This window comes from Anoplopoma fimbria, chromosome 4, assembly GCF_027596085.1.
Source record: "Anoplopoma fimbria isolate UVic2021 breed Golden Eagle Sablefish chromosome 4, Afim_UVic_2022, whole genome shotgun sequence".
Taxonomy (NCBI): Eukaryota; Metazoa; Chordata; class Actinopteri; order Perciformes; family Anoplopomatidae; genus Anoplopoma; species Anoplopoma fimbria.
The window spans coordinates 24,471,686-24,592,042 of record NC_072452.1 but is presented as its reverse complement, the minus strand read 5'-3'; the positions used below and the strand labels follow the sequence as shown (position 1 = coordinate 24,592,042).

General features: G+C 41.3%; 1 protein-coding gene across 1 annotated transcript; it reads right to left on the bottom strand.

Annotated features, from left to right (window-relative positions):
* Window positions 1–13,755: 13,755 nt before the first annotated feature.
* Window positions 13,756–103,856, bottom strand: ppargc1b (peroxisome proliferator-activated receptor gamma, coactivator 1 beta). The gene is made up of 12 exons (XM_054597187.1): window positions 103,776–103,856; window positions 42,276–42,461; window positions 37,770–37,970; window positions 29,853–29,978; window positions 20,120–21,152; window positions 19,666–19,711; window positions 18,267–18,331; window positions 17,204–17,867; window positions 16,369–16,426; window positions 15,884–16,002; window positions 14,979–15,106; window positions 13,756–14,102 (listed from the first exon to the last, which is right to left on the bottom strand). The coding sequence occupies exons 1-12, from the start codon at window positions 103,854–103,856 to the stop codon at window positions 14,011–14,013; spliced, it is 2,799 nt and encodes a 932-aa protein (XP_054453162.1). The 3' UTR covers window positions 13,756–14,010.
* Window positions 103,857–120,357: the final 16,501 nt, after the last annotated feature.

Here is a 120,357-nt window from a genome sequence, read left to right as displayed (position 1 = left end):
ATAATACTGTTATAAAACACAACATGACCCAGGAGTGGGATAATGAAAAGTGATCGCCACTGGAGCCACGATGTGGGGGGGGGGACTTGAGCTAAATCCATCATTCCCCTGTTCCTCCCTCCCTCACACGCCATAGTAATATAATTATAGAATGGATATATAACCTGCCTGTGTCGTCACTGGGGTATGACGACAGTACCCATGACGTAAGGGCATGCTGGGAGCTCAAAGGATTGCCGTATATGGTTGTGATGATCAGCGGAGCTTGTAAAGCTTGGCTCTGACGCAGCGACATCCCGTGACTGCAGAAAGAGAGAGAGGGAGGGAGGGAGAGAGGGAGAGCAGCAGCTGCAGTACACCCAGTGAGCCTACAGGAAGGGAGCTTTAGCCTCATTCTAGCAGCGATCGGGGGGCAGTCGTGACTGCAGAGCTGCCAGCCTGCGAGCCTCAGTCGAGAGAGCGATGCAGGACTATTTATAGGACGAATGTGCACGAGTTTCTAAGCAGAAGAAGTTACTTGTTTGCTCAGGCTTTCTTGCCCCAGCAGTGCAGCCTCATCAGCATTTTATCATGCACGCCTGTACGGATTGTGTAATGGCGTTTAGCCGACGCTCAGGTCACAGAAGAATACCTTTATATCCTGACAGCTGAGGAGGTGATGAGTGTGTCAGGGATCAGTACTCACAGATGTATAACCAGGGCTGCAACTAATGAGTATTTCCAACACAACTGAATTTATTCATTTATTCATTCATTTTTACAGTATGAAATATATTTATCATACATATTCTGAATTAAGTTGTTCGAACTCACCATCAAACGTCTTCAACGTTAACATTGATTGAGATTAACAAACCCAATATCATTCCATCAAACTCCGGGATCTCCACTGGAATTTGAAATAAAGTTCTGTGTGGTTTAACAATGTTTGTCTGCAAAGCATGCACTTGTATTGGATCACTGTTACTTGATCAGTCAGCGATTTAAAATGCCATAATAATCTATAATATCCAACTATGCTTTTGCTACAGCCCAAGGATTGATTTTAATTAATGTGAAGTATTAATAAATAAGGATCTGAAACGAATCAAAGAAGATTTTTGAAGCTGCATTGAACAAATGTGTGGCATTAGATTACTAATGAGCTCAACCACTGGATTAATAAATGAATCCAATGAGGAGAGAAGCACACAGAACACATTTGAATAACTTCTGTTTTGTCCAAAGACAAAAGGGTATTAAAGTGAGAAAAAAAGAAAAGATTTGACCTCTTTCATTTGTCTTTGCACACCTTTCTTTAATACATGCACAAAACAATGCCGGATGATTTCAGTCCCAGCAGGTGTGATGTATGCGGCCGCTTGGATCAACGTGTCTCATGAGGACAGTTAAGAGGCTTATCCAACAACTCCAACAATATGTGCAGGAAACCAACCGTATCACAAACGGCAAGACATTGAATTTGGGTGCATCTGTTCTGTGATGTAACACCAAATACTGTCGTTCTCCATCTCAGGGGTCAAAAAGCCTTTGAGGTGACGAGGGGATTGTTTTTGTCCTTGAATAAATTATAGCAGGGTGAACAAATATTCCTGAATTACAAATATGTTATGATATTTAACCAAAATTAAACCATGTCAAATTAAAATACAATTTTCACAGACCAAGATGCACATTTAATATAGCAAGTCATCAATATTAAACAGTGAAATGTAGTCAACATAAGTGAATGCGGAGCAAACATTTACATATAAATACAGCTGGCTTTAGGTATAAACCACAGTATAGCAGAGCTCTTTGTAAGACATGATTGTGTGCATGTGTGTGACAAAGAATCAGCATCCACTGAATGTAACAGTTTATCAGTCTGTTGCACATGGTGACCTTTGACCTCATACACTTCTCTGCAGTGTGTCACGTTTTCTTTCTGAGCTCAGTTATTGTCCCGAGAGACAACACCCGCTGCAAACCTGATTTCTAAAATAAACCTATCCCGATGCCACTTAAAGCACACTTACTGTGATTGGTTTGTGGATGACTTTATCTGTTTCGACAAACATTCAAACATTGGAGCTCTCTGAGATTTGATGAAAAATGAAGGTCGTATAAAGTGTGCAGAATGAATAGCAGCAAAATGTTCAACAAATATGAAAAAAAAAATCTGCACATATCAAAAAGGCTGAGAAAAAACATGCGTTGAAATTATACAACTTACTGTCAGATCACTTCTGTATTCATTTTGCAGCCTTAAGCATTTCTGTTCAAGAAAGTTGCAAACAGTTACACGTACGATACCTCCCTAGACGTACTAAACACATTCAAACCGTTATGACGATTATCATATCATATCCTCTGGATTCAGATCACATTTAGCTGCACAATGATTCTGGTTTAGCAACAGAATAAAGGGTTGAATAAAACAATTTTTCACTGTGTTGCGTTCAAATGAAGGGACCATTAATCACCTATTGGAGGAGAGAAGTTGGTGCTCTCCGTTAAAAAACATGCAAGGAATCAGAAGAGAATCTGTTACAAAGTGTGAGCGTGCTCTTGTTATGAATCGCTTGAGAGAAGTGTTCAACGGGTTGGACGGTAATCTTTCAGCAAAATTAGATTTTAATATCTTGTTCAGTTTCTTTTTTTTTTAAGGAAACTGGCCAGATTGCACTGCAGGAGAGCATAATGAAAATGAATTGATTCCCTATGATAAAGAAACAAACCGCTTACTATTCTGTTCTGAAAGGCAAAAAGCAAGGTTTGACAAATAGGTGTTCAAATTTTTATGATTTATAATGAAGATTTCAGGATGAGAGAGAGGGAGAACGCACACCATCATCGAGAGGAAGGTACCACAGTAAAAACAGACGACACGTGTAGCCAGGATGCAAAATATATTCAATAGTTTTAATAATTTACCAACATTCAGTCATGGGAGTCTCCTACCATGAAGAAGACTTTCATGTTGAATGGAGAAGATCGACAAGGGGCTCCATGCTTACGTACAGTTTGAGCTCCACATCAAGGTCGTTCAAATAATAAATAATAAAGTATAAAATATACGGCTAAAGTTAGAGGGACAAATTAATCATCAGAGATATTACAAGACAGGAAGAAGTAAGGAATGACTGAAACAAACACCCAAACACACATATGCCTTAATCCACCACTGGCTGTTTAGCCTCATTTAAAAACAAACGTCACAAATTCTTCAGAATAGAAGTGAGGATGGTTATAGTTGACAGTGGTGTCTCACCCTGTCAGAGTTAAGCTGAAGCACATGGGGATGACACTGTGTGTCTAATGACTCTGCACTGCAGAGCAGCTCTGTTTGCTGCAGTCACGACTGCCCTACAGAAACAACCAAACAGAGGACAGCACGACAGGAAATGGCTGACAGGATGGTTTCTAATCGTGTGCTTTCTCCTCTGGCATACGGCTGTACAATTAGTCACCAAAGTAAAGAATAAATAAGGTTTTACAAATACATAACCCAAAGAAAAGTTACTTAAATTACATTTGAAATATGTAATACCACTCCCACTGTAGGTAGACTTTAATAGTTTACTTTTAGAATTGAATTATTTGGACCTGACAGGTATATTTACTCTACCCTCAAAAAAGCTGTCTTTAGAGATACTACAATACAGGCTTATAGATCGGTGGGTGCGTTGCTATGAGCCATTTGGTTTATTAATAACAACATGTGAGAGCTGAGGTTTCGTTGTCCAAGGTCAGGCGTGTTTCGTTGTGCGTAGTGGGCTCCACAGAGACAGTTTTTGGTATTCATAAATCCATACCATCTTTGGTGATCTCAGGGTTATATCTCTGCTTTTTTACAGTGATGGGCTTCATCAGATTGTGTCCAGAAATGTGCGCTGTGTTAGTCGGTATCAGAAATGTGATGCAGTTGGAATGAGAGTCGGGTCCTGTCTGAAGCCATGGTACGATGGATCGCCTCCTTCAGATGCTGGCCCTGCTAGGAGTATATTAGAGTCTTGTTCACAGTTGAGGAATCTTGTTGCTTAAGATTTCAACTACCAGACAGTCACAATGGAATGGAAAGTGTTTCAATGTTTGCTTGTTGTGCCAAACCAACTGAAAATGGCCTCTGAAAATGTTTAGTTCTTAACATTTTAGCATAACATTGTAATTGTTCTCATCAACCTGGTTTTCAGCAAACAAGCTCAAACAGCGATCAGACTTAGGCTGCTGAAGAGAGCTAAAAGGAGAGTGAGGTGGATTCCAGTGGGATGTCCATGCTGCTGTGTGACTTCTGGGTGTGGATGTGAAGATAAGCAGTTGTTTAAAGCTTGTTTTTTTAATTCTTTCAATCTCCCAGTGGTCAAAAATGTGTTTATGCAGTTTTATGTGTTGACGATCATTTTCTGAAGAAAGTTGTGATCTGGATGCAACTTTTTGGTCTCCAAGAACAAACCAGAAGGAATAGTTTGAACAAAGTAGTGTGCGGAATGAAAATGATCACAAAGTGGCCACGCAGCATTCATTTTCTAAACAGGTGTCCTTGTCCTCTCTGATAAATGCTTGAGATTGTTTACTCGAATCCCTGTAAGAATAGAAGAATAGTGGTACGGAGCTACAGGATTTTAGACTTTCTTTTGTTCGTTTTTTACCATTTTCCCTTGGATAAATGTACTTACATTACAGTCATTTAGCAGTCGCTTTTATCCAAAGCGACTTACAATCAGTAGTATATTACATATCATTCACCCATTCACACACTGATGACAGGCTACCATCAAGGTGCCACCATCAGACTCTAACTAACATTCATCATCCAGTCCACACCGATGGCAAGCCTTCGGGAGCAACTTGGGGTTAAGTGTCTTGCCCAAGGACACATCGACTGCCGAAGCCGGGTATCGAACCACCGACCCTCTGATTGGAGAACTACCTTGCTCTGATTGGAGATTGGAGAACTACCTTGCTCTCCACTACGCCACAGACGCCCCTACTTAGAGCATCATGGAAGTAAATCATATTTGGGATCAGTTCGCCATTTGGTTCATCTTTGACTGCACAACCTGGTGGATAATCAACAGAGTGCACACTGCTTTGGCTAACGGAGTCGACCAAGACAGACTGCAGCAGCTATCATTGTAAATAATGGCCTCGCTGTTGGTGTGAAAGCTCTGTCAGACTGAAAGCATTGTGTTCACTCGACACAAAAACAAAGCAGCCTCCAGAACTAAATGTTCCAAAGATTTAATCAGTCAAACATGCCTGATGTGAACGCTTTGCTCAGCTCACAGAGCGGCCTACTGTTTTTTATTGTGGTTTGGTTGGTTTTTGTTGGTCAGTGTCTTTGTTCCTAACTTAAAGGATCTCTATATGACATTCAGAGCATTAATACAGCAGCACACAACTGTTAATGTTAAGATATAGTGGAGCAACGTGTACCTGAGCAGAGAATGAAGTCGATCTCCATTCCTTCGCTCTGTCAGCACTGTTGCCTTTTGTTAGCGCTGTTGGCACCGTTAGCTGAGACGCGGCTCATCCTTCATCCTTCACCATGTTGAGAGCCGTGTGAATGAACTAGATATGCTCTGAATGTTGAATATAGCACCTTTAAGGTTTGCTGATAGATCATCTCTGCATCAATCCTTTTAGTGGTGTAACAGACCAGCGTCCATCCGTACGGTTTCCCCTTCATGGTCCGGGATGCACGTGAACCGCAGATTCATTACACAGTATTAAGTTTAGGAGATGTGTTCACAACAGCATAAATAGATATAAGAGATCAATTATGACTTGTTTACATTAGCTCTAAGCAGCTTATATATATTATTATTGAGACTACTAATGCCAAGATTTATTTTAATCCATAAAAATGCAATCTTTTCTTTCCTTATCATTTAATTTTTGTGTTTTTATGAAGAAAAAACAAACTATGAATGACTATAACAAGGTAAAAGTATAGCATTTAGAATTTTTGATTGTTTACGGACTTCAGAGCGGTTAAAATGATTTTTGGGACAGTGGCAAAAGAACAATAGTCTGGATCCTTGTAGACCAGCTGCTATAATCAAACAACAATATGGATCTGTATCTGCCATCTGATCCGATCCGTGACTCTGATCCGTGATACGATCTGAAACCGTTAGTTTATGATCCGTCGCAGCTCTTAATCCCACATATATTACCATCCACAAAATTGTATTTACTGTCACTTTTATCCTCATTTTTTCCTTCTGCCCTCTCAAGAGCCAATTTTGCCGCACACCAGATTGATAATATTCATCCTGTTACATTCAGGCTCTCTTCTTCTCTGGTGGCTTTTTCTGAAACATAAATGTTCTCACATGTTTTTGCCCATGTGGGAGTGACAGGAGACCCTCAGTACAGGCAGTGCTGGTGCAGCGATGTCCCCATGCACCGACATCATCAGTGCAGTCACTGACATGTGAATCACAGTCTAGCCAGGCGGAAAATTGCCAGTGGCCTGTTAATAGGAAGCTGTTTAACCAGGGGAAGACTGGAGGGAGGGAGTGTCCATTAGTGTGTGTGTGTGTGTGTGTGTGTGTGTGTGTGTGTGTGTGTGTGTGTGTGTGTGTGTGTGTGTGTGTGAGTGTGAGAGAGCTAGAACAGCCAGCAGAGCATACTGCTTCATGAAGCTGATCACAGCCGTTGCATGCAGCCTTGTGTGGGCATGCAGCCATAAGGTTTGTTAATAATGATGCTGTAAGTGTAAAGAAAAAATACATAATTGGAAACAACTAACATGTGTTTTTCTTTGTCTTGTTACTGATCCCAACTAGAGAGATGATTCATTGCAGCAGCAGGTAGAAACATACAACAGAGAGGCTTTATACAAGCATAATGTTATACAATTAATAATGAAGCAAATGCAAGTTTTTGAAGTGCAGTGATTACATGTTTTATTGCCCCGCTGCAGAGAATGTGGTGGACCCAATAAAACAAGACTTTCACTCCCTCTGTGCTGTAAAACCAATCACCTCTTTAAGGACAATGACATTTAATATAACGTAATCTAAACTTAATCTATAGCAGCTGTTAAACATGTCAATACTGCTTTTATGAAGACAAACTATGGCCAATCATTAAAGACCTTTAAAAAAAGTAATAATCCAACCTGCAATTACTCAACACCCATAAGTATTTCAAGACATGAATGTGTGAGTTTAAAGCAACAAGGAACATTCATTTTTGATTATTTTCTGTCGCACGGCCCCTTCAATAAATCTAAAGTTTACCAAAGGATCCAGGCTTATTTAGGTGAGTCTGACTCATTTCCAGTTCGGTATGAAGCAAATTCAACATTGTTCAAGCTCAGTTACTATGGCAACTTATGCTGAGAAATGAACCCGACAGAGCATTTTACCATGAAGTTCTGGCGTGATGTAAATTATCTGACTTTATTTACAACTATTGATCCAAAAAATGTAAATTTATAGAATATCAACTATTTTAATAGTGTCAAAAATGCATATACATATATATAGAGAGAGACCTGATTTTTTAGATTCATTCAAGTTAGGGTTTTTGGACTTTTCCTAGATCGCTTAATGGAACTCTTCTTCCCTAAATACTCACTTGTAGCACCAAATGTAGATTTAGTTTGCTTCAGCAGTCGATGTGTCCTTGGGCACACTTAAAAGTTGCTCCTGAAGGCTTGCCATGTGGACTGGATGATGAATGTTAGTTAGAGTCTGATGGTCTTGATGGTAGCCTGTCATCAGTGTGTGAATGGGTGAATGATAAATATACTACTGATTGTGCGCTTTGGATAAAAGCGTCTGCTAAATGACTGTAATTAATGTAGTCCTATTTGAGTATCATTTCCTAAAATCTACCGTGCCTAGCTTGTTTTAGGTAGGTAAAGTGTAAGTTGTGACCTTATTTTACAGACTTATATCTTCAGCAGGAATGAGTGGAATAGTTAGGTTTGGTGTTTTCATTGGATCTGTTCATGTAAAATGTAGTCACCCCAGTTTATCCTTTAAACTGACCAACATATGACCATGACACATCTTTATCCAAAATCACCACATACACTGAAAGAAAGCTGTTCATTAGGATTTTATTTTTTGGAGGCAAATCAATGAATATATGCACTTTATACAGTATATGAGGAGCACATCTCTACAGTTTCATAATGTAAACAATCTCTGAAGAGAAATGTATTCAGTTTAAAAGGAAGCCATAGTCTTCTGTTTTAAACTATTTACATGAATTAAAATATAATTTATAACATCAGATACTTCCGCTTCTATGAAACTAGATTTTAACAATTCAAAAATACTGAAATGCCTTTGTCTCCACATTCTCAAGACATATGAAATCACACAAAACGGAGAAAAAAAAAAACACCATTTAAAGACATCCAAACTAAGTGGCGTATAAATAAAAAAAAAAAGAAACTCAAAATAAAACCAACATATGTAAAAAATATAAAATCTCACTAGCAGTATTTACCTCTTTGTTTTTACCAAAAACTAAGTTAAAAAAGAAAAAATCATTTATGTGAATTTGATAGTCATTAGATGTAAAGAGACAATAAAATCAATAAAAATGAAAAACAACAAAAACAATGTATGCCCTTTATGTCAAAATATCTTCTTCCACCAAAAAAACAAACACCCACTCACATTTAGCAGATTTTGACAGTTTGCAGTCCCTACTAAGTGCCTATTTGACATCACTGTTGCTATCAAGTTTGACAGGTTACCTATACGTTCCCGTGTATTGTACAACTGTGGATGTTGGAAAGACCATTTTGCAGATCAAACATGAAAGTGGAATCTGAGGCCGGTATTGCAAGCACTCCTGTCTTGGTAGGGGCTATTTTGATGGTGTAGCTAGCTGACAGATACATTGTTTTCCAAAACTAAAACAGAAAGCGACATAAAAACAAAGAAGTGTTTTTTTTTTTTTTTTTGTGGGCCATGGCATTGAAAACGACAACATTTATAAAACTTAATTTGACACGGCTGTCGAAAAACGTCACATTTTTCACGAGCCCCGCTCTTTATTGTTGAAGTTTTATTTTTTGGTCAACTTGCCTATCAAGTTTTGTTGGTTTTCTTGCCATTGTCCATTTTTCTGAAATGAAGAATGGAAAGAAAGGTATTGCATTCAGACTAGGGTAATTCCCTTTGGAAGGATGTTTTTTTTTTGTCTTTCTCTTTATGATTCGTTGTCCATCGACCTAGGACCTAGACCAAGCGGACAGCAGTATTATGTTGAAATGTGTCAACGTGTTCTCAAAACACTGAGGAGAATGGTCAACATCAAAGTTTTCTATAAGAAAGTATATAATAATCTAGATATCTACACAAACACACAAATATATATTCATATATATGTATATACCTTTTTGTTATAATATGGCTATTGAAAAAAGTTTTAATTACGTCAGTAATTATTTTATAATAAACCACGTTGGATTGGAAAGGAGTTGAAACGGTCATAATGAAAGATAGTGGTAGCTTAGTTTTCCCCCCCAACCTCGATTGATTTTTAAGGCTTGCAATGATGAAAAATGGGGTTGTTTCACCCTCATTCACCCCTTTAACAATGGAGGCATTCACCACTGTAGAATCCCACCACATGTCTTAAAGATTTCACAAATAAGTGGACGTCTAATTTTTTGGGATCATACGTAGAAATAATGCTCTTCCTGCACAAAGATCACAAAGCAACAGGCTAAACAAGAGCTGGCTCTGCCACGTACAATACACTAAAAGCCTTTTTAGGTAACATTTTTGTTGTTAATAACAACTAAATCATAAAAATGTCTGTTTGAAGTTTGAAGGCATGTTTCTTATCCTATTCACACCCTTGACTTCCACCTTTTCTCTCGCAATACTTAAAGGTAAAATAACTTTTTGTGCCATCAGGATTTTGAAGAGTCAGGCTGCCTTCATGTTTCTTAGCATCCATCCTGCTTTGGTACTGCACAATCTTGCAAACACAAAACTATGCATACCAGATACTTTGCACATAACACCATTTGTTTACTTCTATTTGATTGTAAGTGGCTCAATACAAATGCTTCCTTGTTGGGATGACATAGAGGTGCAGTAGTGGGATTCCTACGGTGTCCACCTCCTTTGTTTCCACCAGAGTGAAACTTGACCCGGGTCAAACCAGCGACAACTCGCTTTTGTTCTCCTTTCCCTCCCACCCACATTTCTTTTTACCAGTCATACATGTATAGTTATTGGCTGTTAACGGTCATAAAAGTAAGTGTTCAATGCAACTCAGATTTAAACAAACCTGTGTACCATCAAAAAGGTGGTAATAACATAGTTACAATGGCTTCCTTTCAATGAAGAGAAAAAACTGTGAAGATATTTCACTACTTGGGACGTTATTTGTGCAAGAGTATATTAGTATTTGTTTCGTATACGTGTTATGTGTTTACGACGCAGATAACCACATTCTTCCTGTAGTTTTGTTTTTATGATTTTTTTTGTGTGAACAGCAGTCTACATACAGTACAGTAGCCTATTGAATCTGCAGCTCAAAGAGTGCCCGTGTTGTGGTTCAACACCCAACCATACACTGTACATTATTACCTCAGTTTTTTTCGGAAAGGCTGTCTCCAAGATAAGATTATTATGTATTGCATTTCAAATTGCTTTAAGAAAACATGAAAAAAAAACCATAAAAAAATATTTAGTCATTTCATCAACGGCAAAGAAACATAACCTTCTGGTGTGATAGTCTAAAGGGATACTTGTGTCTTTTTTGTCTTTCTTTTACAACAGTGTTGGACTTTGAGTGAAGTCATTTCAACTTAATTTTTTCCCTTAATTTTCTCCCTGTACTGAAAAAACATTGACTTATTTGAAATAAACCAACCTGACTGTCTGATTAGCAATCAACTATGACCCGCCACTTGAAGAAAATAAAAATAAACACACAATACATTTTATGTTTACAACGAGGCATAGTGCTATATACACATTTTATATTCATATATTATATCTTCTTTTTTTAATATGTAAACCAGCACATTCTCTCACTTTTTAGTAGTATACATACTAAGCACAAAAACTCATTCAGTTGTTTGAGATTAATTTTTAAAATGTCTTTCTGTTTCCTTTTTAAAAAGTTGACACCTCATTTCTCAATCAGTATGTATAGCACTAAATTGTTTTTGTTAGTTTTGGACATCAGTGAGCCTGGAGAAGTAACGCTAGGTCACTTCACTTGCTGTTAATTTTTTTTCAAAACACTGAGTAAGGCGCCTTTGTACTAAGTGTGCGTTCCTAATAAAGTCAAAGGAGAATCGAGTGATGTAAACATTCAAATTTTTGTGTGTGTTACCGAGGAGTTGATTAGATAGAGAGAGGACAAGGGAGAGGATGGGGATAGGGGGTATTATCTGTTAAAAAGCAGAGAGTTTACCAGGGTTTTGGGGGAAGACCTGGAATCAAGGCCTTGAACCCATAAGCGACGGAAAGCGATAGATTTAGAGAAGAGGACCGGCTGCGTCTTATTGAAATTCCTTGGCAAGGAGCGGAGGAAGAGGGGAATCCGGAGGAATGGCGTGTCCCTGCAGAAAACAAGTAGATGAGGGAGAATCTCCCCCTCCAAGCACACTCAAGGACCAACCAGCCACCAAGCCAACGTTCAATCCCCTCCAAACCCCTCCTCGCCGACCTGCAAGCGTCAGCAGTGTCCGACTCAAACACGAGACAAAGACGAAACACTCAGTTACACAAGGACACACAGTCGAGACTCCAAGAAACGGACACGCTATAAAACCGTCGAGGCAAGCGGAGTAAAGAGTTAGAGAAAGAGAAAGATTATTCCCCTCGCAGGGGGCTTAGTGGTAGGAGGAGTCATAGCATTAAAAAAAAAAATCAAACACGAACCCCCCCACCCCCGAACTACCCATAACCCCCCATCAGCTGGGGAAACCCTCACACAGAGAACATTTCTGACAGAAAAACAAAACAGAGCGAGGGACTTTTTTAAAAACAGGATGGGGGAGAGCATCCAGTGGAACGAGGAAATAAAAACAGAGTTGGGAACGGGTTGGATGGATGGATGTGAGGTAGAGAGGCTCAGCTGATACAGTACCTCCAGGACGAGAAACCAGCTTGTTTTTTTTTGGCCGATTGTTCTTTTCGTTACTTTCGCTCGTTCCCTGACTGCGTAGGGTTTTGGTGCCACCGTGTTGGCAGGTTCGGAGGCTCTCTCTCGCTCTTTGCTACTGGCTGCATCAGGAATGTTAATTCGGCGCAACCTCGAACTGCACTTCAAGCCAGAAATCGTCGCGTGAAGTCAACCGGCGACTAAGCAACTCTACCCTTCTTAAAGCACCATAAAAAAACGGCACAATCTTTGGGCATGCAGAAATGGGGAAAACGCAACGATTACATTCAAATTTTCTGAATACATTCCATCTGAATCAACAGACTTCTTCTTCCGGCTATGTTCTATGGATGGACTATGGGGAGCATATTGGTCCTGTTTCCGGTTGTACTTTGAGACCCGTCGTGAAGCACTGATGTCGCCACGAGAAACATGATTCCTGGACAATCGAAATGGTGGAAAAGAAGATTGGACCGGGATGATCTGGTACAAAAGCGCCTATGGCTATCATCTTCAGCTTCCCCATTTCAGCCCTGCTAGCTGCAGTCCAAATGTAAACAGTAGGTGTTGCATTGGCTGAGGCATTCTGGGGTGTCGTTAGGCTGCAGCCATTAGTGGACACATGTTCAATGGGACCCTATCGAATATACATCAAGACCCCAACTGAATGTGGGATTTTTTTTTTACCTGGAATCAATGAATGAAGCACATACAACACACTTCTGAGTAACCGTGAGGATTTGGACCCAATTTCTGCTCAGAAACGACCCCAACTCCAATTCTAACTTCAGGCCCAGTCTTGGATTTGCTTTAACTTAGACGTTAAATATCTTTTTTTAAATACACTTGAAAGCTCCTTTTATAATCTGGTCACATAGTAGGAATTCTAACAGAACTCAATGGGCATCTCGTGTTGTTGCCATAAGTGATGATTTTTTCCCACGGCCTAGTCAGGGTCTTAATGTATACAACGCGGACCAAACGAAGCCTGCAGCAGCCAGTAGCAGAAGCCCAAATAGTCAACATGGCAGAGTTGGAGATTAAGAGTCAAAAGGGGAGAAAGTGGAGGACAGCGGAGGTATCCACCTCCTGACAGTGCATAGATCAAATCAAGGAAGCACTACAATTACAAAAAAGAAAAAAAAAAAAACATGATTTTTTTTTTTTCATCTTCATTTTAGATTTGTAAACTTTATCAGTCATCAAATGATTAAATGTTCTTTTTATATTCTTTGTCCATAACACACACACGCACACACACACACACAATAGATTTTAAAATTTAAAACATCCACAAGTTTTCGCTAAAACAAAGCAGGGGTCATTTTTTTTTTTTTTTTGTTCTGGTTTTACAACCGCACAACTTCATGGCGAACACAGCTCACAGGTTCACCGCCCGAAACCGGATAGAGAGACAGAGGTTTTTTTTATCTCTTTTTTTACAAAACAAACGGAACAAAGAACACGCACACGCAGAAACACACACCACGACGACCAACGCAACGCAGGAATAGCAAGGATTTGCTACAGAGATCTCTCATGCCCGCTCTTCCAAAGAGCGGGCGATGATGTCACCAACACAGACGGCTTTTGTTATTGTTATTCAGCAGGGAACTATATCGTTTGTAGTTGTTGTACCGTTGCTGTTAAAAGTCCCATTTTCTCCATTGTCTCTGAACTCCCAGTGGCTTCCTCGTTTTTAAGCAGTATCCTCTGGTGAAAGAAACTTAAAAAACAAAACAAAAACAAAACAAAAAAACAACGAGGTCCTTATCATTACTTTATTCCATTGGTAAAAATGTAAACATTTTGCGAGGTTGCCTTGCATGGAGGTACTAAGAGGCCTGTCTGAGGGCAGAGCCGTGTAGTTGCAGGGTTGTTGCTGTAGTTCACTAAGGCTGGCCAGTCCGGGTCGCCGTGCCGTCAGCGGTGCAGGGACTTCTGGGCCTCCTTCAGCAGAGTGTCAAAGTCCAGTGCATCGTACTTGCTCTTGACGGGACCCGGGCCCGCCTCGTCTACAAGACAGAGAAACAAGGTCATTGTCAAACGTAAGAAATCTGAGTCAAATTCCAATTCATGTCAAAAGTACAATCTACTTGTGCCTCGTTCACAAGCCCTGATTTTCTGCTCACAGACATGTTTTTGGAGCGAGAGGCTCGCTGATGCATAGCAGACACATTCCAGATATCTAGCAGGCTGAATAATAATTAATAGTAAACATGACAACGTCAAAACCACAAATGATTCTATCCAACCGCAGCGAACGGGACGATGGGTAAGAAGACATCACTGTGAGTGAGTGAGAGGAGGCGGGGCTATGTGTGTATCAGCTGGCTGTCTGTTGGAAAGCGCAGCTGGTACCAGTGCGACGATGCGGAAAACGTATGTCATGATGAATGATTGCTCACAAGTCCCGAAACATCCGGTCCGAGTCGAGTGTCAGGTCTCTCGAGGGCGCGTCTCGAGTCCCTGAGTGTGCCAACTAATTGCGCCTCGAGTTTCTCATCTCTGTCCTGTGTAGCGTAGATGAGCTGATAAACAGTGTGATAACCTGACTTCAGATCTGTGTATACACGCTGATACTTTCTGACTCCATGACAACTTCAAGACTCTCCTTTGATGGTTGTTTGGTGTGAACTTGGCTTAGAGGATCATCGCACCTTACTGTTAGAATTTCAGATGGAATGTGTGCGTCCTAAACGCTGTAAACTTTTGTGACGCTTTCACGTCGAGTTCAGCTTTGGCAACACACGAGTATGCGACATTGACCATATGCAAACAACTCTATTGTCTTAAAAACATACTTATAACTTATAGCTACTAATCAACATGCTGGTTTCCTACGTGAGCCACTCTCACTATGACTTTGTCAGTGTGTCCGTGTTCATTACCAAGATCTATGTAGCGTTTCCTCGTCAGCCTCCTGAGACCTGCAGGTCCATTCTGGAACACAGTCTCCCGTTCTCTCCAGTGCTTTTGAACCCCCGCCTGGCGGATCTTTATCACCCCGCAGCGCTCCCTACAACCAGACAGGAAGAGAGACAGACACATGCATTTAGGTAATGTTCCCTACTACTTCTACTGAGCTGCCGACCGGCATCAGTCGAGCTGGAGAACACTGAATCAATCATACGCATCCTTTCATTCAATGTGCATTCAGAGAATAACTGGATTGAAGTAGTCCAATACAGAAAAAAACTGAAACGCAAAACATCTCCTTTGTTACTGATCTGATCTGTTCCTGGACTGATGCCTGATTTGTATTATATACACAAGCACTGTATTGATTTTTAAAGAACAAATCCGAAAGAAGTGAAATGGAAAGATGTTTCACCTTTACTATATCTAGTTCAACTTTTTAAAGTCATATTTAATGAAATTTGTCCTCTGTAATTGACCCATTCTCTGCAACATGCAAAGACCCAAGGACTCAAACTTCGGTTCTGAGGTCAGGGCCATACAACTAGCATTTCATATAGGTGAGCAACTCAATTACTAAGAATCATCAGCTTTGTTTGAACTGTGCTGTGTTACCAGAACGGGATTTGCTTTTTGTTACAATGACATGAGCGGCCAATAGGTCCATATCGCATCAAGTTGGTGAACTTTTAGGCAAAGACGCCTCCGTTTGGAACAGTATTTGACTACAATACTTTCATCTGATTATGACGAGTGCATTTGAAACCATCGAACTGCTGCCCATAGCGCAAAAAAAAAAAAATCTTTACAATCTTTAAAAGAGAAAGTTCCCATATCTCCTCCCTTTATTCCAGCATATCCAGATCGGGATACTCACTCGTTGCAGATGATGACTTTGCAGTCCTCGGGTTTGCCGAAAACCTGGAAGCGTTTCCTCAGCATGTTCTGGGTCACGCTGGTTGGCAGGTTGTGGATGTAAAACACCTGGCAGTTGTCCTGGCAACAGGGAAACCATGGCAACAGTCAGGACAAAGGACGGTACAGATAGACGTGGGAACTGAGGCGGGAACACTGAGTGCGGGGCGGCATCACTTCACAAGCCCCCGTGTTCATTTGCATGCAGTATGTTATCTGATTGTGCAGCTGCAGTATGAATCTGAAGATCTATTTTTATGGTATCAGTGCATTTAAATGTCCAAAATCATGTATAAAAATCTCTGATGTTTCGGATCATAAACCATTTGACCTTTAGAGGTGGTCATTGTAGTCTAGTGAGCTCAGAGCTACTGAGGTGGAGTTTGCTTTTAGATTTAAAAGTCTCTTTAATTCAAAGTCTGGAGAGCTGAAGGATGTTCTTTGTACCTCGTCAGACTTGGCTTTGTTCCTCTGCTTGTCGTCGGTACAGATCTCAGAGTTCTCACTATGACAGGGCGAGAAAGAAAAGGGGGAAAAGAGAGAGAGAGAGAGAGAGCGAGATAAGGACGAGCACAAGGTGAAACAGAAATGTCATGAGGAAACAGGTGAACTGCGGCAAAAGAGGCGGACTTTCTCCCACTTACTGCAGTACGGCACCGCTCTGTCTCTCTCTTTTAAACCCCCACCTCCTTTATTCTCTGCCATTGTCTTCCATGTACAGAAGTAATGTGACCACTGACCTTCTTCTTTGTGAGTTAAACTTTATCTAACACTTATAGAAATGAACACTGACCTAGTTAAGTACGCAGTGCAATATTTGATTTTAAACGTTGACACGGTTTTCTTTCATACCGTGTTTCTATTTACACCCTAAGAATCAGATCACTCTCCTATTCACGCTCTGTTCACAGCATTAAAAGTGTTTAACTTGACTTTTTTTTCTCCGTGCGTTTCAAAAGCGACAAGGTTCATGTTTGGTCGCATTGCTGCAATGCAAAGAGGACACCATTCTTTTGGCCAAAAACACGATTTGCCGTGACGACATTTGATGCTTTGGCTTTTGCGGTTTGGGTGGCATTCAAGTAAAGAGTTCAGCCTCCAGCATTCACCTTTGTTTACCCTCGTCTAGAAGGTCGGGTGATGATACACCGCAAGATAGATGTTTGTCTCTCCCTTTCTCTCTTATACTCGTGTTGTCTTCTTCCCTCTGGCTTCCCTCTGTCTCTACATTTCACTGGTATCTCCTCGACCTACATCTTCTCTTCTCTGCTCAATGACTCACCTGGAGTCTGTCTTGCTGGCGGGGGAGTCGGGACACAGGTGGAGGATGGGCGAGGGTGAGCGGGACGCAGACGAACGCTCCGCCTCTTCCTCCGAGAACGGGGGTGTGGCCGCCGTCGACTGGCAGCGTGACGGCGGCAGCGGTGAGGACGATATCAACGCCTTGGTCTGTTGCTGAAGCTGTTCTGCGATTTTTGACACCAGCCTCTCCCCGTTCTCCTTCCCGTTCCTATCCGACACCTGATGGTCTGCTTCTCTGGGCGTGAGGGTGAGGCTGACTCCGTCGCCTCCTCCTTGCGCCTGCAGAATGGCGCCCAGCATGGCAGCGCTGCGCTTACGGCTCTCCCCGAGGCTCAGAGCACAGTAGTCGTGGTCGCCGAACGTGCGGTGGGTGTCGCTGTCGCCGGCCTGGCCCATGCGCCGCAGCTGGGCGTACAGCTCCGTCTGCTCTGGAAGCTTCCGCTGGTGGTTGGCGCGGCTCGGCCGGGACGAGGCCTTGGCGGCGGCGTTGGTGCTTGAGGCCGAGTGAACTGACTCGCCGCAACCTCCTCCGCCATCGCCGCCGCTGCCGACACCTGTTCCTTCACCTCCCTTTCCTCCCTCTGCTGGTTTGAAGAGCTCATCCTCCACTGGTTTGTGAGGCGGGGTGGTGGGAGGGGTGAGACCTTAAAACGGGGGAGATACTCAATTGAGTTGGATATAAACTGCTTCCTGCCAAGAAATAGTCCGTCACATGACCTCCAGTTCAAACGTTTGGTTCAATTAAACAAATTGGCTGGAACAAAAATAGGCTTTGGACAAAGCCCCCCATTCTCAGTCTTTATGCTAAGCTAAGCTAACGGGCTGTTGGCTCCAGCTCCATATTTACTGCTCAGACACACATTGGTATCGATCTTCTCATCTAACTCCTAAATCTCTGTCTCTGATAATGAAATGCACAGCTTCCTGTTCCTTTTGAAGATTTGTTCCCCCGCTTATCCCTCATGAATGTACCTTCAGAGCTGTAACCTGTTGACATTCAACACGAATCCAAACAAACAACCGAGTAAACGTCAGATGTTTACCTGCCGTTCCACACAGATCCACGCTGAGCGTCTGCTCGAAAGGCTTGGTGCTGAACTGGGACTCCCTGATGGTGAAGAGACAGCAGCCATCAACGGAGAAAGAGAGAGAGAGAGAGAGAGAGAGAAATTAAAGAGCGCTGTGTCATGTTGGAATATGTTGTATTAAAAAAATAATAATCCAAGTCAAAAGCAATCCAATAACCGCCTTAAACGTCTCCCAGTAAAAGCTCTTTCCAGCTGATGCCTGCTGAATTTGAATTATGTTCCTCTCTGTAAATGCGACTGCCATTTCTCGGCGCTCCTCATTTCTTATCGCAACAACCACATGTACTCGGCCGTCCTCTCCCCTATTCTTCTTCTGCTTTTCTATTTCTGGCTGTCTGTTTCTGTTTCTCCAGTTGCCATGAAAAGAAACGAGCGGTGCCAAGTGGATTGGCTTCAGGCGGGATATTACCCTCCGCCGAGAACAGGGGAGTCAAATATATTAAAAGAAACAAAACACAAAACTCTTTTTCTTGTTTTGGGTGAGCGCTTCAGAAGACAGATTCATTTAGAAGATGGACGGATGCCAGCGGTTTGTGCAGGACAAACATGACTGGTTGGAGCTGGAGAAGTTCCACGGTTTGAGGCTGGATGGGTGGGGAGGTTAATTTGTAAAAGCAGGAGCAGTGAGGGCTCACAAGTTGAAATCTGAGCCGCCAGTGGTCCTGATTCATTAGGGATTTTTGGAATGAAATAGCTGCATTTGGGACCATCTTGTTACAACGTTAAAATATTATACAGTCTCATTAGATTAAACATGACATGACTGCAAACCATGCTTTGATAAAAAACATGGATTCAGGCTCATTTTGAAGCATGAAGATGTTCATAATCTTCCTCTCTTACCACGTTTGCTTCTAACGCTGTATTGACACTCACAAGTCTATTAAGTCCTGTCAAACTTTGATATGCTGAATGTGAATATGTGCATTTGTTTCAGAGGCTCTTCCTCACTGCCAACAACAAATCCCCAGGCCAAACTGTGAAGCGCTGATGTTGAATGCATTTCCTCAGCTGTCTGGAACAGAAGCTCATTGTAGGAATTCCCGGGAGGACCTGTGTGCTCCTCAGAGGTCATCTCCCTTGTAGATCCTTACTGTAAGCTTTTAATAAATAGCTGGTTATGAACCAGTAGAGATTTGATCTAATGGCACCGTGGAGCATCATCAACAACTGGAGGTTCAGGAGGAGGACCAGGACAAAAGACATTCATCTTAGGATGCTTCTGCTATTCTCAACATAAAGGACTCTGCTGCAGCTGCAGGCTACATGCTGCATAACAAATTGAGCTTTTTTTTTTTCTCAGGCTGCCACTGTGTGATGAAACACAGCAGGTGCTCCACGTGGAGAAACTCACCCTGTGGACTTAGTGTTGAGAGTCAGACAGAGGCAGGCTCGCTTCTCTGCAATCAGAAAAAGAAGAGAGTTAGAGCCATGCAGAACCTACAAATCAGTGCTCGGAAGACTTTTCAACTTTCTGGATCTTCTGAAGAGCTAGATTATACAGTACCAGTCAAAAGTTTCTACATTGTAGATTAATATTGAAGACATCCAAACTATGAAGGAACACATATGGAATTATGTGGTAAACAAACAAATGCTCAACAAACCAGAATATGTTTTATATTTTACATTCTTCAAAGTAGTTGAATGAGAAGGTGTGTCCAAACCTTTGACTGGTACTGTATGTGATTTATGTTAATCCATGGAAATTTAGTAAATTAACTTTTAGAGTTAGAGACCTCTAAATAAAATGTGACATTGGTAGATATAAAGAGTTTAAAGGCCAGAATGCCTCCCATCCATCTCACCGTTGTGGCAGCAGGGTTTGTTCGGCTCCGTCGTGCTGAAACTCGTCGTTCGCTGCTCCGCCTGCGTCTCCGTCATCGTCGTCCCGCCTCCCGCTTGGGTTAGCAGGAGTTTGACCCCACCTCGTCCCTCCTCCCTCTCCTCCCTGTCCTTCCTCTCCCCTTCCCTCGCCCGTCCAGGCCGCAGCCTCTTGGCGAAGCGGCTGGGGAAGGAGGCCAGGCGTCGCGAGCGCCTTACCGAGAAGGAGCCGCCGTCCTCTGCCGCCTCATCGGGGCTTTGCTGAGCCTCAGAGGAGCGGCTTCTCCTCTCGTGGGAGGAGGAGTCTTTACGCAGCTCCGGCTTATGGGTGGTGGAGCTGTGGGAGTAGTTCTGAGCTGACTTAGCCGTGAGAGCGGACACCCTGCTGGGGCTGTGAGAGTGGGCGTAGGGGGGGCTGTGCAGTCTGTAAGGCTTGCTCACGTCGTACGAGCTGCTCTGCTGCAGGAGCTCACGGAGGAGGGAGTTGGCCTTCATCTCCCTCCGCCTCGCAAAGGGGAGCCTCCGGGGGCCACTAGGCCCGGTTAAGCCCCCGCCAGTCCCGGAAGCAGCCACCAAGACAACTCTGCTGTGAGAGTTTGTGGCGGCCGTGCGGGGGCCCTCGGGTCTGGCCCGGGGCCGCGGGGCGTCGCGGTCCTTCCGGTCCCAGCCCTGCTGCTTGCGTGTGGGCAGGCAGTAGGTGTGCATGTAGGTGATCAGCTCCACCACCGAGTGCAGTTCTTTCTCCGAGCTGAACTGAGGCTTCGGCGGCTCTGCGGGGGCCACGACCGCCACGCCCTCCACCTCGCTGCTGGAAGACTCTTCTTCTTCTTCTTCCTCATCTTCTTCATCCTCCTCCGAATCACTGTCCTCGTCGTCTTCTTCCTCTTCGTCCTCCTCCGTGTCCGGGGCCGGAGTGTCCCCTGTCTGCCGGGCGGTGGTGAGGTGTCGGTGGAGCTCGGTGCACAGGCGGCCCGCGGGACGCACCGCTCGGGGCTTCCGCTCCTGACGGAGGTCACTCTGAAGGGTGGAGACACACAAACATTAATACCAGTGTCACATATCAACTGACATTTGTTTAAATCTCAGTCTTTGACTCTGAGGAACTGACAACAAAACTTGATATTTACTATCAATGTACTATCAAACTCCTTCAGAAAACCCTGAGAGGAAAAGTGTCTTTTTTTTATCTTTGTGAGCAATGTTGGCCAAAAGTTTATCATAAGTTATAATTTTTTTCAGCCTGAATTAAATTAATGTAATAAATAAAAGGTAAATTAACTTATGGGTCAACTATATACTATACTATGACATTTAAATGACATATTATACTATCACTTTTTCTTGCCATTTCCCTGAAAAACTGTAGTATGATATATTTCATGACATTGAAACAACATGCTATACTGTGAGGTTTTTATGACATTATACTATCACTTTTTCTGACTTTTTTCATGTCATTTATATGAATATAAATATATTATGACATATTTCATGACATTTCAAGAGCATACTACACTAAGACTTTTCTATGACAATCTTATGACATACAATACTAAGACTTTATTCCATGACAAACTATCCTATAACCATTTCATGACATACTGTGCCATGATTTCTTTCTTACATTTGTCAAGACATACTTGCAATTTCTACTGCTTCACTATTGAGAGTACTCTAACGCCTGGTATGTTGCACCACCCTCAACTGTAAGGCACTACAAAGGGTGGTGCAAAATGCTCAGCACATCATCAGGACGGAGCTGCTATCCATGGAGGACCATTACTCCCAGTGGTGTAGGAAGAGGACCAACAGGATTATCAGAGACCCCAAACCACCAAAGCCACAAACTGTTCTACCTGCTGCCGTCTGGAACAATCTACCACTGAATCCTTGATAACTTCTCATTATACATTTACTACTTTACTGTTTAAAATGTATTCGTTCTGCATTAACACTCCATAATAAAGATATTTTGTTATATTTTTATACTGCTTCACTGTAGTTGTTGTATATGAAAATAAAGAACTTGAAACACGTGACTCATTTAATGGCATACTGTACTGTTTTAAATGGAATACTATGTGTGACATTCATAATGAGATGATGACATACTCCATATATGACTTTAATGATAATCTGTAGTATTAAGCTCTTAAGACTTTTATATGACTTTTTTTCAACATACTATACTATGACATAATATACTATGACTTTTTTATGACTTTTTTCGACATACTATACCATGACTTTTTTATGACATACTATACCATGACTTTTTTATGACTTTTTTATGACATAATATACTATGACTTTTATATATTTTTTTCGACATACTATACTATGATTTTTTTTTTTCGACATACTACACTATGACTTTTTTTTTTGACATGACTTTTTTATGAAAAAAAATCGACACACTATACTATGACTTTCTTTCGACATACTATAATTTGACTTTTTTTCGACATACTATACTATGATTTATTTTTTCGACATACTATACTATGACTTTTTTATGACTTTTTTTCGACATACTATAATTTGACTTTTTTTCGACATACTATACTATGACTTTTTTATGACTTTTTTTCGACATACTATACTATGACTTTTTTTCGACATACTATACTATGACTTTCTTTCGACATACTATAATTTGACTTTTTTTCGACATACTATACTATGACTTTTTTTTTTTTCGACATACTATATATGACTTTTTTTTTTCGACATACTATACTATGACTTTTTTTCGACATACTTTTTATACTATATTTATTTTTTCGACATACTATACTATGACTTTTTTCGACATACTATACTATGACTTTTTTATGACTTTTTTTCGACATACTATACTATGATTTATTTTTTCGACATACTATACTATGATTTTTTTCGACATACTATAATTTGATTTTTTTTTTTCGACATACTATACTATGATTTTTTTTTCGACATATACTATACTTTTTTTATGACATACTATACTATGACTTTCTTTCGACATACTATATTATGATTTTTTTTTTCGACATACTATACTATGACTTTTTTCGACATACTATACTATGATTTTTTTCGACATAATATACTATGACTTTTTTTTTTTTTTCGACATACTATACTATGATTTTTTTTTCGACATACTATAATTTGATTTTTTTTTCGACATACTATACTATGATTTTTTTTTCGACATACTATAATTTGATTTTTTTTCGACATACTATACTATGATTTTTTTTTCAACATACTATACTATGATTTTTTTTTCGACATACTATACTATGATTTTTTTTCGACATACTATACTATGACTTTTTTCGACATACTATACTATGACTTTTATAATGACTTTTTTTTCGACATACTATACTATGATTATGATTTTTTTCGACATACTATACTATGACTTTTTTTCGACATACTATAACTTTTTATGACTTTTTTCGACATACTATACTATGATTTTTTTTTCGACATACTATACTATGATTTTTTTTTCGACATACTATACTATGACTTTTTTTGACTTTTTTTTTTTCGACATACTATACTATGACTCTTTTTCGACATACTATACTATGACTTTTTTTTTTTCGACATACTATATTTGACTTTTTTTCAACATACTATACTATGATTTTTTTTTCGACATACTATACTATGATATATTTTTTTCGACATACTATAATTTGACATGACTTTTTTTTCGACATACTATACTATGACTTTTTTCGACATACTATACTATGACTTTTTTTCGACATACTATACTATGACTTTTTTCGACATACTATACTATGATTTTTTTTCGACATACTATACTATGACTTTTTTTCGACATACTATACTATGACTTTTTTTCGACATACTATACTATGACTTTTTTTTCGACATTATTTTCGACATACTATACTATGACTTTTTTCGACATACTATACTATGATTTTTTTCGACATACTATACTATGATTTTTTTTCGACATACTATACTATGACTTTTTTTCGACATACTATACTATGACTTTTTTATGACTTTTTTCGACATACTATACTATGACTTTTTTTCGACATACTATACTATGATTTTTTTTTCGACATACTATACTATGACTTTTTTTCGACATACTATACTATGATTTTTTTTTCGACATACTATACTATGACTTTTTTTTGACTTTTTTTCGACATACTATACTATGACTTTTTTATGACTTTTTTTCGACATACTATACTATGACTTTTTTTTCGACATACTATACTATGACTTTTTTTCAACATACTATAATTATGATTTTTTTTTTCGACATACTATACTATGACTTTTTTTTTTCGACATACATACTATATTATGACTTTTTTTTCGACATACTATACTATGACTTTTTTTCGACATACTATACTATGACTTTTTTCGACATACTATACTATGACATTTTTTCGACATACTATACTATGACTTTTTTTGACTTTTTTTCGACATACTATACTATGACTTTTTTATTTTTTTCGACATACTATACTATGACTTTTTTTCGACATACTATACTATGATTTATTTTTTCGACATACTATACTATGACTTTTTTCGACATACATACTATACTTTTTATGATTTTTTTTTTGGACATACTATACTATGACTTTTTTTCGACACACTATACTATGACTTTTTTTGACATACTATACTATGACATTTTTTCAACATACTATACTATGACTTTTTTATGACTTTCTTTCGACATACTATACTATGACTTTTTTGACATACTATACTATGACTTTTTTATTTTTTTCGACATACTATACTATGATTTTTTTTTTATACTATGATTTATTTTTTCGACATACTATACTATGATTTATTTTTTCGACATACTATACTATGATTTATTTTTTCGACATACTATACTATGATTTTTTTTTCGACATACTATACTATGATTTTTTTTCGACACACTATAATATGACTTTTTTCGACATACTATACTATGACTTTTTTATGACTATTTTTTACTATGACTTTTTTATGACTTTCTTTCGACATACTATAATTTGACTTTTTTTCGACATACTATACTATGACTTTTTTTCGACATACTATACTATACATTTGTTTTCGACATACTATACTATGACTTTTTTCAACATACTATACTATGACTTTTTTTCGACATACTATACTATGATTTATTTTTTTTCGACATACTATACTATGACTTTTTTCAACATACTATACTTTTTTATGACTTTTTTTCGACATACTATACTATGACTTTTTTTCGACATACTATACTATGACTTTTTTATGACTTTTTTTCGACATACTATACTATGACTTTTTTTTTTTTTCGACATACTATAATATGACTTTTTTCGACATACTATACTATGACTTTTTTATTTTTTCGACATACTATACTATGACTTTTTTCGACATACTATACTATGACTTTTTTTCGACATACTATACTATGATTTATTTTTTCGACATACTATGCTATGACTTTTTTCGACATACTATACTATGACTTTTTTTTCGACATACTATACTATGACTTTTTTTGACATACTATATACTATGACATTATTTTCGACATACTATACTATATGACTTTTTTCGACATACTATACTATGACTTTTTTCGACATACTATACTATGATTTTTTTTCGACATACTATATTATGATTTATTTTTTCGACATACTATAATTTGACTTTTTTTCGACATACTATACTATGACTTTTTTTTTTTTCGACATACTATACTATGACTTTTTTTCGACATACTATACTATGATTTTTTTTTTCAACATACTATACTATGATTTTTTTTTCGACATACTATACTATGACTTTTTTTTTCGACATACTATACTATGACTTTTTTCGACATACTATACTATGACTTTTTTTCGACATACTATACTATGATTTTTTTCGACATACTATACTATGATTTTTTTTTATGACATACTATACTATGATTTTTTTCGACATACTATACTATGACTTTTTTCGACATACTATACTATGACTTTTTTCGACATACTATACTATGACTATGATTATTTTTTTTCGACATACTATATGACTTTTATGACTTTTTTTCGACATACTATACTATGACTTTTTTTGACTTTTTTCGACATACTATAATATGACTTTTTTCGACATACTATACTATGATTTTTTTTTCGACATACTATACTATGACTTTTTTCGACATACTATACTATGACTTTTTTTTTCGACATACTATACTATGACTTTTTTTCGACATACTATACTATGACTTTTTTATGACTTTTTTTCGACATACTATACTATGACTTTTTTTCGACATACTATACTATGACTTTTTTTCGACATACTATACTATGACTTTTTTTTCGACATACTATACTATGACTTTTTTTCGACATACTATACTATGATTTATTTTTTCGACATACTATACTATGACTTTTTTCGACATACTATACTATGATTTTTTTTCGACACACTATAATATGACTTTTTTCGACATACTATACTATGACTTTTTTTCGACATACTATAATTTGACTTTTTTCGACATACTATACTATGACTTTTTTTCGACATTTTTTTACTGATACTATGACTTTTTTCGACACACTATAATATGACTTTTTTCGACATACTATACTATGATTTATTTTTTCGACATACTATACTATGACTTTTTTCGACATACTATACTATGACTTTTTTTCGACATACTATACTATGACTTTTTTTCGACATACTATACTATGATTTATTTTTTCGACATACTATACTATGATTTATTTTTTCGACATACTATACTATGACTTTTTTATGACTTTTTTTCGACATACTATACTATGACTTTTTTTCGACATACTATACTATGAATTTTTTTTCGACATACTATACTATGACTTTTTTTCAACATACTATACTATGACTTTTTTTTCGACATACTATACTATGACTTTTTTTCGACATACATACTATGACTTTTTTATGACTTTTTTTCGACATACTATACTATGACTTTTTTTCGACATACTATATGACTTTTTCGACATACTATTTGATTTTTTTTTCGACATACTATACTATGACTTTTTTTTTTTTCGACATACTATAATATGACTTTTTCGACATACTATACTATATATTTTTTTTCGACATACTATACTATGATTTATTTTTTCGACATACTATACTATGACTTTTTTTCGACATACTATACTATGATTTTTTTTTCGACATACTATACTATGATTTTTTTTCAACATACTATACTATGACTTTTTTTTTTTTCGACATACTATACTATGACTTTTTTCGACATACTATTATGATTTTTTTTTCGACATACTATACTATGATTTTTTTTCGACATACTATAATATGACTTTTTTCAACATACTATACTATGACTTTTTTCGACATACTATAATTTGACTTTTTTTCATACATACTATACTATGATTTATTTTTTCGACATACTATACTATGACTTTTTTTCGACATACTATACTATGACTTTTTTTTTCGACATACTATACTATGACTTTTTTTCGACATACTATACTATGACTTTTTTTTTTTTTTCGACATACTATACTATGATTTTTTTCGACATACTATACTATGACTTTTTTTGATTTTTTTTTTCGACATACTATACTATGATTTTTTTTTCGACATACTATACTATGACTTTTTTTTCGACATACTATACTATGACTTTTTTTCGACATACTATACTATGACTTTTTTTTTTCGACATACTATAATTTGACTTTTTTTCGACAACTTATTTCATGATCTCATCACTGTCTACAGTTACTCAAAAGCACAAGAAAAATGAACCACCCAACAAAACAAAAAACAGACTAATGAACACACGGGTGTATCTCCAATTTCCTGCCCTTGATACAGGAACACTGACCACAGAGCAGCATATTCAGCTTACGACTTTGTGAGGGATGAGTCAGTGTGCAGCTGGATGAAATGGCTGATTCTATATTGCTCATACTGAGAGAGAGAGACTGTGATTCACTGTTGCCCCTTTGCCCTGTCAGTCACTACTCCCGCCATCTGCCACAGCAAAGCCACACTAAAACCTCAAACGCACCACACACACACACACACACACACACACACACACACACACACACACACACACAAGGCCATGTTAGGAGGGTACATGATGGAAGCAGGTTTGGCTAATCCCGCCCTGCATCCTATGGGTGTTTTCTATCCTCCTTACTTGAGCCAGAGCAGAGGGCTGTTCACCATGTTTTTTTATGCTCTTACAAGATAAATTACCACTTCAAGCACAATGCTGGCAGCCGTCCAATTACTGCTAAGTCATACAGCAGTGGCCGTTGTAAATGTGCTCCCTTCTCCGACACCACATCTATCACGGGCGGCGGCTGAAGGTCTCTGCAAGCTTGAAGAGTTTTTAGTCTACAATGAGATCTTTCATTTGAAAAAAAAAAGGCTGCTGTTCCTGGTTAGACTTTGCAAAGTTATGCTGTTTTATTATTTTCCTGTGAATGATGTGTAATGATTATCCAAGACCTGTCAGCTTTAGCCAATACGAGTTCCTAAAGGCCAATACTGATGGCTTTTATCTTTGAACGAGAGCCACTGAACTGCCAGTTTTTTCAGTAGTACCATCATCATTAAACCTGTAATTAAACATTGATGCTAAAACTCTGCAGACGGCCAGTGTAATGAAATTACTTCAGGTGGGATTGATGTTATTTAAGGGCCAGATGTTGCAGGTTTTAGATGACTGACACCCAAAAAGCTATCGAGAAAAAAAAATTTCCTCATGCTCAAGCACATTAAACAATAATAATGCTCCATTTGCCTGTTATGAATCAAGGGTTTTCTAAATTTAAGCAATATTATTGTCGCAGTAAGAAGAAATCAATGTTGACTGATGGTAGTAAACGAGATACAAACTTGTACTCTCAATCATCCATCTCAGCACCTCTCCAAAAGAGGTTTTGCAGCCTTCTACGTCACCCTCCATCTTTTGTTTTAAGAGATAGCATCCATTATTTTTATGAGCAAAAGAGAGAAAATATTGGTCGTTTTAAGCATCAGAACAACCAATCACTGCAATTTATCTAGCAAACACTCTTGAATGGACAAAGTAGGAATGATTCGTAATCAAACGCTGACATCTGTTCTATGTAGATGCCTGCAAAACAATACGTTCAGACACCAGTGAGGTACTTCTGCTTTAACTCGTCACCTCAGAGGGGAAGTGATTGGAAAAATCTAATTTTGTTATCTTGCTAAAAATGTCAAAAATATCATAAAAAAGTCATAGTATAGTATGTCGGAAAAAGGTCATAGTATATACAGTAGCAGTCAAAAGTTTGGACACACCTTCTCATTCAACTACTCTGAAGAATGTAAAATATAAAACATATTCTGGTTTGTTGAGCATTTGTTTGTTTACCACATCATTCCATATGTGTTCCTTCATAGTTTGGATGTCTTCAATATTAATCTACAATGTAGAAAAAAATAAAAATAAAAATAAAGACAAACCATTGAATGAGAAGGTGTGTCCAAACTTTTGACTGGTACTGTATGTCATATTAAAGTCCAAGGGAGAGTTTTAAATCATTTTATACTACCACCTACTGTAAACCAGCCAAGTCTACCTAACGACAGGTATTGGTGCCTCACCTTGACCAGGGGTCTGGTCTGCCGAAGGTGCAGGCTTCTGTTGCTATAGCGATGGCCGTGGACTCTGTCTTTGTGTGCGTCGACGGCCGCGGGCACGTTGGGAGGAGTCAGCAGGAGCTTCATCAGCTGGTGAGGAAAGAGGGTAGAATAAATCAGCTGAAGTAGCATCAAACATGTTCAGCACATCTGGATTGATTTAACTCCGTGAGGTGAAATAACAGAGAAAGGACTTTATGTCTTAATGTGAAGAACAAATGTTACCACACGGATAGAAAGTGGGAAATCTTCGAAACTCCAACCCTTGCATTTCAATTTTTAATCTATATTCCGTCAGCTGTTAACTCCCAGCAGATGGATGTTTGTACAAGGGAATAATGTGCAGCGGAGGCCATGAGGTTATGATACTGTACATTCATCACGACGCTGAAGCTGACAGCTACATGGCACATTCACGTTTTCCCATTAAAGAGCCGGATTCGGCCACTTCTCTCTCTATAATAACATGGAATATGACTTCTGCTCCTCAATTTCTCCTCCATCCTAACCGTCCTATCTGTCATTCACTCCGTGGTCACTTCTCATTTCGTTCCAACCCTCTGACACCGATCTCCATCCTCCTTTCCTTTCCTTGAATCCTTATTTCAGCTTCCTCTTTCCTCTTTTGATCCATAAATCTTTGCAACTCGCCATCCCCCTTCCCACTTCATCCATTCTTTCCATCTCTGACCTTTGACAACCATCTTTCCTACTTCTCCTTCTCTCCATCCATCCCCCTTAATGTTGTCTTTCATCTTTCCATACTCTCCTTCCTTCAGATCAAACAGGAAGCCACAGTTAAGACACAGGGAGGAAACAGAACAAACCCCTCTAGAATCCTTTGTAGGGTATTACCTTTCAAATGGATATTAACACAACCGCTCCTCATTCCCTCGCTATCCTTTCATTGCTTTTTTTTTTTCATCATCATCTGTCTATTCATCCATTTATTCCAGTGCCTGGCTTCATGACAGGCCTATCAGCTGATATAAATCAGCTTAGGGAGAAAATCCCCCCACTAAGCTGTGCAGCGTTTGCTCCAGAAGACGACGGTGCAGAAAATACAGATGTGATCGGAAGTGAGGATTGGAGCGGTGGGATATAACATCAGGGCTTCCCAAATGATTTACAGCAAAGAGCCCTGCAGCCAGAGGGCTCAGTTAATGCAACACACCCTCCAAAGACCCCTCCTCTCTTTGGAGACATCAACCATGGTCACCTGAGTGTTACACATCCACCCCTGCTGGGTATTAATACAATTATTGAATATGATTTGGCTATTATGATGAAAGTGAAGGAAAAGGTGATTATAAATGATAAATTCAAGAAAGAATTGACCGTACGCTGCTACTTTATCAAGCTGTCAGAGCTTCATTGGAGCCACACTGTCACTAATTGCACTCAGTGAATAAACATAAATACATTTTGGGAAATAAACAAAAAAGCGATTTCAGAGAGAAGCAGACAAAAGGGTCTACAATGTGCGTTTTGAGGAGATATCCAGTATAAAAATTATACAAAATAAAAATATAGATAAAAATTGAAGCTAGGTAAGGTATGGTTATGTATTAAAATAATATGTTTACTACGGTGCAGTTCATTTTTTAGATTATTCACATTAAATGACGGGACATGAAATATTGCCATATTGCCTTGTTATATAATAGGCCATTCCGATGAATATAAAGTCATTAATGGAGCCAAAAAATCTTTAAATACTGTATATATCAAACCTGCTGACTCACCTCTAGTTCATCTTTATATTGGGGACTATATATATCTGAGACAGGCTCTTAAAACCACTCTCTATGTTGGCATACGTTTATGGTAAAGCACTGTGAAACATTAAAGAGAGGAAAGTTGAATCAAACTGACTAAAAATATACTTCTCCGAAACAGATACAAGACACTATGGTTTATAACAGCGGTTGTTTGTCTACTGATAATTCTCCAGGGGTCAAAGTTCAACACACATTATCATTGTATCTCACTGTAATGCTTTAATGAGTACAACCTCAGAGCTGGCTGTGACCTCAGAATACTATCTGGGTCAAATGACTGACAGGCTGATCGGCTGCATCGCTAACGCTACCGCTACCGCTAACGACACCGCGGCCCTCAGAGGTCGATGCCAACTTGGCTCAGAGCGCCCGATGATGCTCCTCTGAGAGTCCCATTGAGGGAAGTGAAGAGGAGACTGAAGGTTGGTGTCTGTGTGAAACACTGAAAGCCCTCCAGCCCCCCACCCACCACCACCACCCAACCACCACCAGCCAACCGGTCCGGGCCCCTCAAACACTCTACTCTACTCTGGAAGCCTTCCAGAACTCCACTGGCAGCATCAATGCAGGCCTTGTTCAGTGGTGGGACACACACATAGTGGGACACACACACACACACACACACACACACACACACACACACACACACACACACACACACACACACACACACACACATATATATAGAGAAGGCTGAGTCGTATTTGCAGAGAATGTAATACAGATGCCTCCATACAGAGCATGAGGATCATGTCTTGTGAACTTTATAATTATCAAATCCATCATCATGAAGAAATTCCCTTCAGGCGTTCCTTTGATACTGCATGCAATAAACAGACGGACCAGCCAAAAATGCCGCTGACCGAGACCGAGAGGGATAACAATTTGAATTAATTTATAAATTAACATTAATATTATCTATCTGTGATTACTTTGTTATTAGCAAGACTAAAGTTTTTCTAAGTTTTCTAGGCTTTTAAATACATCTACATGTATGAGAGATTAATAATTAAATTAATTAAATCTGATTTATTACAAAGCAATACAAAAATAATATATTGTAATTAAATCAAAATTGAAATAATACATAAAAAAAATGGTGATACATAAATAGTGGACATCTTTAAATTGAATCCAATCAAGCTAATAAAATATCAAACAGATTGTTTGGTGGGTGACACACACACACACACACACACACACAAACCCAAACACACACACACTCACACACACACACACACACACACACACACACACACACGCTGCAGTATCCTCTCCCACCAGTAGAGGGCAGTGAAACACTCAGGCAAGAACACATGAGTGACAGCAGTCATGTGACAGTAAACCACTCAACGGATAGAATAGGGGATGGAGAACACACACACACACACACACACACACACACACACACACACACACACACACACACACACACACACACACACACACACACACACACACACATCTGGCGGCTTCAGTAGAGTAAACAGCATAATGTCATTACACAAGGCTTTTCTGTGTGAGTGGATATGAATGTTAGGTTGCTATTTTCTGCCACTGATAGTAAACAAAATGGAAAAGCTACGACGCAGAACGATATGATTCATATACGGGGAAGATAAATATTCTGCTTTCTGTCAGAGGATGGAAATACTGGAGATGTTGCATTTCAGATAAGTGACTTTAAAAATAGATCTTAAGAGGTAGATTTTTTTTTTTTTTCTTGACAGACATTAATGACCCAGGCAGGAAACGAAAAACACAGCGTCATGGAAGAGAGCAGATATAAATATAGGTACTTATAGCTGAGTAAACATCAATTAACGGTGTGAACAGTTGGGTATTACTACAGTTAAGTGGCTGCTACAGGTGAATAGTACACGCAGTAGTACTGTTGTTACAGAACATGGCGCTCCATGAGTTCACAATGAGGAAATCTGAAACTCTAGAAATGGCACTAATTGGTCAATCAATTCTCTAATTCAGATTTTGTTTCATCAATGCTTTTTTGGTTGAAGCAGGGGGAAAAAAATACTTTTCCTGCTCTTCATAGAAACAGTAGTACTTCTCATCAGTGTTTCTGACATGATAATGATCTCCTGCAGCTAAAAAAACTTTAAAAACTCTGAATCCCTCAAAGCGATCGGAGGCCTGACTCGTCGTGCTATAGTCACAAACTTCCTGCCTGGAGGCAACGAGACGATGCCCTGAGGGAAATGACTTCAGAGCAACGACAGAAATAGAAGTGGAGGTGTAGTAGTAGCCTGACAGCAGTAGTAGTAATAGTAGTAGTAGTATGTGGTAGCGTGACAGCAAAAAGGTGTGTGTGTGTGTGTGTGTGTGTGTGTGTGTGTGTGTGTGTGTGTGTGTGTGTGTGTGTGTGTGTGTGTGTGTGTGTGTGTGTGTGTGTGTGTGTGTGAGTAAACTTTTGGAAGAGCGCGTTATCTTGCCAGCTGTCAGGAGGAATGAAGCAACAAGCGGTTGACTGAGCGCTGTGTGTCTGGGGATAGAGGAGACTTTTTTTTTTAAATCTTTTTTTAAGTTACAGTATTCGAGGAAATACAAGCTGGAGTGACACGTGCAGTGATGGAGCAAGAAAAAGCACGAGTTGCTCATGCAGCAATGAAAATGCAGGATAAGTCACTGGCGTTTAACCTGCAGTGGTGATCACCAAGATGAGCACACGCTAACAGTTAGGTTGAAGATTTGTCTCATATTTAAGCAGAAAAAGCTAAAAACAGAAACTAAGAAGAGAATGGAGACCCTTTGATGCAGCTGCAGTGTTTATCAAATGTGGATCTCAATATCATCATTATTAAGTGTGTTTTATTTTATGTATTCTTTCTATTTTATTTAATCTTATTCCCCTTGTATTTAAGTTCATTCTATGTCTATCTCCCCTAATTTTAGAGCACTCTGTTTTGCGTTTCTTGTATGAAAAGTGCACTAAAAGTAAATTGCATTATTATAATTATTATCATCAAGCTGGAAACTGGATTTATACCCCTGAAGTGAGCTCTCAGTAAACTCAATCAGCTCTACTTCAGTATAGAGAAGAAACAAAGCACCGTCACTGACAGAGAAAGGGTCTATTTTTGGCAACGTCTCCTCAGTATATAAATATATATATATATATATATATATATATATACCATCAACTACCCAGCAGAACCGACCGCCTCTCATGTGACCTTCAGCGTCTTTCCCCACTAGATGGAGACTGAGAGAAAACTGGCGGGCGTAACTGATTAACCGACCTACACTCATTGTTATTTTGACACAAGGTTGACTGATAACCGATGAATGCTGAAGGTGAAAAGGAGAGCAGGGCGGTCATGTGCACGGGCAGGGCACTATGTTTTTATGTTTTGCAACACAACAGCTAAGACGATGGCATCTGTTGGCTCGACCTCTCCGCTGACCCGTTGGTTTTGGACCAAACAAAAACCTTCCGTGGCATTTAACGGCAACAAAGCCGGTTCTGTGTCGCTGCGTCGTGTTTGCTGTTGCTGCTCCAGCATTGTGGAAGACACACTATCGCTGAAGGCTTGGCTTCTTTTTGGCTTCTTTTTGGCTTCTTCAACTGCCAAACCCTTACTCAACTATCTAAGGTCATTAAAGTCATCATCATTTCCACCCATTTGGAAGGAATGCCCTTTGCTCTAGTCAATTTTCTCTCCGATGCCAGATTTTGCAATGCTGTCAACAGCGGTAGTGCATTCTTCATAAAAATTAGGAAATGGTCAAATATGACACATGATACCAGTTCCTTCAAGTCCGTAAGAAACGGATCATAGTGACTTAGCTATATATTCAAAATCTAAATGTAAAAATCACAACTAATAAATAATAAATAATAAATCTACCAGTAGATTACAAAGGAAGTATACTTTTACAAGTTCAATCAAATCTAAGCTCTGTGTACGTACTTACGTTAGCTTAATACTAATGTTGGCATGCTAACAAAGTAAAGCTGAGGCTGATATGAATGTCATTGGTTTCGTCATAAACCAAAGTATTAATGGTTTTATAAAAAGTCAAGGGATCACAAAATTAATCACAATTCTTCCTTAGATGAACGTAAATATCTGTACCGGATTACGTAGCAAACCAACTTTTTACTCATAAACAGACATGTAGAAAAGTCGGCGGATCACCAGAGTCTTTAGAATTCATCCTCTGGCCACCAGGGACATTTACACCAAATGTCATAGAAATTCATCCAATATTTAAGTATTTCTGGACAAAATGTTGTTACCGACTGACAGACATCGTCTTCCCCACAGACACACAGCTAGCCTGGTTAAGAAATCTTAACTTTTACATCTTTTTGACGTATAAATACTTCAGGAATAGAAGTTCTTGCTCCTCTCTACTTCAATTCATCAATCATCAGACAGTTTAGTTCCAGCTATGAGAGGTGGTCCTTTTGAGTCCTGCCGTTCACTTAGTTTTCTCTCTAGAAGCTAAACTATTATACTGCACATCCAACCTTTCATTGTCGAGCTTCACAAACGTCCTCCGACTTCACTCACTGACCTTTTTATTTATCGTACAACTCGCTGTGTAATTTACGGCCGTGCAGCTTCGGTGAGTATTAACACTTTTAGGTATTCAACCAAACAATAGCATCTTTGTACACTACTGTTAAATCAGAGCGCACAAGAAAAAAGAAAACCTGCGAGCAGCTCCTCCTTTTTTTTTTGCTTTGAAATTTAAGTCAAATTGAGGAAACGGGCTGAATTCATCTTGACAAGTGCAATAAGGCTGCATATCAGCAGTAATCACAAGTCATTTATCGCAGCCAAATAGCTTCCTGCTTCAATTAAGCTCCAGAGCCGAGGGGGAAAAGTAGGCCACAATATTCAGTGTTAAAGGGAGACAGCGATTTGTTGTTCCTGTGTGATGAGGTGGAGGTTTAGTGTTAGTGTTTAGACGTGCTTTAGGTGCAGGCAGGGGATGATAACAGGGGGGTTACTGGGTACAGAGGGAGGAGGGAAAAACAAGTTTTTTTTGTTTCCCTGGAAGTCTAGTTCAGGGAAACGATGGAGGGGCCCAGAGAGAGAGAGAGAGAGAGAGAGAGAGGGGGAGAGAGAGAGGCATCCAGCAGGTCTGTGTGAAAAGAGAGAGGGGGAGGGATGGGGATGAAAACAAGCAAACACATAAAAGTCAAGCATGTGTTGGAAGAGCACATACATGTTTGGATTACTAAACTTTTAATCCTGATCCTAAACCCTGATCCAGATCTGAAAGGAAAAGTTACAGTCTTTCAAAACGAGTCTTCGTAGCTCCGTAGCTTTTAACATGTTCTCACCAAAGTATGGGAACATGATAACATCATTACATAAGTTTAATTTAACTTGTGCAAAAAACCTTAAAAATACGTCTAACCTACGTCTTTTAATCTTTGCTCAAAACCAAATTGAATTCCTACATAAACTCTTTGAATAAGAATCTGTAATGTGTCCTCAGTCCTAAAGGATTTTGCACTTTCCCTCTATTCTTGGAAGGACACCCGGGCATTAAAAACACAGAAACACACACACACACACACACACACACACACACACACACACACACACACACACACACACACACACACACACACACACACACACAGAAACAGGACTGGATGAAAGGTCACAGCGGGCCTCATGCGTCCCTCCCTCTGTTTTCCTGGAGTTGAAGGCAGACTTTGAACCTCGCGGACCCAACGGGGAAACATCAAGGTTAGCAAAATGCGACACAGATTAAGATACTGGGGGGGGGGAAAAAAAAGAGAGCGCATGGGAAAGGAGAGGTGGGGGGTGAGAGAGGGTGGAGGCGATGGTGTTTTGAAGCATGTATGAAAGGCTCCACTTCAACAGGCGACTTTATGATTTGAAGATTACTGACAGAGGAGAAACATGAAGATATCTGAGGAGAGGATGTCAAGTTCTTAAAGGGGGTAAATGTTCAGATGTGGGTTGAAAAGGTGAGTTCAGGGACCCTCAGGAAAAATGAGTGAAATGAGGTTTCTCCTCTTAATGTTACATCAAAAACAATTGGTTAAAGAAATAGAAAAAGCCCCCGTCTGGAGGAAGTATGGAGGTGTTCTTACTAGAGATGGGTCGTCCGTCTCGGACCCCATGGACTGGCTGAAGTCCTCGGCGCTGAGGGGAAGATTGTCCTCCTCTTCGTCCTCCTGGCAGGGCTCCCCCCCGAGGGCGGGGAAGACGGAGAGCCCGCCCACCTCGGCGTCCACCATGCCATCCAAGCTGTCGGTCAGAGCGGCGAGCAGGGCCGCGTTCTCCTCTTCAATCTGGAGAAGAGAGAGAAGAAGAGATGTGTGAGAAGAAGTTCAGCACATTGAAACTAACCAACAACACAAAACCTGCTCTAGTCGCTCCTGTCACATTTCTCTCTCTGTAGCCTTGATTTTCACTGCAATATAAAAGTCCTGCACCTTTATGGACACATCACAACCATGGCTGGAAGCAGAGAGAATGACGTTTGTGTGCTATAACACAGTTACAATGCCATAAATCTTAAAAAAGAAGAAAATTGGAAATTGAATTTGTTTGATACTTCATTTTACAAAAAAAGGCCACAAGTGTAAGCAATGTTGGAAAAGAAAACGAAGTTCCATGTGCTATAAATATTGATCTATTCATATTTTTTACAACCTCTACTTACAGCCTCTCTCTCCGCTCTGTTCAGCAGACTGCAGTTCAGTCAAAGTTTCACTCAATTGTTGTCACGAGACTTCCTAGGAGCACTAAGGAGCTCAGAATTGTATGTTTTACAGAATCTAGTTAAAGCAAACAGTTTATTTTAAGCAAAATTTAAAATGAGAAATGTAGAATGAAATGTTTTTGAGGAAATATCACATTTTTTTTAAGCTTAGCTTTTTTTGGTTTTTCGAGGGCCGTCAGAAAAATGAAAACGTGATGATAATTCTGACATCCACTCACAATGACAATAATTCATTTGTCATTTCGTACATTTCCCAGAAGTCAACACTTTATGTAAGCAGCTTTAACTTGTTGCTCTCGGCTGTTGTTACATATACGAGTAAACATAACTACCAGGAGATTTTCCAGGGGAAGAAAAGCTTTTACTTATAACCCAAAACACCTGTGACTGCATTGCATTCTGGTCTAATTCCTCTGATTCTTCACTGTGTGATTGTTGAACGTCAGAAGCTACTACTAGAAACTATGATAACTATCCTCTGACAGATTTCTATTCTGTATTTACAACTGGAAATATTTCAGATAGAAAAAAAGTATTTGGAAGCTCGGTGTCATTGCTGATTCTCTCTCCTCCATCTTCCTCCTTCATTCACTCCAATCAGCTGCTGTCTAAAGTCCATTCTTGCCTCTTTTTCTGTTTTATCTATTAACAAAGTCAAGGTGTTGTAATCTGACCCTTGACCTCATTAGAAAGGACACTACACATTAAAATAAGGAAGGATAAAAATCAACCACTTGGCCCTGTGTGTTTGACTCTCGACTATCTTGGTTTCTAACGATGGTGTAAAAAAATCCCAAGTGTGAAAATGGTTACATTTGAAGACACGCAGCATAAAAATATTGTTTATCTGTAATTTCAGTGCAAAGAATTTCCCCCCCGTCATCCCGTCATCCACGCGGTTGTTTACTGTGATGGAGCTGCCATCTTGCTGAGAGCAGAGTCTGGTGGAGAGGTGATAGCACGGCTGGCCTACGGGAAGCCACCGAGCTCCATTCATCTGTCTCCGTCTTTTATCATCCAGCTCCATCTCCCGGCTGCCAAACCATTTATTATTTAATTTATTCTCTGTCTCACGGCCTCGCTGCCTCGCTTCCTCTCCTCGCTGGGTGCTTTAATTTAGACTTTGAAATTCTCCACAGGATGTCAAACACCTCGTCGTGAGGTAGATTTAAAGTTACACTCTGCAGCGGTATAAATTATGCTTTTCCTGATAATAATAGTTGTCTTTGGTTTCAATATTTCTTTCTTTTGGAATCTAACCTCTGATCCGTGGTTTTAAAATACTTTAGTTTGATATTTCTTCATAGAAAAATGTTCTTTCTATTTAAAATGTAAAGTTTAATATCATAATCACAGATGTTTCAGCAGCATTACCAGTATATCTGTACATTCAAAGGCACTCATGGATATTTCCTGATTACAATAACTAGATTAGAGAGATAATAATTAGATTTCCTGGGTATTAATCTGATTCCTCAGTGAGTGATACAGAAACAGAGAGACAGAGAAGGTAACATCAATGACAGATATCAGAAGACATAACATATATTGATATATTTGACCGTGTAGATGCCTTTACATCATTATTATTGTTATTTAAGTAATATATAACATTTGTAACTAAATCAATTTCTCCTCTCCAAGGTTAAATGAAGCCTTTCCTCACACGAGCATCGATCAATCCCACCCTGACATGGGATTAGATTCCGATACGCTCCTGTAAATAAGTGGAGTATCGTTGGACAGCAGAGAGACGGAGACATTAGGGGGCTTGATCTGTCGGCTTATCACTCTATTCATTACAGCCTGTTTATGACCGAACGCCATCTCACCGTCTGGCACTGCTGTATTAGTCTGATCAATAGGGTATTGGCAAAAATATAATACGCCGGGTTCGGTGGGTGGCAGAGGAAGAGAAAGATGAGACTGTGAACTGTGATGCAAAGGACAGTTACAAGTGAGAAATAAAGGAGATAAATGTTTGGAATCATGTCAAAATGTGAAGAAAAAAGACGGAGAAAGTGAAAAGAGAAACTATGAAAATGGAAAATGTAAGGGTGAAAGATAAAGAGAGTCAGATAAAGTAAAAAAAAAGAAAAAGAAAGTTCAGTAAAGAAAGGAAGTAAAATGGAGAGGGGGAAAATAGAGCGAGAACGAAAAGAGAGATCAACAAAGAGACAAGAGCACAGAGAATGAAAAAGTTAAAAAAGTATTTGAGAGAGGAAGAAGGTGGACAATAAAGAGCTAAATGCATCCGTTTCCATGTTGTGTCTTCTCTTCCTCCGGTGATGTCAGTAGCAGATGACGTGTTTTGTTGTTGCATCTTTCTCACAAACAGTACTCCGTCATTACCAATAAGCATTACTGTTAATGCAGTACTGTGAGTCCGGTCTGAGAGGCCAACTGCGTCTTTTAAGTCTCGCGAAAGACAGCAGGAAGACAAACAGTCAGTCGGGCGTCGGCCTAATGGGGGATCGAAGCAAGAATAAAGAGAGTGGAGACAGAGACGGTCTGTGTTTACTTCACCTGCATTCCCATCATGTCTTCCCTGTCTTCATTTAACCAATACTCTGCGGTGCATTGCAGCATCAGAGCAATTTCCACCGGCAGAGCGGCGTTACATAGCCGACGATCTGGACCTAAATGCTACTTTATCTCTTTGTTGTCCCATTTTTTTATTCTCAAGATGCGCTCAATTTATCCTCTGTAATGGGAGCTGGCACTGGAAACCTACAGACAATCAATGTTGGAGGGGTTTTGCTTTTAGATAGAGACAAACTAAAAAGGTATTCCCTGAATTCATCCGGCAAAGGCACCTGATACCGGGGGCCTCTGGGTTTTCATTGGCCCCTGTAGGAGCATCGGGGGCAGATTGAAAACCTGATGGACTGCCTCCATCATCATGTTACACACAGCGTAGCTGGGAATACCTTGGCAGCGTCCTCTGAGACGTGCTGCACATTTCAGCACGGGGATCGGGTTTTTTTTGACGGTGAAGGAAACTTTGTCTCCTCGGTGCCCCAGATTCAATGTGCTAAAGAGCAAATCGACGGAATCGAGTTGCTAGGCAACAGCTTGGGTCTGTGTCCATTTTCCTGTCAGCAGATGCCATTGACATGAACTACGACGGGAAATAAACTGAGACACATTTAGAACGTTCACCAACTGTGAATATTCGTCTCTCTTCGTAGTACTTTGTGAAATAACTCTGGTCTTAATAAATAAATACTCATACTAATAACTTTTGCTTGTAATAATAAAGATGTCCAATTGTGCCGACTTAAATGCCCTTAAATCTGAAGCCATCAGGAGTTACATTTGTGATGGAGGTTCTTTTCTAAGCAAGCGATTTGTTTGTGCCTTTAACTTTGTACATGTGCTCGTCACATCTTTTTCAACAGTTTCTCAGCAAAACAAAAGCCTGTCACTCAATCCACTGATCAATATATTCATTTTAACAAATGTAATGATAACAGCATGGCTACCACCATTAGACTTGGAAGGATCTAGCTGCACTTGACAGGTGGACAGTAGGACAAAGTGCAGGACTCTGGTTGGATGAAAGGAGATGGAATCTGTGTTTACATCATGATGCTTGGTGTTCAAACACAGTCATCAAAGTTGATGGCAAATCTTTTCCTCATGTTGAATTGTTAATGTGAAGAGGTCAGCCATAATATCTGTCCAGAGAAATGTTTTCGTTCCTTATGATGCAAATTCATAAATGCAGGAATGTACTACTAAAAGGTTTTGTTAATGACAATAAATGATCCTTGAATCCTTGATGATGTATTTCAGAGAGAAAGAGTCTGCATATATTTGTGATGCATTACGTTGGCGTCCCACAGCCGAGCAGCTGTAGAAGCCTCACCTCAAAGAGCTCATCCGGCGTACTGTAGTGGATGGAGGTCGGCGACGTGTCCGCCGGCTGGTCGTTGCACCACTGAAGCTCGCTGAGACAGTTGACGCTGTCGAAGTCGCTGGTGTCCAGCTGGGATAGGTCGATGTCCGGGAAGTCAGTGTCCAAACGGTCCGAACACACCTCCTCCTCCCCATACTGAAGATGGAAAAAGAGAGGGGGAAAGGTCACGTTAGTCAAACATCCAGATTAAAGCAGAATCCCCCAGGCGGGTCGTCTTATTTTTAGAATGCAACAAAAGTGCATGAGTCACTGTGTGAATCTTAACCCCCTTAAAAAACTGGAGGTGCTGATCACAGCTGGAGGGATCCTGCGTCACTCAGTTCCGATCACACAGGAATTTATGTTTTCTCTCAAACCACTGCTCTCTGAAACACGAGCTACCAAACATGGGAAATAGCTCCCCTCCATGAGACTCCCAAGGTTGGTGTTTCCTGTGAAGTTCATCGCTCAGAGCAGCACTGCCATTGTTAAAACGAGGGGCTTAGTTCCCATCGGGGCACCCTTCCTAAAATATGTATGCAGCTGAAGTACTGCGAGGCACTTTGGTTAAAAGCCTCCATCGTCTGGCATATGTACTGTATATTATTACACTGTTCACTGTCGGAGTCACAAGGAGCTCTCATCAACAGCCCCTCATCTCTCAACAGCTACTCATTTTAGATAATGAGACTTCCATGTTAGAGGAGGTTCGACACCGAAACCAACAGAGGCATCAGACCCCGGTACAATGCAGGATTAGACAGAAAATATGTCACGTACACCAGCAGCACCTATACTCGAAGTGTCTCGGTGCATTTATCCAGAGCATCTCCCTGTGGCTCACAACAAAGTGCTAGCGTGACCCAAGAGGTCTTCTGGTTGATTAGTTCCCCTTCGTTGGTCGACGGCGTGTTAATCAGTTGAAATGAGCTGCTCTGTTTGGTCTGTTTAATCTGTGGACTCTTTGGTCACGGTGGCACAGCTTTGTTTTCTGTGTTTGAGAGTCAAGAAAGATCTCCTCAATCATGCAAACTGTGTGCAGTGTTTCTTAAAAGGAAGCCATTTGTTCTGTGCAGTTACAATGTAAGGTGAATTCAATACACTCAAGTTTTCATTCATTCACAGATTCATATTTGAAGTTACAGATGAAATCCAACATATATTTGATCGATGGAGCCCTATAAACCTTAGAATGCCCCTTTAATTCCCCCTCCATCAACGACCCTGCCACCTCACGAATCCATGAAACATCCTCATGATCCCCTAAAACCCCTTTAGAAACATCCAGAACCCCATTCAGAAGCCTGGAAACCTTCACAAGGACTCTTTTAACCCCCAAAGGATCCCTGGACTGCCTTTCAAGACCTTGACCCCTAAACATAACCTCTTCAAGAACTACTCAAGAACCTAAAACCCCATTAATGATAGGAATCCCTGGAAGAACTGCTCCCACTCAAGATTTGAAGACTAAAAACTCTAAACCCCTTCAGTAACCCCGAAAAAAAGGGTGGAACGCTTGAAACCCCTCCAAAGACTTCTAGGCGCCCCTTGAGAAGCCCTGAAAACCCCTTAAGGAATCCTTTTAAATCCCCTTCAAAAATCCTAAAACAGGGTGGCATGTCTAGAACCCCTAATGAATCCTAGAGGCCCCTAAAGGAGCCCTTTAACCCCTTAAGGAACCCCTTTAAACCTTCTCAAGAACCCCTAAATCAAAGTGGAATGCCTGCAACCCTTAAAAACTCCTAGAGCCCCCTATATGAGCTCTATTACCCCTTAAAACACCTTGAAACCCCCTCAAAAAACCCTAAAACAGGGTGTATATATGTAACCCCTTAACAAATCTATTTAAACCCCTTAAGGAACCCCTTTAAACCCCCTCAAGAACCCCTAAATCAAAGTGGAATGCCTGCAACCCTTAAAGACTCCTATAGGCCCTTAAAGGAGCTCTATTACCCCTTAAAAAACTCAAGAACCCCTTAAACAGGGCAGAAAGTGTGTAACCGTTAGACTCCTAGAGGCCCGTCAAGAAGCCACATAACCCCTTAAAGAATCTTTTTAAACCCCTAAGGAACCCCTTTTTAAGAATTGCTCAAAATTCTCTCGACAACACGTGGAAACTTCTTACAAGAGCTCTAATAAAAGCCCAGTGAGAGCCCCACGCTGTGATCTACTGTAATAAAGCCCAGTGAGAGCCCCACGCTGTGATCTACTGTAATAAAGCCCGAGCAGCCACGTGGTCTGCAGTCACAACACATGGCTGAGAGTCAGACACAAACTGAGCCACGTCAATGAGAGAGCAGAAAAAGAAAAGAAAAGAGAGCAGGAAGTATGTGTACGTGACTCAGTGTGAAGGGAAGCAAGCGACTGTTCTCTCTTGGGGGAAGTGAAGATTTTTAAAAGAAAGAATGGTATGAGGAAGGGAGGAAGGAGGAAAGGAGGTAAAGAAATCAGTTAAACTGGATTTTTATTTTATTTTTACAACACTTCATGAATATGTGGATGTAAATGTGCGTGTGTGCAAGAGATTAATGTCCTATTGTCAGCATGATAAGGAAACGCAGTCCGTTACCATGCTTTATGTCTGGTATTTACTTATACGCCCACACACACACACAGACAGACACACACACACACACACACACACACACACTTTTCCATTCATCTCTCCAGGCCAGCAGACAGGGTCGACCAGTTACACCAACCACCTTTCAAACTGACGGTTTTCACTCACTATCAGGTTTCCTCAGAGGTGACCTCATCTCTGTCTCACTGACTTAAACTTTCATGTCGTCTCTTGTAAACTGGTATTTTGTCTCTGGACAGTTTGTTCTCTGTGAAACATTAAAAAAAAAAAAAAGTAAATCGCTGAACTTTCTAACTCTTCAGTCAATGATGTCTGGAAATGTGCTAATGTGTCAATCTAGATAACAGGTACTTAACTCTCAAATGCTAATTTTACATGATCTAAAAAGAGCACTCTACTTTTACTGTCAACAGCAGGTCGAACCACTCAGGCTGCAACTAACAATTATTTAGTCCTTTATTTTCTTGATTGATCATTGAGTTTTTTTGTTCTATAAAATGTCAGAAAAAGAGTGTTGAGGAACGTTTATCTGGGTCAAGGAATGGATGAAACACGAGCTGATATCATTAATGCTTTCATAAATTACAGAGCAGAATCACACGGTAACAGACATGATCAAAGGGCCAATCAGCAAAGTGGGGGGGGGGGGGAGAAAGAGAGAATGAAGGGGGGAGAGCGTTAAGGTAAGAAGGAAAAGAAAGGGAGAGAGGCAGGAGGAGAAGGAGCTGGAGGAAGGAGGGAGGAAAGGGCACAAAGAAGGTGAATATGAAGAGAAGGAAGAGGACAGAAATGATTGAGTGAGTGAGTGTTAGGGAGAAAAAGAGAGAGATGTGGGTCAGAAAATAAAAGAGCGATAGAGGAGGAGCAACGGGGGAGGGGGGAGGGGGGAGGGGGAGTCGTGACTTGATTGAGAAGCAGAAGGGAAGGAGGGAGGAGACGAAAGAGGAGAAGATGCCCTCTATACGACCCCCCCACTGCTTCCTACCCCCCAGCTGCTGATGCAGGTGTGTGTTTTCACCTAGCGAGTGTGTGTGTGTGTGTGTGTGTGTGTGTGTGTGTGTGTGTGTGTGTGTGTGTGTGTGTGTGTGTGTGTGTGTGTGTAGCAGGCAGCTCACATGCGCCTGACTCATCCCCCTACATCACTCGTTCCCTAAGCGCATCCTCCCTTTCCACTCTCCTCCTTCATCTCAACATCCTCTCCTTCCTTCCCTCCTTGGCACCCTCTCCTCTTTCCTTAATCCGTCCTTTGCTTCACTCAACATCCTTTTCTCCTTTATATCACATCATCTTTCTTTCCTCATCATCTCTTCTCTTTCCTCTCTCCTTCCATCTTCTTTCCTCTTTCCTCCCTCCTCATTTTCAGTCTTATTTGTTCCTCAGTCTCCTAAACTTTCTTCTCCTCCTTCCTCTCTTATCAACCCATCACCCTTTCTATTTTTCTTTCCTCTTTGCTGGTCTTCATGTGTTTCTCTTCTTTCATTCCCTTTCAGCTCTTCCCTTTTCCTTCTCCTCATCTCTCTTTTTCATCTCCTTACCTCCTCTCCCCTCCTCCCTCCCTCTTCTCTCACCCTTTCTTCTTTCCTCCATCCCTCTCTCCATCCCTCTCTCTCCTCCCTCATAAAAGGACAGGCAGATTGATTTCTTTGTTTCTAGCTTCTCTCCCTCTTCAGTCATTCTCTCCATTGTAGCCGTCAATCAATAAAATGCCACACACACACACACACACACACACACACACACACACACACACACACACACACACACACACACACATTCCCAAAAACATACACCCAAGTAACACGTGTGCACATGTTGCACCAGAAAACAGGTGGACCGGGCACACACACACACACACACACACACACACACACACACACACACACACACACACACACACACACACACACACACACACACACACACACACACACACACGCACAGTGGAAAACGAGCAGCACATACATACACGTCATGTGATCTCATCTGCGTCACATTCGCATACCAAAACGGCGACCCTCTGCATTAAACACACACACACATTAACACAGATATTGTCACACACACACACACACACACACACACACACACACACACACACACACACACACACACACACACACACTCCAACACAGAAAAACGTGACCGAGCAGGACGAAGCACACACACTCCGGCGTGCGTCTGAACCTCCTCTCTGCTGCAGCAGAAGGTGACTGCGGCTGCAGCGTTTGTTCCTGACTCTGAATAATGATGAAGCCCCCCCGACGGCTACACACAACATGACTCACACACGCCAGGAGGAGGAAGAAGGCAGCAGAGCAGCTCGGCAACAGAGCGACGCCTTCTCCTCTCTTTTCTTTTTTTTCTTTTTCTTTTTCTCTCTTTCAGCTCTGCTTTGTTCATGATCACTGAACATCCTGTTGCTTTTATTGAGCGCGGCGACCTTTTATGACCTCATGCATCGAGAATTTTGAAACAGATCCAAAAAGAAACGCATTCAGATTGTAACTAATCTCAATCAGGAGGTTTAAATTCTCTGATTTAAAGGAATTCACAGCAGCTGCAATGGTAACCAGACACAAATGTCCATAGAAACCAGTTCAGTCCACTCGCTCTGTTGCCTCCTCGTTTCTCAAAAAGATATCCATGTGTTTAGCATTTTATTGGCACGGTAACAAGTGTTGCAAACACACGGATGAAGGGCATTGAGGCGTATTATGCTGAAGTGGATTGGGAAGATGTTTTGTGGCTGTTTTGATGCTTTGTTTTGCCAAGACTCAGGGTCACTGCTATAATCTATTGGAACGTGTTGTGAATCCTAAGCTGGTTACAGCTGCTGTTTTTTTCTCTGACAGAGCGAGCTACGAAGTTTTTCACAGCAACTTTTCATGCCTACAGGCTGATCATTTCCTCACGATGACTAAATTAATCCAAAGAAGGAGGCCCCAAGTCTGTACAAGTAAACAACAGCCAACAAGCGAAGTCTTCGTCTGCAGATTTTGATGTTGAATATAAAATGTGTCTCATTAATATGCCACACACACACACACACACACATTTAAAGTGTAGCTCATTTCCTCTGTTAGCGCCTGCTCCTGCACCGGGTCAAACATAGTTAATAACATGATGAGTCCAGAAGGAGAGAGAAGAGAGCTCATACCTCCCTACCTTCATGATTAAATCCATAAACTACCTCGATGCATTGAAAGAGAACGCTCACTCGGATTCCCTGAAATTCCCCTACTGAGGTGGCCCGGAGCAAAGAAGAGAGTTTGAAAATCCACAAGTGTGAGGTATGAATATAAATCAGTTTCTTTTTTTTTCTTTTTTTTGCTGAAAAGCACCACACTGCCTGTTATGCTTGCTAAGATAAACAGGAGAAAGAAACGGCTTATTCTTCTCAGTATTAATGTACGATAATGGCAGGGGCATAACACAATAGCATCTCAGGGATGAACACATCACTCACTGTGTCTCTGTCTGAATCTATTATGGCTTAAATGGAGCGTTAGAATGGGCAGATTAAGCAAATGGGCATGAAATGAACGCAGAAGACAGACACCTTTGAAGTTATTGAAAGGGCAGACTTCAGGGGAAATCACGATAAATTTGATTTTAAGGCGTATTATAAACAGAAGACATATGCGAGTGAGAATTATAAGCTGCTGCAACAGAAATAAAGCGCATAATTGATGCAAATGAACGGAGGAAAACATCGTGGCACAGAGTTGGTTTTCAAATTAATCCTGCGTTTACGCTTTGTGCTGATGCGACTGCAAAATCCTGACCTTTGACCTTTTGAAACCTATTAAAACGCACTTGCTAGAGTCTGCTCGTTAAAGGGTATCCCGGTGTAATAATGATAGAGGTATTGGGTGGACTGGAGTGTAAAGAGAAATGAAGTGTGGTGACTTCCATTTGTGGTTAATCTCTGCGTTGGTAACAACAGAGAAAAACCTACTGGTCCGTTCAGTCATAAAAAGCCTGCTGGGACAAATCGCGCATTAAACCTGCGCTATTTATAGCGAGGCCTGCACGTGGGAGAGCTATCTGGGCTAAAACCAGCAAGTGGATATGGAAAGGCCAGCGAGATGTGTGCGTTGGCGCTCCAGCATCCTCGTGCTGGAGCGCATCCTTCACTTCTATCTTTAAACACACGCAGCACAGTCTTTGCAGGGTTATCTCTTGTTTGACGTCTCACCATGGTGATGAGGTAAAGCTCTGCGTCCTTCCATTTGGTCTTCTATGAATAGCATCTTGGGATTTTCAGTTACACAAGAACTTTCTTGGAGGCTTGAATCATCTAATTGGTTCAGTTAAGTCTGCGGGGGTGGAGTTTAAAAAGCTGCTTTTTTTCTAGGACTAATAGCTAAAAATATGAAGCTTAGCAATGCTGCATACTCCTTACGTACGAGCTAGTTAGCTTAGCATGTAATACATTTCGCAAAATGTCTTTCTACAGGTTTTTAAGGGCAAGTTTATAAGATTTGGTGAAGTCTAGCAGTGTTGGTTGCAATTGAATTCCCCTCCACTCACTCCTCCCTTTCCAATGTTTGGTTTGGCCACTCTAGGCCACCATAGAAACATGGCGGTGCAACATGGCGGACTCCGTGAAGGGGACCTGCTCTGAACGTAGATATAATTGACTCATTTTAAGCCAATGAAAACATTATTATCCATCTCTTGGCAAAAACGCACTTTTATCCTAATATTTACATATTTCAGACGTGATAAAAGTGCGTGCAAATCACATAAACAAACCGCTCCATGGTTCTGATAATAATGTGATACCTTATTGATCCACACAGAGAAATCAAAGCCGTGGCTGCTGCTTTCCTGGCAGCCATACAGCAGGCCTTTTTGTAATGTTATGTAAGGGCAGTCACAAGCTCAATCATGTGCCGGTGAGTCCTCGCCAGTTCTCTGGACTGTCCAAACTTCCCTTTAGGCACGCGAACACATCATACACAAAAAAACACACACACACACACACACACACACACACACACACACACACACACACACACACACACACACACACACACACACACACACACACAGATAGATACAGCACCAACTCCATACAAGGTCAAGCTCTCTCAACCCTCAGCTGTAGATCATAGGAGCAAAGAGGAGACGATAATTATCTTCTGAATATACAGTATATGGGGTTATTCCTCACTTTTGTGATACTTAAATCATTTGTTTGACCCTGAAAAAGGCCTTTGGCAGCACTCAAGAGGTTGTGGATTACCACAACATGAAGTTGCGACTTAAGATGTAGATGTTGCAGAAATCCCTCTTACTTATTGCAGAATTACTGAACTTGTTCTGCACTCAATATCCCGTGAGGAAAGTCTAATTTTGCTCTTCTAAGAAGTGAATGTCCAGCTGGTAGTTAATTCAGCAAGTTATACTTTTATGGATATGATGGAGGTTCATTTTTGCTGCAAAAATTTCACAACATTTGACTGTCAGTTATAAGCAGCATGTAGCTTGTTGTGATAAATGCATAGAGGAGAACAAGTGTCTTTCCCAATGATCACCACTACAGTATAAGTTATGCATGTTGCGTCTACTCAGCAATAAAGTGAAACATTTTTGTATGCATATCCTGCAAGAAGAACATGATCCAAACTGACACCTTAAACCCATTTTTGAGAAACGCTGTACTACAGAAAATGGAGAGGGGGGGTACGTGTGAAGGTTAAGTGACAGACCGGAGCCCATACAGCTGAGAAATGGTGATGAGCGGAACCAGATCGAGTGTTGTAATCACCTCCCCGCCGCGCACGCTGAAGTGACAGGGAAGATGTAAGACGGCGTGCCAGGACGGGGACTCCGTTGAGTGTCCCGCTGCCTTAACTCCCACTTTCTTGTAGGTCACTTTGGCAGGAAGTGGTTTATAAATGACACCTCCGACATCCTCGCAGTGTCGCTCAAACGTATGAATTCAGAAATGTGCAAATCAGGCTTTAAGCAACCAAAAATGACACTAAATTAACATTTTCTCTTTGCAAGTGCTAAACAAGCCATGAAAGAAGTCAGATTGTATAGAAGTCTATGAGAAAATGACTCTACTTCTCTCTTGATTTATTCCCTCAGTAAACATTGTAAACATGAGTTTATGGTCTCAATCTCTAGTTTCAAGTCTTCTTCTTCTTATTATTATTTAGAGTCAAATAGACCATAAAGCAGGGTATGCTTTAGGGCGGGGCTACACAGTGATTGACAGGTCGTTAGTACTTTAACCCTTTCACAGTGCGTTCTCTGTTCATCAAAGTTAGTTGTAACATTTTGGTGCCCTAAAAATGTCGTATTCAGCTTTCAGTTGTATTTAGCTCCGTGTCACTTCTGGTTGCAAAAAACAAGATGGCGACCGCTAAAAAAGGCTGAAATCGAGGCTTCAAAAAGGTCAGTACACAAACCAATGGGGGACGTCACAGTAACTACGTCAAGTTCTGTCCAGTCCATGCTCCAATTACACACACAAAAACTAAGTACTAAAAGCATTTAGATCATAAAGTGAGAGAGGGTGAAGGAAAATGTCAGGCAAGAAGAGGGAGACAAAAAGAGAGATTAAAGTCTTCTAAATTTCGATTTCCACTACATGAAACATGTTTCTGAACAAGACAGTTGGGCTGAACCTCAGAGATTCACAGGAAGACAAGAGACACATCTCCGGTGCTAACTGAGCACTAATTGCTGCAGTGTTTCAGCGCTGCAATTTGCATAGAACACTTGTCACTTTGACAGTCTGGATGATCTCTTCTTTGGATTCTTGGTTGTGCTTTTGTCTGAATAACTCTGACTGCTCCTAAAAAGAGATTGTTTCCAGGAAACAGCTAATAAATTCCATATTTACATCCTAAAATATGTTCATTTATATTGTATATGTCATGGTATGACCCTGTAGAATTATGCCGTGACTTTCTAAAGGGCCCCTTTCTTCAGGTTGACAACCAATGCTTCATCGAGACAAGAGAGTCGTTTGTGAGTAATTTGTTGTCAGGTAATGAGAGGGGAAAGCTGCACAATTTAAACTTCCCAACTCATTTTTCTCCCCAGCAGCTCACACAGAAGGGATGTGCTTAATTACTGCGAACAAAAAGGACGCCCCCCCCCCCATCCACGGCCCCCCTCCATGTTTAATAAAGGCCACAAAAAGCCAATTATGTGCCGTTTGATTATTGAGGCACAATGTCAGACAATGAGGACTCATTGGTAAGCACGGAAGCTAAATTAGGATGCAGATCAATGGGAATCATTACCTCACGCTGTCTAATCTGTAGTTATCCGGAGACGCTTGACTGAGCGCCAACATGTTGTTTTTTTTAGCAGCAGACTGCTTTACATTCACAAAGTTAACATGAATTCACAGCGGGAGCAGCTCAGTTCAAACGCCCTCTCCTCTCGTAGCTCAAGTCCTTCCCCTCGTCTGAAATTCTCTGAGCAGGATTCAAACCTGCTGCCCATCGAGCCTCAAAAGCTGCTCCGACTTCTTTTTATGACAATATAGGGGTGCAACTAATGTACATGTCATTATTTATAAATCTGTTGGTTCTGTTTTATGTTCAATGCAGCCTGGTCTCCTAAAAATAACTGTAAGAATTAAGCTCTGGACGGTGTTAATGGTTGGTTCAAACACAGGACTTTCACCCAGGAGACCAATGTTCGAGTCCCTTGTGAAACCGAAAAGTTTATCTTTTACTAAACCAAACCAAGTAGTTTTGTTGTCTAAACCAAAACGCAAAATCTCCATATGTAGATACGAAGGGTTCATTCTCACTCTAAGCTAACCAAAACACAACAAATCTTAGATTCAGGTTATTATATAAATGAAAACATAGTAGTGAATATTATATTCCACTTTGGCCGATGAATCCCATTCAATCCTACACACCGTTCCGTTAAAACACTATATAATGGTGTGACACCTGTTTTGGGATTAGAAACTAATCTAGAAGTATTGTTATGAAAAGTATTTTTGCATTGAGATTTAATGAATCCCTGGTTTGCAGAAATACACAAACATTTTTGGGAGTTTTAGGAATTCATTGATTAACAGCTCAGTCTTCATGTATAACAAAGGTTGTCACAAGTTGCCAGAGCTCAAGGTGATGTTTTTAAATTGCTTGTTTTCTTCAACCAACAGTCCAAAACCCAAAGATATCAAATCATATAGAACAGATAAAAAGCAGCCAATCCTTGATCCCTTGCTGATAGAATTCTTCAGGTACACGCGCAGAGTACGCATCACAGACGGAGTATCAAGAGTAAGTACATCGTAAAGAGAAAAATGAAGTCTTCCAAATTTGGATTCTTCTAAGTGAAACATGTTTCTGACAAAAAAACAGACGGCCAAATGGATCCTCAGAGACTCACAGGAACAGAGAGTTTGTCGCTCTGCTCCCTCTGGAGTCTCTCTTCACTGAGTGGGAATGAAAAACTGAAGGGAAAGGAAGGAGACTATTACCCAGAATGCCAATCGGCGGTCTGATTCTTTGATAAGTAAACTGGTTCATTCAGATACTAGCTATCACTGAGTCTGAGTGTGTGTGTGTGTGTGTGTGTGTGTGTGTGTGTGTGTGTGTGTGTGTGTGTGTGTGTGTGTGTGTGTATATTTAACTCCTACCCTGGTCTCATGACCACTTTTTCCACAGGCTGCTGGTGACTTGAGGAGCCACTGCCAGACGACACCTCGCGCACACACACACACACACACACACACACACACACACACACACACACACACACACACACACACACACACACACACACACACACACACGCACACACACAGGGCTTGATGATGCAAGTGAATGGGGATAATTTTGGAATCAATTAATTGTGTGCGTGTGACCTTGACTAGCATGACGGATAAAATGATGTGAACGTGAGCACACACACACACACACACACACACACACACACACACACACACACACACACACACACACACACACACACACACACACACACACCAGCGTTACTGAATGAAAGCCTAACATTGGCAGCTTGTGTTTCTTATCACATGACTCCGTAGTGCAGCAGAGTTTTGAAAGAGAGGAGCGCTTCATTATATCTAAATTTCCTCTTAAGTTGATTAGGTTCACTTCCTTTATCTCTGTGAACGACCTGCAGACGATCAGTCAGTCTGTGTGTGTGTGTGTGTGTGTGTTTTACTGTGTGTGTCTGTGCTGGTGTGTATTAGTGAATGTGCTGTGATGGGCACAAAACAAGGCCGATTGAGGGGGAAGTGGGACGCCGCTGAAAACCAGAGTCTCGCCAAGTACTGTCTGTTCCCATCACGGCTGCTGCAGGGTCTGTGTGTGTGTGTGTGTGTGTTTGTGTGGTTGTGTGTGTTATGTGTTTATGTGCATTTCTTCATATATATATATATATATATATATATATATATATAGGATTGGCTTGCAACATCCAAGGTCGTGCAGCCTTGAGGTTCACCGTCTTCGACCTCTTCATTGGAAATCGATCAGTGAGTCCCTGATTAATTATTCATGTTAATTCTACAGTGTGTACTACATACTAATAGTCATACTAAACTGTTTTAGCAGCATGTATTGAAATAATCAAGCTTTGAGCATCTTCTTCATTTCCGTTTTGCACTGCCTTGTGGGGGAATCGTGTCCACTGATACTGTACTCGACTGTATGCACTCTGTCTGGCTTACATTACATTTTGTCACTTTTCCATTGGCTGCTTTAAAACAGTATGTAATATGGATTTGTAACACATTAAACTATGGACTCTGCCATTGACCGTGCACTTCCTGTTCTTCATGTGCACTTTAACTGCTATGATAGTTATTCCAGGTATTACTAATCCCAATCCATGCAAGAGTTTAACTGCTCTTACTAAAAGTGAGGGATTAGATTTAATCCAATTAAGCATTTGCCACAAATTTTATGAGCTTTTCTGTCTGAGTTTCCCTCTTCATCATCCCTCCCTGGCGCTCGTAAAATGTAAAAGGCCACTACGACCTCCGACCTTTGACCTCATCACTGTCTGCTGCTTGCAATGTTGGAAATCAGACACTGATTAAAGCTGTTGCAAAGAGACAGATGTGTAGCGAGGGGTGAGATGTAGGGAAGTCAATCTGTCGCACATTGACACAAACACACATTCGCTGTCTCGCTTCATTCTTATCTCTCTTTTGCTCTCAAACACACACACACACACACACACACACACACACACACACACACACACACACACACACACACACACACACACACACAGTCTCATAATGATTTCTGGCCTTCAGTCAATACAACAAGTGTTATTGAGTGCTTCTGATGCCGGCTTTCAGTCTCAACTCAAAAAACACTCAAGAGTTCAATCAAATGCTCATTTTCTCTCTCTGTGTTGTTTCTGTTGGTCAATCTACCGCTGCCTTTACAAAGGTGAAACCCTCAGAGGCTTGTACAACAACAGGCTTTGGTAATAAGAAAGTTTTGGAGGTGCAGAACTCTCAGTCTGAATCCACGGAGAAGTGCTTTTTTTTTTATATATAGTTTCAATTCAAGTTTTGACATTAAGACAGAAGAAGTTTTGATTTTCCTTTTGATCTGCGGAGCAAAAGGACCCTCTCTCTGTCCTGGACTCTGGTTTACCCTACCCAAAATGCGTCAAACTAAATCAGGATTTATTCGCCTTTTTTTAACATTTGAGCTTTGGATTTTCTTTTACAGAAAAATAGCACGTTAAATGTGTCAAACTTTAAAAAGATGAAACCCCTTCAAACTCTAGTGAAAAGCTGGAACATCGACAACTTTTTGTTTTGTTTAAGTGCTTCACTTTTAACTTTTTTTATTCTACCTTGGATTCCCAAAAGCTCCCCAGAAGAGGGACGAACGTGGCACTAATGCTCCCGTGACTTTTTATAATGACCCTCATAAATATCACTAATGTCTCCCAAAAACATCCCACAAATTAAAGCCGCTGCTCGCCTTTGAGCAGCGAAACATCTTACAGGAAATGTGTTGCGTCGTTGGTAATGTGTTGTAAAACATCCACAGTACATTTACAGTGTGGAATGAAATTAGAAAACCCTCCATTCAACTGGGCTTGGAATCCAGTCCGTCTACGGCTCTTCCTTCCTTCTGGGAGATCCGTTACACTGATCTCACCTCCAGCCAACCTTTTGTCACTCTGCAACCTAATCTGGCTCAATCCCTTCCTCCTCCCTCCCTCCCTCCCTCCCTCCCTCCCTCCCTCAGCTAGGACCAGCCGTGTGGAGGCGCAGAGGCTAAATCTGGAAACGTCAGCCCAGGTGAGCCCTCTCCTGTCCCATGCATGTAAGAGGCTAATGACGGAGGGATGGAGCTACACACATTAAGCTGAACAGACTGTCGCTCCATTCAACGGGCTGATTAAACTGCAGCGTTTGGTTCTGCTGCGTGTTATCTGTCGCTCTATCTGCTAAATGCTGCCGGGACTCTGGTAAATCATGTCTGGATGCTTCTCCTGATCGATCAGTGTTTAAGTTGCATAATGTGGTAGTACTGCACTTCCTGTCTGTGCCCTCTGAGCAGTGGGCGGGGCCACGCCCACGCCACACCGTCCCTACCTCATCACTAAGCAGTCTGCTTAATTGTCGTCAGATTAGCAGTCAAGGCTAAATCGGACTGTTCCACAGGCCGGTGGATAAAGCCAGAGCGAGTGAAGGGCATCACAGCAGCTCAGTGAAATGTGAGGAGGGTGGGAGGGGTGGGAGAGGGGGGGTGACAGATGCTGAGCTGGGCGACTAACGGAGGAGAAACGTGGAGAGAAAATACAACAATTTAGTAAAGAAAGTTCTGCACAAAAGTCATTCATTCATACTCGTCACCTGTGATGAAAGTCAAGTTTACAAACTTTAATTCTTGAAAAATACATTGTTGATCAAAATAGTTTTCTCCATCTGTATGCTAGTATGTATCACAGAGTTTTGAGCTATGTGAGTTAGTATATGTGTAAATATTTTCTTCTTGACCGGGGAATAAACTAGGGGAATTTATAAAAATATATTTTTTAATATATTTAGTATACAAAGAGAAAAATGTTAAGATACTACTTTTTTTTAAATAGTTTTTGTTCACACGTTTTGTAGTTTCTCGTCAATACACACCCAAAACATTTTTTATACATTAATATGTATAGAAACCTTTTTTTGAATTAATCAGTATCGTGCATGAAAACGTTGTGTAGGCGTGACCTCAGTATCTTTCTAGAGCCAAACTGAGGCTGAAAGCCGCACCAAAGTCAAAACACAAACTACAAGACGCAAAGAAGAATTGTGAGTGACAGAGTGGTCGAGGATGATGACGGGGGGATGAAGACGAGACAGAACGGTGGGCTAAAAGCAGCGCAGAGCTGCCGTCTCCACTCTGCAGGTAATAGGTAGCCTGTTGGGTAATGGGATCAGAGGGGGGATTCAGGGCTCAGAAATAAGAATGGACGGCATGAAGGAGGAGGAGGCCCCGCCCGCTTCGGTGTGAGAACACAATGGAAAGACAGAAAAAAAAACATTTGGGGGTGTTGAATGGAAATATGAAAGAGGGAGTCTGGAAGCTGAGAGTTTAGGAAGAGACACTTAAGAGTTTAAGAGGATTTAAACATTTCACTTTTAGTTGAGCTGCAGGAGGTTTTTCTGTTGAATTTATGACTGAAAAAATGAAAGAAGGTGATAAATAGAAGATGATAATACAAAAGAAATATGATTTAATAGAGCAGTTTTTCAACCACTTTGGCCTTTTCTGAGTCATAGATAAAAAATTGACTATTATCTAGATCCAAATATTTACTATTATTAAATATTTGGCGATTAAGGAGAAAGCAAACTGTTTATATATAATGTTCACAAGAAGTTAATATTAGAAGATATTTCCAATTCATATCTATCAATTATCACTTTCCTTTTTAAGTGCAGGCTGTTGTCTCAACATCTATTCTTTATCAACATGTCCTCTGTGTCCTTCGTGGTCTCCCCCCCCCATCATGATGTGGACTTGCAATCTCTTTAAGCGCTGGTAACCACTTTCCATGTTCCCTGCGAGAGGAGAACCCCGGCTGATTAAATTGCCACTGAACAGGCGTTAACCCTCAGCGTCCACCATTGTTCCAGTCTCAGGTGTCCAACCGTCCCGCTATCTAATTCCACAGCACTCAGACTCGGCCTTGAGCTGCACCTTTAAAAACCTCCACACCCCATCCATCAATCCACTACGCTCCTCTGTGTGGACACCTTCGTCTGTATTTACAATGTTTCCTCAAGAGGGCTGACGTGATTTTATCCTGCATTAAATCACTACCTGTAAATCTTTTTTCTATCTATTTAATGACTCCCTTGGGTGGGTCCTGACCCCACAGGATGGGAACCACCTCCATAAAAGCAGTGATCTAGATCTATCTACCATTTTGTGAAATATGGGCCTTATTGTGAAAAGCTCACTTTTTCAGTTCCTGTTTACATACATTTCAGTATTTGGAGCCCATTACAAAACAACAAAACTGTAAAAAAAAGACGACCAAGTCAGTTTGTTTTTGTTGTGGGTTGCAGCATAGCCAATCAGAGCAGACTGGATTATTTGTTTTCACTTAAAGAGACAGGCGCTAAAACGGAGCGTTTCAGACAGAGGTTGAATACAGGTATATTCAGAAAGACAGTATGAGAAAAATAATGTGTTTAATCAACATGAAAGCACGTAAACATGTTCTAGTAGGAGCCTGAAATAGAAGTATGAACCTAACAATGAGAATGATGTGTCCCCTTTAATATCTTTTCTCTTTCTGACTAGTCAATTTCAATTTAAGAATCTAGAGGAAGCTTATTGAGCGACTCTTGTTTTTCAGGGTGCAGAGTCTGGAGCTGCAGCCTCTCTCCTCTCTGCTGCTTCAGGACTGAATCCATCACCGTGAGATCAGAGTATCTGATGGCATTCTCAATAGCTTCGTTAGCAACTAGCGGCGTACGCTGTTTCCAGCTAACAGGCGGATTGGATTGGCTAGCTGTCCAAAACTACAAACACACACACACACAAACACACAAGTGAAGCTTCATTTTCATATTATCCATAATCTCCTGCGATCAATCATTCACTCTTCTATCCTCTTCCTCATATTTCCCATCCTTTATTTCTTCTTTACCTCCTCCCTTTATTTGTATTTTTGTAGTTTCACTCTTTTCTACATTTCCATTCTTATTTTTTCCGATCCTTCTTTCCCGTTTTAACTTCCTTTCTTCCTTCTTGCCCTCTCTCTCTCATTTTTTCATCCTTCCTACCTTGCTCTACCATAAATCCTTCCCTCCTTCCCTTCCTTCTCCCCCCTTTCTCCCTCTTTATTTATATGTTACGACCTGTAATGCGCCATCTTCCGTTTGCTGTGCTGCGTTGATTGCATGTGAGTCCTATACGTATAACTCAGCATGCATGCTTGTTTCTGCAGGCGAGGCATCAAGGTCAAACCTCCCCGATCACTCTCACTAAGGAACTCATTAGGAGGCGACGAACAGGAATACCCATCAACCCCCTGTGCAACGCCTCGCTTCTCATTTCCCTCCATCTTTCTCCTCCTAATCCTGTTCTTCCCGTCACATGCCGAGGCATGACACTTATTATACCATGTAAATCACTCCTTCATCCTGAAACAATGGATTCTTTGACAAAATATTTTGGCTACCCGTGACTTCCTGTAATCTGTAACTATGGTTCAAATATCAAAGCCTTCCTCGTCACCTCCATCGTTCCCTCCTCCGTCCGCCCTCCTCTCAGCTGCTAATCTATATCTTTTCAGGCAGGCAGGCGTTTTTTAAACCTCTTAACAGGATTGTTTATCACATTGGGGTCAGGTCAGAGGTCAGCAGGGAGGTTAATGATGTTACATGTCTGTGTGTGTGTGTGTGTGTGTGTGTGTGTGTGTGTGTGTGTGTGTGTGTGTGTGTGTGTGTGTGTGTGTGTGGTGGAGGAGGATGCTAATTTGTGCAGCATCGTAGGTATCATGCATGTTTTCATTTCCTATGTGTGTACTAAACACACACACCTTTCCCTGACCTGTATTACAACTCTGGGACTCGGCCAATCGCGTCACACCACGCTCATTTTGAAACCTCCAAATCCAAAAGGGTCACCTGACCTTAATTCAGCAGCGACAGGTCGGCCAATCAGATTACATCACCTTCATTTAAACTCCACCGATTCTTGACCGAGTCTTGACCCTGATCTCAGGCGATCGCATTCAATCAGCTGGATATCAGTCCTCGTTACATTATGTATATTTACTCATTAGCTGCTATTACAACAGACGTTGTTTTTGCAGGAGTATTTTGGTTGTTCAGATTAAACTTCTAAAATGTTATTCTAGAACTTCTCACTTATCATCCAGTCTCGGCTCTGGTCCAAACACGGCCTACTTTAGATTCTCCTATCAGCTCCGTCGCTCTGACCCTGGACCAGCCTGCCGTCTGCGGTCTGTTGTGACGTCCTTCCTGCTTCCTGACTACGCCGTCTGCAAAAATGTAAAAAGGACGACGATGCAGCAACGCAAACGCTTTCAGCTGAAGCTCTATGACAGTATGGAAACAGAGCTGCAGAGACAGATGGTGGGGGGAAGAAGCCGGCATGGAGCAAGGACGTTGAGGGAGAAATTAGATCTTGCGGCCCCGTAATACGATACCACTGAGTCACCGGTGGCGGCCTTAATCAATTATAAAAAGTCAAATTAGATAATGCCTCCGCGTGTGGAGCGACCCGAGCGAACGCTAACTCCCGCGAGGGGAAGGCTCTCCCATGTTGGACTAAAATCCTGGGAAAGGTGATAAAACATGACAGGTGTGTTTTCGCTCGCATCACGTTTTTTTTTCCCCTGACGGCACCCCAGACACGGAAAGATCAGAGGTTCCTACTGAGGAAGATAAAAGAAGAGGAGGGAAACGATGCAACCGCCTCTAATAAGACAATGAGCTGAGACGTTGATCGTTGGTCCCTTTTATTTGTGTCTCCTTTCACAAGAAATAGTGCCAATATAGTTATAGTTACATTTTTAATACTTTTATGTTGAAGTATTAAAAAAGAGGGCATGCTTTAAAGTGAAGGACAAATAAGTTCCTTCCGTTTCAGTCTTTTCACCCACCGGTCATCCAATCAATCAATCAATCAATCAATCAATCAATCAATCAATCAATCAATCAATCAATCAATCAATCAATCAACTCCTGACAAGATCAACCTTGAGATGAGACGGACCGCACGGCTGAAGCAGATGGATCAGACTCCATAAAGTCAAGAGGTCAACACTTCCTCTCCGTCTCTCTCTCTCTCTCTCTCTCTCTCTCTCTCTCTCTCTCTCTCTCTCTCTCTCTCTCTCTCAGTCAGGTATGGGCAGCTGGCTGAAGCAGCCTAAACCTGATGAAAACCTTAGCGCTCCGAGCTAATTACATGCCTAATCACATTCTGTTTGCACTCCAACAAAAACATAAACAATCCTCCGTTTGTGTGTGTGTGTGTGTGTGTGTGTGTGTGTGTGTGTGTGTGTGTGTGTGTGTGTGTGTGTGTGTGTGTGTGTGTGTGTGTGTGTAGGACAAATTGCAACTGATCGTGGTTTCTCCTTCGGCTGCAGTCTGCAGATTGTATTGCGGAGCTGCATCATGAAGATTGGTCAGCCGGCAAACTGACTTCTCATTACAGTGATGCCTAGCTTGCAGACACACACACACACACACACACACACACACACACACACACACACACACACACACACACACACACACACACACACACACACACAAACACATTTAAACATCAATAGAACACACTCACACACAAAGTTAGGAAGTGCCTGTTCATGATACACACATACTAGGTGGAAAACACAATTATGAACAGAATACTAAACAAAACATGTGTACATAGTTACATGTGTTAACTACGGTGTGTGTGTGTGTCCTGCACACAAGAAGGCATCGTCATGACGACACACATGTGCAAACGCCCTCTATCAGTGATCCAGAGAGCCCATTTGTGTGAGTAAACCCTGTAGTCTCTATTTGATTGTACTGGTCCGTGTTCCCCTCCAGCAGGGTGAACCTAGCTAACTGTAACTAATAGAAAAATCTTATCGCGGCTCAGCTAAACACACACACACACACACACACACACACACACACACACACACATGGCTGCAGATGCACACCGGTGGCTTCTCAAGGTCGCTCTGAGATTTCTGGGAAATGTGTAGATAAGCACAACTCAGCATGTGAACTGTGGGGGGTCGAGGGGGGGAAACAATGATATATATATATAGAGGAGAAATAAGGGTTAAAGGAGCTAGCTTAGCGTAGCATCTGATATCAGTTTACCAAAGCTTGATTAATTATGACACCTCTGTTTAATTACAGCAAACAAAAGAGACCATGAGGGGAGATGATGGGAAGACTGTATCTCACACCAGAGTTAATCAAATCAGGACTGCATTTCCCATCATCCCCACTGCCTCTAGTCTCTCCTTTTCCCGTCCTTGAAAAGGACAAAATTAGAAAATGTGCAGAAGGCATTTGTTCTTATTTCCTGATATTTTATTAACTGATTCCATAATTATTATTTTTTTTTACATATGCAGCTTTAATAAAATATTGTGTGGTACTATCAGATGGAAAAAAAAAACGCACACCCTCTGTGTGTATGCTGCTGGTTAGTTCAGCTGGCATATCTCACACACACACACACACACACACACACACACACACACACACACACACACAGACACACCTGCATATGCATGACTGCACAACACTTGCATTTTCCCAGGACATCAAAAATGCACCACACACACACACACACACACACACACACACACACACACACACACACGTCTACAGGGGTTAGCAGGTTCGTCAGCACTTTGGTATCTTTTACACAGAGACGGTGACAGTAGGTGTCTCATGTGACAGCAGTTCGATAACACACACAAACACACACACGTGCACACACACGTGCACACACACGTGCACACACACTTCTGACAGGATTCTGACCAAACGGGGAAACACTGAAGGAGACGTTTAAACCCTGAATTTTCACGACGATGTGCCACCACCTACAGCTGTGTGTGTGTGTGTGTGTGTGTGTGTGTGTGTGTGTGTGTGTGTGTGTGTGTGTGTGTGTGTGTGTGTGCACGTGATACAGGTACTGTCTCCAGGCAGATTAAGCACTTATATCACAGTGACAAATCTAAATGGCCCGGTCTCTCTCACACACACACACACACACACACACACACACACACACACACACACACACACACACACACACACACACGGAGAAAGGCTGATTTATGGCCTTTCTGTATCGCAGCACTTCTGTTAGTGAGAACAGTGACGAGGTTCATTACTGAAGAATAGGATGAAGAGGGAAGAGAAAAGGAATGGGATAAAGAGAGAGAGAGAGAGGGGAGGGAGAGGAAGGAGGTAGAGAAGGGGAAGGAGTGGAATAAAGAGGGAGGTAAAGAGAGAAAAAGAAGAAGTAAACGTGAAAGAAAGAAAGAATAACAGGACGCAAAGGATGATAAGATGTGTGATAAAAACTGAGGGATAAAAGTGGGCAAAGGGGAGAAGAAGAGGAGGGAGATGGGTGAGGATGAAGGAGGAGAAAATGGAGAGAAGGAGGTGATAAAGGATGTAGAGACGGAGGGAGGAGGAGAAGCAGGTAAAAGGTAACGGAGCAGACCTCTGTCACCTGATCCAACGGCTCATCAAGCAGATGCATCACGACCGTGTGTGTGTGTGTGTGTGTGTGTGTGTGTGTGTGTGTGTGTGTGTGTGTGTGTGTGTGTGTGTGTGTGTGTGTGTGTGTGTGTGTGTGTGTGTGTGTGTCCTGTCTTGTGTCATTCTCATGCAGCGCGTAGTTTGTCTCTTTTTTTCTTTATCCCCTCCCTCCTCCTCTCAGCGCTCTCTCTCTCTCTCTCTCTCTCATTTCATTCTCCTCACTCCTCCTCTGTTTCCCTGCTCTCTAACTCCCTCCCTCCTCCTCCTCCTCCTCCTCCTCCCTCCTCCTCCCAGCACAGAGAGGTGAAACTGAGCATCACGACACACCCATCCTCCCCCCTCCCCTCCATCCACGACTCCCTGCATCCATCCGTCCAGTCACGACTCCTTAATGGTGCACAGGAGAGGAAAACACTGAGGCAGAGAAAGAGGGATGGAAATTAAAAAGATGGAGGGGAAAAGAAAAGAAATAAATCATGCATAAATGTCACTTTATAGTTGTTATGTTGATGTATGTTACGTGTCGTCCCACTTTCCTAAAAAGCGCCTGAACGCAACTTAAAAAGGGAAGTTTTCAGAGACGGACTGCATCGCCTCACAACAATACAAGACACTCGCTGTGACCGATCACCTGTTTCAGTTTCAAGTCTCTGCAAGCTGATTGGTTCATTCTGTGCTGGAATAAATGGAAGCTAACTGCAGCATGGAAAGGCCAGAAAAAAGCCTATTCATCAAGAGTAACTGTGTTCCAGCTACAGAGAACTATTCTACGCACTCAAAGTGTTTCCAAACTTCAGAAACATTCAATCAGCTGATGGTGCATAACTTAACCAGTTATAAAGCCCCATTCTCCACAGGTAAACAATGACTCAGCAAGTAATGGCACTGTGTAGCCCCGCCCCTAAAGCATACCCTGCTTTATGGTCTATTTGACTCTAAATGGAGCATCATTTACTAAATGAACCTGTACATTTCCCCGCTGCGGGACTAATAAAGGATTATCTTATCTTATCTTATCTTAAGAAGACTTGAAACTAGAGATTGAGACCATAAACTCATGTTTACAATGTTTACTGAGGGAATAAATCAAGAGAGAAGTAGAGTCATTTTCTCATAGACTTCTATACAACCAGAGGAGTCGCCCCCTGAAGGACACTAGAGAGAATGCAGCTTTAAGACACCTGAGCATTGGCTTCAGTTTTCAGAACCGGTGGTTGCCGCCTGATTTCTTTCAAATTTGTTGCAGTTGGAAGATTCCCGATGCAACCAGAAACACAGCAAACTGCTACATGGAGCCAGAATGCTAAATCAATGATGTAACTCCTACAGAAACAGGTTGGCTCCAGCAGAACATTAAAGACAGAGAGGGGGGGGTCACCTAATGGCCGTTGTTTTATTCAGAGAAAGAACAGGTTAAACTGCAGGACGGGCAAAAAGGCATGTTGGGTGAAAACATGGCGAGGACTCTGTAGTTACACATGCACGTTTGGCTTAAGGCCATTATTGGAGATGCACGGTTTTCCAGGACTTGTGATCTTTAGGCTGTTGAACTTTCTAAATATGGAGAGAGAGAGAGAGAGAGAGAGAGAGAGAGAGAGAGAGCATGTGTCTGTATGTCTCGATTCTAAATATAGAGTCCAGCTATCTGACAAGTATTAAATTCAAAACATCAATACCAGGGAAGAAGGAGAGAGAGAGAGAGAGAGAGAGAGACAAAGGGGAGACAGAGAGAGGGAAGGTAGGAGAGGATTTCTTTCTTTGTCCTTCTTAATTGATCTCTCGCTTCAATTACTTCACTTCCCACTCTAACATGTTTACTGCAGGCGATCGGTCAACTTTTGTCTGGGAGGCCGCAGACTGTACAACGAGAGAATCTCTTCTTCTTAATGGGTCTCTCAGAGGACGTCTCCTCTGTGCGTCTCTGCATCTCCCTCTTCCTCCCAGTCTAAATATGGAAGTTATTTCTGCAGCCCTCTCTCTCTCTCTCTCTCTCTCTCTCTCTCTCTCTATGCACCCTTCATTCCTTCCCTGAGGAGGAATGAAGGGTGGATTGAGACTCCCGTGTTTCCATTCAATTGTCAAGCGGGTTTACGGTGAACTTTTGAGATGTAGCAAAAGCAAAGGTGAATTAGTTGAGCTTCCATTAACTCAGCTTCAGTGTAGTTTGGTCAGAAGTTGGCCCTGTAGGACAAACATGGCTGTAATCTGCCAGTAAACAGAGTAGAAGAAGAAGTAGTGGGTGAGAAACTGGGAAAAAAAAGTCTTTAGATATTTGGTTCAATTGGTCAAGTTTGAATTATTCTTTCTTTCTTTCTTCTTAACATTGGCCATGTTTCATGCTTTCCGGAGATAAAAAAAAGTTGTAAATACGCCAACGTCATAAACAGCTGATCAGTTGTGAGTTAAAGTGTGATTTGTCAGTATTCACAGGCGTTTCCATAAACCATTCAGTGCATTTATATACCGCTTCCTTAAAGCTTTTATTTTGTGTTACTTGGAAATGCCCATAAAAACGTGTGAATGGAAGCGGTTTAAAAGGGAAGCGAGGTGAAGAGGTGAGAGGTGGCTCAAAGATCAACACTCCTCTAGTCCAACGTCGTAACGTTCCATCAAAGGACCGGCCAGAAAGTGTGTGTGTGTGTGTGTGTGTGTGTGTGTGTGTCTGTGTGAAGTTTTGTGGTGTCACTGTACCCCCAACACCCGTCTGTGTGAGGCAGTGGGAAATGCTGGGGGGGGGGGGGGGGGTTGTTTTGAAACTCTAGCGTGGCCTCAATGGGGCGGTGCTCTGACCTTTACACAGGATAGCTGGAGTCTATATGTGTGTGTGTGTGTGTGTGTGTGTGTGTGTGTGTGTGTGTGTGTGTGTGTGTGTGTGGTGTGTGTGTGTCGGGGGTTCAAAGAGACAGTGAGAAACAGCTGTCCCAAATTTACGCACACACACACACACACACACACACACACACACACACACACACGCACAGATTTCCAACAAAAACAACTATTTATGTCTCAACAATACACACAATCTGTGGTACTCTGGTCTTTTCTCTCACACACACACACACACACACACACACACACACACACACACACACACACACACACACAAACACACACACCCTCAGGGTTATTGTGCTTTGTCTCCCATTGACTCCCATTCATTCTGATGCAGCAGGCCACCTGTCCAGTAACCAGAAAAGGTCACAGGTTCGATGCCATCAGCTGACATGCCCCGAAGCACATAAACAAACCCTTCCAGCTGAACACTCAAACACACACATCCACACAAAATTCAACCTTTCACACACACACACACACGTACTTAGACCAAATGCTTCAACACACACACACACACACACACTTCCAGGAGACACAAACGTCCGCTACCATTTGGCCCAGAAGTGATGGAATTACGGCAAAACACAGCTGTCACACGGGGTCGCACGCATCAGCGATCACAGCTGCTCCGAGTCCTTACAGCTGATTCTGTACGTTTAAAAAGACCACATACAACCAGAACCTGCTTCTCTATAACACCATAATCCACAATACTGCAATGCACATTAGTGCTTCTAATGTATATCCGATCTATGAGAGCCACGGGTTCTTTTTCCTGGAAAAGCAGCCCCACTGAACAGGAAGGGATTTGCTTCATGTTTATGGAAGCAGCCAGATTCATTGTTTAAATCTAGTGTTCTTCTCTACCTCTGATTTAATGGTGACAAGGAGGTTCTTAAGAATCAGATAAATGAGAAGCATAATTATTTCAGTGTTTTTTCCTGCAACATCTAATTCGGCCTGTACCTCATCTGAACCCCCCCGTGTCCTCAGAGTCACCCGTACCCAAATAAACACCCCGTGCCGCCCTGCAAACGCCAGCAGGGACCCCGAGAATAAGGGTGTGATCCGATCCGACCTCTGGCTGTGAACCACTGGTACATTAAAAGCAGCTAAACTAGGATCAAAGAGAGTGTTCCAAAGTACGAGTTGTCCTCCCTGAAACTCATGATGTGTTGTTGTTTTGTCACACAGGCAGCGTTCATCAAGGGATCATAAAAGGGAACGCCAGCAAAAAATGGTTTATTTTGGGGGAGAAGATGATTTGGTAATCTCTCCAACATAAGACCTGGTGGAATTCCTGAAATCGTTCTTTGCACGCTTGACTTCAGGCTTATGCAAAAGTGGTATCAGGTGCAGGTAGAGAAGGTAAACAGTCTCATTATACAGAAAAAAGGCACAAAAGAGCTAGAGGAAGCTCTTAAGATGCACAAAAGATCAAATTACTTTTTGCATCGAAAAAGCAAAAAGCGTGGGAAACCAGTAAACATTCCCATCATGAGACGTTGTCATTTTTCAGATATAAAATAAATCGATTTCTTCTTCTTGCTTTCTAAAGAGCTTCTTCTCGTTCCCTGTAAGTGTGGGGGAGGTTTCCTTCATATGACGGGAATGTTAGAGAAAAGCCAAACACACTGTGTCTCTTTTTAATTTGAAAATCTCGAGTTCGAAAGCCATTAAAGCTGTTGATGTTTGCAATTAAATGTCTCTAAATTGGACCGTTTCCCAGAGCAGTGAGCCACCAGCTGATAAAAGAAGTTCAATTGCACATTTAATATTCTCCGTTCTTCATCCATTAAAAAAAATAAAAAAATCTTTATCTTACTTATCAGGACCATCATCTTACCTCAATGTCTCCCTGGTATTGTATTAACTTCTAATAAATAGGCAATGAAATAAAAAAGCTTATAAGTCCCGGCCCCCCCCCACACACACTCGGCACTGGGCCAAACTGAATACTGTGTGTAAAGCAATTTGTACCAATGTGTGTGTGTGTGTGTGTGTGTGTGTGTGTGTGTGTGTGTGTGTGTGTGTGTGTGTGTGTGTGTGTGTGTGTTTGCCCTCCGCTTATATATCTGCGTGTTATTTCAGATGATGGTAATGGCTTAACCTTAAAAGAAGTAGTCCTGTTCATTTTGACAGCTTATTCCTCTCCCACACACACACACACACACACACACACACACACACACACACACACACACACACACACACACACAATAACCATGCTTTGAAATTCCCAGCAGCAGCAGCAGCACAGAGCGATATAATCAGTTTTGCAGTAAATACACAGCAGTGGAAGGCAAAAGCAATAGTTTTTTAATGGGACACAGCGAGCGGAGTCTAGACCCGCTAACGGGACCGACAGCACCGTAAAACATTAGAGGCAGTCAGCAGCGACTACACACCTCAGCTCTGACGCCGCTACACTTACATCTTTATGATTTATTTCTAGCAGGGAGAACTCCCCGTACTGTCAGAGTTTAGGAGAGGATGCCCCAAAAAGAAATAACTTAATCTTGATCAGTTGTACTTTACATTCACAGTTGCATGCATGCACCCAACAGATATAGATGTATTTTTCCACTGTGCTGTTTACGATGCATCAGCTTTAAACCGATCACAATAAATGTGGGCGGGGCTTAACACAGGCTGCAGCGACGGTGCCTTTGCAAAAAAAGACAGATAATGGAAGGGGAGGAGAATGCTGCATGGAATAAACAGCCAATGGCAGGCCACAGTCTACATCTGGTGAGTCAGAATACAACTAAAGTAAAAGCACAACAGTTAAAGTTAGACTGTTAAGCATTGACTTATATAGCACCGTGAACATGACACCTTTGATCGGAGAAGGTTTGCACACAAGCACCACAAAAAAACTGATAACAGCCAAAAGTTAAAGACAATTAAAGACATGAAAGAGACGACAGACTCAAAACAAAACAGGAAATTGCATCAACCAAAGAATTCAGTGTCAAGACAAGAACATTAAGTGCTCAAATGATCCGGTTTTAATATCTTGCTAATGAAGTAATCAAGTTTAAAATATGTCTGTAACTAGTTCGAGTCAAATTTGATGATTGATGATTCGAGGTTTCATCTACTGATAGTTTAGGGAGTCAGTAGAGAAGGTAGATAAAGAAACAGTTTTTGTATTAAGGCCTTAGATATAAAAATGTATCAATGTTCCATTCTACGATTGTATAAATAAGACAAGAATATCGAATAAAAATGCAATGATGTGTGCGGAAACCTGAATCAGAGACAAGTGGAAACAAACAGCATATAACTTGTTAATTGCTGAGCTTCTCATGATATGGAATCCTTAGTTTTTGTAGTTTCTTTCGAACCAATCAGAGTTGAAAACATCCCAATCTTCCTTCCGACATGAAGCTCTTTAGCGAAATGTGGTTCCAACACAAACAATGCTGCTGATGTGAGTCAGAAGAGGCACATTGTCTCTTACACAAAGGAATAACTCTTTAAAGTCAAAGTGTCCATGAACAGGCCCAGACAATGCCTGCTTATTGGCTAACAGCGTTAACCGAGGCGGACACAAGCTTAAGAATCTGACAAATATAAAACGACTGATGAAAAATCAACCAAAAACTTTGAGAACTCCACAATCCTCCACTGGGCGAGTGCTCAATCAATGCCCCCGGAGCTCCAATCAAACACTCGCCTCCTCTCAAACTGTGCGTTGAATCTTAAGATTCACTGCTCCGGCTCAGAATTCTGCTTTTTCACCCATCGTGGCTTTATTTCTTTTATTGTTTCCCCCACATTTCCAAACACATCATACGAGCGGCGGATTGTCTCTCAGACGCACTGAGGCGTTAGAGATTTGAGTACGGGAGTCCATCTCAACATATAGCATACACACACACACACACACACACACACACACACACACACACACACACACACACACACACACACACACACACACAGTGAGAAACACACAGTGATGTTTTTCTCCCCAGAGTTTGATTGTTTTTGATGCAGCGTTCAAAAAAACATAGTTTTCAATCAGAAACACTTTGATTTTCTATCAGAAAAAGAAATTGCATTCGGTGGCAGTTTTTCTGTGTTTTAGCCGTTCCTGTTATTGTGTGTGTGTGTGTGTGTGTGTGTGTGTGTGTGTGTGTGTGTGTGTATGTGTGTGTGGATAGTGTGAGTCAGCGATGTTCCCTGCTGTCTCAGAGGACACTATGATCAATAACACACACACACACTCACACACACACACACACACACACACACTCACATACACACAGGTAGGTGCACACGTACAAACTCAAGGGGGAAGGGACATCTGCAGACACACAGCTCATACATGAACATGACAGAACACACACACACACACACACACACACACACAGAGGGAAGTAGCGTGTGTGTGTGTGTGTGTGTGTGTGTTAACTGACTCATCTCATCACTATCTTCACTAATGTGGAGACAGACGGCTGGGCCATCTGCTCACAAGGCAACTGCACACCAGCAACTTTTTTTTTTTTTTTTTAAAGCAACTTCCTCCCAGCAACATTGTTCTCAGCGAGCGCAGTGATTGGCTGATAGGAGCTCAGACTGAACAAACTGAGGCCAAACACTCTTTTTTGGGGGGGAAACAGACTTAACACCCTTTTAGGCTGCAGCTACATGGAGCTAATCTTTAGCCCCGGTTGTGTCTACCGAGCTAAATAAGGCTTACTAACTAGCCTGGTTCCAGCTAAAGGCCACTATTCAGGCCATACCACGCTAATCTTTAGCCTTAAATTGACTGCAGGGCTCCTAAAGGCTACGTAAAGGTTATCTGTGCAGCCTGGTGAGGCTGAGTGGAGCTTAGCGTGAGTCTGGTGTCGACTATAAGGGAAAGAAAAGGCTAATAGATATATACCTTTTTTATAGTCAGGCCTAACTATTAGCAATATATTCATAAGGCTGCTAGCTAGAGTCATTGAACTATTAGTTTTAGGCCTAATATAAGGAGTAAATCAAATGTCTACGTTATAAGCAGCTTATATTTGGAGGTCAAGTCTCTAAAAGTGCACGAAGCAACTTCCTGTTGCTCTGGAAAGATATAATTAAACTTCTGATGACTGAAATAAGCTAAATGCATCAGCTGGAGATTTGGAAGGCTTCTCTAAACTGCTGTCAAAATGAATCTGAACTGGCAAGACGCGAGAGAAGAAGAAAAATCAATATTGATAACACCAAGGAGATTTATTAGCAGCCAACTGCATCTGTCGCAATTATTGACAACTGTGCCATCCTTGATATCCCAGAATGCATCTGCCAGAGGGGATTAGGGCCTTGTTTGGGTGAAGTGGGAGATTTGCGGCTTTAAGCGGCGGCGGCGGCAAAAAGAAAAAGGGAGGGGTTAAAAGGTCTTATAGGTTGGAGGAGTGTGTCTGTAAGGTGGTGGTGGCGGGGGGGATGAAGCACGAAGACACAAAGGGTTCAGAAATGACTGTTGGAAACTGAGATTACTGGTTTATGGGTGACTGGGTGAATTAGGCCTTTATGCTATATATTAGTGCTAACGAGCTGCAGCATGACCGGTTGAGAAATGAGTCCTGGGCTGCGGTTGAAGAGACTTTTTTTCTCGGAAGGTTCCTTAAATGACTAAAGTGTTTAATATCTATTCATAATAGAAAACCTCTGAATTCAAAAGGAAAGGTGCTTGAATGCTTCCTTTCTTATCTCCTTTAGCATGGGGAACACTGGTCCGTCCTTTATGAAAGGAGAGGAGTTCATGCCGCCCCACAATTCTTTGCAGCAGCAAGATTTATGGGAATTCATCATAAATGGAAAACAATCCTTCTAAAGGGGTGAGATTCTGTTTTTGACAGGAACTTGAATTGTACAGCATCACGTTTGTCACTCCTTTTTTATGTGTTATAATACAGTTGTTTAGAAACATCCGCAACAGGTGCATTGTTTTGACATTTCTTATGAAACCATAAAAGAACTCAAACGCTGAGTGCATAAAGATTCACCTGAAATAAAGGAGCAGGTATCTAGTCATTGTTGAGAAAAAAAAACAACTTTAAAATGTTGATAGTAGCAGCAAGAGAGATGTGGAAAACTCATCTTATCAGAGGAGGCTCTGCTCTAGTTATTGTCATAATAAATATATCTTGTTGCAGGTAAAACAAACCTGTGACCTTTATTTAACGAGGAGAGTTGCTTCACATCCGGATGTCTCCATAAACTCCAGCAAGGTAAAAAACAAACTCTGAAGGAACTTAATTACAACATCCAAAATAAAAATAAGTATAATGTGTCATACTATTTTTCCTGGCAGTGTTCTTGTACACACACACACACACACACACAGACACACACACACACACACACACACACACACACACACACACACACACAGACACACAAACACACACATAATTATCAAAGCTCCAAAAATACAACTCAAAGCCATCCAACTCGGCCGCTTCACACACTTCTCCAGTCAACTAACAGCATTACGCTGACAAATAACCTGTAATTCCCACTGCTGGCCGGACGCCAACACAAAGCTTCATCTCTCTCCCACACACACACACACACACACACACACACACACACACACACACACACAGTGTTTAATTATGGTATTTCAGAGAGCTAAAGCGGAAAAGTCTATTGTCTGATTACTAATTTGGCTCCATTATCAGAACATAAAACAAACTGGTAAACTGTAAGCAGCAGAGTAAATATATATAACTGGATGTTTCATTCTTTTTCTTTCTCACCTTTTGTTTTGTCACACAACAAACTAAATATTTGACCAAGTGGGGGGGGGGGGAGCACCTTGAATGGAAAATACGCAGCTGTGTAAAGCATCTCAAAGAATATGTTTTTCCAGAGATTTAACTAACAAAAGAAGTAAATACACCTTCTTTTTTTTTTTTTTTAATTGGAATAAACCTTCAAATCATATTTGTTTGCAATACAAAAGTCGGGTTCATATGGCCTCAATTTCCTCATTCATTCATCAAACATTCTTATACAAACTGTGTGCAAACAGCAACAACAATAGGAGTTTGGATTGCAATCAACGTTTCATTAACCTGAGGAGGGTCCGCCGTTACCATGGCAACTCTACCGTCTCTCAGCTTTTTCTTCTTTCTTTTTTTTTTTTTTTTTGCAACCATAGGACGCTACTTGAGACGGTTGTGGAAACATGATCACCTGGTATGATGCTGATTGTACGAACCTGTTTAGCATCTCAGGACACCGTTGACGGAGAGATTACAAACACAATGATGTAACAGGAGGAGCGGCGTTCTAACCGCCGCTTCATCACAGTGTGTGTGTGTGTGTGTGTGTGTGTGTGTGTGTGTGAGAGTCCGTTAGCGGACAGAGAAAAGGAGACACTCCCAGCAGATATCAGGTTAGAATCACCGGTCTGTGTTTGTAAATGTGAACTCAAACTTGTTATCGACTTCCACCATTTATCATAATGAAGTTACGAATCTCTGCAGAGGGAGAACTCTTCAATCTCTCACCAAACACGGTTAAAAATAATCCGTTAGAGATTGATTTTGTAGATCTGCTTCTGTTTCAATCTACAGTTTAATATCATGGCCGGCCATTATTAAAATATGTATCTATTAAACCCTTAAAAGTAAAACTCTACAGATGTTCCAAACCTAACAAGCTTCTTTTAACGCATCATTTACTTTGATGTAACTTAAGGAAGCTGAAGTTCAGTGTTAACTCAACAGCTAATAAAAATGTATTCCCACCACATCAAACCTAAATCTCCAACTAGAGAGAACAAGGCATTGATTTTAATCAGCAAAGAAACAGACTTTGTGTTAGACACACAACAGTGAACCTCTAATCCACACCCATTCATTCTAATGAGACTCTTCCGTTCACTGAGCTCCGGTCTGTCTAAATACAGAGTGGAGGGGAGTAAGGAAGCAAGGGAGGGAGGAAAGGAAAAGAGTGTGGGAGGGAGGGTAACAGAACAGCATGCATGACAGAAAAACTGGAAGGAAGGAAGGAAGGAGGGAAGAGAGGGAAGGTGAGAAGCAAGGAAAGAAGAACAGGATGGAAAAATCAAGGGAACACACTAGTGAAGGAAGGAAAGCTGGTGAAGGAAGGAGGGATAGAAGTGTTCATTGTTGAAGGACGCAAGAGGAGACAAATGGACGGAGGAACTCTCGCTCACACACTTTGTCATGTTAGTGAACCTCGCTCGACCAAACACACCTGAGCTACCTGGTCTCCAGCCGTAGTGATGGACACATACACAGGGTTGCTAGGCAACAAACAAGCAGGTTAAGGGTTGACTTTCACACCCCTTGCCAACACACACACACACACACACACACACACACACACACACACACACACACACACACACACACTTGCATTGTGAAACACACAGTGACATTTCTTGGGTCTACTACACACGATGGCTGCTTCTCTCGCCTCCTGCATCTCCTTGGAGACGGTCAGCATTGCACACTCACACACGCACACACACACACACACTCTCTCACACACACACACACACACACACACACACACACACACACACACACACACACACTGTTAATTATCTCCACTCTCATTCAAATCTGTGAACCGTCTGTATTTCAGCAGCCTAAGTGGCGATGAAGAATGAGAAGAACAGGATATGACACCGGCCGGACACGTCGTCCTCAGATGACCACCGAGGAACACACTCATATGTGAACACACACACGCACACACACACACACACACACACGCACGCACGCACGCACACACACTCACACGAGGACTAAACACGAGGAAGAGGAAGAGAGAGAGAGAGAGAGATGGTTTCTGAGGCCAACAGAAACCAAGAGAAAAGACGAGCTCAGTTTGCATTCAAATGCAAACTGAGGCAGACTTTCACAATTACTGCTCCCTCAAAAGAGAAGACGTAAACGCATTAAGTGTCCATTTACCTCTCATTTCCTCTCCTCTCACCCTCCTCTCACCCTCCCTCTCCTCTTTTTCATCGACTCAGCTTCCTCTTATGCATCCCATCTCCTCTACTTTAACCTCAGCTCTTTCCTCACTCCTCTTTCCTATTTCCTATTTCCAGTATATATTCCTATCTTCTTCTTCTTCTCTCCTTTCCTTTATCTGTTTCTCTCTGATGTGTGTCCTCTTCTTTCCCCTCCACCTCTTTTCCTTCCTTCCTTCCTTCCTTCCTTCCCTTGTTAGGGGCCTCCTTTGGGCTGCAGGGGGAGCTATGTCCGACAAGTTCTTGAACTTTCCTAAACTGAAAATCCGACATCAAACCAACTCCACGCCGTGAAAAAGCAAGTTCAAAACTATGAATTCCTTCCTGTCATTTCTCACCTCCTTCTCTCCTCTTATCCTCCTCACCTCCCTCCCTCTCCTCTTTTTCATCAACTCAGCTTCCTCTTATGCATCCCATCTCCTCTCCTATTTCCTAACTCTCTTCTTTCTTCTCCAACCTTGCCACCTTCACTTCCTTGCATCTTCTTCTTCTCTCATTTCATTGATCTTTTTCTACCTGACGTGTCCTCTTGTTTCCCCTCCACCTCTTTACCTTCCTTCCTTCCTTCCTTTCCTTCCTTCCTTCCTTCCTTCCTTCCTTCCTTCCTTCCTTCCAACTCCACGCCGTGAAAAAGCAAGTTCAAAACTATGAATTCCTTCCTGTCATTTCTCGCCTCCTTCTCTCCTCTGTGCTCCCTTCTCCCCTCTCCTCTTATTTCTTTCCCTGAGTCACCCCCTCTCGTCCTCTCCTCCTTCTCCTCCTCCCCTTCCTCAGCTGCTCATATCTGCTGATGTGCAGCAGTCATGAAGGTCGCTTAGCGCCCGCCATGAAGGGCACACGCGTGTATGCAGCATATGCTCCTATGCAGCACAACATGAGGGTGTAGCATGGAGACAGTGCAGCTATAAATACAGTGCGCAGTCAGTGACTCCTTCCTCCCTTCCCCTGTGCGCTCTGCAGTACCTGAGAGTGAAGGAACACCACTACACCCTCAGCGCTGCAACTCATGTCGGAAAATTATTGGATTCTGCTTGAAGCTGTGCAACCCTCTCCTCCCTCCATCTATCTGTTATTTACAGACTCGACGTCCGTGAAGAAGAAGCAGCTTGATATCCACAGCAGGGTTCTACCTGTTCTGGGGTCAACCTGGATACGGACACTGTTCAAGCTGCAGACAGACGATACGACGCCTGTTGAATGAGATTATTTTTCTAATTTTAAAATATGTGACGAGCTGTAAAAAGCTTGTTGACCTTCATCACAATGTGAGGATGCAGCAGAGGGGAATGGTTCATATCAAGTAACTGATCAGCTTGTCATTCTGCCCACATATTTAGGGGATTAAATCTAAAATGTAGTTTCATTCAAAGTGCTTAGGAAAAGATCATTTATCTCTCGCTTTTATCAAAAAGCAACCAAACTGGTTAACATGAGCATGTAGAATGCCACTCACTCACGTCCTCTATCAGGAGTTCTGCTGGTCAAAGCTAAAACTATTCAAACACTTTCTTGTCTCGACACCATTTGGGGGTCACAAACGTGCAAAGTTGATTAGTTTAGCTCCAAATGTGAGCCGTTTTCACCCCAAACAGATCAATTTTCAGTGTTTTTTTTATTGTAAGTTTGGGCCACTCATGGGCCAAATAGCTTGAACTACAGTGTAATTAAATTGATTTGTTTTAATGATTTGATTTGATAAAAATTGTGTTTGTTGTATCGTTCAATATCGAATTTCCTTCGCCAGCTCTGAGTCAATCAGAGAGTGAATAAATGAGCTTTTGCAAGGTTTGCTTGCTTGAATAAACAAATCATGCTTTTCATTTATTTTTATCCAAAGTGTTTCCTCACTTCAATAGAGCTATTTATGGATATCTGGTCCAGAAAGATCTAAAAGAAAGATAACCTGCGTAGTTATTGCACTCTAGGCAAACGTTAGAGATGGTTGGGGAATATTTTATTGCTTAAGTTCTGATTTATTTCATGATATCTGAGCAGCTGCCAGAACAGAAGCCATACATGTGTTAGTGAGAATGCATTAAGTTACTTGGCTTGTGAAAAGTGTAGTTTAATATCCCATAAGTTCGTTATAAGCACCCGATTTAGTTCCACATGAAGATGTTTTCAGTCTATTGAGGCGGCTCCCAAGCATGCAGTTATTTCAAGTCAAAACCAAATGCACATCAAGTGCATTACCGTCTTTATCTGAACCCATTTTCACTGAGGCTCTATTTTCTACCGAGGTCTGGTGGCTAAGAAAGTGGTTCTCTTCCCCAGGGCTCAAGAACACTGCTGGCCCAGATATACAGATAGATAGGCTCACCTTCAGTAACAGCCCACTGTGGTGCTGTGAGACCAGCAATGCAGACTGACAACACAAACCTGAGTAGCAACCGCAGCACGTGATGTGGCAATAAAAGTCTATATTCAAGGGGGCGTTGTTGTGAAATTGGTTTCAAGCAGTTTGCAACTTTGAAATTCCTTTTTAACAACTCTGTGATGTAAGAAAAAGATGGACGCAACCGAAGCACATGAACAGATTCAGTTTTTCAAATGCAATTATAACTAAAAGGAGACTCTGAGAGGGCAGACTTCTGCCAAGGACAATAGTCCAGTCTTCTATGATGATATGCAAATCTGCAAGAGGATATTATTATGTATATTATGTCAAAATTCCAACTCTGTCTCTTGCAAATTTATATTCAACTAAACTGCACTCTTAATTAAGGTTTCAAACGTAATTCTGGGCGCAGTTTTTAACAGCTTGAAACACGGTTAACATTCGGAAAATGAAACAAAACAAAACAAAACACGCTACAAAACTTCTGTGTTAGGTTTAGGCAACTAAAACAAAAGGTAAAAAAAAGAAGATGGTTTGGTTTAAAATTTAAACGAAAGAAATGCGCAACAAAACTACTTTGTTATGTTGAGGCAACAGAAGTACTTGGTTCACACCAGACACAAACAGAGGTCTCCTGGGTGAAAGTCCTGTGTTTTTTTTTACCCATTCACGTGGACTTCAGTGGACTCATTTGGAACTTTCTTTCTCAAAAGCAAGATCTGAGGCTGCGAAATTCAGATCTTCTCAAAAATATATGCTACACTTAAGTTTCTTGAAAATCAGGTCAGTAGTTTTTCCGAACCGGTAACTAATAAGTTATTCCTTGGCGGATGTAACTTATTAGAACTTTTGACTCAGAACAGATCAATATTATAATAACTTAAGGACTTTATAAGCCAATAAAATGATAAAACTCTGCAGACAACAATGCAACTGATGCTGCCTCAAAGCAAAATCATGTCTCACCTAAAAGGTATAAATTCAAACAAATCCAATTCCATAAGGAATGCACTTCATAATGATTGGACAAAATGTAAACTAGACGTAGAGACAATGAAATGGGCTGTTACTCTAAACGATGACAATATTCTCCATAATAACATCCAATTTCCAGCCGAGCCCATTTAAATCAGGCAGCTGCTCTTCTGCAGAATGCAGCGGCGGAATGAGCTTCAGTGTCTCAGATCAAACAACAACATTAAGAAGTGAGAGGCCTTCAGGCGCCCTGACAGCCTCTAACCAGCCTCTAACCAGCCTCAAATAAAAGTTCAACACCACGACTCCAGAGAGAACCTGTGTGTCTGATATACTGGCCAATCACAGAAGCTTTCCTCTCCTGCAACAGCGACACACACACACACACACACACACACACACACACACACACACTATCAGGTTGCTCAACATGGACTTAAGAGTCCAAAGATTCTGTGCAAAGGTCGAGTGGACGACGAGTGAAATGCAAAAGGAGTGAAACGACTTTGAGGACAGTGGAGCTTTCGCTTTTCTTCGAGCGACCTTTGATCAGATTTCATCACGAGCGCTTCGTCCTCTGGCACAGGCCTCCCATGCACACACACACACACACACACACACACACACACACACACACACACACACACACACACACACACACACACACACACACACACACACACATGGTCAGACAGTGACCTCACGAGCATGCAAGTAACAGAAGCTTTTTAGGCACGTCCTCTCCTCGAGGCACACCGAGTGCTCTCAAGCTGAAATAGAATACGGTATTTTAGTCACGCGCACACACGGCTATAAATATGTTTTGCTTTCATGTTCGCATGCGCTTGTGTGTGTGTGTGTGTGTGTGTGTGTGTGTGTGTGTGTGTGCAGAGAGGTGACAGTAGACACAGCCCTCCTTTTGCAGCACGTCCTATTCATCACTGTCACGACAGCCAGGTGGACAGAAACACACACACACAAACACACACACACACACACACACACACACACACACACACACACACACACACACACACACACACACACACGCAGCAGTGCCCACACAGGTCGTCACACGCATGCAAAAACGCCAGGAAAGGGAAAAAAAAATAAAAGCATGACTAAGCATCAACAAATCTACAAACAGTAGCTTTTACTGTTACACAGCCGGTTCCACGAACTGAGGCTAAGAGCGACAGGAATATATGGAGCGTACACAGCCTTGACCTTTGACCCCTTGTAACCCCCCTCCTAGAAACAGGCAAGGCGACTAAAAACAGAGATATTTATGGCTGTTGGGACAGAAATACGGGTTGTAAAAGTTCTGTGGGAACACACCGGACCGGACGCAGGTATGAAGCAGTTGGTCAGTGAGCGCCTTGCTAAAGGGCACGTCAGTCAGACCCGATAGCACATGGTCCACGACTACAAAATGCTCTTCCTCTCGGCTCGGATGAGGATGCCTGGGATGACAGCTAATGCTAAAGATGTTTGACAGGAGGAAGCTAACGGCGTGTTAATGGTTAATAACCGCTGCGACTTATATTTCAAAGCAGAACTGCCAGGAGAGCAGCACGGAGACAAACAGACGAAAGACAAGAACGCTGTCAAAGCAACGTAAAACAAAGGAGGTTCACAATGTAAAGGTGAAAAAATACAACAACAATTGGCAAAAAGTTTGTTGTCGGAGCTCCAGCAGAGAAACAAGTTCATTTAATATGGAAAAAACTATGCTGTCTGTTGCAGGTCCTTGGAAACAAAATATTGTATAAACTCGAAGCTCATGAATAAAAATTACACAATAATACTAAGAAATACTGGGAAACAACTGGCATCCACTTCCAACATGAAAACAAGAACTAAAGGGTACTACTTTACATAGGTTGACACCTCAGCTACATTTAACAGATTTTACTGACTTGAGGTTATGATTTATACCTCAAAATAAAGAGACCATTGATATCCTATCAATTGAAACTTATTTCAGTATTGTGTCGACTCAATTCACTTCAACACGAGATATGAAATCAGTTTATAATAATTTCAAATTTTCGAGGATTCAAACAATAAAACTTGACATGAACATGAAACATATTGCATGTACCAAAATATCAGACTCGTTCATTTCGTTCATTTTCAAAAAGGAACATCCTGTCATGAGAGTAATCCTGATGAAATGAACGGTAAAGAAGAGCTGAAATCTCCCGGGAGTTGGAGGGATTATGGGTAAAAACAGGATGCTGAGCAGGCTAGCTAGCTCAAAACAAGATGGATCAATTATAATGTGATCAGGTTTTATCCAATAACTGATCATATCTATCTACGAACATTCCACTCTCTCACCCTGAGACACCGGGATGAGAGAGTGGAGGTCACACCTGTGCAGCGGCCACGCAGGGTTACATGATGCATGCTAACGTTAAGACTGAGCTGTAAGCTGTTAGCCTGCAGGCCAGCAGCATGCACAATGGAAGCACGCACACACACACACGCACACACGCTCACACACACACACACACACACACACACACACACACGCACACACGCTCACACACACACATGCACAGAGAACGAGGCATGCTGGTGGTGAGCGTCGTATCGGTTGCTGCTATGATCAAGTGTCAGACCTCCTGCTGTGATGAGAGGTCCACTACACACACACACACACACACACACACACACACACACACACACACACACACACACACACACACACACACACACACACACACACACACACACACACACAAACCTGTATCAAGTGAGGGATCTGCTCGTATATCTTTGATACGAGCAGATCCCCCCTAGTCACCTCACACCACCAGCAACTAGTCACCGCCGCACACACAAACGGTCGGTAACACACACACACACACCTTGTCACACACATCACTCAGACGCACACAGAGGCAGCGGAGGGTGGCCGGTGCAATCAGCGACGCCGTCCTTGAGCGGAGGGAGGAAGACCGGGGGTGACACATCATCGCAGAGGCAGCTCACATCAATGCACACACACACACACACACACACACACACACACACACACACACACACACACACACACACACACACACACACACACACACACACACACACACACACACACACACACGACAGTGTACAGTATATCAGAGAAGCTGAATTATGAGTTGAGACATGATTAGAGGACAAATATTTGTTTTCTCTGTGTGTGTGTGTGTGTGTGTGTGTGTGTGTGTGTGTGTGTGTGTGTGTGTGTGTGTGTGTGTGTGTGTGTGTGTGTGTGTGTGTTGCTCTCTTTCTGTCGCCTCTTTCTCTATACTACTTTTAATATTTAGTATTTTGTATCAAGTCATCTTTTTACGCTTCCTTAAATCTTTTCTGGAATTGCTTTCATTTCTGCATTAGAGTTCTTTAATGTGACATTTTGATTTTGAAAAAAAAACACGCATACCTCTCTTATATATTCTGACAGGAGGGTAATTTTCATTTCTTTGTCATTTCCCACCAATTAAGCACTGAAATGAGTCTCCAATTGGAGTCTGTACAATGTCTGAAAATAAGGTTTGAGCTTAGCATTAGCATAATAAGTCATACGGGGGGCCGATACCCCCACAAGCCACTTCATGACGGGGGAGGGCGGGAGATACAAGAATCAGAAGAAGCGTTCCCGTTGACTCCCATCGGCTCGCACGCAGTCCAACGCTATTTCTGCCTCTCCACCTGCAGCGCTCTAGGCTGCTTAGCCGAATGTGAGGAGATAACCGGGGCTTAATGGCTTAGCACAGTACAACCAGTTCCACTGCTCTGGAAGTACCAGTCAAAGACACCGCTATGTTCCAATCCAATTTGGAAACGTCGCTTGAACATTAAAATAACCTGTAGTTTTGATTAAAGCAATAGTTATTTCACAGACAGGATACTTTTCTACATTTATGCATGTGTACAATTGAATTATCTAACAGCCACATGGATCATTAATGCAGAATATGTGAATAACTACGAACTAAATTCAAAGTTGGCTGTTTTTTTGGGCCTGAATGTCGAAATACAGAAATGACCCTTTCTCGTAAATATGATGTTTTCTACTGTCCGAATGAATTTGATGAAACTCAGATAACAATCACACGTAGTGTTTGAAGAGCTTCTGTTTTTTTGTGCACAACAGAACAGAAATAGATTTGTTTTTATCAAACATTTTGTCGAATGTGACTCACTTTCCTGTTGGCGGTTATTTTTCTGAAGTTACTTTTTATTCTTTTCAGAGTCTAAAGGCGCTTTTTACAGCTGCAGCAGCATGAATAAAGACCCATTTCACTAATCTCACAGATGGTTAAATGTATGAGATTTGCCTCCAAAACACAACAACAGTCTGCTGCACTGACACACACGAAAACACACGGGCTAATAAAAAAATAAAAATAAAGCTTGAAATGTTCCCAATCAAACAAAAGCATGAAAAACAACTTACAAAAGCAAGAAATGGTGCTGACATCAGAGAACAGAGGAGAGGAGAAGGGGAAAGGGAAGTAAGGAAGTAAGGGAAGAAGAGGTGAGAGGAGAGGAGTGGAGAAGAGAGGACAGGAGAGGAGATGAAAAGAGAAAATGGAAGCAAGGAAAAGAGGAGAGGAGATGAGGAGAGGAGAGGAGAGGAGGAAAGGGAAGCAAGGAAATAAGGGAAGAAGAGGAGAAGATGTGAGAGAAGAGGAGACCAGACCAGACCAGGAGAGAGGAGAGGAGATGAAAAGAGGAAATGGAAGCAGGGAAAGGAGGGAATAAAAGGAGGAGAGGGTTTGAAGATAAAAAAATGATGAAGAAAAGTGAGGATGAGGGGAAGTAACACAGGAGCAAGGATGGAGGAAGTCAGTGATGAGTGAAAAGAGGAGGAGACAGAAGGGAACCAGAGGGTAAGATATGGAACGAGACCCAAACATCAGCAGCAGAATCCATGAATCAACAGAAAGCCTCCAGAGGATTCTGCCTCCACAGACTGCAGGAGATCAGAGATCATCCCTCACACAAATACACACAACTAAACACACACTTTAACACAATGCAGCAACCCCTGGAGTACCAAGAATCACAGTGTGAGTGTGTGTGTGTGTGTGGCCTCCCCGCTGCACTGCAACGCACGTGACGGAGAGACTCATGCAGCAGCAGAGCCATATTAGGTTGAAGAGAGAGAGAGAGAGAGAGAGAGAGGGACATAGACTTTGTACTACGACCTTTGACCTCCTAGTTTATCTCTAAATACAGCTCTGCAGAAAGTGAACCTGCTTGCTTCTGAGAGGCGTGTGTGTGTGTGTGTGTGTGTGTGTGTGTGTGTGTGTGTGTGTCGCTGCAGCTGTGGGAAGTACAAAAACAGAATATATATGTGTGTGTGTGTGTGTGTGTGTGTGTGTGTGTGTGTGTGTGTGTGTGTGTGTGTGTGTGTGTTCGTCATCAGGCACAGGCTTTGAACTTCCCAGCTGTCCCATCAAAAGATCTGCTTCCTCTCTTCATCACACACACACACGCTTTTATTTTGCCATTATGTTCTGGCTGGCCCGCAAAAAACACACAGACACACACACACACACACACACACACACACACACACACACACACACACACACACACAGACAAGTTAAGATGGAACATTCGAAATGCTGTATGGACACAAACAGACACAATGTCCTTTTATTTTGCCATCATGGCCATTTTTCCACACACAAACACACACACACACACACACACACACACACACACACAAACAGATAATGTCAAATCGGAGGCCAAGAAGATTCCTTCAGACAACTTATTTGTCCAAGAAACATCACATTTGGAATTTTACAAAACAAAGCACATCAGATAATCCTTACATTTAAGAAGCTTTAACCAATAAAAAATGTTTTATTTTTGTCAATAAATTATGTCAATAATCGAAACAAAAAGTTAGTTCTTAGCATCAGGTGGGCAGAACAGTCCTGGTTGGCTTAACATTGGAAAAGGGATCAATTGTTCCACCTTATTTTTATTTTTTGTATATCTATTATTGATCCTTAATAAAGAATTAGTATTTTTTTATCTGATTACTTTGATTACTCGTAGAAAAATGTATCTGAAGAGCCTAAAAAAGAAAAACATCTTTTATGTGTTTCTCTTTTTCTCTACAGCAGCAGATGCTTTAGTAAAACATCCCTCGCTGTCACCGCGGCTGGAACTGGCCTTCACAGACACTCACACACACACACACACACACACACACACACACACACACACACACACACACACACACACACACACACACACACACACGCAGTTAGCTCAGGTAGCAGTATGTGTCGCAGTAAAGAAGTGTCGCAGTAAATAACGGGCAGGGTTGGACGGACAGCTGATGGGAGACCTTGTGCGTTAGCGTGTGCGTGTGCATGTGTGTGTGTGTGTGTGTGAGACCGTGTATATAAGGGACGATCGACCTTCACGCCTCCACCTCATTCTGTTACCACACTATACACACACACACACACACAAATGCACAGTGTTTTGTGTGTGGTATGTGAGGAGGAATGAGTTTTATGCGACCCCGACCCTCAAAAGTGTGTGTGCGTGAAAGCAACGCTTTTCAAAGAGAAACCAGGCAGATGTCTGACTTCCATGAACAAGGATTGTACCAACCACGAGCGGACGGACACACACACACACACACACGCACACACACACACACACACACTTTTAAATCAATCAGTCTCTTTTTCGTTGGAGGAAACACACACTTCTAGAAAAAAAAAGGGGGATAAATTATGGACGCACACACGCTGTCACTCTGCGAATTTGCAAATTTGTGGGTGTTTGACGAGCTGTAAAGTGTGCGACTCTGTGTGTGTGTGTGTGTGTGTGTGTGTGTATGTAGGATGTTCTTATGCAAGCGTTAGTCATCTCAGTAATCTTGACATTTCTTTCCATTGGAGAGGAAACAGGCACATTTGCTCCCAGTCAATCATCAACCGAGCTGGATTACTACACAACCACACGCAGGACTGAAGTACTACCACAGTACTACTGGGAGACTATGTTGTATTTCTCTCAAATACTGCAGCTAAAATGGTACTTTGTCAATACTTTTTTACGGAAAACGTACTTATTTCTATTTACGAATTAAAGATATGAGGTGAACTTTACAACAGCCCTAAAAAAAACCAAGATTGGACTTTGTTTTATCCAACTGTGCAGCAGAACAAAGGCGTCCCTGCAAACAACAATAAACTGCTGGTTTGCCAGGACGTCTTAAAAAATCTGCATTGGCCGCGTGTCTTCCTGTTGCGCAGGTGGCAACAACCGGAATGCTAGGAAGCAGAGAACTCTCTAGAAAGCTTTTTCTCCGCTGGTTTCCGAGGTGTTCGGCTCCTCATTCAGCTGCTGGCAACGGCACTAATGAACCGGAGCAAGGCTGCTATTCTAATGGGACCAGCACACACACACACACACACACACACACACACACACACACACACACACACACACACACACACACACACACACACACACACCTACACACACAGGGTGATCATTCAGTCTTCCTAGTAGGCGGTCCACTACATTACCAGACAATACGGCAGTTACACCACCCAAACACACATAAAGCCACAAAGGAGAGGAGGCCGGCCTGGCTCTGACCTGAGTATCAAATAGCATCAGCCAGTGTTCTGACGCAGTTCGGACCAGGGCCTTTAAACCAGCATGATTAGTACTGCAGGGTTAATACCAGGACTCATTGAACTCAATTCAAATGGTTCCAAGGTTAGTTAATCAGGTTAACCAGGGCTAGTCAGGCTAGGTTAAAACTCTCACACAAACCATGGATTTTAGTTCCGGAAAGTTAGCACGGAAGCTCATAATAAAGGATTTAGTAGGTTCTTAGGAATAATTGCACACCCTTGTTTGTGAAGGGTAAAAAAACAATTCAGCAAATTTCCACCTGTTGAAATATATGTTTGACCAATGATATTCCCAATGGGACATTTTTCAGACTATTGGTGTTTTAGAATAACGGGCAGTCCGCTTCTCAACACCCAATAATGTACCAAAGAAAGGAAAATATTTGGCTTAAGATCGCTGAGGATGGTTAAGATAAGATAAGATAATCCTTTATTAGTCCCGCAGCGGGGACATTTGTAGCTGATATGCACTTGCTGACGTTATGTTGGTCACAGGACAGGGCTAACACATTTCAGATCTGATTAGTTGAATGCATTTTGTTGTTAAGTTTATCCCCTTACACAATCTTTGTATGGATGGGTTTTTGGCACCAAGACGCATATTCAGGAGGAAACTCATTGAGCCTCATGACAATGTCGATAATTAAGATAAGATAAGATAATCCTTTATTAGTCCCGCAGTGGGGACATTAGCAGGCTTACAGCAGCATAGGGTAAAGTGCACACAAGAGACATAGTAGAAGAAAGACAAGATAAAAATAAAAATGAAATAAAAAACAAGTATTATAAATATGCAATAAAAACAACAATAACTGAGCTATATATATTATAGCTATATTGCATATAATTCACAATGGAACTGGAGTTATTAGTTGTCATGCGGATAATTTGCATGCATCATTTCTGTATTCCTGCACAGCATATTAGCAAACTCAGGCTAATTAAGTCTGGTTTGCAAAACAGGAGCAACCAAAGACATTAAAGGGCTAAAAGAGGCCGATGCTAAGCTATCGTAAAGCTAAAGCTATAATTTGCTGGCCAACACATGCTTGTTAGCGTGCTTTGCTCTGCAGGAGGAGAGATGCAGCTATGCAGGGCTGTTCTTCACTCTGCCCTCCACTCCCATGGCCATGAAGGGCTTACTAATTAGCCTGATTTAAACTTCAGGAGAAACCACGGCCATAAATGGCTACTCTTCAGCCTGGACGTCTACTTAAAGGGCGAAATGTTGTTTTTCTAAGGCTTACTGATAAGCTTGGATTCAACCCGCGGACTAACCAGAGTTATCCTTGGCTTCTGATTTTTCCTTTTGAGTCCTCAAAACAATAACTTTGGTCCTTTTCTAGATAATGACAAACTTGTAAAAGGTTTTTTTTTTGCACCAGCTAAAAAGGCCTCAGTTCCTAGAAATGCAATTAAAACCACAAAAAAAATCCATACAACTGGTAGCAAGGAGAACAAAGGTCGCGGTCTTTCCCTCTCTGTTTACAGAGAAATAGACTCTTTGGACATCTGCTTTCATCTGCCTAAATAATCTCTATCGTCCACCCCCCCTCACCTGTCTGTCCCTTTTGTCTGCTTCCTGTCTTCCTGCCCCAATCGTCTTCCTCCCGAAATCACCTGCAGAGGAATCGATAAGCTATCAGACCATGAAGACTCCCAGACTCTCTCTGTCAATCAGCCCGCCTGTGACAGCGTCTGTGCTCCTCATCCTGTCGGTGTGTGCTGTCCAATCAAATCCCAGATTTGATTGAAATCCCAGATTTGATTCGACAAAACATCCGTCACTCACTTACGGTCACTCCGACATGTCACTGTCTGGTGTGTGTGTGTTCGACCAGATAAACCGCTATCTCAAACCAGGCAACTCCAAACTACAGCGATGTTCAAGCGACATGCAGCGAGAGAGAGAGAGAGAGAGAGAGAGAGAGAGAGAGAGAGCAATGCTGACATTGAAGAGAAAGTAAATGCATCAGAAAAGGGTGAAAGGAATGAATGCAGTAAATTGAGAGGAAGAGAGAGACATTGCCAAAGAGCGAATGGGAGAGGGAATAAATGCAAAGTGAAGATAGAGAGGAGGAAAAAAAAAAAAAGGGGGAGATGGTTGAAACGGGGTCATGGGCTGCTGTGAGAAGCAGGAAGTCGAGCAGAAGCATGAGCGACAAACACGGGAGAGGCGTTTGTGTGTGTGCAAGAAAAAGAGGCCGAAAGGTGTGTGATGACAGGAAATACAGGTATGTAAAGACAAACGTCCTGAGAGAGGCTCTGGGCTCGAACACGCGACACACAACACGTAGGCCTTTACACCCACGACACACTGCTGCTGTGATTGGCTGTTGGGTTTTCAGAAACACAGGAACCACTATTAACTAACACCTGCTTCTTGATCAGTCGGTACCGTACTAGATAGGGCTGTGTTGTGTTTTCAAAATGACATGTGTCCCAATGCACAGCGCTTATTCAGCAGCAGCACTGTTAGCTCTGTCAGCATCGTCGCTGTGTTAGCGCTGTTAGCACTGTTAGCTGCAAGCCGCCAGCTAATACATCTCTGTGTTCAGAGCCTTGAGGAGGCATTCAGTCATGGCTTTATTGGTTGTAGCTGATGCGGCAATCACAAGTCAATTTAATTGAAGTATGCTTGCGGTGATAAAACATACAAATAGCCATTTTGTTGTAGATCTGGGCTCAAAAAGGATGGTTTTAAGACTACATGATAACGACTTTGGGGGTTATTTTGGATGATACACAGCCTCATTACTAACTGACTCAACTTCCTCAAACATCTTCTAACTAGAGATGTTCTGATACACATTTTCCTTACAAATACTGATTCAGACACCCAAACTCGGCCCATACCAAGTGTAGAGCAGATACCAGTGTGTTTAAAACCCCAAAAATGTATATATACATATATATATATCGATAAATTATATATCATTATTATTTCTAACAGCTGCATACTTCTGACTCCGTATGGATGCGATATGACTGCTGTCTTTGAAATTGTCAAGAATGAAAACTAAGGCGCAAATCCGTGCTCATATTTATTTCATGCATTGAGATGACACAAATCATTGTGATGCATCAGCACAAATCTCTGCTCCTACTGCTTCCACACACACACACACACACACACACACACACACACACACACACACACACACACACACACACACACACACACACACACACACACACACAAACACACTTGCAGGTTTTCCAGAATAACTCTGGGTATTAATGCAGCGAAAACAGAGCAAACAATACCAACAGCCAAGTGACGATAAAACCAGGACAGGCTGACCCGGTCCGCAGTGTTCAGACACTCTGAGCTCAGCTGTCGAGACGCTCCATTAACATTCAGGAGGAGGAGGACACGCACATAATAACACACACTCCTACACACCAGGGTAAACACATTAATAACTACGCTCAGCACACATAACTCATAAAAGCTCCAAGCACATGTTCAAACACATACTCACACAAAAACACACACTCACCGTGAAAGAATTTGGCTTATTACGGTGGTTGCATCACAGCCGCCTTGGTGTGTAACACAAAGAGAGAGAGAGAGAGAGAGAGGTTGTGCTACACACTACAGAATGGTTGTGTTCATATTTTCCCGGGTGAAATCAACAAGTCTTTTTAATACGTTGATTGGGATCGGATAGTAACTGCCTACCGCGAAGAGAGAGAGAGAGAGACAGAAAAGTAACGAGTCAGAGTTGATTGATTTGAAATCGTTTCCTCATTAACCTGAACCTCGACGCTCCCAACAGGCAGATCTCGATCGTAGTCATTACAGGATATTAATGCAAATTATTCGATCAATGTCTGCGGCATCCAACGGAGCTTCGGATCAACAGAGTGCAGGTGAAACTGAGCAGTTATGAAGACTCACATGAAACGGTTTGCAAATAAATAAACAGCGGCGAGCTGAAGAACGCATGTTGTTGTCGTTGAAGAAATCAGCTGCAGAAATAACGGAGCTCACAGCTAATGAACAGAGGTTGCATTATAATAATAATAATAATAATAATAATAATACTTTAGTTTCATATAGCGCTTTATATAGCGCATTGAGTTACGATACGATGCATTCAAGCTCTATTCAGTAAAAGTGAGCATAAGCAAAAGGTTAAATAAAACGTCATCTGCCCAGTTTTGGGCGAGAAACTTGAGGTAGATCATCAGAGATCATCATCAAATCAAATTAGCAAAAAACAGATTGTAAACGAGAATAAAGGAATGTTTGTGGAAGTGCATGGATTTTTTGTTTTGTTTTTTAACGTGATATTAAATTTGGCCTTAAGATACCTTTCTGGTATCCTGACATCCCTAAATCAAACTCATACGGGCTTGAATGAGTTATTATTGTACACAGTTTAGAGACTTTCAGTTATTCCCCATATTTTCAGGATATGATAATAATGTGTACAAATATCTGTAGTTTAAATGAATAATTCCAAGAAATTGTGATTAAAAACAAAATAAAAATGGATTCGAATTTCAACGCGTTTAATGTTTTTACAAACATTTGCATAAAATACATCAATATTAGAAAAAGACATTCTTCTAAAACTCTTACTATCAGAGAAAGGCAGCTACATTGTTGGCGCTGAGCCTTTGTTTTAATAACGCAGCACCCAGGAAGCAGGTCGACACGCATCTTCAATGCATGTTATGCATGCTTTGAAGTGCGTGAAGCTGTAAATATGTATATGTGCAAGCATTGTGCATGGTGTGCGGTGTGAATGTAATGCCATATCACCACAGCACTGAGCACTGCGGTCACGCAAGCCGAGCAGCCTTTAGGAAGTAGGTCAATGAGAGAGAGAGAGAGAGAGAGAGAGAGAGAGAGAGAGAGAGATGAATGGAGGCAGAGGACTTATAAAGCGGAAGAAGAAGAAGAAATAATAGCACATGCAAAGGGAGGCCGGAGGGAGTAGCTGCAGTGGAAACTAACCAGTTAAAAACAAGCTTCAAGGTTAACTGGAAACATGTACACACACGCCATGTGTGACACCAACATGTGTGTGTGCGCAGTAGAATGTGTGTGTTTGCAGCCTCACCCACCTCCCTCTGCTATGTGCAGGTAGAAGCCTGTTGCTTGCTTTCAACCCTCACAAGCGCACACACACACACACACACACACACACATTACTCACACACTCTTGATCATAACACACACACACACACACACCTAAACTTTCCATCGCCAAACCCTGTGGAGCCGCCTGAGCCCCATCCCTGCGCGCCAACCCCGCCCTAATGTGTTTATCTTTATGAATTATCAGTGAAATTAAATCGCATTACCAAGAGACTATAACACAATATCAGGGTTATTGCATTTTGGACGCCTACAGAGGGGCAATTTATTAATATCTGATGAGTTATGATATTAGTTGGCAGATACTGAGTTACTTCAAGGCTTGTAAGTGATAATCTCTTTTATTTTGGATGGAGATTGAATCCAGATGTGAATGAGCGCTACGACCGTCTATTATGGTAATTATGAACATTATGAGCAACCGCTCACACGTTAATGGGCCTTTTACCTGAGGAAGCAACGTCTAAAAATAACAACAAATACCTGTTTAAGTAGAGTAATGTCTGTGTATGTGTGTGTGTGTGTGTGTGTGTGTGTGTGTGTGTGTGTGTGTGTTATGTATCAAACCATATCAGATATGACTGTACTGAATGTTAGAGGCCCTGCTTAAAGATTAACGCAGCAAAAGTGCCTGTTCACACCAGTCGGTGCTTGCCGTCCCCTGGCACCTGGTTGCCACGGCTATATGCCATGTTGGCATTTGTTTGTATGTGTGTGTGTGTGTGTGTGTGTGTGTGTGTGTGTGTGTGTGTGTGTGTGTGTGTGTGTGTGTGTGTGTGTGTGTGTGGTGTGTGTGTGTTTGTCATCTTGTCCTCATGGCCAAGCACACCATGCCATGGAAATTTCCTCTAACCTTTTCTCTCATTTACACCAGTGCCCTTGAGATCCCCCACACACACATGAACCAACATTACACACACACACACACACACACACACACACACACACACACACACACACACACACACACACACACACACACACACACACACACACAGAATGGAGGGTGCAGCAGTGTCGGCTACAGTAGACATAAACCAACCGTCGTCGTGTTGAGACTATAAACAGACCTGCTTAACAGTCACATGATGATTATTGCGTCTGCTACTGGTACTGCCACTACCAATACTACTACTAGTTGTGGTCCAGTACTTCTACTTTGTTTAATATTGCTACAACTTCAACTACTGCCTCTAAAACCACAACACTACCACTGTGACTACTACCACAGCCTTTAAAACTATTACAATATACAGTGAAGTGCTACTGCAGGTAGTATACTCCTACTACTACTCCTACTACTACTACTACTACTACTACTACTACTACTACTACTACTACTACTACTGCTACTTCTGCCCCGCCCTAAAGCATCCCCTGCTTTATGGTCTGTTTGACTCTAAATGGAGCATCATTTACTAAATGAACATCATGCTGTATTGAAGAAGACTTGAAACTAGAGATTGAGACCATAAACTCATGTTTACAATGTTTACTGAGGGAATAAATCAAGAGAGAAGTAGAGTCATTTTCTCATAGACTTATAATGCAGGTTCAACTTTACTTTTCTGACCTGGAGGTTGCCGCCTGGTGCACCACTTCTACTAGCATAGTAAGGACAAATATCAGAGGGTTTGCAGTAAATCAGTGTATTAACGAGCACACATCCCCGCTGCTGCATTGCTCCTTCGAGCCCAGCAGAGGAACTGTTTAGAATCTCTGCATCACCCATGCATGCACCCTGTAATCCCCTAACCTTGAGCAGCATGAGTCGTAATCACACACAGTAATCCTGCTGGTCCAGTGGATTATTGGGAGGGAAGGTACATACTGGTATACGTTTTGGTTGGCAGACCAGCTGTGTGTGTGTATATATATATGATTGTGTGTCCCAGCAAGCTATAGTGTTGGTCTCAGAGGACGATGTGTTTGTGCAGTTGGACTCTTGCAGATCCATGGTCCAGACATATTTACTACTCGATCTGTCTGACAGCTAAGTCGGGGCGAGCCCCAGCCAAAACACTGGCAAAATGTCAAGGAGAGAGAGAGAGAGAGACCTACATTGTGGAGTGTGACGGAGCCCGAACCAATACCGAAGCACTGTTACACCTCCAGCCCTCGCACAACTCCCATTCATCTCCTGTGTTTTATTACAGTGTTGCAAAGTGTCAAAGTCTCAATTTTAACAACAACAGAAATTGTCAAAGTCCATTGTTCTAACTGTAGCAGACTTTGAACAAGCCCCCTGCTTGTTTACAGTGGCAGATAAGTTCAGATCTCACTTTTTACAGCTGTGGACGACATTGAAACCTTATTGTTCAAGCTCAAACAGAAAGAGCTTCATCATAAAAGCTCCCAATTTGCAGTATCAGTTTATTGATACAATTTGTTAATAAGTGGAGTAGGCTTGGAAATCTGATTTTTCCAAATAACTGATTAAAAATGATTCTAATTCCATTATATTTGCAGAGAAATTGCTGTATAATTCCCTATAAAAACAGAACTAATACGCTTTGCGATCTTAAGATTCCCAACATCCAATCCCTCCCCCTCCGATTATCTCCTTATGCTTCAAATGCCACTTCCTGTACAGATGTGGAGCGACGGCTAACACCAGGTCCCGTAATATGAGCGCTGACATGTCGCTTTGGTATCAGCATTCCCTCTCATCTCATCTGGGCAGATTTTTAGAAAGAGACACAGCCCTCGGTGCTCTCTTCCTGCTTTTTAAAATAAGACATTTCCCTGGTGGCTGCCCCCGTGTTAAATCAGGTAACGGAGGAGGAGAGCTTTGAAGAAATAGGGCAGCCAGCTCTCTCGGCGACCACTGGGCCTCCGCACGCTCTCCCTACAAAGCCCTGAGCTGCTGGGTGAGATTGGATTCCCTCTCCCTCAACCCCTTCCTATCTCCCCTAGGTGTTGTAGAAAGCTGCCGCACTCATGTGTGTGTGCGGGCGCTGGTGTGTGTGCACGTATGTGCGGAGAATGGCAAACAGCCTCACGCTCATGTTGACACTATCAATATAGCAACAGGGTCCATGTGATGAATACAAATTACCAGTAAAGGTTAGCTAAGGACAGATGGCAAATACACACACACACACACACACACACACACACACACACACACACACACACACACACACACACACACCTGCACATGTACACAGATGTCAACATACGTGCTTGGATAAAAAGGAAAGATGTGAGATGTGAGGAGGAATTCAGATGAGGGATGTATGCAGCGAACACATGAACTATAGACGCACTCATGTCATGCCTCTATGTAGTCTTAACACAACACAAGGCCACCATATTGATCCTCTGAGGAAAAAAGTCAAGATCATACACACCATACACATACAGGTCAATATGTTGATTTTTTCTAAACCTGAAAGACGATATTTACACAGAAACATCACAAAGGCATCCAAAGTGTGCTGATTACATGATACACACAACGACATCGAGGTCAAAGAAAAGGCTGCAGAACATGACCAACATCAGGTCCACCTTGAGCACAGTGCTTCTTCTGCCCAAAGACCCAGAGTGTTTGTGAACAGAACCATCTGAGAAGTCCACATAAGAAACTGTTTGAAAACGAATACTTGCCAGGTGATTTGATGAACCACCTGTCAATCAAACTCTTGCTGAATTAAGTCGGGAGAAGAGAGCGAGAACGTCTTACAATGAAGAATAGAATTCTGCTATAACTGATGCTAATGCAGCATCTATGCTAACCTCTTCAAGTGCCGCCATAGTTCTTTTGAACAAACAGTCGCCTCTCTGTGTTGCGTCCATGCGGCACTCTCTCCGTTTACGCCGAGTAAAGCCGATGCTGAAGTGTCTTAAAACTTGCATTCTCTCTAATGTCCATCAGGGGGCGACTCCTCTGGTTGTATAGAAGTCTGTGAGAAAATGACTCTACTTCTCTCTTGATCTATTCCCTCAGTAAACATTGTAAACATTTTATGAGTTTATGGTCTCAATTATGGTCCATTTAGAGTCGAATAGACCATAAAGCAGGGTATGCTTTAGGGGCATGCTTGCTGTGATTGACAGGTCGGACACAAAACTTGAAGCCTGGCATTTCCCTGTGATTGGTAATATCGAGAGAAACCAGTTGGAAAAACCCAACCAGTGCTCCTTTGCTGGAATAATGCTACCTTGCCCAATATGTTTTCTGTCATAGAAGCATTTCTAAAACAGCAAAAGTTCTCAGTGTAAAGCCCACTGCAGCAGCAAGCGTCGTCATTTATCCAAACGACACGGGCGAGAGGCTGAACCTGCTCGCACGCCAGTGAGCCGCAGAAGTTAAAGAGTATGTAAATGGCGATTTAATCCATAAATAACCAAAATGATAAATTCTCCGTGGTCTGCAGAGTGTCTGAATGTGGCATAAAGATGAGAACTATAACAAATAAAAGGAGAGGGAAAGAAGATGAGGTGATAGCAGTGAATCACAGCACTGACTGTAAAGTATATAATCTGTAGTGAAACTATAGCCTAGAGAGAGGAATTTACATCCTCACATCCCACTCTGGTTTGAGTCACAGCGAGAGCGGCAACAACCTGGAACATCGTGTCGGAGCGAGTAGATTTTCATATAAATTGAGATGGCAAAAGGCCTCTTTCACTGTAGGATTTTTATTTCTTTCATTCCCTCTCAGCGTATATATCTGTTCTCTCTGCCTCTCGCTGTAAAACACGCAATGAAGCCGTCGTGCACGTTGGACACTTTGCACGGTTGAGTGCCGCTCTGCTGCTCCTCCTCAGGGGAAGAAGAAGTGTTTGGAGAATCATGGCGGTGTGCAAACTGGATAGAGTGATTCTGAGGCAGTTCTTAGGCTATAAGGACCAGTTCATTTCCTGATCTGAGAGCAGTTTGTTTTGCTGACACTATGTCTTCTTACTCCTTCTTTTCCCTCATGCTGTGGGCCGTTATTTTACCGAGTTATTCTGCAGAGTTAACGTCAGATTAGTCACCAAAATGTCTAATTTAATATCAAAAAGTTTTAAAATAGCGCATAAATCTTAAGCTACTTTACGTAAGAAACTTAGCTCTGGTACAGAAGGTTCTGTGATGGAATAGATAAATATAACTACCTGATAGTTCATGTGATGATGAAGCTACCAAAGTCATAAACAGTTTCTAACAAGCTGCACTAACAAGGATGACAGGAGCCTCCTGCGTTACATCAGCATGCCTGAAAAGATCTCAAAGGAACAAGGAGATTACAGAGACCCAAAGATAATTATAATCTCAATTCTAAATGTGTAAAAAAAAAAAATCACAATTCTTCTTGTTTAATCCGGCCTGGTGCTGCCCTACTGTGAGCTTATGAGTGTGTGTGTGAGCCGTCATGCCAAGCAGGCCTGAGCGAGCAGCTGACGAATCAACACGCTATCAATTATTGAGAGACCCCCTAACCTACCTCTGCTACCATGTTAGCTACAGCGCCAAGTGGTGCACAGAAACACACACACACACACACACACACACACACACACACACACACACACACACACACACACACACACACACACACACACACACACACGCAGTTTATGTCCCATGCATAGTAACACAGCGTCTTAGCCGGATGCACAATCAACCTCAGAGGGATTTGGGAGGAAGAAGCCGTATTCCCAGTGCCCGACTCTGACGCACACACACACACACACACACACACACACACACACACACACACACACACACACACACACACACACACACACACACACACACACACACACACACACACACACACACACACACACACACACACACACACATGCACACTTGATGAGGATCAACCACACATAAACACACATATGGTTAACTCCACTTTGGTGCAGCACCACAGTGACCATGCACTTTAGGAGACATTACCCAGACCAGATTCATATTCAGCAACAATCACAGAGTAAAGAGGCATCAGTTTAATTCATTTAACACTGTCACTCATCTTAACACAGAGGAAATGCAACCACACAACACGTTTGTTGTAAATCTCTCACAGCCGGCCACTTTCCTCTCTTACTCTCTCAGATTTTGTTCGAGGGAACATGTTGTCCTATCTGCCCGACACAACGCCTCCACCCCCTGAAGTTTGACCCGCTCTCTGTAGGTTGCAGCATTGATCTGTGATCCACTCAACATAAAAGGCATCAGATGCATGCCTGAGATTTAAATGCAACTGTAGCAGAAGCTTATAAGTGCATTTGTTTTGCACATTTCTACACATATTTAAAATCCTGTGCATGTGTGTGCAAGTAGTGCTCAAACTGTGTGTCCGGTACACAGAAGGGACAGGTGAGTCACAGCAAGAGACTGCAAGATGAACACATCGCACTGCAGCACTGCAACATCACGACTCAGACGGACAGAAGAGGCACGGGGAGAAGGATCACCACGCGGAATTTAAAAAAAACAGGACAGTCACGAAAAAGAAAATCAGTGGACGGTGAAGGAAAACGTGAAAGCGTCTGTCGGCCCCTGGTACGGTGCAAATCCCAGTCGACGCCAATAACACCTGTATCCATCACTCTCAGTTGGATCTTCAAAGCCTTGTTATTTATACACCTGTCTGTCTGGCTTGCTGGCTGGCTGTCTGTCTGGATCCATCACTCTTATCTTGTCACTGTCCAATTTGAATTGGATTTATTTGGCCCCGTCGGGAAAGTGAAGCGCCTTCCTGCTTGCAGACCAGATTCGTTATTGTGTGGTTTATGTAGATCAGAGACTGATGAGAGATCGTTTCTGTTTAGTTCAAACCAACACCGATTAAGGGAGATACTTCATAACCCCATTAACATTTCTATTCCCGCCCTCTTCTGCCTCGCCGCCAGACCAGGCCTCTGAAGAACCCTTAAAGAGGACATATGATGCTCATTTTCAGGTTCATACTTTTAGGTTTCTACTAGAACAAAAAACATATTATACCTGAGCCCCGTCTCTTTAAGCCCCCTACCGAAAAAGCACATTCTGCCCTGATTGGCTTGCAAGAAAAATATGGCAGGTCTCGACAGGAATTGGCAACCAATTTGAGAAACTGGCAACCAATTCTTGGCCTTTGGCTGCCATTGGCCACTTTTTAACATAATAAATATATTAAAATAGGGACAGCAAACAGCAAAACGTAGCAAATGTGCAACCAAAAGCTAATGCCTGGTTGTCAGCAAGATAGCGGTGAGACTGGTGCACCTTTGCAAAGGTAGTTCTACATTTTTTTCCCGGCATATAACTAATGAGCTTGCATGTGACAAAGGAAGGGGAGGCAGCTTTAGGTGCAGAAATCAAGCTCCATGGGGTCAGTTATGGACTGTTTGACTTCCGGTCCAAAATTGGACAGGACCACCTGGTAGCCAAGGATGAGAGCTGACCGCCTGCTGTGTAGGAACACATGCCCACACACACACACACACCACACACACACACACACACACACACACACACACACACACACACACACACACACACACACACACACACACACACACACACACACACACAGAGGCATCATGGTTATAGGACAAAGTGCTGACTGGCAGTATGGGGCTCTATAGGGCTACATGGGAGCACAGTAATGGCTTAAAGCTTTATTAAGTTTTCCATTTTGGTACGTGTAGGCATCGTTTCAGAGACGCCATTAACGTTTTAAACACTTGAGAGCTGATTAGTTTACTTTATAATAACCTGTAACTTGGGGGAACAGATGAGGCAAACATGGAAGTCAGTAAATGAGTAATTTGTTGGTGACTGGGAACAAAAGTTTTTCCAATTACTGATCTATTTCAACTTTCAACTCACAAACTCTCTCAGGCTGGGACTGCCCACTTATTTGTCTTTATCACACCGTTTCAATTAATTGAATGGAGCAGAGCTGAGGTTGAAAGTTGACATCATGTTTGAAAAGAAAGTAACTGTTCCCATGATGCAGCAGCTTTACATCCCAGAATCCATCAACCATGTGGACTTTAGATGCTGTCATCATTTTAACAGTAGAACAGTGGATGCACATTTGGATAAAACTTTTATAATCCCAGTGAGGAAACTGGTGCAACTATTTTTACTCGACTTCCAGACCTGAACAGCACTTCAAAATAGACTCGACGCAGAAGAGAATGATCTCAAAGCATGCCAGGTTCAAGTTTGTCGCGTTGCATTCTGATCCGAGGTGTAAATATGTGCTTTTTCAAAATGTGAAACGGGAGAATCCACATTGTTTGACGCATGTGACTTTCTCCTCAAGGTTGCTGAACTGCAGCACTGAAAGGCAAAGTAGATAATGTTTTACAGGCATGTGCCCCGTGGCTGGTTGTGTCCTGTTACAGCAGGATGTGGTGACTGACGTTAAGTCGTGCTGATCTTCCCAGAGTCGATCCCCCTGGATGGACCCAGACCGGCTCTTAACACCCCCGTCAATGATTAGCATGGAAATAGGCCTTGGAGTTCTCCAACACAACCTCTCAATAGGCCGAGTCCTACAGCTGGAGATAGGAGCGTGGTTTTTTATATGACCTTCAGGGCTTCCTGCTGCTCTGAGAACAGCTGACTGTGACTGAATGTTATAACCAGACTTCAATGTCTCAAATGAACGACAAAGACGTGGTTTCAAATTTCAGTGTATTTAAATCAAAGAGGGAGGGATCAGCCAATCGATGAAGCCTCACGTGAGCATGAGGAGATCGATAAGCTTGAACAACGGCGTGACGATCACTTCCAAAGGGAATCCAAAGACGTCGTTTTAGGAAGACTGAACTTTGATTATGAGTCAACAGGACGATGACTGTGCTACCGTACAGATCCATCACACATTTGGTCGAGGTGACCGGTAGAATCACAGGTAGACTGCAGCCTTTCTTCTCCTTTAACTGACATAGTTACATGGAATAGCAAAATAGGGTGCAAAAATGAGGCGCAACAGGTTCTAATTTTATCGAACCTATTTGCAATAAACTCACTAAATGTAAAAATGTATCATAAACTGCCTCTGAAATATGGGAAGATAAAGAAAAAAGGACAGATTGAGATTGTGTAAAAGAGAAATTACAGTCACCATGCGTACTGTATGTAAGTGTAAGAGTGAGAGAGAGAGAGAGAGAGAGGAGGAAGCAGTCACATGTTAGGAGGCGGAGGGGGGAGGGACTGGATGTCTCTCCTCTACGTCACTGGTAACGCCTCCCTCCCTCCCTCCCTCCCTCCCTCCACTACAACTCACATGACTGCAGCAGCCCTGTTCTGTAACTCCAGTCACGAGGATAGAGTAGTATTACAATAACCAGCCGGCAGGGGCGAGCTGCATAGACACACACACACTGAAAGAGAGAGAGAGAGGGACCGAGAGAAAGCCACCAGACAGCCCTCATAACCCTGAGTAAATATTAACATTTTAACGTTGCGTTTGTAGAATAGATAACCTTATCAGACTGCACATGAAGAAAGAACCTGAGCAGTGATACACTGTGCGCTTTTCTTTCCTGATAATCGCTATCTTTTTCCCCTCTGTCACTCCAGGACTTTGCAGCAAAGGAGCATTATAAGCATAAGAAGAAAGAGCTGATATACAAGCATGCATGTTTCTATATGCTTCTGTAAGGTTGTTAAGAATCATATATTATTCTTTATCAGCGTCTTCCAGCTCTTTTTCTGAAGCTATATGTGTCCCATGAGTGAAATATTATACCACAAGAGTTTAATGGGCGCACCATTCCATCCAATGGAAATATTTGAGATGGCGTGTGCATTAACATCCCATTCCCCCAGGATTCAGCCCGTATGTGGCATCAGTGGAAACTCTGAGATCTTCACTAGAAGTTGAAGTAAAGTTCTGTGTGTTTGAAGCATGTTTGGCTGCACAGCGTGACTTTGTAATGGCTGTCCAACCAGGTTCTAGAGAAGCCAATGCAGAACTCCACCCTCAAGTTTCACTTCTGGTTGCAAAAAATAAATAAAAAAAGATGGTGACAGTCAAAACACCGAACTCGAGGCTTCAAAACCGACATCTACAAACGGCGACGTCACATGACTACCTCCTCTTCTTACATGCAGTCTACTGCCACCACTTGTGAACACTTTGAAGGTATATTGAGACACATAATCGATTGAGTGCAGACACATTTCAAGAATCCTACATCATTTCAATATATGGAGATGGCCTAGGAAATAATTATATCACAATTATATGGTTCATGTCCCTGTAGGAATATTGTAGAAATGTATGGGACATACCACAGACATTAAATATGTTCCTTAAAGTATATTATAGGTATGTTTTAAATGAGTGATGTCATAGGGCGGGATGAAATATTGATGCAGAATGTCACTATCTAGTTATGTTATATAATAATACTATATTATATCACTACGATGTGTTGTCATATTGTTATCTCCTTTATTTAGGGACGTTATGGTGCATTTATTTCTTCATTTACCTCGTAGATAGGCCGCATCTGTCTGTGTGGAACTGCTGCACGTTATAAATAGAACAACGTCTCCCTGGATCCCACCACCACACACACACACACACACACACTGAATTAACCTGCTTAAGATGCCAATCAGCTGTGACAGACCCTCCCCCCCTCTGATGACCGTGCAATCACAGCAATACAGTAACAATCATCAATACGCAATCTGACGTCACACCGTGATGCAGAACAACAGGGTGTCCTGCTCTCAGTGACGTGTTTGGTCAGTGCCTTCTGGTCTGCAGAGAGAGGACGTGATATTCTGTCTCCAGCATGCATGCATCCCATCATAAAGCCCCTGAGCTCTCGTTGGCGTATACACATTCTGTCAGAGCAGCATATATCTCAGCTGCAGTGCATCACTTCATGCTTATGAAATCTCATTTTCTATAAATGGTGACCGCCCCTCCTGAGCAGCAGATTATTCTGGGATTAGAGTTGTAAAAGTTCACATATTGCTCGTCTACACACCAAAGGCAGTGTGTGTGTGTGTGTGTGTGTTTGTAGGTGTCGAGCATGAATGCCAACAGACAAGGAATGGCTGCATTGAAGGGATTTCCGTTTTGCAGTTTTTGGCATTTACATCATCAAAATCGGTGCCAAATCCGGTTCCATGAGGGGGTAACACACCTTTAGGACACATGATGATGATGATGATGATGATGATGATGATGATCTGCCCCCCTCTCCCTCCTCCCTCCTCCCTCCCAGTAAGCCAGAACAAACCATCGTGTGAACCAGTCCCGACGTTTTGTAACCGGTGCCTCAACGATTACGCAAACGGGTTATGAAAACGCACAGCAGCACCAACTTTGTGTGAGCTGACCCCACCTCCACCTCCACCTCCACCCTCCACCCCCACCACCACCACCCTCCTCTCCATCCCTCCACCCTGCAGAACGCATCGAATGATCAGTTGAGCAATATGATGGAAACCACGCAATCACCAGTAGGAGTCAAATTAAAAATGGGATATAAAAAAGAAAAAAGAAAAAAGCGCACCGACCACAGCCGGCAGAGATCTCCCCCCCTCCTCCTCCCTCCTACCCGGGTTAAATAAACCCACTGTGCCTGGGCAAGCCGCTTATGAATACCATCACACAGCAGGTTTGTACTAAACCTAGTCTCTTTATTCAGACTAAACCACCTGCTTCCATTCTGCAAGTACAACACACACAAACACAATCACTTTATCTCTCTCTCTATCTTTTTTTCTGTTTTTCTTTACAGCCAGGCAGTCCTGCAGTTATAGCAAACATATCATATCATAAAGGGACTCGATCATAATAGTCCTGAGGCTAAGTCCATGCGTTCAGATCCCCACCACGTGTCCACGTCTCCGGCACACAACTTCCCCTCAAGAATGCGTCAAAAGTTTCCAAAGCTCCTCTCTTGAATACCAAATAATCCTCCTTGCTGTCTTCTCCCAGACACCTCTCATCCCTCCGATCCGTCAAATAGTCCCTCTACTCCCCACGGCTGGTTGCATTTCCTCCAGAAACACGTCAAAACCCAGACACCAAGACCTTTACGCACACACACACATTCATCCAAACGCCTTTACGCACACACAGCAGAGACGCCGGGTGTCTCTGAGCCTCCTGGAGATGCTGCCTGACACAAGCTGGGAAGACCTGAAATAAAAAGGAAAAAAGCCTCCCCATCACCCAGGTGTGATCTCGGAGGTGCGGTCCGTGTCTTACCTGGCTGCCGGAGTTTTCTGTCAGGTAATTGAAGACAAAGGACGAGAGTTCCTCATCTAATAGTGGAGCGCAGTCCGCCATCTTCTAGTGAATGAGGAGCCGTGGAGGCAGAGAGCAGAGTATAGCAGCAGCAGCAGGAGGAGGAGGAGGAGGAGGAGGAGGAGGAGCAGTGGGGTAGAGCAGCCTGCAGGGGGCGCATCTATTCACACACACACACACACACACACACACACACACATGGACCAAGGCGTTAAAAGACATGTGGTTCTCCAAAGTGGGGTCTAGGGACCAACAGGGGTCAAAGCAATGGCTCCAGGGGGGTTCCTTAATAAAATGAGGATTCATTGTAACTTTAATGAGACTGAGTTAAGAAGAAATGATTCACAAATTATTCATCCTATTGCAAATAGAGGGATTTAAAAATGAATAATGATGGAAAATACATACAAATATTAAGGTAATCAGGACTAACAAATGTATTTAATAGATGGATTAGATGGGGGAAAATCCATAAATCGATTAAATCGATAGATGGGTGGATTTGGATGGATGGGTTGAAAACAGTGGATGGATAGATATTAAAAAGTCAAATTAAAAAAAATCATCAGGATTTACAAATGTATTTAATAGATGGATTAGATGGGAAAAATCCATAAATTGATTAAATCTGATGGTGGCAGTTTTTTTCATCTTCTCATCAAGAAAACAGAATGCAGTTTTGAAGTTGTGTCGATTTTATATAAATGTTCATGTTCAGGCTCAGAGAAACCATCTTCACAAATTATTCATCCTAGGCGTCTATTGCAAATAGAGGGATTTAAAATGAATAATGATGGAAAATACATACAAATATTAAGGTAACCAGGACTTACAAATGTATTTAATAGATGGATTAGATGGAAAAATCGATAGATGGGTGGATTGGTGGGTTGATGGATGGATAGATATTAAAAAGTCAAATTTAAAAAATCTATTTTTTTCATCTTCTCATCAAGTATATGTAAATACAGAATTTTATATAAACATTCATGTTGTTTCCACAGTGTTGATGTGTCATGAAAATAAAGCCATTTTGTTCAGAGAAACCATCTCACAACCACTCGTCTAGCCTCTGTGTAGCCTTCGTCCTTACTGAGGGCCCTCCAGGCGGCGACCTCCGGTTCTGCCGAGTGAAGCCGATGCGGAAGTGTCTTAAATCTGACCACCAGGGGGCGACTCCTCTGGTTGTATAGAAGTCTATGAGAAAATGACTCTACTTCTCTCTTGATTTATTCCCTCAGTAAACATTGTAAACATGAGTTTATGGTCTCAATCTCTAGTTTCAAGTCTTCTTCAATACAGCATGATGTTCATTTAGTAAATGATGCTCCATTTAGAGTCAAACAGACCATAAAGCAGGGGATGCTTTAGGGCGGGGCTTACTGTGATTGACAGGTTGCCACCAGAGACGTATACGACGGCCATATTCCATGATGGCGACGGCGACTCGCTGGACTCGAGGCTTCATAGCAGCAGTCAACAAATCAATGGTTGTCGTCACCATGACTACGTCTACTTCTTATATACCATCTATGGGGATATTGCATCCTTATTATTTGGCCCATGAAGCAATCCAACAAATGAACAGATTCTGTGTTTAATACAAGGCCTCGGAGGTTTAACTCATGTTTGCTGTATTCATATTCATATACACTATACAGTGTTAATGCTCCATATGAAGGCTACCACATGTAATAAAACAATCCAACATGTTTTGCACCTTTTATCGAAGCAGGAAACTGCGGGTTGACACAAAACCAAACTGTTTCCTGATCAACTTCACTCATTACTATCACAAAAAGAAAAAGTGCCTGCTCACTCAGGACACACTGTATGCTTGAAAATTCCCATTGAGCCACTCTGCCTTTGTTTCCATGAGCCTGCACGGACATTAAGTGTTGGCTGTATCCTGTTACTGTTGCCGGGCAACTGCCCAACCAACTTCTGTCAGTCATTTAGCTGATAAAATTAGCTGATGCCATGGTAAAAGAAAAATCTCATCATGTACTTCAGTCACAACAACCAACTCTGATGCTGTTTTTCTTTCGTGTTGGTGACAAAGATCGAACCACAACAGACACCAAAAACAAATTTTCCCCTTATGGGTGCTTCTCCCAAAATGATAAAAACCCACTGGCAGATGAACGTGAAGCGCTTTACGTGAAAAAATGAAACGCAATCTGCTCCACACTCACTTTATAGTAGGAGCAAGGATCGGCAGCATTTGCGACATGTACCAACAGGGTTTATTTGGCTTCGTTCGTTGCTGCGTGTTTGTGTGGTGATAAGATTTCAGAAGATAATTGCAAAAATAAAAAAAAAGGTTCTTGGCGTTAAAATAAACCAATAACTGCGTGTTTTGATCAGTTTCATGTCAGTGATTCATACAGTTTGCATTAGGGATTGAAAGCGATTCCACAGTGAGTGAGCAGCTTTTTGTCAACATCCTAACATTTAATTGATCCGGCTATGTGATGTGATATTATTAAAATATTCCTAAAAAATGAAACCCACGATATCGAGTGCATACTATCACATCATGTACCAAAATTATTACATTATGCTATCTAGATTTTTATTGTAATGTAGGATTTTATGACATTTTTTATGGCACTCTGTGCTGTTATTGCATTAGGAGTTTCAACAATTGCAGATTTCCCACAAGCAGAAGGAAAAGGTCGAGCATTGAGACACACATACGAGCTGTAGTGATTATAATATTATCACTGCATTGCAGCACAGGTGTCTGTGCTCCATAAGTGTGTGTTGGTCAGTAAAAGGTTAACTGTCTGAGGCAAGCGGTGGCCATAAAACACTAGCCTTAGTACAATATGTGTGGGCTGCTGCTTCTATCTTTGTGAGGACCGATGTGTTGTAAAACTTAAGAACAGTTTTGGAAAGTCTGAACATTTTTGTGGCCCTCACTACTTTTAACCGGGCTCTTATTTTGTAGTTTTTGACCATCATTAACATTAACGTTATTGTTAATGTTAACGATACTGTACACAAAAAGTGAATTGCTCTGGGATCTGGGATTGTAAAATAATTCATGCAGGGAAACACAAGCTGTCGGGTTTTTTTAATAAAAAAGGTGAGGCAAATTTGTTTGGAGGAGAGAAATAAAAAAAGGTGAGAGGTAGAATCATTTTCAAAACTGTCTGTTGGAAACATCCAACCAGGGACGGAAAGAGTGCTTGAATGTTTTACTAAAGGGAAATGAAAAAGTACTCAAATGAAATGGAGTATTGGACTTTTATCTTTGAAAGGCAATGATAAAACTACCAAATTAAATAACGTATTTTTGCTACAAAATAAATAAAGTACATTGACAAGTATATAGTACGTCACATCACAGAGCCCCTGTGTCCAACACACCATGTACTCCTTACATCATCATACAAATGCATTAAGACAACAGCAGCTGCAGCTAAAAACTGTTTTTACACAACGTGTACTGCACGCACACGTACACAACGCCACATTGCCTAGCAACCGTTGACAGTTTACGCTGCATTTGTTTGTTGTGGTTGCTCCCCTGTCTGAACGTCATACTGTGAAGCTTGAGCTCCGCGTTAAAACGTGGCAATATATAACCAGTCTACTTAGTACCTCTTGTCCCAGTAGAACCAGTCAACTTAGCCTGTCTGGTCCCAGTAGAACCAGTCCATTCAGACTCTCTGGTCCAAGAAGAGCCAGTCCACTTAGCCTATCTGGTCCCAGTAGAACCAGTCCATTCAGACTCTCTGTTCCCAGTACCACCAGTCCATTCAGACTCTCTGGTCCCAGTAGAACCAGTCCATTCAGCCTCTCTGGTCCCAGTACAACCAGTCCATTCAGACTCTCTGGTCCAAGAAGAGCCAGTTAATTTAGCCTCTCTGTTCCCAGTAGAACCAGTCCATTCAGACTCTCTGGTCCCAGTAGAACCAGTCCATTCAGCCTCTCTGGTCCCAGTAGAACCAGTCCATTCAGCCTCTCTGGTCCCAGTAGAACCAGTCCATTCAGCCTCTCTGGTCCCAGTAGAACCAGTCCATTCAGCCTCTCTGGTCCCAGTAGAACCAGTCCATTCAGCCTCTCTGGTCCCACTGCAAAGTTCCTCAGTGAACGCAGAAGTCTGCTAGTATAGAATGTTTGATTTGAGTCACTTAGCATAGTTCATTTAACCAGTGCTTAATGAAGGTCAATGCAACTTTTCTTTTTACTAGATAAATTGGCTTAACTATTTACTTGTGATTCTTGCCCTGCCGGACGTCATTGTGATGTGTCCCCACACCTCAGCAAACATTATCATAATCAATATAAAGTAAGGTCAAAACAAAACATAAAAAGTACAAGAGACAGAGATACTCAAAATGTATGCTTTTTTGCATATTACTGTGTCAAAAGAGAGGAAGTGGTTTATGCTATGAGTGTCATTAGATACACCAGTAAACAGAAGTAAGCTCTTCCTCTTTTCTCTGTATGAGACTGCAGGTATTGAAGATATTCTTTTCAACTCAAAAACATCGCTTTAGATCTCAGACTTTGTTCCTTTATGTCACATTGCTGCAACCAAAAGGTACATAAATAACTGCTCATTAAAGCCAAGCCTGTTGAAGACAGGAGTTCAGAACATATCAGCTATAGCTATATCTCCTTATCAAATATACATATGCAATACAGGAAAGAAAGCCCCCCATTTAAAGATTTCAACACTGTTGTAAAATAGCAACTTTTTATTTTCTGGCTCGATTTAGTTTACTGGTTGTCAAAAAATAAAGCAGATTTTTGGCATCATTCCCTCAGAATCAAAGAGTGCGTGTTTGCCCATTTTGCAGCAACAATCACACAGAGAGAAATCCATCGAGATCAAAAATCGACAACCACAAGGTCGAGAAAAAGACCAGGATGCAATGCAGTTACACAGCAGATTTTATTCGGAGTAAACAACAAATTGTGGCTTTTTTCTCTTCCTATCTCTTTGCTGTTATGCAACCACAGCACATAAAAAACCTAAAACAATATAACTTTAATCTAATTCACCATCCCTCATTGATTGCGACACCTTCTCCTCTACATTTCTCAATCATTACACGAGCTAACATGTTACCTTTCTCTCGTGCTCTCTAAATACTTGATTGTCTAATAATAGAGAGAAAAGGCAGCAAGTTAGTAACTTACCAAGCCCGGTCAGCGGTGGCCTCAGAAGAAGGTGCCAACAAGTGGTTCCAAGTTTGAGTTCCGTTGATGTTCTCTTCTAATGTTACTACATTTCATATTTACATTTTAGGGTCCTCAGCCAGCGCTGTGGTCCTGACAGAATGTCGGCGAGGTCAACAAACAGAATAACCTTCAACTTCTAAATCACCAGTGTCGCAGGGAAGTGACATTAAGTATATAGTATATTATATCGCCAGAATTGATTTTAAAGTCCTTTTAATTGTGTACAAAGTTCTAAATGGATTAAGACCGGCTTGTATCACAGTATCCATGTTGCTCTATGTTCCTTCATGAACACTTAGATCCTCCACTTCTGGTTTTCTAGCGCCTCAAAACCCCTCGAAAAAGAAAATTGGAGATGCAGCTTTTTTTCACTTATGCTCCCAAACTGTGGAACAGCGTACCCCAAAAACATTAAAGAGGCAGCCTCTGTTGACACTTTCAAGCATCATCTGAAAACATATATCTATTTCGCCAGCGCTTTAGGTGCCCTCCACATTGTCCACAAAACTATCTTTCAAATTATATTTTATGTATTTAAACACTTTAATTATTGGTCATTTTAAATGTTTTATTAATATGCTGACATTTTCTGGATTGCACTAAAAATGAAAGGGCAAAAAGCATGTTCTGTACAAGCAAGTTATTCTGTTACTATTTTATTTTTATTTATTTATTTTATCTATTTTTATTTTTTATTTTTCAAATGTACAGCACTTTGAGCTACATAGTCTGTATGAATGTGCTATATAAATAAAGAATTATTATTATTATTATTATTATTATTATTATTATTATTATTATAACTTAATTGTATCTTAAAAAGAATAACTCCTTGGGGAAAAATCTCTCCTCTTTTTTTTTTAATTTAGTTATCTCTCTGTACAAACGATAAATAATAAAAGAGAAACAGAAGAAACACAAAATAGAGAGTAGGAAGTGCCGGGGGGGGGAATTACAAAACAAAATGTCTCAACGCGGAAAAAAACTCTACTCAAGATGACAAACTAGGCTATAAGCTGCAGGAGCCAGGCAGCGTTAGTGGCCCAGTATATCACAGGGAGCTGCAGCACGACCAGCACCAGACACTAAAAACAATCCAGGTGTCTTAACGGTAAACTGAGATGATGTGTGTCTTAGCAGCATCCAGACCATCCCAGCTGACATTTCAATAATGTTTGGTCTTCTTGGGGGCTCGCCCGCCATCCAAAAACAGGACCAGAGTCTAAGGTCAGACGGTTATGTGTCAGTAGTACAGTGTTTCATCCACGTGGACACTGCGATAACATTCCATCCTACGTCCTCAGTCCACTTCTGTTCTTTCTGCAGATCAAAAAATAACTCTGTGGTGACAACATGGTGAGCTTCCAAAGTCCTTGGATGACTTCAGTGGTAATTGGACATTCCAGCATTCGCACTTAAACACTGGAGGGTGAATAAGCAAAGATAAAATAGGGTTTGATATGACTTAACACTTTGGATTTGGCTATTTATTTATTGTTTTGGTACATTACACACATCAATCCTACATTGTGTATCGCCATCATTTGATTGGATTTTCAAAGGACAATTTCTTCAAAGATAAAAAGTTACTGGAGTTTTGATGCTTTAAAGTGGCAATCCCAAAGATTTCTATTTAAACAATGGCCTGTTGAGTCACTATCTATCCCTGAAGGAGTTAACACAATTTACCAACTGGGTATCTGTGATGAAAAAATAATGTTGATGATTTAAGTTCTTTTTTTGTACAGTTTTTCTCCATTGAATACACACACAAAATTGAGTATTATTATGATTTGTAGTAGTAGTAGTAATAGTAGTAGTAGTACAGTAAGAAAAATTAAGTAAAATCAAAAATGTATCAATAATAAGAATAATTTTGGTGACAGATGTCTGACTACATTAAGGTACTGTATTTGCTGGATTACCAACTGTGGTGAAAAAATGCTGTAATACAGTTTTTCTTCATTGAATACACACAAAAAAATACAGCCATACACACAGTTCTGAAACAAAGCATGTTAGTATGGAATTTAAATTGCAGTCCAAGACTCCAGACTGATAAACTCTGAACACAATTCTATTGTTTTCACTCAAATAGAAAATCAAAATCCTTGCAGGACGGAAATCTTAAGGATTGCCACTTTTAGACCGCTTCTTGTCTCCATGCATTTGTAAGTAGCTGTGCTTTTAGAAATAATGGTTCTAAAAAGGGTTGGTCCTGAAGGGCTGAAGTTCAACCCAGAAACATTTGCTTCTGAATAACCCATTTTCAAGCATTATTTCGAGAAGTTCTTCGTACCTCTTTCATCCAAAGACACATCATTTGGATGAAAGATGTCTTGAAGGATAGTTGAAAAAAATTGGTGTTAGATGATGCTCCTAGCCAACACGTGGTTCCCATAGCCCCAGGCTAACATATGAAAAAAAAAACCATAGTTAGGTTGGAGAAAGATATATGGGATATAAAAGGATTTCATCTAGTACCCCCTTGGTGAGAACACCGTCTCCCAAAGAGTTGGACTATCATCATGTAACATCGGATGCTCTCTGTCCACACTGAACCCGTTACACATACACATCGGTTAGGTTATGTAAACAAAACACGTAACCTGTCAGCTGTGTGCTGGAGATCAGACTGGAGACGTTCAGGAGTCGCAACAACATCGAACCAAAATGAACCGATACAGGAGAAAAGTGACGTTTCCGTCTGTGTGTTGACTCATGTCGGGATCTCCAGATCAAACACAGTCCGTCAAAGAGGAATCCAGTCTACTGAGGTGTCTGTTCCAAATATAACCTCTTGGGAAAGGGGGACATACTATTCCTACATACGTACTATTTTTACAGGCAGCTGTTGCATGTTTAAGATGAGTGTATCCTTGAGATATAACCAACACATTGAAAAAACTTCCAGTACATAAATCTTTACAACTGCAAATTTAACATGTGCTTTGCAAAGATTGCATTGTTTGCATCCATGTTGTTTTGATAGCAGTCTTCCACTAGCACATTGTCAGATTTTTTGGTGTGTGTGCACGTGATACAAATTAAACAGGGACCCACTTGTAAAAGCATAGCCGTCAACAACTCCACATGGTGCCTTTAAGGCATTGGTTAACCTTGAGTATCTGCATCAGTTGCTTGGGTAATGATGTAGGTGTGCATACATTACATCTGCTGATACGAGAGCAAAAGAGCAGGGCAAACAGAAAGGTATCTCCTCGCTCTTTACAGCTTAGCAATATTGTAGCTATTTTTCATGCTGAATAAACGGCCAAATGTGACAACAGAAAGTAGATAATGTCCTATTTACTCTACATTTAAGTGACTTATTATTACCATAGTTGGAATCCGGATAAAGTTCAAGAGATTTGATTTTCTCATTTATTTATATAGAGATTGTAAATGTTGGCGCTATAGACCAACATTTACAATGTGTTAAGAGTGAAACACAAGATATGCATTTGTTTAAACTTACATTTAAAATAATAGTTAATAAAGTTAAAACAATCAGTCATAACAATTTAGTTAATAAAGAAGAAAACAAGATAATCAGATGTTAGTATAAATTAAAATAATGATGAGAATGATGAGAATTATAAAAATATATTAATAACAACAATAATATTACAATTAGCATACATAACAGCGATAATAATACTATCAATAATAGGTATTATTATGATAATTAATACTAATACAATTAATGTTATTTATAGTAGTAGTAGTAGTAGTAGTAGTAGTTGCAGTACTATGAAAAATTTAAGTAAAATCAAAAATTTTAGTAACTGACATGGATTCTTTTAAGTTACACATTTTTAAAACTCAAAATAACTCATTAATTTAAATAAAAACTTTAAAGATGACATTTAGACTCATGAATATGAAATTTTCCTAATAAGATATATATAATAAAATAAATATAAAATGCACAACTTCCATTGTTCCATTGTATTATTGCTGCTCTGTCATTACAACTAAATATAACGTAAATGAATAAATTACTAAATAAATTTGAGCTTTAAATAGACAGAGAAGCAGTCTGTCAGAGAGCCAAACACTCAGCTCACTGAAGAAATCCGCCACCGAGCCAACAGAGCCAACAGAGCAGCCTCACAGCGCGGCCAATGAAACACATTTTACTGTGAAACAGGCCAATATAATATGGGATGTGTGCACCAGTGTAACACTTATGGGATTAAACGTTTCCATAAAGAACTAATAAATCACAGTAATCAGCGGTTAATGACTGATCTTAAAGTATCAAAGTCACTGAAGTCGAGCTTTGATTACAAAGATGATTAACTGTCCCTGACATGGAGGACACTGAGTCCGCACATGCAAATTGTGGGGAAGTTTTCATTTAGGCCAGTTTCCTCTTCTCATCGTTTGTTGTTGTTGACCTCCATTTTAAAGAGCGTTGAGGCAAAAAAACCCACATTAGCTCCCAGACTCACCGCTGGCCTCCCACTGTGTTGTGTTCAGCAAACGGGGCCCTAAAAATAAATCAGTTTACATTTCTAATCCTCGAAAACATCTTGCGAAGGACATTACAGAATCTGGAGCGCTCTGAGTTATGGCAGTCTTTGATTCAAGGCGGCGGTCGATCATCGACATGTAACTGAGGGGAATCGCATTACCTGTTTGAACAATTTGGTGAGAGGCTGCAGGAAATAAAATACTGCGTGGAGTGAATCAGACTCAAATAGGTTTTAATTTATCCTGTGTGGTGAGTGTTTTCTTACTCACTCACAGTCACTTCGCAGTCGCTCCGGCGGCCAGCAGGCTGACCTTGACCTTTGAACGACTGAACTCAGTGTTTCCGCTCACGTCTTGGTTTGAATGAAGATATGTCACATGTGTTTTGACCACAATAAGGCAGTGTTTTCTTAGACTGTGTATAAGAAGTGGACGTACTCATGGTGTGGCCGTTCTCATTTTGAGGTCCATTGGTTTGGGGACCGCCGTAATGACGCCTCAAGTTTTGCGATTTCTGCTTCCTGGTCTATTTGACTCTAAATGGAGCATAATCTACTAAATGAACATCATGCTTTATTGAAGGAGACTTGAAACTAGAGATTGAGACCATAAACTCATGTTTACAATGTTTACTGAGGGAATAAATCAAGAGAGAAGTAGAGTCATTTTCTCATAGACTATACAATTTATTCAAACCTTTTATTGGAAAAGTGCTGCAACTGTCACAAATTCACATCTCTGCCAGTATGAGCAGTTTTCATGGGAAATATTCGCTGCTGAGTATTCTTTTTTGTTTGTTTGTTTATTCCTTAGCCCCAAGAACCAATAACTTTTTGTTGTCTAAACGTACCGCAAAACCCTTTCGCAACGTTAACCACGTGCAAAGCATGAACCCTCTGCAGGACTTCTGCCCAAGCTGCAAAATGTGATGAGTCGGCATGAAATATGTTTTGCCTTCATCTCCCAAAGTGCAATGATCAACAAGTACTAAATATATATATATGCGCTGAAAAAAAACTAAATATATCAATTTCTGAAAATTGACATTTTAGCCATACACATCATACGGTACAAAATGTAGTTTATCACAAGGATTCAAACTCTATGTCTTCAGTCAGCCCTGAATATATTGAGGCATCTTTTTTTTGTACAGTGACCACATTCATGGGGCAACAAACACAATAATTATTTGTTAAAAACCATCTCGCCCAGATGGCTGCATACACTATGAGATATCTGTTGAACATGTACCTGCAGACACAGATGCTATTTTGGAGCTCCGTGGTGTGAGAGGAGGCTGCATGTAACACTGCCCGCTGGCAGCCGATTTTCTTCTCATGTTGCCTCTCGTGAATCCACGCTACAATTTATATATATATATATATATTTATATAATTTATGAGATGATCTGGATTCAAAGCCAGGCTCTCTGTTCCAAGGCGATGTTACATCACAGCTTATAAGACACTTATAATAAGGTCTGGATGGATGCAGACACTGTAAATGGATTCCACCGGGTATGTCCTCACATAGTGACCTACCAAAGACCGGCGCTGTGTTATAATAACCCGTCGTGTGATCTGTGGCATTTATATCATCGGTGTGCCGTCTGTCTGTCTGTGTTCACACTCCTCTCAGCCATTTCAAATAGCGGAGGAGCGATGTGGTTGCCGATGCTGATGAACAGACACCTGTTACAAATTAAACTAAGAACAAACTGTGCCGGAGGATGTGTCGAGTCAGGGTGAGCCAGCTGTCTGTCATTAGAGTCCATGCAGGTACACAATCACACGTACAGACAGAAACAGATTTTCATTTCACCAGCTCAACACTTCAGCGACTCTTTTAGTTGATTAGTTTCTCCCTTGGTGTCGGGGTGACAATCCGCAACAGTTGCTGTTGTGTTTGATTGAGATTCTGAACACTTTGGGTCTTTTGTACCTCTGACTAGACTGAAGTGCTGCCAGAGTTGTCAAACATCAAACTGAGCCTTGAATCTGCCCAATTGGCATAAAAGTATATATATATTTTCCATCCAACACATCCATGCATCCATCCATTGTGCGTAACCACTTGTCTTTATTGGCTCTCTGGCATTACAAACGCTGTAGTGATGGTTGGACCTTCAGCCAATCAAAATGCATCTGTGTATGCCAACACAGTCTTTTGCAGACCATGAAATAGTCACTGAAAGCAAACTGTTGGTTTTGTGTAGAGGGACATGGCTTTTCAGTATTTTTTTCTTTTTCACAGACAACATTTCGTTACAAAACGAAAGTTCGGTTCAGGCTTACGTGAAACATAATAGTTGGGCGTACAATAACTATGTACAATCAGGTTTAGGCAACAAAAATCACATTGTTAGATTTAGGAAAAAGCAACGAATGTGCGGTGTCGAACACCAGTTGGTGGATTGGTCTGTTGTCCTGTGTTTGCTGGAACTATCAACCTCCTTTTCGCCCACCATGAGTGGTCTTTTTTTCGATATTTAATATTATGACACTTGCTCTGACCGTTGCATAGTCACGTGGATGCATCTTATTTGTGTGTTCACCACAGAAACATATCCTGATTGACTTTCCGTAGGCAATTTGTGTCCTTGTACACGACACCAATAGATTGCACATCTCAGAATGTGGTCTTAGCGATCGGATCTCAAAGCGTCCTCAATGCGACTTGGAATGAGTTCACACCGGTACTTACAGACGTTCACTTGTGATCGGATCACCCAAGACGCATGTGGAAGCCAGGTGTGGACGGGGCCTTCATGTACAGACAACCATTCATGTTTACATTCACTCCAACGGGCAATTTAGAGTCAACAATTAACCCAACATCTGTGGGAGGAAGCCTGAGAAAACCCACGGGAACACAGAGAGAACATTAAAACCCGAGCCATCTATCTATCTCAAGCAGCTATGTTGCAACTGTAGCTTACTATCGCTGCATCTGGACATCATACTTATCAGTAATGGTAGTTATTGGGGTTGTTCTGTGGTACATGAAGATATTTGACCCCACCGAGCCTCCCTGATGTGTTCACCAACTGCATTTGTGTGTGAGGAGAATAATAAGCGTTGAGAAGACGTGCCTCCAGTCTTCTCTTTTATCAGTAGACTAGAAGTAAACCATGGTTACCATATTGAAAACTTATCTCTAGATAACTTGAAATTAAGCGTCTTCACTAAAATGAACAAGATTGAGGCTTTTATCATGAGTTTGGAACGGGAAATAATTTAAAGAAAACAATTTCCATTTTAAATTGCATAAGCTGAACTGACATTTGTTTTTTATCGGTCATCAGTCCTGTGCCGCTGCGTCTTCTTGAAGTTGTGTTGTGAGGACACAGAAACAGAGTTCCTGCTAATCTCTAGTTGGTAAAGTAGATGTAGCAGAAATACTGCTCAACCAGGATACGATACTATTACCCGCCCTATACCAGTTATTCTCCACCAGTCGGACTCTGTTTAGAGAGCTGGCAAATGGTTAAATCAAATTAAAAATGTGGTTTTTTTTGTGATTTACAAAGCTGTTTAAATCAATTTACATAAATAAATCACATAGCAATTCCAACAAAACATAGTTTCAATGAGCAGTTACGCTTGAATATCGCCACGCCCTAACACAATTAAAACACATCAACAGGTAGAGACAAACTTGCTTTGCCATCGATTTTTTAAAAGTAAAACTGAAGAGAACCGTCCACCAGTAAAAGCTCCAAAGCTTAAATGCAAATCAGAAAGTAAATGAGGCACTAAGCTTGATTCAACATTTTGGGTTCCAGATTTAAGATCCCGTTTCAGTTCTGGCCTCTGATCTTACTGTACATGGCACTTGAATATGATGAAAGCACACTTAAACACACACCGTACAACATAATTCAAGGCTGAGGCAACACATTCCAGTGAGTAACCTACAAACTATCTCTAGTTATGTAACTGACATGGTCTTTTGTAAATATTTGCAGGGTATGAGTGAGCTGCTGCCTTCAAGTACTGTTGAAAATGGTTGGTGGTCAAGTGCACGTGAACAGCCCCACAGAGTGGAGCATGCAACCAGGAAAATGGGAATGGTAATTGAATTACAATGATGTGGAGCTGAAGATGTAAAACATGATAACATGGTCTGTTAAGATGGTGGCCATGCATGCAGAGAATAGTGGCCAAATAGAGCGTCAGCTATACCGCTGATGTGAATTTCCTCACATTCAGCACAAACTGGCTCCGACTGGTTTAACTGTGGAGCAACTGTAAAGGGTTGCAGATGCAATTTATTTTACCTGCATGAGTCTTTGAATATGTTTTTCAGAAAATGACTGCAGCTACCTATAAATATATCTCATCATGGTAAGTCATCATTACTATTTTATTTCATCATTTTCTTTTTACATTTCTTATTAACATATTTTCTTGTTTTTTTTTACATCAAGAAGATATTTTAAATGATACCGTTTTGATTATAAGAAGAAGAAGAAGAAGAAGAAGAAGAAGAAGAAGAAGAAGAAGAAGAAGAAGAAGAAGAAGAAGAAGAAGAAGAAGAAGAAGAAGAAGTCACCTTGACGTCACCCATTGGTTTGTAGACATCTGTTTTGAAGCCTTGAGTTTGTTATTTTTGCCGTCACCATTTTGGTTGTTTTGCACCAGAAGTGACACAAGAGGGTGGAGCTTGGTACAACCAAACACTGAAAAATGCGCTTTTAGGCAATGTACAATTAACTTTCATAAGCTGAAAAAACACTGTCAAAGGGTTAAAGTTGAAAACACAAGGTAGCCCCGCCCTAAAGCATCCCCTGCTTTATGGTCTGTTTGACTCTAAATGGAGCATCATTTACTAAATGAACATCATGCTGTATTGAAGAAGACTTGAAACTAGAGATTGAGACCATAAACTCATGTTTACAATGTTTACTGAGGGAATAAATCAAGAGAGAAGTAGAGTCATTTTCTCATAGACTTCTATACAACCAGAGGAGTCGCCCCCTGATGGACATTAGAGAGAATGCAGCTTTAAAACTCTTTTAGACATGGAGGTTGCTGCCTGGTTTCGAATGTATTCCATCTGATCAATATTAGATGTGTGTAGGTTATTAAATGACAGAATAGTGAATGACAGTGCTGTATTTATATGCAAATTACAAAATTTGTTGCCACACAGTCCATTTTATTTGTTATTTCCATTTAAGGCGTCACATTCACACAGAATAACATTAAACTTGAATTGAGCAACAACAAAAAAGAAAATAGAAAAAGATTACAGAAGAAGGAATCCCTCTGAGAGGCTGATAGCTAGCAAGTGGCCTGAGTTAGAAAGTAAATCAGTTTTTCTATTAGACTAGTAGAATATACAACAGGCCATATTTTTTCAACTACAGGGCCCATAAATAACAGCTTTCTGCAGCACCTGAAGGCAGCATTAAAACGGGAACACTGGTCTGACCTTCAGTCCAACCCCACCAGCCTCTCTCTCTCTCTCTCTCTCTCTCTCTCTCTCTCTCTCTCTTCACACCCCTGCAGTCACTTCAGCCCCTGACTGAGCTATTCACATGTGTAGTTTCTCTCTCTTTTCAGCCACGTGTCGTCAGTAAAGCGTGCTGCCGTCTTATTCTCGCCTCTTATTGGTTAACAGGAGGTGAATTGCAGTTCACTGATGAGCTCACTTTGCCCAAGGAGCTACACATTCATATATGAAGAATAATGTAATGTATATGTGGAGAATAAATACTAAATACGGCCACACATGCATCACAAAGCCCGGGGTTGTAACTATGTGCTGACATGACAGCAAACATATATGCAGCTTTACCCATTTCACTCAGCCTGTAGCTCCACATTCTTTGAGCTTCACACACAAACACTGTATGCCATGCATGGAGGCCCATGTTTTGGTAACATGTGAGCTGAAGACAAAAAGCCAAATCAACCAATCAAACAGATGCTTTTTGCTCATTGTTTTTGTTGGAGTGGCCTTGGTTTTTTAGTGTTCTATGAGTGGTTACTAGAAAATTACATTTTTATGTTGCCACATAGTTTTTGATGCATAAACACAGCTTACAAGTAAGAACTCCACATCAGTATTTAAACAAGTAAGTGCTGATCTTAACATATCAAAGGAATAAAAATGCACGCACACTGAAACAAAACTAGAAGAGGCTCTTAAGATGCAAAGAAACACAACTGTTTCATAACACATAAGAAAATGTGAGAAAATGTATTAGGAACTTCCCTCTTGAGACTTACAGTAAACAGACAAACAGCAATGGCCAATCAGGTGAAGGGAGATAAGAGGGAGAAGGTGTTTTGCCTGAACTCATCATGCAGTAGGGCGTGGTGACAAGAACTAGGACCAGAAAGAACACAACAAAGACATGTATATGCATGTTCCTGTGTGTCCCCATTCCTCCAGCCAATACAAGGCCAAAGAGATTCCTTCTTGAGCAATGTAAGTGTAGTAGAGGGGGGAAACACACTTAAACCTTTGTATTTCAATGCTGCATCCGAAATTTGAGGGAATTTGTGTGTATTTATTATGAAAACCTATCAAATACTTTTGAATATTTGGCAAAAAGAAGTTGATGGAAACAGCACTGAATCCATCCTGGTCGCCAGGTAAAATATTGGCTGTTTGGTTTCCCTGTTTCTTTGCGCTGTTTCATTGATCTTTCTCGAACCTCAACCGAGTAGTTTTGCTGCCAAACTTAACTATGTGGCATAGTGTGTTTCTAAAAGCGAGCTACCAGGCTCATGTGAAACATATTTATGAGACTTACTTTGATCAGAAATGTTATTCAACGTATCCTCTGGTTTGCAGAAACAATCATTTTTTTTCTGACAAATCACATTTTATTTTACAAATTGTTCGGGTATTT

Excerpts from the sequence above, each read along its gene's own strand:
- ppargc1b (XM_054597187.1), bottom strand. The coding sequence starts at position 103,856 with ATGGCGGACTGCGCTCCACTATTAGATGAGGAACTCTCGTCCTTTGTC. Across the intron at positions 29,979-37,769 it reads AGACGGACGACCCATCTCTA|CTGATGAAGCTCCTGCTGAC; the intron begins GTAAGAACACCT and ends TTTCCTCACCAG. Across the intron at positions 16,003-16,368 it reads ACAAAGCCAAGTCTGACGAG|GACAACTGCCAGGTGTTTTA; the intron begins GTACAAAGAACA and ends CCCTGTTGCCAG.